The 113,323-nt window shown below is 42.8% G+C and overlaps 1 protein-coding gene across 1 annotated transcript; it reads right to left on the bottom strand.

Moving 5' to 3' along the window:
• Positions 1-41,086: 41,086 nt before the first annotated feature.
• LOC139382803 (chloride channel protein 2-like) lies at positions 41,087-108,667 on the bottom strand. The gene is made up of 23 exons (XM_071127020.1): positions 108,579-108,667; positions 103,443-103,596; positions 92,965-93,096; positions 88,977-89,105; positions 88,761-88,894; positions 86,242-86,319; positions 79,616-79,694; positions 79,026-79,151; positions 69,132-69,216; positions 67,612-67,713; positions 67,263-67,347; positions 65,589-65,744; positions 59,100-59,169; positions 58,861-58,971; positions 57,095-57,308; positions 55,718-55,851; positions 54,916-55,112; positions 52,211-52,328; positions 51,852-51,922; positions 50,232-50,270; positions 45,836-45,940; positions 44,967-45,053; positions 41,087-42,618 (listed from the first exon to the last, which is right to left on the bottom strand). The coding sequence occupies exons 1-23, from the start codon at positions 108,621-108,623 to the stop codon at positions 42,412-42,414; spliced, it is 2,658 nt and encodes an 885-aa protein (XP_070983121.1). The 5' UTR covers positions 108,624-108,667; the 3' UTR covers positions 41,087-42,411.
• Positions 108,668-113,323: the final 4,656 nt, after the last annotated feature.

Raw genomic sequence — 113,323 nt, 5'->3', positions numbered from 1 at the left:
ATCGTGGTATCTACACTGTTTCATTCCTATGCTGTGAGCTCTGAGCTACAGAGCTGTCTGTCCTCAGAAGACCCCTTCCAGAGAAAGGGTGAGGGAACAGACTCCTAAGCCAAAAGGACACTGACATCTTGAGGGCGACCAGAGAGGTGCGCCGGAGAAATGAGTCATTGAGCAGCCTAGACCTTCCCCACGTAATTACATCGTTATATTCTGACCCATAAGAGGGCAGTTTGGGGCAAGGCTAGGGTTAGAATAAGCATAGCTGACAAATTCACCCAAATGTATATTTATCTCGTGTACTTTCTCTTTTAAATCCCCATTTTGGGTAACACGCGCCATAGTGTGTTGGCCCGTTATACTAAGTTCTAATCAATAGCCTAGAATGTGTTTTTGTGTATGTGTATCTTTTATCATAATTTTAGCTTTCTAGTAAATAAATACTCAACTAAGATTGGTGTGGTACGAACTCATTGGTGAGACCCGGGTCCGTGCAGATTCACGGACTATACGACGTTCAGAACGAGATTGTAGAGGTAACTGGTTAATTAGCGGCTGTTGTAAAATCGATATTCGGATATTGGTGATCCAATGGTGGAAGCACCATATCATACAAAATATACAAGTAGATTTACCAAATATACACAGGCAATAGCCCAAAAGAAATAGCCTCTGTATCAGGCTTAACCTGTCCTATCTGAACGGACACAGGTAGAGGGCCTTCAGGGACCAAGTTTTTCCAAGTGCCTTAACTACCCACCTGCAAGTAGGATCACCCTAGACATGCCATTAGAGACAATGCCATGACAGAGTCATTTAGCCAAGACCTTGGACATATATAGAACATAGTCCAAATTAAATGATTAAGGTGTGGTAGACACATTTTTTATACTTTTATGTTTTTATTCCATTATTTTTCGTGTCATTTCCTTTGACACTTAGGAAGCAGTAGAGCCCCAATGCCGCTCGTTTGGGGAGGAAATGTAATGATGTATTGCCTCAGTGTTGTGCGTTGTTAACGTTTGCCAAGTTACTGCCCAAGTCCACTAGCTGGGATAACCGGACGACGAGCCGGAACACAGAGCCACTGCCAGACCTCCCAGGTCCATTCTGGTGGTGGTCCGCAGCTTGTGGAATTTTTTGTCTTATTTCTTGTTTGTTTCACAATAAAAAATATTTTGCATCTTTAAAGTGGTAGGCATGTTGTGCAAATCAAATGATACAAACCCCCATAAAATATATTTTAATTCTAGGTTGTAATGCAAAAAAAAGGAAAAATGCCAAGGGGGGGTGAATACATTCGCAAGCCACTGTAAATGCATAATAATGCAGAAGCCTCAATGTTCTAACTCTCTAAATATAGAGTCTATTTTATCATATATTAGTATTAGTATTTATTATGGTTCCCCATTAGCTGCTGCCTAGGCAGCTACTCTTCATGGGGCCCAGCTAAAGTAAGGCAGTTATTGCATTCTCAACTTGTTCTACTCTACCTGTGTGGTAGACACAAGAGGAGTTCTTTGTTGAACATGGCCATTTCCCCAGATTAACATTTTTCATTCTCTCCTAAATGTTTCCTTACAGTCCTTATATTGCTTCACAGCCTCCGTTAAGTAATCTCCATCTGAGGGGTGAGAGAGGCAATGAGGGGTGAGAGAGGTGGGACCAAGTCACTATTATTAGAGACCCAAGCAAGTCTCAAGTCACAAGGTCTGAGTTTCAAGTCGAGTCCCAAGTAGAAAGGTCAAGACACGAGTCAAGTCCGAGTCAAGTAAAAAAAATCTATACATGCAACACCTTGTTCAACCAAAACTGTTTGACTATTTACTGAGGCTACCAGACAGCCCTTTTCATTATTTTGTCTACAACACATTTTGATTAGCCTATGTAATAGTAAAATATGGAACTTGTAGCAGTTGTTAGGGCATGAAATCAGCAGAAGGCAAGGCAGGTTGACATGCTCAGAATGTAGACTTATTTTACAGGTCTTGGTGATCCAATGGTGAAAGCGCCATATCATACAGCATATACAAGTAGATTTACCAAATATACACAGGCAATAGCCCAAAAGAAATAGCCTCTGTATCAGGCTTAACCTGTCCTATCTGAACGAACACAGGTAGAGGGCAAGACTGTACAGCCTCGCCTTGAGAAAATTAAATGGAATCTGTCTAACAGGAGCTCAAACAGGCAGGCAGACGTACATTATATAAGCATTTGGCCCCCAGAACCTTACAATTACCCAACTGGAAATTACAACCAATAAACTGGTTTTACAATATAAAAGGCCATTTCCACATCGATTGTTACATTGGTACATTCTTCTTAATCAGACTTAATGATTGTTCATTATCTTTCAACACTATGCATACCGTACAGTACATGGGACAGTCATTTGTTGACAGAGACATAGGACACAGACACACGGAACTCCGACCTAACCCGGGAAATATAAACAAAGGAAACTATACAATGAATTAAATAAACATAACTTATACCTCACGAGTCTTGAGACTGTTCATGTGCACTATAAACATCGCGCCCGCTCAGAGCAGGGTAAGCAATGGTTGGCTAAATTAAAAGGTATCGTAGGCCTATCAAACAGAAATGTCTACGTGTTGCACGAAACGGTACGGGAAGGAATGATGAAATGCTATCAATTATTGTAGTATTTGATGGAATATAGATTTACCACATATGGCCTATTTAAACATGTGAAAGCAACAGCAAACATTTCTGCCAAGAAACTGCTAGTGAAACTGCTAGTGAGTGAAGGGTGAAGCTAATAGTATAGAAAGCGAGAATGAGTTGGTTACCGTGGCGAAGAATAAGAAACAAGAGAAGTAATGCTGTGGTGGAAAACAGGAAAAACTAGACTCGTTTTTAGTTGGAGTGAGGGTTTTGGATCAATTCTACTTGGAGAATCCATTTAATTAAGTCTCAAGAAAAATCTGGAATGTGTTGGAGGAAAGTGGGAAGTTGGTGAGAGTCACAAGAAGTGATTTATTTAGATTTTGTGTGTGTCTGCGGAGCAGAAGAAGAGTGTTTTAAGACTCAAAAAGATATCGGAGTGTAACGCTTCCTGCATGGATTTTCGTAGCAGGGCACCTATCAAGGTTATTTCTGGGGTGGCGCAATAAATAAAGGCAGAGGATATAACTGAAGACATCAATGGAGTGGTTGGTGCATGTCAACTGACCTGTATGGTGGATGGAGAAAAGACATTTACTTCATCCATGCTACTGTTCTTTGATTCCAAATGCAAATTAAATGTCCCAAATACAACAAAATGCTTACTTACAAGCCCTTAACCAACAATGCAGTTCAAGAAATAGAGTTAAGAAAATATTTACTAAATAAACTAAAGTAAAAAATGTATTAAAAGGTTTAAAAAATAACAATAACGAGGCTATATACAGGGGGTACTGTGCCAAGTCAATGTGCGGGGGTACAGGTTAGTCGAGGTGCAAGCTTCATAGTAAATTATACATTTCAAGGAATTGTTACAGTGCATTCGGAATGTACTCAGACGCCTAGATTTTTTCCATATTTTGTTACGTTACATTCTTATTCTACAATTGATTAAATAGTTGTTTCCCACATCAATCTACATACAATACCCCATAATGACAAAGCAAAAACAGGTTTTTAAAAATGTTTGCAAATATATTACAAATAAAAAATATGAAATATCACATTTACATAAGAATTCAGACCCTTTATTCAGTACTTTGTTGAAGCACCTTTGGCAGCGATTACAACCTCGAGTCTTCCTGGGTATGCCGCTACAAGCTTGTCACACCTGTATTTGGAGAGTTTCTCCCATTCTTCTCTGTAGATCCTCTCAAGCTCCATCAGGTTGGTTGGGGACCGTTGCTGCACAGCTATTTTCAGGTCTCTCCAGAGATGTTCGATCGGGTTCCCTAAGCTGTGTGCTTAGGGTCATTGTCCTGTTGGAAGGTGAACTTTCGCCCCAGTCTGAGCTCCTGAGCGCTCTGGAGCAGGTTTTCATCAAGGATCTCAGTGTACTTTGCTCCGTCCATCTTTTACTCAATCCTGACTAGTCTCCCAGTCCCTGACATTGAAAAACACCCCCACAGCATGATTTTGCCAACACCATGCTTCACCGTAGGGATGGTGCCAGGTTTCCTCCAAATGTGACTCTTGGCATTCAGGCCAAAGAGTTCCATCTTGGTTTCATCAGACCAGAGAATCTTGTTTCTCATGTTCTAAAAGTATTTCGGTGCCTTTTGGCAAACTCCAAGCGGGCTGTCATGTGCCTTTTACTGAGGAGTGGCTCCCGTCTGGCCACTCTACCATGAAGGCCTGATTGGCGGTGCTGCAGAGACGGTTGTCCTTTTGGTAGGTTCTACCATCTCCACAGAGGAACTCTAGAGCTCTGTCAGAGTGACCATCGGGTTCTTGGTCACCTCCCTGACCAAGGCTCTTCTCCCCCGATTGCTCAGTTTGGCCAGCTTGAGGAAGATTCTTGGTGATTCCAAACTTCTTCCATTAAGATGATGGAGACCACTGTGTTCTTGGGGACCTTCAATGCTGAATAAATGTTTCGATACACTTCCCCAGATCTGTGCCTCGACACAATCCTGTCTCTGAGCTCTACAGACAATTCCTTCGATCTCATGGCTTGGTTTTTGCTGTGACATGCACTGTCAACTGTGGGACCTTATATAGACAGGTGTGTGCCTTTCCAAATCATGTCCAATCAATTGCATTTACAACAGGTGCACTCAATTTCAAGTTGTAGGAACATCTCAAAGATGATCAATGGAAACAGGATGCCTCTGAGCTCAATTCCAAGTTTCATAGCAAAGGGTCTGAATACTTATGTAAATAAGGTATTTCAGTGTTTTAATACATTCTCTAAAATGTTGCTTTGTCATTATGGGGTATTGTGTGTAGATTGCTGAGGATTTTTATTTGTTTAATCCATCTTAGAATATGGCTATAACGTAACAAAATGTGGAACAAGTCAAGGGTTCTGAATACTTTCAAAAGACCAGTAGGCCTATGCTAGTAATTTTTGCCCCATTGCTGGTGAGCTTACAAAGTAAATAGTTAATATTCTTGATCACCAAACAACTTTTGGAGCTGCATATCTATTTATTATGGCAATCCTCATCCTAAAATTTGACTTTGCTCTGCACTATGTGGTTAATTACTTTACTATCAAATGAGGAGAGACAAACTTATCACACAAGTCAGAGTTATACCTAAACTAAATCTTGAATCACTTATTAATAAGGGAGCAGGTCAATACAATGCACACATATAAAGTGAATCGATTGAGTGCTCTACGATAATGATGGCTGGTCATGGCTGGTCGACGATTCACAATCAAATTATTCTTTGAGAGCCCCGAGACGAAAGTACAAAGGTCTTTTATAGCCAAGATACACCCCTTTCAACCTACATGACGAACAACAGATATATATAATGGGTCACAAGTTTAAGATCTGTATGAAAGATACCTATAATACATTGCAGACAGTATCTGCTGTGTCAACAGTTTTAATTGTAGAGACCAGTGTCTGGCCCTCCGACTCCAAACTGGAACCACCTCTCCCTGGTACGGTAAAGAACAGAAACATTAACTCATGCTCTGGAATGCTCTTTAGGTTTTTATCACCCAAAAGACATCGTAAATCTCCTGTCAGTGTTATCTCCCAGAGGCCCACCCTCAGTAGAACACACACACAATAGTTAAGAATACTATATTCTGTTGCATAAAACAACCATTTAATGTAATAAAGGTATTACAACATAATCTTGCAATTTTGCTCTCACAAATAACTCCTATAGCTTGTGGTGGCATATTTCTGCTTTACCAAATGAGGAGAGTTACAAACTACACACCAGTCAGAGTTATACTTAAACTACATCTTTAATAATAAAAGTAAGCTTTGCAATAGCATTTGACTTTCAACAATTCACTATTTCTAATGAACCGTTGAGAAGTGACTACAGAAAAATAAAAATATATTTTATAGCCAAGATACACCCCTCTCAACTTACATGACGAACCACAGATCTTAGGAACTGTTCACAAAGAAATACTTTTTCTTGAGAAAGGAGTATCCCTTAGCCAGATAACATTCGCTATAAATTATTGTTCAGTTTGGTCCCTCCGACGAGGTTCTAATCTCATTCCTGGTACTTCATAGTACAAAAACACCAACTCATCCAATGGCATATATCAATTATCAACTCTAGATACTTCCATCTCAAGGAAACCCCCTCTTGACCCCACTTCTGGACAAGCTCACTGAGGGGAGTGAGCCTTTAGGTCAGACACTGTCTCAGGATAAGTGTAAGATCAGAGAGGACATACAATGTTTTCATCCAAATGATTTATGTAGGTTTTACCATCCCATGAGAACTTCTCACTCCTCAGAGACAGTAGCAACATCGGCCTTGCAAAAAAACAGCAACAGATTGGCTAGTGAAACGCACACTCAGCACTCTGAGGGGTGATTGAGGCTCTGAGGGGTGAGAGATGGATGAGAGAGGCTCTGAGGGGTGAGAGGTTCTGAGGGGTGAGAGTGGGGTCAGAAAGTTTCTGAGGGGTTAGCGAGGCTCTGAGGGGTGAGCAAAGGCTCTGATGGGTGAGAGAGGTTCTGAGGGGTGAGAGAGGCTCTGATGGGTGAGAGAGGTTCTGAGGGTTGAGAGAGGTTATGAAAGGTGAGAGAGACTCTGAGGGGTGAGAGAGGTTCTGAGGGGTGAGAGAGGTCTGAGGAATGATAGAGGTTATGAGGGGTGAGAGAGTCTCTGAGGGGTGATAGAGGCTCTGAGGGGTGAAAGAGGATCTGAGGGGTGAGAAAGATTATGAGGGGTGGGCGAGGTTCTGAGGGGTGAGGGAGATTCTAAGGAGTGAGAGGGTCTCATGGGATGGTAAAACCTACATAAATCATTTGGATGAGCATTCTGGATGCTGAGGATGGATGAAGAAGAATGATACCAGTGAAGACTGATGAAGAGTGATGCCAGTAACTATCAGTCATTCATCTTACAAGGAAGTACATCCATCCTTTGTTAGCCCTGCTGGATATTTCCCCAGATCAACCTTCTCATCCTCTCCTGTGTACCTTCACAACACTTTCCTTACTGCTTTTATCTTATTTTGTGTTTCTCACTTACTTAAAACATGTTGATAAGGAGGCTAACCTTGAGTTCTTTGTTGGTCCTGGCCATGGGCATTTTCCCCCAATCAACTCATCATTCTCACCGCCTCTGTTTAAGTGGAATATGTCTCCATCTGAGGGGTGATCAGAGAAGGCTGGTGAGAGGCGCTATAGGAGGCTCATTGTAATGGCTGGAATACTTGAATGGAATGAAGTCAAACGTGGTTTCAATATGCTTGATGTGTTTGATAACACTCCATATTCTATTCCAGCCATTACAATGATCCCATCCTCTTATAGCTCCTCCCACCACCCTGTGGTGGTGAGAGAGGGGTGAGAGAGGTTCTGAGAGCTGAGAAAGGGGTGAGATAGTTTCTGAGGGGTGAAAGAGGGTCTTGGGATTGGTATCGCCATGTAGAACCTGCGCAATAGGCATATAGACTTTTACTAGACACTGTACAAAGCGCATGTAACAGGCTCAACTTGCCCGACTGCAATAAATGCCATAAATTGTCTGTCTTTCACTTAAACAATGGGGAAGAACCAGATATATCAGTTTTAGGCTGAACTAGATATATCAGTTTTAGGCTATCGGAATTATTTGCAAAAAATCACCTTCCCAATGGGGAAACCTCTGCGTGACTGCAACTGTCGTGACTGCTCAGTTCACTTGCCCCAGGCAATAGGGCAACCCTTAATGTCAGTCCTATTTTCATTTGTTTAACACATTTTTGGTTTCTTCAAGTTTCCATATGTGTTATTTCATAGTTTTGAGGTCTTCACTATTAATATACAATGTAGAAAAGTGTGATATGTTATGTGTGTCTGATGGCAGTGTATTCCAGACATTTACTAAAGGTACTTATCCTTAAGGGAACTATACAGTCACCTCTCATGGCAGACCTTGTGGATCTGCTGCCATATGTTTGGGTTTTTTGTTTAACAAAAATATTGAGTGGAGGGGGAGCCAGGCCATTTAGGATCTTGAATACAAAACATGCGTCGGTGTATTGCACAAGATTTTCCCAACTCAGGAGCTCATGCTTTCTGAGGATGTAACAGTGATGATGGCTATTGGGCTTCCTATCAAGCACTTTGAGAGCCTGTTTGTAGACAGACTGAATAGGTTTTAATGTTGTACAGCAAGCTTGGGCCCAACTAGTCTAGCAGTATGTTAAGTGGAGGAGTATCATAGATTTAAAGTACAGTTTTGCTTACTCTGTAGTCAAACAATTTCATATAAATCGGAAATTAGCTAGGTTGAATTTGGTTATCTGAATGACCTTTTTCACATGCTTTTGAAAGAGAGGTTGGAATCAAGTATGATGCCAAGGTACTTAAAATCAGATACCACCTGGAGCTTCTCCCCTGACACATAGACATCTGGCTCAGTAGCATCTGTTGCCCTCTTTGTGAAGAACATGCAAACAGTTTTTTTCACATTGAGATGCAAACACGAGTCACTGAGGCACTTTGTAACCTGGACCATTACAGTAGTGAGTTCTTGTGCAGCTTGTTGTTTGCTCTTTGCATGCACATATATCACTGTATCATCTGCATACATTTGAACTTTAGACCCAGTACAGACAGAAGGCAGATCATTAATGTACAGGCTGAACAGGAGGGGCCCCAGTATTGACCCTTGGGGCACGCCTACATCATAGCTAAGAGTGGGCGACAGCTCAATGCTCACTCTGACACACTGAGTTCTGCCTTCAAGGTATGATTTCATCCATCTCAAGGCATCGGGGGAAAAGTTGAACTTGGACAATTTTGTGATGAGAATCTCATGGTTAACAGTATCAAAAGCCTTCCTTAGGTCCAGAAACACAGCCCCAACAACTCCCACTTTGTCCATCTTGGACTTCACATTTTCCAGAAGAAAGCAGTTGGCCGTTTCTGTGGAGTGTTTCGCTCTGAAGCCAAAATGCATGGAGTGTAATGTGAATGGGGCTGTTGTTGAGGTGGGCGATCAGTTGTTCTGCTACACACTTTTCAACAACCTTTGACACCACAGGTAGTATACTAATGGGCCTGTAGTTACTCACGGCAGCAGGGCCGCCCGATTTAAAGATGGCTGTTATTATGGCCGACTTCCATACCCTTGGAAACACCCCCAGACCAATAGATGTGTTGGTGACCTTAGTAATGGGGCCAATGAGTGACTCTTTGTAGTTTTTAATAAGAAAGGTAGAGTCCAGCCCAAACACATCTTTGGCTTTAGAGTTCTTTATTGAGCTAATCACCTTGTTCACCTTTGACTCAGAATCCTCCCTTATGATGAAGACAGGTTGAGCGTCATTCACTAGCACTGAGCCCAAGAAACCAGTGGAGGGGTTCTGTGTCAGTACCCTGACAGAGTCAATAAAGTAGGAATTGAAGGCTATTGCTATTTCGACTGCATCCTGTGGTTATGTGTGTTTGTGAAGCAGAGCTCCTGGGTAGAGGCTACTAGAACCCCACCTCAGAGATCCACTGGAATGTCCCAGCTCTTTTGGAGGCCATTTTGAATGGTGATGGATATGACTTTCTATAGCCTACATGTACCTCGAAATCAATGCATGCACCTCAGATCTCTACTGGAATGACCCATTTCTATCGGAGACCATTTTGAATGAAAATGTTATTATCTTAGCGGTATTTCCTCTTGCCCAGGATTCATTGCAAATGAGAATTGGTTTCTAGTTGACAAAATATGCAGGAAGTGGATTTCCCCAGTGTCTGCTGTAACGTTAAAAGCAGGATATAAAGTATCCTCTAAAACTAGACGCAAAAGAGCCCTACTCCATTATTCTACAGACCTGTTTCATACATGGAGTTCCTATAATAATGTTCTATTTATTAATGTGGTTTTTATCTGTTCAGATGCTGTGTCTTGTGGTGGACTCATCTTGTTTTAGGCTGATCATTGACACTTGTTTATTCATTGTTAAGACGTGAGTAATATTGATTACGGTATTAAAAACAGAAAAGAAACTAGAGATGTTAGTTTAGTTGAGTTTTAATGTGAAATAGATTTAAACAATAACATACATATACACATATAACCATTGCAACACATTGTCAGGACAAATGATAGAAATGTAAATGTTGCATGTGTGCTGTTTGGCGTGTGTAAATCTCCCATATGGAACAATACATTAAATCCCATATAAATCTTACCACACCATTACAATAAATCATCCTTCATTTCTCCCCAGAAGCATCACACATTCATCCACAGTACATAGTCCTTAATAAATGCTAATTTTAGACTTAATTCAACGTCAAGATATTATGGTGTTTCTAACCTAGAGTTTTCTGGTAGCACGTTATTACAGAACAAAAATCTAACATCAATCTAGAATTCACAACATCTGTATCGTACCTCTAAAACTACAACAAATATACAGAACACATAGGTAATTTCCCCGATTAAAACATTTATTATAACAATAAGGGCAGCAAAGATTGCATTTGGCTTTCACTACAGTCTTCTCATCACAACGAATTGATTAGCATTCAGTTAGCCCAACATTACAACAAGTATGCCACATTTTTACACTCTTCACATTTAATCTTCAGTTATCTTCAAGAGAGCACTCTTCATTGGCCTGAGATGTGTGGGTCCAGTATCTGATCTGAGCATCATCATTGGTCAACATAGGATGGAGGGAATGGGGGAAGGAGAGGTGGATGGAAGCGAGAATGTAGGAGAGGATGTAGTGGGAAGGTCCTCTTCATAGCATACTGCTCTTCACCCTCTCAAAGATCTGTCGAACCTTGATAGCCGGGACACAGCCCTCCCTCACGATGCTAATTGTACCTGGGGGAGAAGGAAACAATTCTGACTAAGTGATCATTGACACACAAGGAGCCATTGGGTGGGACTAGGGTTGCAAAGTCTCAGTAACTTTAACTAAATTCCTGGTTGGAGGATTTTGGAAATTCCTACTTAAATCCTTCTGAAATCCAGGAATCTTCCAACTAGGGTATCTGGAAAACCTGGGAATTTGGGGAAAGTTATTGGAATGTTGCAACCCTAGGTGGGACAACACACATCCTAAGAGGTTAGTTATGACTTATTGTAGTGGGCTTCTGTACTGCACTGTGACATCATACCTTCATCTATCTTGAGGCAGTTGACCACTGTGGAGGCTACGACCTCGTTGGAATCCCCGTCACACAAAACACCCTGGATCTTATGGCCCAGACGACTGAAACACACACAGATAGAGGAGACAGTATCACTATCAGCATTAGGAAGACAGTTTGAGAGTAAGTTCAGGTACAGGTTCAGGTTCAGAACAGCATCCAGAGTAAAGAACATCAACTACATTATTACCCAATAACTAGTAGAGGACTAACACAGATACATTATTACCCAATAACTAGTAGAGGACTAACACAGATACATTATTACCCAATAACTAGTAGAGGACTAACACAGATACATTATTACCCAATAACTAGTAGAGGACTAACACAGATACATTATTACCCAATAATTAGTAGAGGACTAACACAGATACATTATTACCCAATAACTAGTAGAGGACTAACACAGATACATTATTACCCAATAATTAGTAGAGGACTAACACAGATACATTATTACCCAATAACTAGTAGAGGACAAACACAGATACATTAGCATAACTGTACATTTACACTGCAGGCTGACTGATACCAAACCAGTCTGACAGGAAAGATCAAACCGGTCTATAACAAGACTCCTGGATGCAGAAATACTTCAATAATGACATCACTCTCAGCATCACATCAAATAGTTCTCTTCAGGTTAAATAGTCATAATTTGATGAAACCCTGAAGAAGGCAGCATAGCTGTGGAAATGTCTAATTATTACATTGGAGCTGCAGTGTGCACCATTTATGACATGTTATAAATGGTGATCATTTACCACTATAATGTTTTATCAATAAGCACCAACACGCTTGAGTACAGGTGAGTATTATGCTAAACTGTTACCTGATGACCATGTCGTGGTGCGTGCTGTCGGGTTCTCCGCTGGGATTGGCTGAGGTGATGGCGAGTGGGCCGGTGATGTCACACAGGTGTCCGGTGACGGTGTGGTCAGGGACTCGGATCATAATGCTGTCCTTGGTCCCCACGCGGTCGTAGGCTGGACCCACACCTGGACAACACATGTAGACCATTACCTCAGCCGAACTTGACCGACACAGGTGCGAACACAATGATTAAAAACACCATTTTAGTTTAGGTAAACCCCCAAAAGTCAACATATGATTCAAATAATTTCTGTTAACCTATCCCAGTGCAACATAAATAAAATAATATCTAAATACCACCAAAACTGAAGTTTTCAGTTGAGGCTGCTGAGGGGAGAACGGCTCATAATAACGGCTGGAATGGAGTCAATGGAATGGTATCAACCATTCACTACATTACATCTATTACACTCCATTCAAAATATTATTATGAGCCATCTTCCCCTCAGCAGCCTTCACTGGTAATTTACCACCATGGTACTGACCCAGTCTGAGTAGCCAATCTCCCTTGCAGACGATGCAGCTGATTCCTCCAGGGTAGACGTTCCTCATGAACTCCCAGAGTAGAGGACTGAAGGGGGGCTTGGCAGCCACCAGCTGCTCCACACTGGAAATACAGATACAGATCGGCTTCTCTGCTGGGCGGTCCTGGTTAGGGGTCAGAGAGACAGGTTAGGGGTTAGAGGTCAGGGGTCAAGGGGCTTGGCTCAGCTGCTCTACATTGGAGATACAGATTGGCTTCTCTGCTGGGCAGTCCTGAAAGGGGTCAAAGAGAGGTTAGAGGTCAAAGGTCAGGTGTTATCCAGTTTCATCCAAAAACAAAATGTTGTGAGCCAGTGCATGACAATTCACAGTATAACATTAGGATTGTTCCAGGACAATTGTCCATATCAGGCTCGAAGGACCAGTAGCCTACTTGCTGGAGTAAGATTGGCTTGTTTAAGAGTATGAGGACAGTATGTTACTGATAATGTGAGTGTTACCTTGATGTTGTAGATGCTCTCGATGGCGTGAGGGTTCTTGCAGGAGGCAGCCAGGGCATAGACAGTGTCGGTGGGGATTCCACAGACCCCCCCGTTGTCCAGCAGTCTGTTGATTTTCAGGAGTCCACTAGTCAGCCTGGAGTCTGCTACGGGACAGGGCGAGTCAGGCGACAACGCTTTCCGCTGCTTCACATCCTGAGACACAACACAGAGAGAGAAGATATTGAGCAGAACAGAATGGAGTAGGATGGAATGGTATGGAATGAAATGGAACAGAACAGAAACAAATGGAATGGAACGGGAACCAAATGGAATAGAATAGAATGGAACGGAATGGAATAGAATGGAACGGAATGGAATAGAATGGAATGGAATGGAGTAGAATGGAACGGAATGGAATAGAATGGAATGGAATGGAACGGAATGGAATAGAATGGAATGGAATGGAATAGAATGGAACGGAATGGAATAGAATGGAAAGGAATGGAGTAGAATGGAATGGAATAGAATAGAATGGAACGGAATGGAATAGAATGGAACAGAATGGAATAGAATGGAATGGAATGGAATAGAATGGAACGGAATGGAATAGAATGGAAAGGAATGGAGTAGAATGGAACGGAATGGAATAGAATGGAATGGAATGGAATAGAATGGAACGGAATGGAATGGAATGGAATAGAATGGAACGGAATGGAATAGAATGGAATAGAATGGAATAGAATGGAACGGAATGGAATAGAATGGAATAGAATGGAACAGAATGAAATACGAAATGGAGTGTATTGTTCTCACCTTGAACAATGGCGGGCCGAGGGGCAGCAGTCTCTGAGAGAAGGTACAGTTGACCAGCGATGCCAGGGCTCCATACACACAGATGATAGAGAACATAGCTAGCATAGCAACTGTAGGAAGAACGCAAGAGCAATGTTAGAACAGTGACATTCAACTGACATCTAGGTTTCAAAACAATGTGTACATGATGCAATGTTTTGAACAGAAAGCGTACATGTTCACTATGGTAGAGATACTGTGCAGTAGGTCTGAGACCGTAAGGGTAGTGAGGTGAGAAGCAGGTTCCTTACTCTCCAACTGGTAGGGGAGCTGTTGGAGGGTGGACAGGAGGAAACAGACCAGGACCACCTCCATGACTGTGGTCAGAGACAAGAGGACCAGGTTCCCATATGCAGCTGGGGGGTGGACACATGGAAATATGGAGAGATGTAGAAATGGAGAGGTGGAGGGGAGAAGACATGGAGAAAGTTAGCAATACAGGATGAATAGACTGCATGTGTCCCTAATGGTCAACTATGTCCTATATCAGGCTTCCCCAACGGCGGCCCACGGACACATTTATTTGGCCTATACATTTTTTTGAGCAAAAACAATTGTTGGATATAAAAGACTGTAATAACACCAGCAAATCAGCTTCAATTGATTTTAATTTTGGAGATCTGTTCCAAAGTATTCCCACACATAATAGAGAGATAAATGTGATTGTGTAGAAATGTAAGCAATGTTTGAAATTACTATGTTTTAGTCAAATGTTTTATCTGTTCGGGCTTCTTGCGGTTCATTTGCAGTCTACAAATTATTTGTATTTGGCTCTCGGCTGAATATAGTTGATGATCCCTGCACTATGGTGAAGCACTACTTGTGACCAGGGCCCATAGGGCTACATAAGGAATAGGGTGCCAAAAACAACCTCCATTTTTCACTCTCTTTATCTGTTGAAGCAGGTGAACAGGTAGATTTTGGTCATTTCATGAAGAGACTGACCGATGAGCATGAGGAAAGCGTTGATGACCAGGAAAGCGATGGTTCCAGCTGTGAACCCTAAGGACCCTGCTGGAGAGATCTGTAGCATGAGGCCTGAGAATAGAACAGAGAGTACTGGTTACTAAACAGGTCACAGAGCATGGAGACAACAACAACAGTAACACGGACAAACTGTCCTGCAAGTATCCTCTTGACATTATTGTATAATTTAGGCTAAAATTAAAGGCACATTCTTCCTGTTAGGATCTGTCAATGTATGAAATGTGTAGAATTCTATATGTATGTCAGCAACAAGGCCAAATTTTCATTTTGCGTAAACCTAATAGATAATAAAGTCTTCTAATCTAATCCTTCAGTCCCAAATGATACCCTATTCCCTATATAGTGCACTACTTTTGACAAGAGCCCTGTATAAGGAATAAGGTGTCATTTAGGAGGCAGCCCAGTCAACCATGTACCTGCGAAGCGGTACCATGTCCATGTAGCCCAGACAACCATGTAGAAGGATGGGATGACAGACCCAAATCTCTGTCCTCCCCTGACCTGCAGTCTGCTGACCAACCCCTGTACCAACGCTCCTGACACCAGCACCCACGGAACGCTCAGCCGCAGGAACACCCCACTCTGACTGGACGAGGCAGAGTGGAGTGCCGAGAGAGCTGCCACCCCGTTGGTCAGGTAGAATAGAGTGTCAGTGATCTGAATTGTCGGTGGTGATGATGACAGCGCCGGGGAAGAGCAGCAGTACAGGACGGAGCGGAGGCGGTCAGAGGAGACGAGCTGAGGACCCACTGGGATCAGAATCTTCTCAGCAATGGAGTTGATAAGGCGGCAGAACGTCCCGTAAAGCGAGGCGGCGGCAAACAGGGAGCAGGACACCCCGAAGAACATGTAGTACCCCTGGAGGGGGATCTGGGGGACCGTGGACACGGACAGCAGCAGGAACAATGCATTGTGGGCCACCTCCAGGGCGTCATTACTGAGACTAACCACTAAAAGGAGCAGCGCTGCCGTCACAAAGAACCAATCACCAACCATTGCCTGTCTCCCAGCAGCCACCTCTACCTTCGGCTCCGACATGATCAGGGGTGACAACACAAACTCCTCCCACGCCTTGGTCAGCCAGTAGGTGGCATGCAGCCCGGCCTTGATGGCCAGGTAGCCATCATGCCGCAGGTGAGCGTAGTAGCTGGAGAGGAGCTGAGCAGCAGAGATGATGGACACCCACACGGCCCCCAGGGAGAAGGACGTGACGTAGCTGAAGCTGTAGAACAACAGGATGAATGGAGACACGGTGTCGCAAAAAAAGCAGAGCGCTTGGGGTTCAGCGTACTTCGTGTTCTTCTTCTTCTCCTGTCCCAGGCTCTGAGCGCTGGCCTTGGGAGTTTGATTGGTTCCCAGTAGGAGCACATTAAACAGGGGGTTGCCGAATCCCTTCAAGACGTAGCGCTGTGCCAGGCCTTTCACCAGCAGGGCTGCGCTGCCGTACATGGCGAAAAGAAGGATGAGGAGTTCTAGAATACCGGAGACGATTAGCGGCCAGGCGGAGGACACTCCCAATACCACGGCCTCGAACAGCAGCGTCAGCGTGATGGCGCCGAACACAAAGGGCATGATGACGTTTACCGTGGCCGAGCAGAAGGCCAATAGGAAGGAGAGGAGGATGTACGGGACCAATCCCGCGATGGCAGTCTGGGGAATGTGCAGGAAGAACAGCCAATCAGGGCTCCGTGAGGTGCCGTTGATGAGTTCCGCTGACAGGGATAGGTTGGTTATGAGGGAAGTGTGCATTGTCATGTTGCTCATCAGGTCATGTGACAGGGTCAAGTTGGTTGTGATTGGTTGTGAGGCACCCTGGAAGATGCGTGTGGCGCCATAGCTCCCCCAGAGTGCTGCGTAGCCGATGAAGGCAGTGCTGCTTAGGTGGTCGTATTTGCGGAACGAAAGGAGGCCGGCGATCAGCTGACACACACCACCTATCAGAATCAAGTGAACACCTGCAAGCACACAACACAGTTAGTGATGTTGAACAACCACCTACAAACACACAACACTGTTAGTCATGCTGAACAACCAACTGAAACACAACAGCAAGAACAGAGTAGAGTTAAATAGTGATCATGATGAATGGATGGATTGATTAGCGTACCTGCCAGAATGTTTTCCACCCCCTGCGCCGGTACTCCGGTTCTAGCGGTGTTAAAGTTCTGCAGTAGAACCAGGAACGCACTGATCCCATTGGATAACATGCCCAACACCCCCGGCTCACCATAGAAACTGGCAGGAAAACCATCCACGGTTGCCATGGTGTCTGTCGTTTCAGTAAAACAATAGCAAAAGTAATAATATATGAACATGAGAGAGAGGACAGCGAAGAAAAAAATTATAATGAGAAAATAAATGATGAAAATACAAGCTATTCAGTAGAATATTATTCCAGCAACAGTTTGGGGTGAAGTGTTTAACTATAAGGCTCTAGACTGGGGTCCCAAATGGCACCCTATTTAGTGCACTACATAGGGAATAGAGAGCCATTTGGGACGCACCCTAGACTGGTGTGGTTGGCTGGTCTGTCTCTCAACACTCTCCTCCAACCCAGAGCTAAGACTTCCTCTTGCTCTATATTTAAACCCAATATTGGCTTATTCCTGTCCTGCCTGTTTCTTTATTCTGTGGAATGGAAATAAAGTATGAATGTGTTTCTAGTATAAATGTGTTTGGACAATGAACAACCAGAGGATATATTTGCAGAGTTGATGATGTCACTGGCCCAGTCAAGGAGGATAAATGTTAGGTTGACTGGGACAGATGAGTTGAAACAGGTCATCACCAGAGAAACAGGTGGCATTGGAGCTTACTGTCTAGAACGGGCTCTGGTTAAGATTTACCTCAGTACTTCATGTTATTTATTACTGAACATAAAGATCCCATCGCCTTCTATATGTAAAACAGTAACCTACCCAGCAGTGCCTCTCTACTCCCTGTCCTGCTTAGTGCCAGATAAAGGGTGATTCTCATATCTGGTGCCTAGAGAGATAGGAGGTTGGTGCCTAGAGAGATAGGAGGCTGGTGCCTAGAGATATAGGAGGCTGGTGCCTAGAGATATAGGAGGCTGGTGCCTGGAGATATAGAATGCTGGTGCCTAGTGAGATAGGAGGCTGGTGTCTAGAGAGATAGGCTGCTGCCTAGCCAATCTTATTTTCTTCCTCGCTCTCTCCTTCTTCTCTCTCTCCATCTTTCTCCATCACTATCTTACCATCACAACACTACTAGCCTCCTCTAACTGTTCAGACAACTTCTCCACAGTATCATAAGCTGCTCTTTACATTCTCTATGTTTTCATGACAAATATTTACATGAGATATCAGTTATTTCTAATCATGCCATGAATGTTTGAATATAATATTCTGCTGTCCTGAAACTAGCCTACACAGTGCATTAACACAGAGAGGAGAGGAGATGGATACAGCACGCAGTTAAAAGAGAAGGAGTATTTACCTTCTGATGATGAGGACAATGATGATGATGCTCAGACAAAGAAAGAGAAGGCGAGATGATCGGACAGAGAGAGAAGACGTTGCTTGACATATGTTTTGGAGGAATGTCCTGAGAGTGGGAGGAGTTCCAGATGTTCCGGCCTCACCCCCCTCACCCCTCCTGAGGTGACATCAGACCTTACCTGGGTTGTTCCAAGAAATGAGTACCTTTTGCTTCCCTTTGATATTTTAAAGGTCCAATGCAGCTGTTTTTTATCTGAATATCAAATCATTTCTGGGAAACAATTACATACCTTCCATTAAAATGTTGGATTATTTTTTGGGGCTTCTTAGCAAAGAACCATTTCTGAAGCAAAAACGTTGCTGGGACTATATGGGAGTGGTCTGAGTTGGAAGGAGAAAAATGGCAATGTGTTATTGGCAGAGAGGTTTGGAACTCTTTCTTATTTGTCTATTAACTCATTTATCAATTGGTGATGTCAATAGGCAGGCCAAAACTATATCCCGTTAAAACTCCATCTCACCAAAACAGGTTTCAAAAAGCTCTTACACTAAAAGGGCATTATCATCATTTTCACAATTTCACATCTTCTTAATATTGAGTTGCACCCCCTTTTGCCCTTAGAGCAATTTGTCAGGGCATGGGCTCTACAAGGTGTCGTAAGCGTTCCACAGTGATGCTGGCCCATGTTGACTAAAATGCTTTTCACTTGAGTCAAGTTGGCTGGATGTCCTTTGGGTGGTGGACCATTCTTGATACACACAGGGAAACTGCTGAGTGTGAAAAACCCAGCAGCATTACAGTACAGGTGACATCAATAAGGGATCATAGCTTTCACCTGGTCAGTCTATGTCATGGAAAGAATCATGTACATGCAGGGAATATAAAACACAGGTAAATCATGTTTTTGATTGCAATGAGCCTTTACGTAGAAAATGTACACCAATATTGCATTTTAAAAGCCTTTCATATTTAATGACATGCCCTTTAACATAGACGACATGGAAAATTCTACAAATCGGATACTTTTTATATGAAGACTTCAGAGAGTCCCTCTCTGCGCAGGAAGCGTTTAACCCACTTGACACCAACATTTCTCAAAATGTTCACTATCATTGTAAAAACGTTTTGTTGCTTTGACAACGTAATTTCTGAAGATTAGTGAAATACATAATTTTTTTATTTTTATAAACCTGGCCCTCTTTTTAAGATCAACCCTGTTACCTGAACTGAACTCTTGTTTTAATATGGTGAAACTATTCCTTTTAAATATTTACATCAAAAGAAACATTGAACATCTGTTAGTCAAATCATAGTGTAAAAGCAGGTGGGCTGGTTCTACTCTTTTTGGCCATTTTGTGGTGGAATACTGGGTGGGTCGAGTATAACCCGTCAACCCTGTTACCCATAGATAGACAGGCTAGACATGTTTTAACAATTGAAATGATTTTTGGTGAAATTTGCATTCATTTGCCCCTCCCTGTTGCACACAACAAGCTTCCAGGGGAATTATGGCCGATTTAAGGTGAAATCGTCAACCCTGTTACAGTCAAACTGTTCCTTTAATTGGCACTTAATAGGCAGTTACTATAGACATGTTTTATTGAACCTCTTGAGAGGTTATTTTAGGTTGAACATGTGCTTTTTATGACAGAATGTTCAAATGAGGTGAAATCAAAAGCTTTTTTTACCAAGTTACACATCTCAAAAGGCACCGAATTGGTGGAAAGTCCGCAACTACATCCTGTCCATCTCTGTCCTGTATCAGGGATAACATCACACCTTACCTAAGAAAATACATTCCTCCTGATGATGATGGGGATGATGAGGGAAAATCCCAGCATGTGATGGGAGTAGAGGTTCATGTTTTGGAATTTCCTCCCCCTCCCTGCCTCTCACTGCTTCATGATTCATGATATATTGATATATGTGGGTCTCTCTCTATTCAACTGACAGTCAGTGTGTGAGGTTAGAAGCCCAGAGAGAATAAAGCTGTCTGTCTGCCTGTCTGTCTGTCTGTCTGCCTGTCTGTCTGCCTGTCTGTCTGTACGACTAATTGATGTGTCAAATAAGCTTATTGACCTCTCAGGACTTGAATATTACTGCAAGTCACAAAATAATTTAACAAGTAGATCTACATAAAATATTTACGTAGTGATAACACTATCACTCGTAATTCATACGTCACAATGATTAACTGGTACGTATGCCAGAGGTGGCAGCACAGGTCCCTGAGTGGTTGGCCAATTTTTTTCACCTGATGGTAACCAGGTATAACTTTGGAACCTTGTTGTAGCAGGGACTGTAAGGGTTGCCCTACTGCCTGGGCAAGTGAACTGAGCAGTATGGCAAGTTGAGCCTGCTCTAAAGTTGCCCCAGGTGATTTTTCTTTACTGAGAACAACAAATTGTAAGGAATTCTGCTAGGCCTAAAACTGAAGAAAAAGTAGAGTATGATAAAGAACATTTCATGGTTTTGCTGTTTTATGTTTTCATTCTTTCTCTCTATCTTTCCCTCAGTACTGTTTTACTGACATACCCTACTGCTGTCCGTCTGTTTGCGTGTTTGTCAGAGATCCTTCAGACCCATGTCTGCTACGCTGAGAGGACTCCACCAGTCTGCCTTGGACAGTAAGCTCAGCTCAGGTCAGCACTCTACTCTGTACTGTGTACTCTCTGCTGTCTCCTTCCTGTGTTAGGATTTTCCTTTACCACAATATCAAAACACACACACACACACATATACTGTACATATACTGTACACACGTAAATATTGGTCTGATCTGTTCTATTCATACAGGCTGTCTTGTTGAGGTCTACAGTATGCTGTACATATACCTACATTGACACAGGCTGTCTGTGTTGGCTGTCTACCTCTCCTCTGGTTCTTCGTCTCAGTTCAGACGTGAGTAAACTGAGCTAAGAACACACTGAGGAGGTTTTAAACATTCCTGTCTCCTCTTGTCCTCGTCTCCCTTCTTCTCCCCTCTCCTCATCCTCTTCAACACTCCTCTCCTCTCCCCCTCCTCCTCCTCTCCTCCTTCCCATTCCCTCCCCTCATTCCCTCCAGTGACAGACCATCCAGGCTCAGAGGACAGTGTGACAGACAGTTTTGGACAGTTCATCCAGGGTGTCCAATCCTACCAAATTCTCCATCCTGCTCCACCGCAGCAAGAGGATGGTTCTGGACTCCATCGGAGTGGGACTACTGTGCAGCACTACACACATCTTCCAGTTGGCCCTACAACACTGTCAGGTGATATAACTTTATTGTCCATTGGTTACAACGTATACTTGTCTTCTGCCTTTCCCAACACCCCTAGATATACACACGCACACCCATTGAGAGGCACAGGGTCAGCCGCACAGAGCGCCCCTGGATGGAGAACAATTGTGAGGGGTTAAGTGCCGTGCTCAAGGGCCCAACGCCAAGGGATGGTATATGGGATCAGAGACCAGCAGCTTTTCATCTGCTAGTTCAGTTTCATTCCCATTTTTGTGTCACCTGGGACTTGAACCAGCACCTTTCAGCTTCCTTTTCTCCTCGTCTCCTTCCCATCAACCTACCCCTAATTGATGTGAAAGCAGATACCTTGTAGTGATGTCAATCTACCAAGTTGGCAGAACAGTGCAGATGAAGAAGACACAAGGAAACGAGGCAAGGGCTTTTCTCCGACGGACAACTATATGAATCCAGTCGAGTGCTGTAACAGTCTGTAAGAGGCAGAGACAGCCTGCAGACAAAACACAGTAACTGGACCCAGGGTTAAGGTTAGACAGAGACAGTTGACAGACTACATAACTGTTAGAGGCAGACACTCTGTCATCCATTAAATAGTCAGGACAGGAATGGAGGAATAGAGTGTACTCTGTAAAGATTGGTCACTCACAGTCCCCATGGTGACAGTTCCTGTGTGGATGTGTGGAAACACATTGTGATATGGACACAGTGTTGTTAGGAAGAGGAGAAAAATAGGTTGTTTTAACAGTTATGTTGTCTCTGTTCTGTCTCTCTTTCTCTCTAACGCCCCCTACTGTCGATCCTCTGTCCTGCAACATATGACATCAGTTCTGTGTACGGACGCAGACGAACCAGACTCTCCCCAACCCTCGCTGTCTTTATTCAACAGAGTGGCTGTGATTAGATGCATCTACAGTAGATCTGCATACACATAGGTGTAGATATTCAGTACCAGTCAAGAGTTTGGACACACCTCCTAATTCAAGGGTTTTTCTTTGTTTGTACTATTATCTACGTTGTAGAAAAAGAATGAAGACATCAAAACTATGAAATAACACATATGGAATCATGTAGTAACCAAAAAAGTGTTAAACAAATCCAAAAATATTTAAATATTTGAGATTCTTCAAAGTAGCCACCCTTTGCCTTGATGACAGCTTGGAACACTGTTGGCATTCTCTCAACCAGCTTAACTTGGAATGCTTTTGCAAACATCTAGCAACAGACATATAATTGTCAGTATTTGTCACTATTTACTGTCTTGTGGGAAACCAACTGTGTACACTTACTGTCTTCATTTGTTTTGTAAAAAACCTAACATTTGAATCTTTAAAACAATGAGTCTGCTAATAACTGTTGTCTTTCTGATGTCTGTCTGCATTGTATTTATTTGTTTATTTATTTTATTTTACCTTTATTTAACCAGGTAGGCAAGTTGAGAACAAGTTCTCATTTACAATTGCGACCTGGCCAAGATAAAGCAAAGCAGTTCGACAGATACAACAACACAGAGTTACACATGGAGTAAAACAAACATACAGTCAATAATAAAGTATAAACAAGTCTATATACAATGTGAGCAAATGAGGTGAGAAGGGAGGTAAAGGCAAAAAAGGCCTTGGTGGCAAGGTAAATACAATATAGCAAGTAAAACACTGGAATGGTAGTTTTGCAATGGAAGAATGTGCAAAGTAGAAATAAAAATAATGGGGTGCAAAGGAGCAAAATAAATAAATAAATTAAATACAGTTGGGAAAGAGGTAGTTGATAGGGCTAAATTATAGGTGGGCTATGTACAGGTGCAGTAATCTGTGAGCTGCTCTGACAGTTGGTGCTTAAAGCTAGTGAGGGAGATAAGTGTTTCCAGTTTGTATGTATGTCTGTTGTCCAAGATAACTACTGTGTGCCTGTTGTGTGTCGGTTGTCCTGTCCAGCCATTCACCTTTCGGGGGCGGTCCTTCCCGCTCTACTGGCGGTCAACGACATACTGCCCAATAATAGAAAGCCTAGTGGGCGAGACTTTCTGTTGGCCTTCAACATTGGAATAGAGTTCCACGGACGACTGATGAGGTTCTCCAATGAGGCTCACAACATCTCCAAGAGGTGAGGACTGGACCATTGCTCTGGTGCTCTCTATGGGGCTGTGATATAAGTATTATAAATGCTTACAGGTCTGTTTGTGTGGTATTTTACCAGCCTGTCTTTGGGATAGGATAGGCTCAGTGGCAAGTCTAATTAGTTTACTTTAAACAGTGGATTCCCTCAGAAGTCAGAAGTTTAGTCGGAAGTCATTAAAACTTGTTTTTCAACAACTCTACAAATTAATTGTTAACAAACTATAGTTTGGGCAAGTTGGTTAGGACATCTACTTTGTGCATGAAACAAGTAATTTTTCCAACAATTGTTTACAGACAGATTATTTCACATATAATTCACTGTATCACAATTCCAGTGGTTCAGAAGTCTACATACACTAAGTTGACCGTGCATTTAACCAGCATGGAAAATTACAGAAAATGATGTCATGGCTTTAGAAGCTTCAATCGGAGGTGTACCTGTGGATGTATTTCAAGGCCTAACTTCAAACTCAGTGCCTCTTTGCTTGACATCATGGGGAAATCAAAAGAAATCAGCCAAAACCTCAGAAAAAAAATTGTAGACCTCCACAAGTCTGGTTCATCCTTGGGAGCAATTTCCAAACACCTGAAGGTACCATGTTCATCTGTACAAACAATAGTACGCAAGTATAAACACCATGGGACCACGCAGCCGTCATACCACTCAGGAAGGAGACTCGTTCTGTCTCCTAGAGATGAACGTACTTTGGTGCGAAAAGTGCAAATCAATCCCAGAACAACAGCAAATGACCTTGTGAAGATGCTGGAGGAAACAGATACAAAACTACCTATATCCACAGTAAAACAAGTCCTATATCGACATGACCTGAAAGGCCATTCAGCAAAGAAGAAGCCACCACTCCAAAACCGTCATAAAAAAGTCAGACTGCAGTTTGCAACTGTACATGGAGACAAAGATCATACTTTTTGAAGAAATGTCCTCTGGTCTGATGTAACAAAAATGCAACTGTTTGGCCATAATGACCATAGTTATGTTTAGAGGAAAAAGGGGGAGGCTTGCAAGCCGAAAAACACCAACCGAACCGTGAAGCACGGGGGTGGTGGCATCAACATGTTGTAGGGGTGCATCATGAGGTAGTAAAATTATGTGGATATATTAAAGCAACATCTCAAGACATCAGTGAGGAAGTTAAAGCTTGGTCACAAATGGGTCTTCCAAATGGACAATGACACCAAGCACACTTCCAAAGATGTGGCAAATTGCCTTAAGGACTACAATGTCAAGGTATTGGAGTGGCCATCACAGAGCCCTAACCTCAATCCTATAGAAAATAACTGACTCATTTACACCAATTCTGTCAAGAGGAATGGACCAAAATTCACCCAACTTATTGTGGGAAGCTTGAGGAAGGCTACCCGAGACGTTTGATCCAAGTTAAACAATTTAAAGGCAATGTTACCAAATACTAATTGAGTGTATGTAAACTTCTGACCCTCTGGGAATGTGATGGAAGAAATAAAAGCTTAGAAAAATCATGCTCTCTACCATTATTCTGACATTTCACATTCTTAAAATAAAGTGGTGATCCTAACTGACCTAAAACAGGGAATTTTTACTAGGATTAAATGTCAGGAATTGTGAAACTGAGTTTAAATGTAGTTGGCTAAGGTGTACGTAAACTTCCGACTTCAACTGTAGAGTATGTAGAGTAGAGAGCTTTAGTTGTTGTTCGACCAAACATTAGAACGGGCAAGATGCGTAATCTAAGCAACTTTGACCGTGGTATGATTGTTGGTGCCACACATGGCACATCCAGCATCTCAGAAACAGCTGCCCTCCTGCGATTTTTACGCAGAGTTTACAGAGAATGGTGCGAAAAGAAAGACACATTCAGGGAGTGGCAGTTCTGTGGGCAAAAACACTTTGTTAATGAGAGAGGTCAGAGGAGAAAGTCCAGACTCATTCAAGTGAACAGAAAGGCCACAAATGCTCAAATAACAGTCATTTAAAACAGTGGTGTGCAGAAGGGCATCTCTTAACGTACAACACCGTGAATAATTCAGGCTGTTGTGGAGGCAAAGGGGGTCCTACCCAGTACTAGATAGATGTACCTAATAAAGTGGCCGAAGAGTGTACAGTAATGTCAAATCTGAAAACATGGTCTGGAAAAGTGGTACATGGGACAATAGAAACAGCGTCTGATAAAGAATGATGATGAAATATTACATCCATAGATAATGTAGTCCACTTGGTTCATGTTTCACGGTAATTGGTGTCAATGGATCTCGTTATCCTGAAAGTTTAATGATCTAAATATGGAATATTGTTTGTTAGTTTCCATAAAACTATGCATTAAGAGTAATGCAACAGTTACTTATCATTTTGAGCAGTTGTATCAATTGATACTTAGATCATTGTAATGAAATGAATAGACAGTCATGTAATGTCTGAATTGCATTTTGAAATGGTAATACTTTTAGGTTAAGTTGTGTCACTTTGAAAAGGTGATTTTAGTTCATTGAACAAATGATCTTAGCTTTATGTGTGTTGTATCCAAACAATTGGAAAAAGTGTTAGAGTTTTGAAAAATGTGCATTCTTGTCACGCCCTGACCTTTTTATGTCTCTATTTGGTTTGGTCAGGGTGTGATTTGGGTGTGCATTCTATTTTCTTTATTTCTATGTTTTGTGTTTCTATGTTTTGGCCGGGTATGGTTCTCAATCAGGGACAGCTGTCTATCGTTGTCTCTGATTGGGAATCATACTTAGGCAGCCTGTTTTGCCACCTTAGGTTGTGGGATTTTTGTTGTTTTTTTGTTAACTCTGTGTAGCCTTCAGAACGTGACGTTCTTTTGTTGTTTGGTGTTCGGATTAACTAAAGAATCATGAACATGTACCACGCTGCACCTTGGTCCATTTCTTCCGATGGGCGTTACAATTCTGATCATCGGTTGTGAGTTTTGTGTCTGGAGTTTTGAAAAATGACATCAAGGTTCTGAAATTGTAAAAAAAATAAAATGTAATTTACCACAGGTGGACTCCAAACAAGTTGTAGAAACATCTCAAGAATGTTCAATGGAAACAGGATGCACCTGAGCTCAATTTCGAGACTCACTGCAAACGATCTGAATAATATCATTTTTTTTCTATAATTTTTATAAAATATTTTTTTCTCCCCAATTTCATGATTTCCAATTGCGATCCAATTACGATCTTGTCTCATCGCTGCAACTGCCCAACGCTCTCAGGAGAGGTGAAGGTTGAGTCATGCGTCCTCCGAAACATGTCCTGCAAAAACCGCTTCTTAACATCCGCCTGATTACCCCGGAAGCCAGCTGCACCAATATGTTGGTGAAAATACTGTTCAACTGACAACCGAAGTCAGCCTGCAGGCGCCCGGCCCGCCACAAGGATTCGCTAGAGCACGATGAGCCAAGTAAATACTTTGCGAATGCACTGTATTTGTCTGTCTGTTGTAACAGATATTGCATTTGCACAAGCAGTACGCAGTTCCTACACTTTGGAGAAAAAACTATTGAGCGTTTTATGTGATGCTGTAAACTCTTTTTATAGTTGCTGCCATATCGTAGTTCTTGAAAAAAGAACACTACTTGACTGCCCCCTGCGCGGCTTAGCCAATGTTTGCAATAATGACGAAAAAATATATTTAAATCGCTAATTAGACTGCCTGTCTGTAAGCAGGTTTTCATCCAACCTAGTTATGGGAGTATAGTCAGATAAACAAAATGCCATGACAGGCCTGATGGAAACAGAACATTTTTCGGTAACATTTCCAAATGTTGACGAAACAAAATACATTAGACGGGGTGGGATCTTTTTGTGTCAGTAAAATTAATGATGTGAAATGTCGGTAGAAATGAATGCTGTTATGCACAAATATTGATATAATAACCATCAAAGTACATTTTCAATCATGCAATAACGTATGTGTGGTGTAATCAAACTTGTCTTTATGTGAATAAAATAACTGCTATCTACTAGAGGTCGACCGATTATGATTTTTCAATACCGATTATTGGAGGACCGAAAAAAGCCCATAGCGATTAATCGGCCAATTTAAAAATGTTTTTTTTAAATATATATTTGTAATGAAGACAATTACAACAATACTGAATGAACACTTTTTTAAAACTTAATATAACACAATAATAAAATAAATTTAGTCTCAAATAAATAATGAAACATGTTCAATTTGGTTTAAATGATGCAGAAACAGTGTTGGAGAAGAAAGTAAAAGTGCAATATGTGCCATGTAATAAAGCTAATGTTTAAGTTCCTTGCTCAGAACATGAGAACATATGAAAGCTGGTGGTTCCTTTTAACATGAGTCTTAAATATTCCCAGTTAAGAAGTTTTAGGTTATAGTTACTATAGGACTATTTCTCTCTATACCATTTGTATTTCATATACCTTTGACTATTGGATGTTCTTATAGGCACTTCAGTATTGCCAGCCTAATCTCAGAAGTTGATAAGCTTGAAGTCCTAAAGAGCTGCTGGCAAAACGCACTAAAGTGCTGTTTGAATTAATGCTTACGAGCCTGCTGCTGCCGACCACCGCTCAGTCCGACTGCTCTATCAAATCATAGACTTAATTAGCATATACTACACACACAGAAATATGATCCTTAGGTCATTAATATGGTCAAATCCGGAAACTATCATTTTGAAAACAAAACGTTTATTCTTTCAGTGAAATACGGAACCGTTCCGTATTTTATCGAACGGGCGGCATCCATAAGTCTAAATATTGCTGTTACTGCACAAACCTTAGTTTAATACTAGCTAGAAAGTTACCTTGGCTCCTTGCAGCACTCGCGTAACAGGTGGTCAGCCTGCCACGCAGTCTCCTCGTGGAATGCAATGTAATCTGCCACAATCGGTGTCCAAAAATGCTGATTATCGATTGTTATGAAAACTTGAAATCGGCCCCAATTAATCGGCCATTCCAATTTAATCGGTCGACCTCTCCTACTAACGGTGTATCTTTATGAAGGCACATTTATTGCTAATTTTGACGTTGATTCACATTACGAACCACATGAGAGAGAGAGCTGCTTTCCTCATAAACCCCACATTCTCACAGGTCAGCACTAGCATATGGCCAATCAGGTTACAATATACAAATAACACCACAGTGTGGTCCTCCCACTACAACTCATCAGGAAAGCATGCAGTCCCGACCCCTCCTGTCTCAGCCTCCAGTATTTATGCTGCAATAGTTTGTGTTGGGGGCTAGGGTCAGTCTTTTAAATCTGGAGTATTTCTCCTGTCTTATCTGGTGTCCTGTGTGAATTTAAGTATGGTCTTTCTTTCTATTCTTTCTTTTCTTTCTATAAAAAATAAACTTATCTTTTTATCTCCTTTTTTTCTTTTGTTTTTTTTGTACTTTCATTATTTGTATTTATTTTTTCCCGTTTTTCCTTCCATTTTTATTTATTTTATTTACATTTTTAATTTTAACTTTTATTTAGTTTCTTTCTTTTAAAAAAAAAATCCCATTTTTTTTCTTCCTTTTTTTCCTTTCTTTCTAACACCGTGCCTCAGGACTACCTGGCCTGATGACTCCTTGCTGTCCCCAGTCCACCTGTTTGTGCTGCTGCTCCAGTTTCAACTGTTCTGCCTGCGGATATGAAACCCTGACCTGTTCACCGGACGTGCTACTTGTCCCAGACCTGCTGTTTTCAAATCTCTAGAGACGGCAGGAGTGGTAGAGATACTCTGAATGATTGGCTATTTATTTATTTTATTTTTATTTCACCTTTACTTAACTAGGTAGGTAAGTTGAGAACAACATACAACAACAGAGTTACACATGGAGCAAAACAAACATACAGTCAATAATACAGTAGAAAAATAAGTCTATATACGATGTGAGCAAATTAGGTGATATAAGGGAGGTAAAGGCAAAAAAAAGGCCATGGTGGCGAAGTAAATACAATATAGCAAGTAAAACACTGGAATGGTAGATTTGCAGTGGAAGAATATGAAAAGTAGAAATAAAAATAATGGGGTGCAAAGGAGCTAAATAAATAAATAAATACAGTAGGGGAAGAGGTAGTTGTTTGGGCTAAATTATAGATGGGCTATGTACAGGTGCAGTAATCTGTGAGCTGCTCTGACAGCTGGTGCTTAAAGCTAGTGAGGGAGATAAGTGTTTCCAGTTTCAGAGAGTGGGTGCTACAGGTGGGTGCTGCTATGGTGACCAGCGAGCTGAGGTAAGGGGGGACTTTACCTAGCAGGGTCTTGTAGATGACCTGGAGCCAGTGGGTTTGGCGACGAGTATGAAGCGAGGGCCAGCCAACGAGAATGTACAGGTCGCAGTGGTGAGTAGTATATGGGGCTTTGGTGACAAAACTGATGGCACTGTGATAGACTGCATCAAATTTATTGAGTAGGGTATTGGAGGCTATTTTGTAAATTACATCGCCGAAGTCGAGGATCGGTAGGATGGTCAGTTTTATTAGGATATGTTTGGCAGCATGAGTGAAGGATGCTTTGTTGCGAAATAGGAAGCCAATTCTAGATTTAACTTTGGATTGGAGATGTTTGATGTGAGTCTGGAAGGAGAGTTTACAGTCTAACCAGACACCTAGGTATTTGTAGTTGTCCACATATTCATATTCTCACATATTGTAGTTGTCCATATATTTGTAGTTGTACACATAAGTCAGAACCGTCCAGAGTAGTGATGCTGGACGGGCGGGCAGGTGCAGGCAGCGATCGGTTGAAGAGCATGCATTTAGTTTTACTTGTATTTAAGAGCAGTTGGAGGCCACGGAAGGAGAGTTGTATGGCTCGTCTGGAGGGTTGTTAACAGTGTCCAAAGAAGGGTCCGAAGTATACCGAATGGTGTCGTCTGCGTAGAGGGGGATCAAAGACTCACCAGCAGCAAGAGCGACATCATTGATGTATACAGAGAAGAGAGTCGGCCCAAGAATTGAACCCTGTGGCACCTCTATAGAGACGGCCAGAGGCCCGGACAACAGGCCCTCCGATTTGACACACTGAACTCTATCAGAGAAGTAGTTGGTGAACCAGGCGAGGCAATCATTTGAGAAACCAAGGCTATCGAGTCTGCCAATGAGGATGTGGTGATTGACAGAGTCGAAAGCCTTGGCCAGGTCAATGAATACGGCTGCACAGTATTGTTTCTTATCAATGGCGGTTAAGATATTGTTTAGGACCTTGAGCGTGGCTTGAGGTGCACCCATGACCAGCTCTGAAACCAGATTGCATAGCGGTGAAGGTACGGTGGGATTAGAAATGGTCTATAATCTGTTTGTTGACTTGGCTTTCGAAGACCTTGGAAAGGCAGGGTAGGATAGATATAAGTCTGTAGTAGTTTGGGTCAAGAGTGCCCCCCCCTTTGAAGAGGGGGATGACCGCAGCTGCTTTTCAATCTTTGGGAATCTCAGATGACACGAAAGAGAGGTTGAACAGGCTAGTAATAGGGGTTGCAACAATTTCGGCAGATAATTTTAGAAAGAAAGGGTCCAGATTGACTAGCCCGGGCAGATTTGTAGGGGTCCAGATTTTTCAGCTCTTTCAGAACATCAGCTGACTGGATTTGGAAGAAGGAGAAATGGGGAAGGCTTAGGCGAGTTGCTGTGGGGGCAGTTGATCGGGGTAGGGGTAGCCAGGTGGAAAGCATGGCCAGCCGTAGAAAAATGCTTATTGAAATTCTCAATTATAGTTGATCTATCAGTGGTGACAGTGTTTCCTATCCTCAGTGCAGTGGGCAGCTGGGAGGAGGTGTTCTTATTCTCCATGGACTTTACAGTGTCCCAGACCTTTTTTGAGTATGTGTTGCAGGAAGCAAATTTCTGCTTGAAAAAGCTAGCCTTGGCTTTTCTAACTGCCTGTGTATATTGGTTTCTAACTTCCCTGAAAAGTTGCATATCACGGGGGCTGTTCAATGCTAATGTAGAACGACATAGGATGTAGGCTATAGGCTATGATAAGCCAACTGACATTTACTCCCGAGGTGCTGACCTTTTGCACCCTCTACAACCACTGTGATTATTATTATTTGAGCCTGCTGGTCATCAATGAACATTTGAACATCTTGGCCATGTTCTGTTATAATCTCTACCCGGTACAGCCAGAAGAGGACTGGCTACCCCTCATACCTAGAGAGGAACCAGGCTTTCTTCCTAGTTTCTGGCCTTTTTAGGGAGTTTTTCCTAGTCACCATGCTTCTACATGTGCATTGCTTGCTGTTTGGGGTTTCTGTACAGCACTTAGTGACATCAGCTGATGTAAGAAGGGATTTATAAATACATTTGATTTATTGATTGATTGATATTAGGTTACAGATTAAATCAATTATGATGATATTCACAGGGTGGTGAAAGTGCAAGATGATGAGCTTGATGCTCCTTTCCAATACATATTGAGAGTTTCATTCTGGTGACATGATAATCGATGCTTGGTTGACCTTTGACAGATGAAAATAATCTCGCTCTTTGTCCATAATAATAATCTGAGCATGTACACTACTTGTGGAATATTCATATGAAAACATATCGCCAATTGGTTGGAAACCTGCTACTGTCTTGCTGCTTTCCACATGACGAATGTTCTACGCAGCCAAGCATGTATCAAGACTAGTGAAAAGAGTCTGTCAGGGCTCAGTCTGAGTATGGGCAGACTGGTGCCATAGTTATGCCATATATGCTGATATTGTGGCGAGAGTAAATAGCTGCATGTACAGTGCCTTGTGAAAGTATTCGGCCCCCTTGAACTTTGCGACCTTTTGCCACATTTCAGGCTTCAAACATAAAGATATAAAACTGTATTTTTTTGTGAAGAATCAACAACAAGTGGGACACAATCATGAAGTGGAACGACATTTATTGGATATTTCAAACTTTTTTAACAAATCAAAAACTGAAAAATTGGCCGTGCAAAATTATTCAGCCCCTTTACTTTCAGTGCAGCAAACTCTCTCCAGAAGTTCAGTGAGGATCTCTGAATGATCCAATGTTGACCTAAATGACTAATGATGATAAATACAATCCACCTGTGTGTAATCAAGTCTCCGTATAAATGCACCTGCACCGTGATAGTCTCAGAGGTCCGTTAAAAGCGCAGAGAGCATCATGAAGAACAAGGAACACACCAGGCAGGTCCGAGATACTGTTGTGAAGAAGTTTAAAGCCGGATTTGGATACAAAAATATTTCCCAAGATTTAAACATCCCAAGGAGCACTGTGCAAGCGATAATATTGAAATGGAAGGAGTATCAGACCACTGCAAATCTACCAAGACCTGGCCGTCCCTCTAAACTTTCAGCTCATACAAGGAGAAGACTGATCAGAGATGCAGCCAAGAGGCCCATGATCACTCTGGATGAACTGCAGAGATCTACAGCTGAGGTGGGAGACTCTGTCCATAGGACAACAATCAGTCGTATATTGCACAAATCTGGCCTTTATGGAAGAGTGGCAAGAAGAAAGCCATTTCTTAAAGATATCCATAAAACGTGTCGTTTAAAGTTTGCCACAAGCCACCTGGGAGACACACCAAACATGTGGAAGAAGGTGCTCTGGTCAGATGAAACCAAAATTGAACTTTTTGGCAACAATGCAAAACGTTATGTTTGACGTAAAAGCAACACAGCTCATCACCCTGAACACACCATCCCCACTGTCAAACATGGTGGTGGCAGCATCATGGTTTGGGCCTGCTTTTCTTCAGCAGGGACAGGGAAGATGGTTAAAATTGATGGGAAGATGGATGGAGCCAAATACAGGACCATTCTGGAAGAAAACCTGATGGAGTCTGCAAAAGACCTGAGACTGGGACGGAGATTTGTCTTCCAACAAGACAATGATCCAAAACATAAAGCAAAATCTACAATGGAATGGTTCAAAAATAAACATATCCAGGTGTTAGAATGGCCAAGTCAAAGTCCAGACCTGAATCCAATCGAGAATCTGTGGAAAGAACTGAAAACTGCTGTTCACAAATGCTCTCCATCCAACCTCACTGAGCTCGAGCTGTTTTGCAAGGAGGAATGGGAAAAAATTTCAGTCTCTCGATGTGCAAAACTGATAGAGACATACCCCAAGCGACTTACAGCTGTAATCGCAGCAAAAGGTGGCGCTACAAAGTATTAACTTAAGGGGGCTGAATAATTTTGCACGCCCAATTTTTCAGTTTTTGATTTGTTAAAAAAGTTTGAAATATCCAATAAATGTCGTTCCACTTCATGATTGTGTCCCACTTGTTGTTGATTCTTCACAAAAAAATACAGTTTTATATCTTTATGTTTGAAGCCTGAAATGTGGCAAAAGGTCGCAAAGTTCAAGGGGGCCGAATACTTTCGCAAGGCACTGTAGCTCAGGAACTAAAAAGAACATGAAGTCGCTAGACTGCCTTTTTGTGTTGTGCCTACAGTATAGTAAACTTAAAGAAAATAGAAGGAAAAATAAGGATAATTATTATATATTTTTTTAAATGTTGACAGTAATAGCACGTTAGTTAATGTTAATAAAGGAAACGAGTGTGAACGGAAGTAGTTAAAGGTAGTTAGTGGGAAAGTAGTTCAAATAGGAAAGGAGTTTTGAGGGGGGTAGGTTACATGTTAATTGTGGTTATGTTGTGTTTATAAGTGAGGTGTGTTGATATGGTGTGGGATGTGAGGTTAAGTTTGTATCAGTCTGGCTTTGACATCTGGAGCATGACTGACAGGTGTTTCTGTGGCCCATTATGCTTCTTCTACAGTCTTCTTGTGATGTGTTGTGGATTGCGCTGTTTGGGTATTTCTGTCCTATTATTGTCTGTCTTTCTGTGATGGTCTTGACTCCAGATACAGTATGTGGTGAATGTATTGTGTTGATGAAGCCGGGTAATCTGTATGCCAGTTGTATTGCTTTGTTCTGTATTTTTAGTAGTCTGTTCATTTGATGTGAGGAGGTTGTAATCCAGTGCATATTCAAGAATTGATCCGATTATAAAATAGTTTTGGGTGCTGCTCCATGTTTATTTCCACAAAGTGCTTTCAAATAATTATTCTGTCCTTCTCTCTCAATGTTCCCAATATGCGTGGTCCACAGCATGTTTCTTTGAAATGTTACCCCCAGGAACATATTTTTCAATTTTTATTGTTTTGTTGTACATTTTTACATGCTGACTAAAGCGCAGGCATGCGCGTAAGTTGATTTTGTTTACCCACACCAGAAGCAATCAGGACATGCAGGTTGAAATATAAAAACAAACTCTGAACCAATTATATTCATTTGGGGACCAGTCAAAAAGCATTCAACATTTATGGCAATTTAGCTAGCTAGCTTCCTGTTGCTAGCTAATTTGTCCTGGTATATAAACATTGGGTTGTTATTTTACCTGAAATGCATAAGGTCCTCTACTCTGACAATTAATCAGATGAAACGATAAGCAGAATGTGTTTTTCTTCGTCTCTCCTCCTTCCTTCAGGCTTCTTTTTCTTCTTTGGACTTTATTTTGTGATTGGCAACCAACTTTACAAAATTACTACAACCGACCAGTGTGGACCTAAGTTCATCTTTCAATCACTCACATGGGTATATGCTCCTAAAAACCAATGAGTAGAAGGCACGTGGGTATACGCTACTAAAACCAATGAGGAGATGGGAGACGCTGGACTTTCAGCGCGTTGAACGTCACAAATAGAACCAATTTCTATTTTAGCGCCTGGCCACGCAAACGCTCGCTAGCACTGTGGATGCAATGATTGAATAACATGTATGTGTACATTTATTTTGTCAAGCTCACGCAAGCGATGCAAGTGGTGTGGTCAGCATGTAATAGGGTTACGAGTTTCTTTAGTTATAGGTTTGTGTTTTTGGTAAATAAGATGCACTGTCTTTTTGGGGTTTATTTTAACTTGACAGTTGTTTGACCAGTGTTCTATTTTTTTATATGCACTTTGTGAGTATCTTTGAGGCTAGCTGTGGCCACTTGGAGCTGGTCCAATGGCATAGGTCATCAGCAAATTGTGCTACCTGTCCAATGGAAGGTGGGGGGTAGTAAATGTCTGAGATGTAGATGATGAACATTAGTGGGCTGAGGACTGTACCTTTGGGGACACCAGCTTCTGGAGTAAATGTGGAGAGATGGCTGTGGATACCTTAACTTTTATTTGGCGGTTATGGAGGAAGCTTGAGATTATGTTTCTGATTGGATGTGGGAGTTGGAGGTTATTGTCTGTAACTTTATGCCACGTTTTGTCGAATGCTTTCTCTATGTCGAATAAAACAGCAAGATTTTTATTTTGGACATTTCTCAGGATGTCCTCTGATAGCCATAAAATATTGTCAATCTTGGATCTGTTTCTCTGGAAACGAGCCTGGTGTACTCCTATCCGGTGAGTACCCTTTCAAATACACTATATGGCAAAAAGTATGTGGACACCCATTCAAATTAGTGGATTTGGCCATTTCAGCAACACCCGTTGCTAACAGGTGTATAAAATTGAGCACATATGCAATCTCCATAGACAAACATTGGCAGTAGAATGGCCCAAGCTCAGTGACTTTCAACGTGGTACCGTCATAGGATGCCACCTTTCCAACAAGTCAGTTCCTCAAATTTCTTCCCTGCTAGAGCTGCCCCGGTCAAATGTAAGTGCTGGTATTGTGAAGTAGAAACGTCTAGGAGCAGCAACAGCTCAGCCGCGAAGTGGTAGGCCACACAAGCTCACAGAACAGCACCACTGAGTGCTGAAGCACGTAGTGCGTGAAAATGGTCTGTCCTGGTTTGCAATACTCACTACCAAGTTACAAACTGCCTCTGGAAGCAAAGTCAGCACAAGAACTGTTCAACGGGAGTTTCATGAAATGGGTTTCCATGGCTGAGCAGCCGCACACAAGCCTAAGATGCGCAATGCCAAGCGTCGGCTGGAGTGGTGTAAAGCTCACCGCCATTAGACTCTGGAGCAGTGGAAATGCTTTCTCTGGAGTGATGAATCACGCTTCAACATATGTTAATGGATAACATAAATAGGAAACACATAAAATAATAACAGTAAGCTACACCAACATTAGTTATCTTTCATACAAAGTATCGGGTCAATTTCCACAGGGGATTTGCTGTGGTGAAAGAGGAAATACTTTATGCTTGTCAAATAGATACTATAAATCACGCTTAGTCTGTTTAAAAAGGACTAAATTGTTATGATAATTCCAACTAGAGGGCAAACATATATTGAAAGACTTTGTTTGCAAACTGGAGTAAGGTAACACTGGCATCATGAGATCAGCCGTGTTCGGGTGAATTTAGAATGTATTGATGGTTTAAGGAGGCATCAGCTGACAATCTAGTGCTAGCAATAGTTATTTGCAGGGGTGAAACTTTCACGGGGGACATTCGGACGGGGATGGGGACAGGGGGACATCTGAACATTGCATTTTTGTCCCCCCCAATTTTATAATTGGGATGTCATACAAAATTAGGCCAGGTGTGCTTTAGGGCCATGCAGACTCCTCCGAGCGGTCGGGTAGGCTGTTTGGAGTGTTTATCCAGTTTATCCAGTACATTTTGTTTTATAATTATGTCCCACTCATTTATAAAACCAAAGTTGCGCCCCTGGTTATTTGATTACATTTCAATTAATTCTGTAAGCTACCTGTTACCCTATCCATTGTTGCATAATGAAAGGTGTGCTCACAATCTATTATTTGTCCAATTATTTAATCTTTATTAAATATATTTTATTAAGGAGTGGGGAAGTCCTATTCCTTTCATATTTTTTTTAAGCTTCAATTGAAGAACATTGTTGGGAAGATAGGGGTCAAAGGGCAGCTTACCTTGAAATACACTGAGTATAATAAACATTAGGAACACCTGTTCTTTCCATGACATAAACTGACCAGGTGAAACTTATGATCCCTTATTGATGTAACTTGTGAAATCCACTTCAATCAATGTAGGTGATGAGGAGGAGACCGGTTAAAGAAGGACTTTTGTGTTGTTGAGACAATTGAGACATGTATTGTGTATGTGTGCCATTCAGAGAGTGAATGGGCAAGACAAAAAATACTGGGGTGTTCATGCTCAACAGTTTCCCGTGTTGATCAAGAATGGTCCACCACCCAAAGGACATCCAGCCAACTTGACACAACTGTGGGAAGCATTAGATTCAACATGGGCCAGCATGTGGAAGGCTTTCGACACCTTGGAGAGTCTATGCCCTGAGGAAGGTACTCCTAATGTTTGGTATACTCAGTGTATAATAAAACAATTGATATATAAAACATATACATATTTTCCCAAATTAAAAATACATCTACCCCACTACGAATGTCAATTTATTATAATCCACATAAGAATTCACAGCCTACATAGGCTACTTGAACTGACGCCCAGTGGACTTTCAGTCTAAGGTACAACGTAGGTACGGAATTGTATAGCCTACAAACACCGCTTCCAGCTGCCCCCTGGTAGCAAATACTAAATATTCAATATTCATTCAAATCCTCCTGCTGCAGGATTATTTTCTTCCTGCGACGAAATGGTTCAAATTAAGACCCAACATCTGTAGAGCCCCCGTCACCCCCACATACTGCTCCGAGGCAGGCCTCTGACCTGTTTTTACACATACTGCTCCGAGGCAGGCCTCTGACCTGTTTTTACACATACTGCTCTGAGGCAGGCCTCTGACCTGTTTTTACACATACTGCTCCGAGGCAGGCCTCTGACCTGTTTTTACACATACTGCTCCGAGGCAGGCCTCTGACCTGTTTTTACACATACTGCTCCGAGGCAGGCCTCTGACCTGTTTTTACACATACTGTAGAAGAGATGTGATGTCCTGAAATGCGATAGATAAAACATTTATGATTCGATTTCAGTATTATTTTATTGGTGGGTTTAGGTGTTGATGAATTAATACATTTTGTTACATACATTTTCTGTCCTTTAGCAGACGCTCTTATCCAGAGAAACTATGGATAAGTGCCTTGGTCAAGGGCACATTTATAGATGTCAGCGACCTTTGGCTACTGTGGGCTACTCTTAACCGCAAGGCTACCTGTCGCCTAATAATATATAAATGGATGACCTTTATAAAGAAAATGCATTAAAAGAATAAAGAATGTATCTTTAACATTGCACCATATTAAAGTAACATGAGGTTTGGTTTATTACATACACACACAGTGCATCCTGGTCAAAGAAACGTTCAGACCAGGTTGCAGATAGACCCCCCCCCCCCAAAAAAACCTCAGGAAAACTCATGAACAACAACAAATACTTGTCCAGAGCGATAGAGCCAGCAATATCCTGGCAACCTATGTAACTACATTGTTCTTACATTAAACTTGATTTGGTATAGCATTGGAGCCAGGTCATAACATAGAAATAAACTAATTGAAAATGACCGGGTGTGCCTTGACAGGGTGTGAGAGGGTGTGCCTTGTTACAATTGTTGTTACCAGGCCCTAGCCTATTTATCAACCCTGGTATTACATGTGGATTCGATGGTAGTGGCACCTTGTAGTTACATGTAACAAGGTCAGATGTTGGTTAGAGTTATTAACATGGGAATTCACAGGTGACTTTCAAATGTAAGTACAAAACATTACTTACGTAGTTAAACAAGAAAATGTGTAATAACATCAGTAGTTACACCACGTGGAATAACTTTCAGCAAGAGGATGTGTAATTACACATTCATTGTTCCAATTGTGGATTAAAGGGACATTTCAACTTCATACTCATCATCTCCAGAGGAGAGGAAGATGAGTGTTTCCAATGACATCATCAACCAATTAGTAGACTATTAGTAGTGTGGAAGAGAAATGTAATTTGTTATCTTATTTGGCCTGAAGAAGGGACAGGTCATCCTGTTTCTCTTAGATTGCTAAATCCTAAACAAAGTTGTTCCTTTACCTTTTTGTAGTCTGTTTTAGAACTGTGTTTCACAGAGAGTTAGAATATCCTTCATAGGTCCTGCTCTCCCAGGATGTGTGGGGGAGTGGTCATGTCCTTGGCATGATTAGTCATTCTTTTTCCTTTACTATCTGTGGTGATGAGCAGAAGGACCGGACTCATTCGAAGGGCATGTGTAACACCCCACCCATCCTCGGTCTGTGAGAACAAAGAGCGAGTTGAATTGGTTTTGGTTTTCCCATGCATGTTCAAATAAAGCTTTGGAATATTGAGATTGGACTGCCATATGACTGGACTGCCATATGACTGGACTGCCATATGATTGGACTGCCATATGACTGGACTGCCATATGACTGGACTGCCATATGACTGGACTGCCATTTGACTGGACTGCCATATGACTGGACTGCCATATGACTGGACTGCCATATGACTGGACTGCCATTTGACTGGACTGCCATATGACTGGACTGCCATATGACTGGACTGCCATATGACTGGACTGCCATATGACTGGACTGCCATTTGACTGGACTGCCATATGACTGGACTGCCATTTGACTGGACTGCCATATGACTGGACTGCCATATGACTGGACTGCCATATGACTGTTTTTTCCACAGGGAAGAGCAATACCCAACAAAAACTAAAAAGGAGTTGCAGGAAGAGCAACTCCATAGATAGCAATGTAGATCAGTTAGATTTTAAATTAACAATCATGTATTACATATGTTAACTATGTTAAATCTGTAAACGTATAGCAAAGTCATAAAATCCACACATTCCCCAAAAAGCCCCATCCCCTTTCCAGTGGTGGAAAAAGTACCAAGTTGTCATACTGTAGTAAAAGTATAGATACCTTAATAGAAAATAACTCAAGTAAAAGTGAAAGTCATCCAGTAAAATACTACTTGAGTAAAAGTATAAAAGTATTTGGTTTTAAATATACTTAAGTATTAAAAGTAAATGTAATTGCTAAAATATACTTAAGTATCACAAGTATAAATCATTTCAAATTCCTTATATTAACCAAACCAGATGGCACCATTTTTAATATATATATATTTTTTTAATTTAAGGAGTTAGGGGCACACTCCAACACTCAGAAATAATTTACAAACAAAGCATGTGTGTTTAGTGAGTCCAGATCAGAGATAAGTGTGTGAATTAGACAATTTTTCTGTCCTGCTAAGCATTCAAAATGTAATGAGCACTTTTGGGTGTCAGGGAAAATGTATGGAGTAAAAAGTATATAATTTTCTTTAAGAATGTAGTGAAGTAAAAGTAAAATATAAATAGTAAAGTACAGATACCCAAAACAACTACTTAAGTAAAAATACTTTAAAGTACTACTTAAGTACTTCACACCACTGCCCCTTTCCCAAAATAAGCTATGATTAAAGCTCATTGGATGAATGAATGATGCCAATCAAACCTAGATCAAAATGAATTCAATGCATACAAAATAAACCAGAATAAAAACATTTAAAAAAAATTGCCATAATAATGATATTGTCCATTAAAATGATATACACAACAGCATACTTCTCCTCATATGTGTGCATCTCTCTGCATGTCAGGACGGGCATGTCAGTCTGTGAAGATGTTAATGTGTGTGTGTGTGTGTTTTCTTTTCAGTGGCGGTGAACAAGGCAAGAACTCACCATTGAAATGAAAACGTATTTATGCAATAACACCTCCAGGTTGCAGAAATGTCAGTCAGTCAGTGTGTGTGTGTGTGTGTGTGTGTGTGTGTGTGTGTGTGTTTGTGTGGACGTGTTTAACTATACTTGTGGGGACAAGAAGTCCTCACAAGAATTATCCAATTTTTTCGGGGACCAACTGGGGACATTTTGTTGGTCCCCACAAGGTCAAATGCCATTTCTAGGGGGTTTAGGGTTAAGGTCAGAATTAGTGTTATGGTTAGAATTTGGGTTAGGGTTAGGAGCTAGGGTTAGGATTAAGGTTAAGGTTAGGGTTTGGAGCTAGGGTTAAGGGTAGGGAAAATAGGATTTAGAATGGGACTGAATCAAACTGGTTCTATGTGGTCTAGGTCTGACCTTACTCTGATCAACGTAGTGTAGTGTTACTGGACAGTGGACATATACAGTGGGGATGTGAAGTTGGCCAACCAGAAAGCTACCCTGGGTTCTATGGGGGGGGGGGGGGGGGGGGGGACACACCCTAAAGCAGCAGCAGATTAGATAACAGAAAACGCTTTCATATTGTCATATTTTAGCCTTTTTCACTCTTTCCCTCTTCCCCCTCTCCTTCTTCCTCTCTTCAAGGTTATAAAGAGCTATTTTTAGAGAGAACTCCATTGTCTTGGAGTGTGCAGACTGGCTCTTATTAAAACTTGTGCGTGTGTGTTTGAGACTGTATTTTCTGAGAAGGTGCTACACATAGGATTTTCTTTTGTAAATTTCCTCTCAAAGTCAGACCAATAGCCAAGTCTGCAAAATTGGTAAAAAAATGCAATTCCTTTTATAGTTAAAACACGCATATTCTATACATTTTGCTCTGATCACCTTTGTTAAGCAGTGACACCTTAACCCATCCCTCCTCTCCTCAATTAAATATTGATCCAAGCCATGAGTTTGCAGCATCGGTTGTGGTTTTGAGTTGGGGGGGGGGGGGGGGGGGGGGGGGGGGGGTGTCAATGCTCCTCCTACTCCTCGCCAACACATCTGTCCCCATCCCTGTGTCACCTGTCCCCATCCTCGTCCACCTGTCCGCATCATCGTCCCCATCCACCTGTCCCCATCCCCGTCAACCTATCCCAGTCCACCTCACTTGGACTTCTCGTCAGAGTCGGAGGCTCGGTGCTCTTGGGGGAGGGACATCAACTTTCGGCGGTTCCACAGCTTGTGGAGATCTCTGGCCTTGTTCTCGTTATTCATAATGGTGCCACTGGTGCCGCTGTCCCGGAAACTGGCCAGAGGGGGGCGCACATTCACCCCCTTCACTGCCACAGAGCCCTCAATGGCCTTCTGCAGCTACAGAGATAATGACAAAGAAATAGTGGGTCAACAAAGGTGAAGAGACTTGCCCAATACAAACCCAACCCCTAGCCTGTACACTTTGACACTTAGGGACTACGGGTCACAGTTATTGAGTACCAGTCAATTTGGGATTGAGTATAAATTAGGCTCGGTATCAGAGAGGATAGCTCAATCTGTACAGTGACCAATAATGTATGTAAACCCTGGATTGCTGATGCTATGTATTGGCCAATGAAAGACTGACGCCACCGGCCAGCCATATTGGCACTCCCCAGAAGGAGCAATCCTCCATTGGAATTAATGTAATTTTACATTATTTAAATGAAATGATTCAAGGACAAAATTACATCTATTTAAGTATTCTTTGTTGTAGTGGGGACTAGGGTTGCAAAACTACCGGTCATTTACCAAAGTTACTGGAATCTGGTAATTAACAGAAAATCTATGGGAATCCATCGCAACTTTGGTAATTTATACTTGAAAAACATGAATAAAATTATTAAATTACGAGCCTAGTTGGTTTAGCCACAGAAAAAGCAAGCAACCTTCCCGCTAGCCATGATTGGCTGAGATAATGAGTTGGCTGGACATGCCGAGAGATGCGTTTGGATTGGTCTGCTATATAGCACACTTCTGTCTATTTGAGCTGGTCAGTATGTGTAGGTAATCCTGTCTAACGCAGTTTAAAATATATATGTATTGCTTAGTAGAGCTGCATAAGTGTTGCTCTCCACTTTCTGGGGGACCAAGTTTTGAAATCAGTGGAATTAGTGTATGATAGCTAAGGAGATGGAGAAAACATCTGTCTCCGGATTACATCTTCAAACTAAGGGCAACCATGGCATCCATGACAGGGAGAAGCGTCCATCCATGATGTACACTACCAGTTAAAAGTTTTAGAACACCTACTCATTCAAGGGTTTTTCTTTATTTTTACTAATTTCTACATTGTAGAATAATAGTGAAGACATCAAAACTAGGAAATAACACATATGGAATCATCTAGTAACCCCAAAAAGTTTTAAACAAATCAAATAATATTTTATATTTGAAATTCTTCAAATATCCACCCTTTGCCTTGATGACCCTTTGAGCACTCTTGGCATTCTCTCAACCTGCTTAACCTTGAATGCTTTTCCAACAGTCTTGAAGGAGTTCCCACATATGCTGAATTCTGGTAGTTTACTGGTAGTTTCCAGTAATATACCCTCCCTTTGCAACCCTAGTGGGAACAGTACTTTAAAAAAATATTTTTTTTAATATATTTTTTTAATTTGTATGTTTAGCTTACATAATATAATTTAAAAGTATTTATTAAGGTGCCTGTAATAGAATGAACATGGCAAAACATTTTTTATTTATTCATAAAGGCATTTCTATAGCTTCCACAATATATGTTTTACAACCGTGGGGGAGTGCCAATATGGAGGCGCGGTGGCTTCAAAACGGTGCCCCTTGTCAGTCTTCTAGTGCATATATAAACCATTGACAGTATTAGGCAAGTGTAGACCAAAGTGGAATGGTGATGTTTAACCATGGCAATATTACAGGGCGGTTGCTATGGTGTTTCTTGGTGATAATATAGGGAGTGTGGCTATGCTACCATGGTAATAAATTAAAGATGATGACCAATGGTTTTTTTGAACTCAACATATATTGGCCCCAACAATAGCCCTAATAAGATGTCGTCATATACTGTACTCCACCCCTGTCCTTCCCCAACAATGACAGACGTCTGGGAAACAACGGTTTCTAGGCAGACATGTTTCTCACTTACACACACACATACACACCCTCCCCAGTTATTAGAAAGCATAAGGAGAGCTGAATGCAGCAGTGCTGTGTGACAGAAACGAGGAGAGGTGAGGCAAGGAGAAGCAAAGAGAGGAGAGGAGACGAGAGGGCGAGAAGAGGAGAGGCAAGGAGAGGTGAGGCTCATCTCGCTGCTGTTTAACACCAAACAAAAGGCCTGAATGTCAGCCAGTGGAACAACACTGTGCTTAGCAACAATCCCCTGTTTTACAGCCAACTGACAAAGACAGAGAGCCTCCGCCTGCTTTGTTTGTGAAGAGAGCGAGAGAGAGAGAAATATAGAAAGAACAAGAGACAGAAAGAGGAGAGACTGCAAGGAACATTAACCACACATTTGTCTCGCTGTCTGTCACATAACAAGGCACGGAAGGAGCGAAGGTCATTGATACTGATGGTATGTGTGTGATGGTGGTGACAGTTATGCTGATGATTGTGACAGTGAGAAAGATGATGATGTAATCAATGATGATGATGATGATGGGACAGTGCCATGTTGATGTGCACAACCCCAGATGATCTGTGTCACTCACTTCTTTGAGGGACACCACTCCGATGAGTCGTCCAATGCTGGTGACGTAGGCATGGTCCAACCCCAGCAGAGAAAAGATGGTGTGGGTCTGGGGACAAGAGAACAATACACTTAGAACCCACATTTAGAACACTTAGAACCAACATCTAGAACACTTAGAACCATAGATTCCCTTTTGACATTCATATGGAGGCCCTTCTGAATCACAAAACAGTAAACATCTGAAAGCAGCTATTAAACTACAGCAGTTTAGTGCATTAGAACAGTCAGCTCAGTGGTCACTGGAGAGCTGAATGGTGTACAAGCTCCTTCCTCATTCAACTAATGAAGTAAATCAGCAAGTCATCAAAAGTAATCACCCTTGATTAGCCTAATCGGGTGTTTGAGCTAGATTGTTGTGAAAGGTACAACATCCCTACTGATACTGTAAGCTGCTAGAACCTCAAGTGAACCACACAGACAGCAGCTTGAGCCTAAACCCAAATCACAGGAAATAGAATAACCTTGTTGTTATTTCAATATTTAATGCAATGGGAGTTAACCATCACAATGTTCCAGGAAACAAACACATAAAACAGCATGGAATACACGTTACCCAGACTGATAGATGCAAGAGAACAAACACCAGTTTCCATAAGTCACACACAAATGTGAGTTTGTGCGCTTGTACTGCAGTGGCTATAATAGCAATAGCAATAACATCCATCTACAAAGTGCATTTTACAAAATAATCCTGGATTTATTTAGTGAAAAGGGGGAACTGAGCAGTATAACGGAGACAGACAGGACAGACAAGACAGACAGACAGACAGACAGACAGACAGACAGACAGACAGACAGACAGACAGACAGAAATAAAGACAGACAGACCTTATGTAGTGAGGTGTTCTCCACCAGTTGGATGGGGGCGGGGTCGATCATGCAGTTGTCGAAGTTCACCTGCTCGTCAAGCTGGTTCTCCTCCCACTCTGCAATCTGCAAACCCGGGGAGGATAAAGAGGAAAGTGGAGAGAAACATTATGGAAGTACTCAAACACAGACATTGGGCTGGCACAATTACCGTATAACCATGTAAACTACAGTTATGGATGAAGACCGTCATGGACAGAAAGTAAATGTCATAACTGTAATAAATAAATTGATCAAATGAATATTTTTTTCCTAACAAACAGCTGACAGAATGACTACAATTCAGCGGCAGCACATATAGAAATAGGTGAATAGAACAGGCTTGGAACCTGTAACCCTGGCAAGTTGACAGGTAGTCATGGGTGCACTCACAGTGGCTACCTGGTATTGTGATGGAATAATTTGCTTTGTAATATATGCAGAATGTTAATTCAAATGATGTTAACTGATGTGGCTCATGCACAGGAAAGTAGTTTTTTGTATTGTTAGTGGAGTTGAATTACATTTACATTTGAGTCATTTAGCGACTTACGATAGTGAGCGCATACATTTTCATACTTTTTTCATACTGAATCAACAAAGCACAGCACATATTTTAGCAAATATTTTCCTTTCTGCTTTGCTCTGTTGGAATCGGCTAAACTTTGATCATTGAGGTAGCAAATGAATGACAGGAAATGAAAGAGACTATGTTAGAAGTTAATGGTTCTCTGAAGAAAGACAGAAGGCTTTGGAACGTGTTTGATGGAGGAGAAGAGAGCGATGTGTTGATATAGGGAAGACAGATGGATATCTGTGGGTCAGATAAGGGAGTAATCAGGGTTGCTATCTGGTTACCTTCTTTCCTGTGGAGCCATAAACTGTAAGGAAGAGGAGTGTCTTAAGTAGAATGTATATAAACTCTGATGTCTGAAATGTTTGGCCGTCTGATTTCAGCTGTACAGAACCCTTGGGAATGATTAAACTTGGTTAAAGCTTCTCTAGTGTCCGTGAGTTATTTACTCTGAAAAATAAGAACCTAACAGGTCTGATGGGTACGCTAGCAATGACTGCCAGTCCACCCATTATGCTGGCATTGACTTGAATGGGTGGACACCTGTTCTCTTCATTCTATTCATGTTTTAAAATGCTATTCGAACAGTTATTACGGTGACAGCGGTCATTTGGCTGGCCAGTTATCGTCATCCAAAATCCCATGATCGTCACAGCCCTACTAGACGTATAGAATATTTAAATGGTCTTTACATCCATGGTGAGAAAGAACGGCTATGGCTTTTATCTTCAATTCCTTAAAAGGACTCACGAGGAAGTTGCCTCCACTATTTAAACGTAATTTCCAGTCCCAGAGAGGAAATCCATGTTTAGGTTCCTCCTCCAAAGAATGACGAAGCCTACTTGTACATATTCACAAACTGGATGTGGGAATTTCCACATGGAGTTGATAAACGTCAACAAATAGGGCATTGACACCTGTCTGTGTAGCTGGCTAACATGCTAGTTTACCTTATTTAGCTAATTAGTGTTATATGTTGATAACCATTGAAATGATAACCATTGAAAGATAGCTGATATGCGTTTTCTACATTGTAATGGACACGGTGCAACCCTTGGTAAGTAGACTGCTGGCAGGCTGCGGTACAGCAAAGCCAAATCAACCGGTGCTCATGGCTCACAGGGGAAGTGAAATGATCATGTACTCCGCAGATGACATGACAGATACATTTTATTTTGCGGGTGCCTTTTCATTACCTGGATAAACACTTGTGGTTTCCAGCTAACTTCACACCAATCAAAGCAGTGGAGCGTCTAGTGAAGCAAAACTTTAGTGGTCAAAACCATTCATCTGGGGGCGACGGGGGAAGTGGCTTTGTAAAAGGCTATCTCAGACCATTAATAAAACGGCTCAGGCGGCCAAGTGGACACAAGGCTGTTTCTCATCTCAGTCACAAAGACGAATAACTGCAGATGTTTCTGATTAATAAACTATGTCATGCTGCTGGGTGGCAACATTCAAATAAAACCCAGTGCTGAAATTAAACGTAGGCTGAAAATCATTTCTTCATCATATCATAGGAAAAGATACTACATTCACAACGATTTGCACGAAATGGGCTTTCCGGATTCGTCTCTTCAAGCCCAAATATATCATACTTTGACTAAAACCATGATTTATTGACGTCAATCGTTGTGCAACATGGGTAAACATCGTATTTCGTTGAAAAAAGTTTTTTTGTGGGGCATTCATTAATATTTAAGAAGACAGAATCATTCCTTTTGGAATAGACATTAAACTCCAGTGATTGTTACCTACAGTGCCTTGCGAAAGTATTTGGCCCCCTTGAACTTTGCGACCTTTTGCCACATTTCAGGCTTCAAACATAAAGATATAAAACTGTATTTTTTTGTTAAGAATCAACAACAAGTGGGACACAATCATGAAGTTGAACGACATTTATTGGATATTTCAAACTTTTTTAACAAATCAAAAACTGAAAAATTGGGCGTGCAAAATTATTCAGCCCCTTTACTTTCTGTGCAGCAAACTCTCTCCAGAAGTTCAGTGAGGATCTCTGAATGATCCAATGTTGACCTAAATGACTAATGATGATAAATACAATCCACCTGTGTGTAATCAAGTCTCCGTATAAATGCACCTGCACTGTGATAGTCTCAGAGGTCCGTTAAAAGCGCAGAGAGCATCATGAAGAACAAGGAACACACCAGGCAGGTCCGAGATACTGTTGTGAAGAAGTTTAAAGCCGGATTTGGATACAAAAATATTTCCCAAGCTTTAAACATCCCAAGGAGCACTGTGCAAGCGATAATATTGAAATGGAAGGAGTATCAGACCACTGCAAATCTACCAAGACCTGGCCGTCCCTCTAAACTTTCAGCTCATACAAGGAGAAGACTGATCAGAGATGCAGCCAAGAGGCCCATGATCACTCTGGATGAACTGCAGAGATCTACAGCTGAGGTGGGAGACTCTGTCCATAGGACAACAATCAGTCGTATATTGCACAAATCTGGCCTTTATGGAAGAGTGGCAAGAAGAAAGCCATTTCTTAAAGATATCCATAAAAAGTGTAGTTTAAAGTTTGCCACAAGCCACCTGGGAGACACACCAAACATGTGGAAGAAGGTGCTCTGGTCAGATGAAACCAAAATTGAACTTTTTGGCAACAATGCAAGACGTTATGTTTGGCGTAAAAGCAACACAGCTCATCACCCTGAACACACCATCCTCACTGTCAAACATGGTGGTGGCAGCATCATGGTTTGGGCCTGCTTTTCTTCAGCAGGGACAGGGAAGATGGTTAAAATTGATGGGAAGATGGATGGAGCCAAATACAGGACCATTCTGGAAGAAAACCTGATGGAGTCTGCAAAAGACCTGAGACTGGGACGGAGATTTGTCTTCCAACAAGACAATGATCCAAAACATAAAGCAAAATCTACAATGGAATGGTTCAAAAATAAACATATCCAGGTGTTAGAATGGCCAAGTCAAAGTCCAGACCTGAATCCAATCGAGAATCTGTGGAAAGAACTGAAAACTGCTGTTCACAAATGCTCTCCATCCAACCTCACTGAGCTCGAGCTGTTTTGCAAGGAGGAATGGGAAAAAATTTCAGTCTCTCGATGTGCAAAACTGATAGAGACATACCCCAAGCGACTTACAGCTGTAATCGCAGCAAAAGGTGGCGCTACAAAGTATTAACTTAAGGGGGCTGAATAATTTTGCACGCCCAGTTTTATATCTTTATGTTTGAAGCCTGAAATGTGGCAAAAGTTCGCAAAGTTCAAGGGGGCCGAATACTTTCGCAAGGCACTGTATATGGGCTTCTGCATATCTAAATGCTAATAGTTGAGCAAATATGAGAGTGATATGCATAATAAGCATGGTAGTAGTTGAAACGGAAACGTGAGATTAAAGAAATGATAGATTATCGAATGCAGTGAAAAAATCTCCGAATATTTCAATTGAGGTACCACCAATAATTTCTGCATTAATCTAAAATCCAATCATTCCTGATACCAACCAAATCACTTTGCAAACCCGATCGCTAATTTAAATCCCTACCCAAACATCAACCCTAATCTCAATCCCTATCCAAACTCCACTTTCTTTAAACCTAGGTGGTTTCCTCTTTTATGTGGCTACACAGTGTCTGGCTGTGGTCCCTGGTGCAGAGATAATAGATGCCCATAGAGATTCCAGCTTTGATAAGGCTATTCATACACAGTGACTAATTATTCCCCTGATAACCAGTAAATACACTGTAGCATAGACAGACAGCACTGATACATCCTGAGAGAAAAGGGAGAAAGAGGGAGAGAAAGTGTAGGGTCTCACCTCTCTGATGGTCATGTCATCATCCACATCGAAGTCATCCTGAGAGGAGAGGGACAGGAAACAGATCAACACACTTACACTGCAAACACACACCAAGCGATAAATGGTTCAAGGTTTTATTTCTATAATCTAGCTATATGATAAATGGATGCTTTTATGATATGGATGTGTCATACATGTAGTCTATGGATATTAAATAAAATCAATGTTTAATGACATAAAACCTTGAACTATTTCATTTCCAGATTGCTGTTCTCTTGACTATTTATGAGTAACACAATTACAATTTTATATTTTGTCAGGGGGGTACATACAAAGTGTTATGTTGTATATGTTGTAATCATCATTCTTAATTCAGAATTGGGCAGTTGTTTCATTGATGGACATGAATGGCTGTTTGAGCGTAGCAGCGTTGGTAATTAGACAGCGTATCATGATTTATGGTGTCATTTTCCAGACACTTCAAATAATTCCTCCTCTCATGCATTATGGGTTCCTTGGTGGTTGTAAGTGTAATTGCTTTGTCATTGGACAGGAGGATAAGAACTGCCCGTCTTACCAACAGGATGTTCTTATGATTTCTGTTGTCCTCCATAGATAGACATGCATGGAAACCCCCCCCCCCACCCCCTCCCTTCCCTCCATCTTCAGTATGACATATGTTTTCATGGCAAGTGGTATGAACGACTATAGAAGATGAAAAGGGGAGGAGTTTGGTTCTGTGGAGGGGCGGGCCCCACCCGGGGCGGGCCCCACCCACAAACCAGGAGAAGGTCACTGATTGGACGCCTCTAATGACATGGCTGATGATAGACAGCGTAGCAGCATGCTTTGGTTGAACTGCGACGTCCCTTAAGTTGCCCGCAGCTTAAACACACCACCCGGACCATGGAAAGACCAGGTTTGGACCACATAGACACGGTTTGTAGTCTTTTGGGGTTTAGGGTGTCATAGCTAGAGAGGCGGTTGAGTTCTCCACGACTGACTTCTTGACCACTACTGACTTCTTGACCAATCAGTTTGCATTCTGACAATGAGGTCAGAGTTAAAACTACCTAACAGAAGAGGAGGACTATGTGTCAGAGAGCAGTAAGAGTTCACAGACAGGGAGGAGGGCATTCAACACATTTGTCCTGATGGCACAGATCGGCAAGGCTCAGCTCGGCACAGATCAAAGTCCACAGGCATGGATTAGCCCTGCAGCGGAGGCGAATGGTTGATTGGATGGCTGACCAGTTGCTGGGCAGTTTCCTGGGGCATGCCCAGCGTTCTTACCACAACGGATATCCTGACGCGCTTGGGTGGCCTCCTAAACTCAGGAGACGCAGAGCTCGATGCAGTGCCCTTTATGTTGATGTTGACATTGTTGTTCTTCCAGCAGCCAAAGACAAGAACAACGTTAACACAACATCTCTGCCACGCTGGGCAAATGTACCCCCAACTCTGAAAAAAGTAATGCCTAACCTAAGTGGAGGTGTGGAGGCTTGAGTTGGAAGTGTAACTCAGAGAGATTGAACAGGAAGTGATTATGTATTGGAGAGTGATTGACCGTGAACTTCTAGAAGAGGGAGAGTTTGTAAAGGAGGTAGGAGTGTGTGTGTTTTCTGACGGGTGTCTCACCTCCAGGCCTTCTATATCAGGTCTGACACGGAAGAGGTTCTTTAAGGTGCTGCCTGAGTGGTCCTGTGGACCTGAGAAAGGGAGAGAGAGAGACTATTGAAGAAGCTCTACGTAATTCAAAACGTACTTAGTTGTTTAATAATTTGCAAAAGTCTAAGCAGTTGAGGGGGGTTCTAAACTGACTTATGGAATTGTTTTAAGATGGTCATACTATTGATCATTTAGCTATTTGATTTAGAATTTTAGGACCCTTTCGGAATAAAAAATAAATTAAATACAATTATTTGAGAGACATGGAAGGAGAGATAGAGACCATTGATGTTGGTAATACAAGTTCCTCTGTGTGTGTTTGCTCTTACTTGTGGGCATGGGTATCTCAGTAGGGCAGTCCACCACAGAGGGTCTCTTCAGGGCCGGCTTCAGTGGCTTCATGGAGGGGGTAGGGGTGGAACTGAGGGAAGTCTCCTCTGTGGAGATCTACACACACACACACACACACACACACACGTTACTATTCATGGGTTGCATGTTTCGTCACAATATTGTTTTGAACATTTGTTTGGGACTGATGCCTGACTGAGCATTCTACTCAATGCATTGTCAATGAGAGCGAATTAAGATTTCCTCAGAAGTGCACTCCAGTGGCTTGGAAATACTATGACATTCAAAAGGAGGAAAATAATTAGTAGGAAAACCTTTTGTCATCATTTTGATGTCGCCAGATTAACTGAGAGGCCACCAGATTGTAGCTATCTAACGTTAGCATTGCTAGCTATTTTATGATGAACTTAGCAAGCTAATGACAACATTGCCATCTGTCTAAAGTAAATTTGACGGCATGATAATGCTGATAAAGTTGTTTCCTACTAAATATTTGATTACTTTAGCAATGTCATCATATTTTTAGGCACTATAGTGTAATTTTGACAAAATAGTAGTTAGCCTCTGTCCAGAATGACTGGGCGGCAGAGGATGGCTGAAGAACGTTCATAACAATGGCATGACGCGACCAATTCACGATGGTGCAACCTATGAATACACTCTGAATACATATAATCAATAGTACAGTTCATGCTGTACCTGTTGCCTAAATAAAGGAAACACTTGAGTAAATGAGGGATGCAAAGTATATTGAAAGGTGCTTCCACACAGGTGTGGTTCCTGAGTTAATTAAGCAGTTAACATCCCATTGTGCTTATGGTCATATTTAAAAATTCCCAATTGCCCATTATTTTGACTACAATGACTAGAAGAGATCTCAGTGACTTTGATAGAATGGTCTCAAAGTAGCATAGGGGGTTTAAAGGGTGTGTTTGTGTGTGTGTGTGTGTGCCTGTGCGTCTCAGTCATCAGATCTCAATCAAATTGAACAGTTATGTGAGATTCTGGAGCGGCGCTCTGTCTGTTTCTCGTTCTCTGTCTGTCTGTTTCTCTCTCTTGTTTGTTTCTTTCTCTCTCTATCTCAGTCTGTTTCTCGTTCTCTGTCTGTCTCTCTCTCTCTCTCTTGTTTGTTTGTTTCTCTCTCTATCTCTGTCTGTTTCTCGTTCTATGTCTGTCTCTCTCTCTCTTGTTTGTTTCTTTCTCTCTCTTTCTCTGTCTGTCTCTCTCTCTCTCTCTCTCTCTCTCGTTTGTTTCTTTCTCTCTCTATCTCTGTCTGTTTCTTTCTCTCTCTATCTCTGTCTGTTTCTTGTTCTCTGTCTGTCTGTCTCTCTCTCTTATTTGTTTGTTTCTCTCTCTATCTCTGTCTGTTTCTCGTTATCTGTCTGTCCCCCTCTCTCTTGTTTGTTTGTTTCTCTCTCTATCTCTGTCTGTTTCTCGTTCTCTGTCTGTTTCTCGTTCTCTCTCTATCTCTGTCTGTTTCTCGTTCTGTCTGTCCCTCTCTCTCTTTGTTTGTTTCTTTCTCTCTCTATCTCTGTCTGTTTCTTGTTCTCTGTCTATCTCTCTCTCTTGTTTGTTTCTTTCTCTCGCTCTCTCTGTCTGTCTCTCTCTCTTGTTTGTTTGTTTCTCTCTCTATCTCAGTCTGTTTCTCGTTCTCTGTCTGTCTGTCTCTCTCTCTCTCTCTCTCTTGTTTGTTTCTTTCTCTATCTCTGTCTGTTTCTCGTTCTCTGTCTGTCTGTCTCTCTCTCTCTCGTTTGTTTCTTTCTCTCTATCTCTGTCTGTTTCTAGTTCTCTGTCTGTTTCTTTCTTTCTCTGTCTGTCTCTCTCTCTCTCTGTCTCTGTCTAAATTAATTTCAATTGAAGGGGCTTTATTGGCATGGGAAACATATGTTAACACTGCCAAAGGAAGTGAAGTAGATAGTAAACATTACACTCATAGAAGTTCCAAAAGAATAAAGACATTACAAATGTGATATTATGTACATTTAATATACAGTGTTGTAACGATGTGCAAATGGTTAAAGTACAAAAGGGAAAATAAATCAACATAAATATGGGTTGTATTTACAATGGTGTTTGTTCTTCACTGGTTGCCAGTGGAAGTGCAGCTCAGTTTCCACCTCATTTGGTGGGCAGTGTGCACATAGCCTGTTTTCTCTTCAGAGCCAGGTCTGCCTACGGCAGCCTTTCTCAATTGCAAGGCTATGCTCACTGAGTCTGTACATAGTCAAAGCTTTCCTTAAGTTTGGGCCAGTCACAGTGGTCAGGTATTCTGCCACTGTGTACTCTCTGTTTAGGGCCAAATAGCATTTTAGTTTGCTCTTTGTTAATTCTTTCCAATGTGTCAAGTAATTCTCTATTTGTTTTCTCCTGATTTGGTCGGGTGTAATTGTGTTGCTCTCCTGTGGGGTCTTTCTGTGTTTGTGAACAGAGCCCCAGGACTCTCTCTCTCCCTCTGTCTGTCTCTCTCTCCTGACCTCTTACTGATGGGACAGTAAAGGCTTGTTAAAACTCTTTCTCTCACAGATACAACCTTTATCAACCATGAGGTTAGAAGAATTTCATATCGTTTTATTTCCCCTTTCACTATGAAAAGTGCCTAGGTTCTCTTACCCTCCTTCACTGATCCAGACTTCAAGACTGAGGGTAAGCACCACATCTTATACAGATGTATTTGTACTTTTACCTTATTGACCTGGAAGTGGACCTCCTGGTTGACCATGGTGGAGCCGTCCTCGCTGCCCGGGTGGGAGACCACCGACAGGCGCTTCTCAGCTGTGGCCCGGTCTCTCAGGTACTTCAGCCTCCGTGGCCGGCCTAGCTGTAGGGACAGGAGGGCCTGGATCTGGGCACGCTCAATAGAACCCAGCAGGATCATTGACTCTGAGGGGGGGACGAGGGGGTAGAGGTGGAGAGGGAGAAAAAGTAAGGCGGGAGTGAAGAGAGGACAGAGATGATGGGCAGAGGAGAAGAAGAATGATGGAAGAGAGGAGAAGTGGAGAGAGAGGGGCCAGGATATTAGAGTGAGAGAGGAGGGGGAGGACAGAGTGGGAAGATGGGATGGAAGAGAGGAGAAGAGGTATTTTAGAACAGTAGTTAATGTGCAGACTGCAGTGGACTCCTAACGAATCACAACAACATGGTGAGTGATGTAACTGAGAACAGCCAGGAGTCTGTGTGTGTGTATGTGTGTGTGTGTGTACTACAGTACAGTGTGTATGAGGGGGTATGTTTGTTTATTTTAAATAATTGCCTTTGTGTGTGGAATTTGCTTATTATATCTTGGTTAAATGCCCCAGCTAATTGCTTTGGCATCGCTTCACAATTACAACAGACTTGGCATAAGAATACATAACTTGAATGTGTGTGTGGGGGAGCATTTATTTGACTGAAAATGTTCTGTAGTGTCTATAATGTGTGTGTATGCGTGTCTGCATCTGTAAAGTATTAGTGTGTAATGTGTGTGTGTTTGTGGGCGTGTGTCTCACCACTGGACTCGAGCAGGGCTAGGGTCTTGAGGTGTCCAGTCAGCAGTACATCATGCAGGTCTCTGTAGCAGCAGTTGAGGGTGATGTACATCACATCCCTGATCATGATGTCCTCCACACAAATATTATACTTCCTGAAGGACGATGGGAGAGAGGGATGACGAGAGGAGGTGTGGAAGAGAGGGAGGGGGTATTAGCACCACCCATACAGTCAGTACAGTTTTCCATTGACTCCATGTCACAAAAGAAGAAATGTTCTAGAGATCGACAACATTTGTAACTGTTCAACGGAAGGGGGGGGGGTTATTTTGCCAAACTTTCTTTATTGTGAGAAATGATGGAATCTATGTTTTTGTAATAAATTATGATTTCCAAATCATTTTGAAGGTACGCATGTTTTGTCATCAAGTAGCTATACAACTCCACATTTCATTCTAAAGGCATACTGCTAGCAAAATATATTGTTTAACAATACAAAATAATGTTTCTTTGCAGGACATGGATTGTCCTGACTCAAGAATGACTGAATTGCTTCACCTTGCTTTTATGGTTGTCTGGAAAGTTTCACCATCCAATTATTTCAGATCTAGGCCTACAGGAGTGCAAGTTTCTCCATCCAATTATTTCAGATCTAGGTCTACAGGAGTGCAAGTTTCTCCATCCAATTATTTCAGATCTAGGCCTACAGGAGTGCAAGTTTCACCATCCAATTATTTCAGATCTAGGCCTACAGGAGTGCAAGTTTCACCATCCAATTATTTCAGATCTAGGCCTACAGGAGTGCAAGTTTCACCGTGGCAATATGTTGGGACATGAGAATTATTAGAATATGGCAAATATTAGTAAATGAATGCATTCTATCCATGCTGGTGTTTGCGGACTACCTGAGACGTGAAACAGATAGGTGGGAGGGCATACAGGCAGTCACCAATTTATTCAATGCGCAGTTTGTCTAAATGGGTAACGGAAACACTTCAACCACTTCATTATTCAAAGGGTTTTGTGAAAAACTTGTGACGTCTTCACGTCCAGCTGTTTTTTGAACAAAAGATAGTTCAATGGAAATGCACTGTAGCAGGCAAATGTCACATCGATTTTCTGAGCAAACTTTCTAAATGTCGACCAAAAATAATCGGACAAGTTAATGGAAACATAGCTTGTGAGTGATGACTGTTAGAAAATGGGAACAAAAGGTTAACCCTCAGGTAGCGTAGTGGTTAGAGTGATGGGCCAGTAAATGAAAGCTTGCTGTTTCAAATACCAGGGCTGACAATGTGAAAAATCTGTTGATTTATCCTTGAGCAAGGCACTTAACCCTAATTTGCTCCAGGGGTGCTGTTGATAGATATAGGGACAGATAGGTGTAGTCCTACATACTCGTGGTGTCCCCAGCCCAGTTCAGGGAGGTAGGGTAGTTTCTTGATCATGATGAGGGAGTCATATAGCGAGGGCTGGAGGGACTGGGCCACGGCGTTGGCCAGTATCACCGCTATCATCACCGGCAGGATGTGGCTGATCTGACCCGTCAGCTCAAACACAACAACTGCCGTCGACACTGTGTGAGTGACTGCTCCAGACAGGGCCGCCGCACCTGGGAGGAGAGGGGAGAGGAGGAGAAGAGAAGAACAGAGGAGAGGGGAGAGGAGGAGAAGAGAAGAACAGAGGAGAGGGGAGAGGAGGAGAGAAGAACAGAGGAGAGGAGAGGGGAGAGGAGGAGAAGAGAAGAACAGAGGAGAGGAGAGAGGAGGAGAAGAGAAGAACAGATGAGAGGGGAGAGGAGGAGAAGAGAAGAACAGAGGAGAGGGGAGAGGAGGAGAAGAGAAGAACAGAGGAGAGGAGAGAGGAGGAGAAGAGAAGAACAGAGGAGAGGAGAGGGGAGAGGAGGAGAAGAGGAGAGGAGAGGGGAGAGGAGGAGAAGAGAAGAACAGAGGAGAGGAGAGGGGAGAGGAGGAGAAGAGAAGAACAGAGGAGAGGAGAAGAGAAGAACAGAGGAGAGGGGAAGGAGGAGAAGAGAAGAACAGAGGAGAGGAGAGGGGAGAGGAGGAGAAGAGAAGAACAGAGGAGAGGAGGGAATGGGTACAGGTTACTGTACCCGTTAGTGTCCATACAGGTTACTGTCCATTGACATGACTAAAGTAGTAAAAGCAATATCAGTGTAATCATACTTCTCTTCAACTCAACTCTATACTGAGCATTCATCAATAATACTGGAGCAACAAAGTGAGTAGGGAGGGATGAGAGGGGAGGGAAGGAGATGGTAGGTAGAGACAGGGGTTGGATTGAGATTACATTGTACCTCACACATTTTTTTAAATTTAAGAACCGTTATTAAAGCGAAAAAGAGATGAGTGGATAAAATGAGAAAAAATAAGTAGTTGAGAGAGTGGGTGGGAGGGGGGGTGCAGAGATAGAGGGGAGGGAGGTAAGGTTGATTATTCCTAACTTTATTAGGAGGGAGGAGAGAGGGCGTGAGAGAGCAAGAGAGTGAGAGAATGAGAAAAAGGGAGAGAGAGCAACTGAGAGAAAGAGAGAGAGATGGCAAATCTAGCCATGCTGAGATGAAAGAAGGCTCATCAGAGAGAGACAGAAAGCTGAGGTGAGTGAACATCAGCACCCATTAGACACAAACACAGATGACATCAACCCCAACACTGAACAACAACGCTAACAGAATCACTCATAGCAACAACGTTAAAGAAAAACTCCACCAAAAACGATATTTTTGTATTTGTTTCATTAGTCAATTGTTGATATAGTCCAAAAAAAAAATTATTGTCAGCAATCAAGCTTTCAAGATTTGAAACTTTCAAAATACAGAAATCATCCACGTATGATGCAATTTGATTTCTGTACTTTGAAAGTTACATATCTTGAAAGCTTGATTGCTGGCAAGCAATTGACTAATGAAACAAATACAAAAATATTGTTTTTGGTGGAGTTTTCCTTTAAGATGCATCTTACCAAAGGGGACATCATATTGTTTTTGTCTGTGACATAAAGGGCTTTCTTGCTTTATCTGTCTTTGCACTACCTAATTGTTACAATAATGGTGCCTAGTTGTGTCTAGTCTTAAATAGGTATTGATAATCTCGTCTATCTGTACCAAACTTAGTCTTTGTGTGTATATTTCTACAGTAACTCACCTACGGCTGCGTACACTCCTGGCTCTATGGGGTAGATGGTGCCATCAGAGTGGACGCCATCAGGGAACCAGGCGGCCATGCTTTCCCCGACCAGACGGCCAAACGCTGCCCCTAGAACACACACACACATTGTTAATGAGAAAGTAACATATTGGTACACAGACACTCACAAGACTGAATAGCATATCCACAGGGTTACCATTATTGTTGAAACACACACATTCGCACACAATTCTTACCAATGACGAAGACGGGCATGAAGGCTCCACAGGGCACAGGCATGGTCATGGCCAGAGCAGACATCCAGAACTGAGACAGACAGACACAGAGTCACACAGGGAACAGTGTGACATTTCAATTAGGGAACAGGACAATATTTAATTTAAAGATGCTACCAGAAATTTTGGATACTTTTTTGACAGTTTTTCTGAAAGTAGCGCACATGCGTCAAAAGTGGTCCCCGAAAATCACGTACGGTGTCACATACAGTTGAAGTCGGAAGTTTACATACACTTATGTTGGAGTCATTAAAACTTGTTTTTCAACCACTCCAAACCACTCCAAATTTCTAGTTAACAAACTATAGTTTTGTCAAGTCGGTTAGGACATCTACTTTGTGCATGACACAAGTAATTTTTCCAAGAATTGTTTACAGACAGATTATTTCACTTATAATTCACTGTATCACAATTCCAGTGGGTCAGAAGTTTACATACACTAAGTTGACAGTGCCTTTAAACAGCTTGGAAAATTCCAGAAAATTATGTCATGGATGATAGGCTAATTGACACAATTTGAGTCAATTGGAGGTGTACCTGTGGATGTATTTCAAGGAAGTTAAAGCTTGGTTGCAAATGGGTCATCCAAATGGACAATGACCCAAGCATACCTCCAAAGTTGTGGCAAAATGGCTAACAACAACAAAGTCAAGGGAGTGGCCATCACAAAGGTCCTGACCTCAATCCTATAGAAAAATTGTGGGCAGAACTGAAAAAGCGTGTGCGAGCAAGGTGGCCTACAAACCTGACTCAGTTAGACCAGCTCTGTCAGGAGGAATGGACCAAAATTCACCCAACTTATTGTGGGAAGCTTGTGGAAGGCTACCCGAAACATTTGACCCAAGTTTAAAGGCAATGCTACCAACCCACCCTTCAACCTAATTGGGTAACGCTTGGTAGGCCTGGGCCAGCCTTCTTTTTCTTTCACTGTGAAACCTCATTAGACCTGATCACATGATTGTGTTTTCTCCGGAAAAAAATGTAATGCACGTAGCTCTCTTCCTCTCACTCAAGCCGGCCATAGATTGGAACTGACCTACCTGGTTAAATAAAGCTGAAATAAAATAAATGAAAAGAGGTAGCTTTATCCAGCCACAACTCGGCTAATAATGTAGCTAGAATGCTATTAATAAATAATACTATTAATGATGTCAGGCCCGAAAGAGAACTATATGTAGATATTGAATTATAGGGTCGTTCATGAAAGAGAAAGGCAGAAAAATTATTGATATCGGATGTTTTTCCGAGATGGCCTCAAGGATGAAAAACCTTGTTGCCTCATCCAGTCCATAAAAGTAATCTTCGGTCGAAAGGTAAGAGACTAAGCTTTAGCTAGGCTAGTCAACAGTTTGTGTCATAGCATTTTACCTTTATTTTACTAGGCAAGTCAGTTAAGAACAAATTCTTATTTTCAATGACGGCCTAGTGGGTTAACTGCCTGTTCAGGGGCAGAACGACAGATTTGTACCTTGTCAGCTTGGGGATTCGAACTTGCAACCTTTCGGTTACTAGTCCAACGCTCTAACCACTAGGCTACCCTACCCATGCTTTCAAGGCTAACGTAGATAGCTAGCATTCATGGTAAATGCATCACACTGTCCATCTAGCCAACTGAAAACCGTTTTATAATGGGAAATCGCTCTATATGTATGTTGTGTATTTTTGTAGCTGCATAGAATCTCTTATTGACTGGCTAAAATTGTGGACATTGATATTTGTAACTACCAGTGTCTAGCTAGCTGGCTAGGCTATGTTCACAACTGGTGATCTTTAACTATAGGAAACAGTAGTAAAGGGTGTCAAGGACCTGAATTTAACAGCGTGGAAGATGCTACATTGCATTCTGTCAAACCTGCTTGCCATTGCCACAACCTGGACTGGTGCAGGGGATAAGGCCTGTTTCAAAGGCGTGTTTCTAAAGACTATGCTTCACAGTAAGTTGTTATTATTAAATGTGTTACTTTTCAGTACATTTTTTAAACTCGTTGCGTAAGACCTTGTGCAATTGAAATGTAACTAAATGTTCATTCTTTGTGTATAGGAGCCATTAGAAAGAACCCTGCAACCCGGGATGCTTGGAACGAGAGGTCCAGATTCAGGTAGCCCTTTACCTGAAAGGGGCCTCCAATGGAAGGCGGGAGAAGGCGGTGCACAGGGGAGAGGGATCCGCTGCAGTGAGGATTCAACATTAAGTCTCGGACCACCTATCTCAAAACCAGCCCACTTTAGTCTTACGGACCAATGCAATAGGTATGTCACCTAACTCCACTATGTAGATATACTTTAATTATAATTCTATGCTGCTACTGCACTGCAGTTATTCCACTCTATGCACAAACAATGTCCATACTATATGCCTATAGGTCTTTTTTTCTTCTTCCTTTTTGTGTACTTTTACAATGTCACTTATTTTATTCCTTTACTATGTCACTTTGAATACTATGTCACTTTTGTTGCAATTGCACTGTGATATTTCACTGGATTTATTTGTTGTCACCTGTTGATCCAGGGAACATGGACTGGCACTCTTCATCTTATCATTTATGCACACATAATCATTTACAGTAGTTGTACCTCCTTATTGGAAATCACAAAACATTTTTTAAATGGACATGGCATCCATTGTCTTAAATAATACAAATCTATAAATATATTTTAAAAATACTGGGAAAATGTATGCATGCCGCTGGGGATACAGCATGTCACTGAATTGCCATATAAATCCTTAGTCATATCTTGTGCATATATTTGCATAGGACGTGTCATTGTTATGTTATATTTGTAATGGTGAAGGGATACAACAAAAGAGAAACAAGTAGTGATGCATTTTCCAGCACAGATTCTGTGTTATTACATAGCAACTACCATCTCTGTTTCCAGGTAACACTGTGGGCTAGTTGGGATGTTTAAAGGTCTTTAACAGTATAACTAAAGATAAACAGGTAATGTTGCATTTTCCAGCACTGATTCAGCATAAGAGACCAAGATGGCGCCGACAGAGAGGCCCACCTCGCTTCTAGTCCTTAGGTAACTTTGCAGTATTTTGCTTTTTTGCTTATTTCTTACATTGTTAGCCCAGAAAATTGTATGTGTTATTACATACAGCCGGGAAGAACTATTGGATATCAGAGCAGTGGTAACTCACCAGCATTACGACCAGGTATACGACTTTCCCGAAGCGGATCCTTTGTTCGCACCAGCCAGGGCATTTGAACTGATTCAAGAGGCCGACCAAAAACAATGCCCCCGGAGAGGAATTCAGAGCGGTCTTCTAGTGAGACTTAGGAGGTGCGCACACCGCCCACTTCTTTCAAGTATATTACTCGCTAATGTTCAGTCCCTAGATAACAAAGTTGACGAGATCAGGGCAAGGGTTGCTTCCCATAGAGACATCAGGATTGTAACATACACTGTTTCACGGAAACATGACTCTCAGTGCATCGTGCTGAAAGGAATTAACATCTCTCCAGGAAGAAGCACGGGGGTGTATATTTCATGATTAACGACTCATGTTGTAATTGTAATAACATACAGGAACTCAATTCCTTTTGTTTACCTGACCTAGAATACCTCACAATCAAATGCTGACCTTATTATCTCCCTAGAGAATTATCTTCGGTTATTGTCACAGCCATGTATATCCCCCCTCAAGCCGACACTCGCGCTGAAAAAACACTGGACCATTGTTGCTCTAACTTCCGTCATTCATACAATGCCCTCCCCCACCCTCCTTTCAGCAAATCAGACCACGACTACATTTTCCTGCTCCAGCAGGTATATCTCACTGGTCACCCCCAAAGCCAATTCTTCCTTTGGCCACCTTTCCTTACAGTTCTCTGCTGCCAATGACTGGAACGAACTGCAAAAATCACTGAAGCTGGAGACTCATATCTCCCTCACTAGCTTTAAGCACCAGATGTCAGAGCAGCTCGCAGAACACTGCACCTGTACATTGCCAATCTGTAAATAGCCCATCCAATTAATTTATTTATCTTGCTCCTTTGCACCCCAGTATCTCTACTTACACATCCATCTTCTGCACATTCTACCATTCCAGTGTTTAATTGGTATATTGTAATTACTTCGCCACCATGGCCTATTTATTGCTTTACCTCCCTTATCCTACCTCATTTGCCCATGCTGTATATAGACTTTTTCTACTGTATTATTGACTGTATGTTTGTTTATTCCAAGTGTAACTCTGTGTTGTTGTATGTGTCAAACTGCTTTGCTTTATCTTGGTCAGGTTGCAGTTGCAAATGAGTATTTGTTCTCAATTAGCCTACTTGTTTAAATAAAGGTGATATATATATATATATTTTTTAAAATTCTCCTCCCTTCCTATAAGCAGAAACTTTGTGATAAGGACTATTCAACGCTGGTCTGACCAAGCGGAATCCACGCTTCAAGATTGTTTTGATCACGCGGACTGGGATATGTTCCCGGGTAGCTTCTGAGAATAATATGGACGTGTACACTGAGACGGTTACTGAGTTTATCAAGAAGTGTAGAGAATATCTTGTACCCACTGTGACTATCAAAAGCTACCCTAACCAGAAACCGTGGATAGATGGCAGCATTCGCGCAAAACTGAAAGCACAAACCACCACATTTAACCATGGCAAGGTGACGGGGAATATGGCCGAATACTAACAAAGTAGTCATTCCCTCCGCAAGGTAATAAAACAGGCAAAATGTCAGTATTGAGACAAAGTGGAGTTGCAATTCAATGGCTCAGACAAGAGAAGTATGTGGCAGGGTCTACAGACAATCACGGACTACAAAAGGAAAACCAGCCACGTCACGGACACCGACGTCTTGCTTCCAGACAAGCTAAACACGTTCTTTGTCTGCTTTGAGGACAACACAGTGCCACCGACGAGGCCAGCTACCAAGGACTGTTTGCGCTCCTTCTCTGTGGCCGACGTGAGTAAGACATTTAAATGTGTTAACTCTCGCAGGGCTGCCGGCCTAGACGGCATTCCTAACCACGTCCTCAGAGCATGCACAGACCAGCTTGCTGGTGCGTTTACGGAAATATTCAATTTCTCACACCCACATGCTTCAAAAGGGCCAGCATTGTTCCTGTACCCAAGAATGCAAAGATAATTTAACTATTATCCCGTAGGCACTCACTCCGGTCATCATGAAGTGCTTTGAGAGACTAGTCAAGGATCATATCACCTTCACCTTACCTGTCACCCTAGACCCACTTCAATTTGCTTACCACCCCAATAGGTCCACAAACGATGCAATCACCATCACACTGCACACTGCCCTATCCCATCTGGACAAAAGGAATACCAATGTAAGAATACTGTTCATTGACTATAGCTCAGCATTCAACATCATAGTACCCTCCAAGCTCATCATTAAGCTCGAGGCCCTGGGTCTGAACCAAGCCCTGTGCAATTGGATCCTGGACTTCCTAGGTAGCAAACAACATCTCCACTTCGCTGATCCTTCAGAGCAAGCCTTATTCTTCACGAAACAGCGGGGGAGCACCCCCCTATCCACGTCGACGGGACAGCAGTGGAGAAGGTGGAAAGTTTTAGGTTCCTCAGCGTACATATCACTGACAAACTGAAATGGACCACCCACACAAGTAGTGTGGTTAAGAAGGCGCAATAGCGCCTCTTCAACCTCAGGAGGCTGAAGAAATTAAGCCTGTCACCTAAAACTTTTACAGAAGCACAATTGAGAGCATCCTGCATGCTGTATCACCACCTGGTACGGAAACTGCACCGCCCACAACCGCAGGGCTCTCCAGAGGGTGGTGCGGTCTGCACAATGCAACACAGGGGGCAAACTACCTGCCCACCAGGACACCAGATGTCACAGGAAGGCCAAAAAGATCCTCAAGGACAACAACTACCCGAGCCACTGCCTGTTCACTCCGCTATCATCCAGAAGGTGAGGTAAGTACAGGTGCTCTACACCCTACGCCTACAGGTGCTCTACACCCTACACCCTACGTAACTCTACACCCTACGCTGCTTTCACACACACACACACACACACACACACACACACACAGGGGATTACTAAAATAGTACCTCTATTGAGGACAATGGGCACAAACACAAAGTCAGTGACAATGTCGAAATATATGCCAGAAACACTGCTACATATACAGTAGGGGGCTGGACACACGCACACACACACACACACACACACACACACACACACACACACACACACACACACACACACACACACAATTGGCTGTGTCAACCTTGGAAGTGACATTGGAAGAACAGAGGGGTTGGGATGGGACAGCACCATCAGAGGAGTGAAGGTAAAGATGTCTGATTTTAGGACAGAGGAGAGAGGGATGGGACAAGAGGACAGGACAGGACTTTTAAGCAGTTTTGGATGGTCAAATTGTTTCTTTAACTCCTTTCCTTTAAGATCACTAACAGGAGAAAGGTTAGGCTCCTGTGTGCCTACCTTCATGACGACAAAGAGGGTGAGGGTGATGAAGACGTTGACCTGGGGGTGTTTCCAGGCCTGGGAGTTGCTGTTGCTGTCAAACTCCTCGGGTATGCCCTGCTTAGACCACGTCTGGTTATCTAGCAACGTCTCCAGGGACTCCATCTGGGTCAGCTGCATGGGGGAAACAGGAAGTGACATCATATCAGACAGATGGAGGCCTAAAGTCAGCAGGCATTTATGTAATTTTTTATATATCCCATATTGGTCCCAAGCTCCTACCCAAAGCATTGAAGCAGATATGAAAGATATGATTGGATAGGTATAAGCAACACAGCAAGAATGATTCCTTTCGGAGGGCAAGGAGAAGCTTTACATTAGTGCTATCCCAATCTACATGAAGTGCCATGGAGTAGGTGCTAGGGGATAGGGTTGCAAAGGGTCAAACACTTTCTGGTAAATGTCTGGAATTTTTCCATGGGAATTTGGGTTATTTTGCTTAAATTCATCAAACACATTAGCTTGTGACAGTGAATTTATTGTGGGATACACAAGGCAATTCTAGGTCTTGTGTCATATTTTGGTTAAACTTTCCCCAATTCAATGGAATTGTAACCCTCTGCATGCACAGTGCATTCTTCCATCACATGTACAGCTGATTCTCAAGATCTTGCACACTAATGAGATGATATTGAGCCCACACTACTATACTATCTGAGCCAAGAACTACATGCTTTCTGGTTTTGATTACAATACTGGGTGGGGTGAGTATATTTTATAAGACATACATGATTTTTTGTTAACTATTAAATAGTAGCCTCCAGCAAAGTGTTTAAATCATTTCTAACATTTAACAATTTCTGCTAGTTAGTTTTTGCTACCATGTGGGTTTTAGCTTGCTTGAGCCTGCTAAATGAGGAGTGTTAATTCACCTATTTCCATACATGTTTCATTTAAAAAAATATATCTTACAAAGGAGTTGTTTAATCTAACTGCTTAACTATTTATCTGTACATGGAATTGTAATTTAAAAAAAATGTATTTCTTCTAATCTTTATGATTTTTTATTGTTTAAGCAAAAAGAAAAATTGCAGTTTAAACGTTAAGAATCTAAATCTATTTGTCACATCCCTAGAATCAACAGCAGAACTACACCAAGAGTTTCACAGGAAGACATAGGAAGAAAAAAATTAGATGTAGGGAGAGACTGTGCCTCTATGTAAATGTGTGATTGTGTGTGTGTGTGTGTGTTAGGCCGGAGGATCCGCTGCATTTTCTGCTGTTAATTGTTTTAATTTCACAGATGAGAGGAATTTAATCAGAGAGGCATATACATTAGTCACCCCTAAACCATCTCTACAAGCGCACACACGTGTAGACAGACACAAACACACCTCCATCCTCTCTCGCTCTCTCTCTCCTCATATAATTGAAGCCAAATGACACTGCTCTCATCAAACACTTGCAATGAAGCCGCATACACACACACACACGCACACGCACGCACACACACGCACACACACACACACACACACACACACACACACACACACACACACACACACACACACACACACACACACACACAACAGTACTTATCTGTGTTTCTAACTATCAACTCTCCTCTGATTTCACCTGTGTTATCCACAAAAACCCACTGGCCATGGTTTGGAAGGGTGGAACTAAACTAACCTTGGCTGCCATGAACTGTCCGAAGCCAGGGGGAAACGTTATCGTAGACACAAGCAGAGTGACCAGGGCTGGGTACAGCAGACGCCTGAGAGGAGAGAAGAGGAGAGAGGGAGGGAGGGAGGGAGGGAGGGAGAGAGAGAGAGAAAAAAGGGAGGGTGAGGGGGAGAGGAGAGAGAAGGAGGCAGGGTGAGAGGGAGGAGAGAGAGAAAGAGAGAGAAGAGCAAATAGCGAGGGTGAGACGTGGAGTAGAGGGAGGGGAGAGAGAGAGGAGAGAGGAGAGACACACACCGGGATACAGGTACTCTCTCTAGGACCCAGTAGGGGCCACTGTCTAATGTTGATGACTTACTTCTTCATGAGAAACTTTTTGATGGTCTTCTGGTTCCTGATTAACTGGACTATCTGTTTGTTCAGGCAGACAAACAACGCCCCGCCAAGACCACTGGCAATACTGTGGCGAGAGAAGAGGGGGAAGGGAGGGAGGAGGGTGAGATTAAAAGGAGAAAAAGACAGGTGTAGAAAGAGAGAGAGAGACCTGTTTATATAAGCTTGTGTTTTAAGTAAGTACCCAAGTATGTGTCCACTTTGTGGAAGTTATAGTAGGACAGAGAAGCAGAGTTTCTCCAGCCACCAGAACCAAGTGGTAGCAGAGCCTAGAGCTGGGACGATGAACTGAAAATTACTGACACCTGCATGTTCAGTGACTTTGCTACACAACGTTCCTGTAGATTGTTCTAAAATCATTATTTGGTCAATAGTAATAGCCTATACGTTGTGTTGATCTGCCTGTCCCGTTTCGCTGTCGGCTGCTGTGGGAGGCTCTCACTCCCTCACCCCATTATGTGAGGAGAGAGAGATGTACAAGTATACAGTGCATTCGGAAAGTATTAAGACCCCTTGACTTTTTCCACATTTTACAATTGATCAAATAAAAAATGATCCTCATCAATATACCTTTTAGCCCATAATGATAAGGCAAAAACAGGTTTTTAGACATTTTTGCAAATGTATAAAAATAAAAACATACTTTATTTTCAGAAGTATTCAGACCCTTTGCTAGGAGACTTGAAATTGAGCTCAGGTGCATCCTGTTTTCATTCATCATCCTTGAGATGTTTCTACAATTTGATTGGAGTCCACCTGTAGTAAATTCAATTGACTGGACATGATTTCGAAAGGGGTCTGAATACTTTCCGAATTCCTTGTATGACCATTGATCAGTGTAGGCCGTAGCATGGTTGATGCGCTCGCAGAGCAGAGCACGCCATTTTCAGGGAATAGAAATGGCCTACATCAAACTGGAAAGTTGTTTTAGGACATTAACCCATATTTACTGATAGATTAATCAATTAACCTACATGGTCATATAGCCAAAAAGAAATCAGGTTACACATCAGAATATCAATCATGCATTCCCAGGATATGTTAGATGAAAGAGCTGACTTTTTTAACCATAGGCTACCATCTCAGTTGTCCTACTTGACACTGGAAAAAACAGCCCTGCCCCAAAAACGTTAACTTTGTTGTTTGTCGTTGTATTTACTGTTAAAGCAAATAGTTACATTTATCACAATATGGATTTTGTTCATATCACCCAGCTCAAAGTTCCCCCTCAGTTACAGCCAATTACTGTATATGAATGCTCATAAATTCAGAGGCAACGAAGAGCTTACTGGCTAACAGAGGCAACAAAGAGCTCACTGGCTAACAGAGGCAACAAAGAGCACACTGGCTAACAGAGGCAACAAAGAGCACACTGGCTAACAGAGGCAACAAAGAGCTTACTGGCTAACAGAGGCAACAAAGAGCTCACTGGCTAACTGAGGCAACAAAGAGCACACTGGCTAATTGAGGACAACTTAGACTCACCCAAGGACAGCGAAGGCTGGGAGCTCCTGGAGGTCAAAGGGGAAGTCCTGACGGAAATTGGTTGGCAACAGAGCTGTGATGGTCACTGTGTAGGAGAGAGGGATAGAGAGAGAGAAATAGAGTGATTAATCGTTATCAAAATGTTTTTAAAGGGCTATATCAGTGTTCCCCAAACTCAGTCCTGGGGCCCCCCTGGGTGCACGTTTTGGTTTTTGCCCCAGCACTACACAGCTGATTCAAATAATCAACTAATCATTAAGCTAAGATTATTTGAATCAGCTGTGTAGTGCTAGGTCAAAAAACTAAATGTGCACCCCTTGGGGTCCCGAGGTCTGAGTTTGGGAAACACTGGGCTATATACAGTACAGACCTTACCTCAATGTTTTATTAAGGCAATATACAGTATACACAGCTAACCAAAATTGGTTCTATGAAAGTTACCAGAACATTTGTTATGTTGTGGCAAATGTTCTCATAACACAGACTGTCCAGTTGTGCTGATGATTATACAGTGTTCGTATAAAACATTAGCATGACAATGCAAGGATGTTACCAGAACACATATAGTCTGTTCTTTAAAGGTTTCCAGAATGTTTCATTAGGTTGTGGTAACAGTCTGGTGGGAACATTGTGGGGACATCACAAAAGATATGTGACCCGTTTCAGGAAACTAGGCATATGTTGCGGGTCACTACTTCACACGAGAGCCATTTTAACGTAATCTTTTTTTTTATATCAAAATGTGTTTTAGCCACAGAGCCTTGTTGGTTTAGCCACAGAAAAAGCAAGCAACATTCCCGCTAGCCATGATTGCTGAGATAATGAGTGGGCTGGACATGCCGAGAGATGAGTTCGGATTGGTCTGCCATATAGCACACATTTTGTCTATTTGAGCTGGTCAGTATGTGTAGGTAGTCTTGTCTAACACGGCTTTTAAAAATATATATATTGCTTAGTAGAGTTGCATAAGTGTTGCTCTCCACTTTCTGGAGGACCGAGTTTTGAAATCAGTGGAATTAGCGTATGATAGCTAAGGAGATGGAGAAAACACCTGTCTCCGGATTACATCTTCAAACTATAGGCAACAATGGCACCCGTGACAGGGAGAAGCATCCAACCATGATGCATTCGGGTAAGATATTCTAGCTAGCTACATTTTCAGATATTACATGTTCTAATTTTGACAAAGTAATTTTCATTTCAAGTTAAAGTGTACTGTTAGCTAGCTAGCTAACGTTAAGCGTATGATCTTATTATTCGTATCTCAGAGGCATTAGCTTGGCTAGTTATAGCCTAATGTTAGCTAGCTAACATTGATCCTGGTTGGTTAGCTACCTGCAGATTCATGCAGGGTAGTAACATCATGAGTTGGGATTATGGTTCATTGTTTGGCTAGCTAGCTAGCTAACGTAAACTCGTACACCGCCTTGGTCTGTACAATTGCCCTTATTTTAGCGCCCCAAAAATGTAATACTTCCAGATCAACTGTAATGTCAATACCATTGTAAAGCACAATTTCTCCCCTTTCCAACAAAATCAATTACATGACTTAAACGCTGCCCGTTTCTGCATAATTCAAGCAGGCAATGAGCCCCGTCGGGTCTTTTTAAAAATTGCGGGTGGGGAAGCAAAACTAATGCGTGATAGTGAGAAGGAGAGATGTCGTGTGAGAAAATTGCTTTTTTTCACTCGATCTGTCCAACTTATCACCTTATTGCCTCTAAAATGTAAATAAAACACTATAAAGAGTTTATATAATGTGTCATTACATACCTATTTGGTTTGTGTCGAATTTGAATCGGGTTTTTAGGGCGGTGCTAAAGTGATCTTAGAAGTAAACAGCGGCTTTGAGAATGATGATCGCATGCAATGATGATGAAAAAAATGACTAGGTATCCCCCCTTACCCCCGTCACTGTCCATTTCTTGTTTTTAAAGGATGATAGAATTGCTACACCTGGTGGAGAGAGATTGTAAGACAGAAATAGTTGCTTTATGCGTGCTGTACGTTACGACATGCCACGTCAAGATGTAACGGAGGGTCAGTTTTTTCAACTTTTCTCCAATACTATAGAGCCATTACCATGTCGATCAACGCTTAAATAGAAACCTAGTTCACACCCCTGATTTTGACGTCAATACAGTCACTACAATATCATTCGTTTTCTTCGTAGCCTCGTTTGAATGTTGCGGTTGCGCACATTTGTACGGAATGGGGTGTGTTAACGTTACATGTCTTAACAAAAGACTCCACTATGCAAGTATCCATTGCAATAGAATGTCACTGCGACAACTGTTGATAGACGTAGCCAGTAAATTCGCTCTGGCTATCTACTCTGATTTCAGACGGGTAAGAAAGTCTAGCTAGCTACATTTTCAGATATTACACGTTTCTAATTTTGACATAAAGTATTTTCATTTCAAGTTAAAGTGTACTGTTAGCTAGCTAGCTAACGTTACCTGTATGACCTTATTAGTCATATCTCAGAGCCATTTGCTTTGCTTGTTATAGCCTAATGTCAGCTAGCTAACCTGGTTGGTTAGCTACCTGCAGATGCATGCATGGTAGTAACATCATGAGTTGTGACTATGGTTCAATGTTTAGCTAGCTAGCTACATCTCTTAACAAAAGACTCCACTGTGCAAGTGCCCATTTTAATAGAATTTCACTACAACAACTGTTACCCAGTTAACTTGGATGCTTGACTGCTGTTGTTAGGACAGAAAGCTTGGATCAACCCTTAAAGAGATTGGTGGAGCTAAAGATTAAGAGGGTGTGAACGATGCTGAATGGGTGTAGACAAAGAAGAGCTCTCCAGTACTTACCAAAACATTCAAAGTCCATTATCTCTAAAGTCTATCAACTTCCAAAGCAGAATAACTTTCCCATTGTTCCTCAAATGCAGTGCTTGATATACTATTCTGTATCTTTGCGTCTCTGCTTTTATGCAATGTGAAAAGCACAATTTCAAATGTTGCTACATAAGACCGAATCAAGGCGGTCGGGCACATATGTTCCCAAAACAAAACAAAAAGACTGTCCTGTTGTGAAGATGATTATATCATATTTATTTTAAGGTGCAAAAAATATTCACCTGATGTTAGAGGAAGCACATTTTTTTCTTTAAAAGTTCCTTACACATTTCTTTAGGTTGTGGTAACATTGCAAGGACATGACAAGAGATATGTTCCCAAAACACAAAAACTGTCCAGTTGTGCTGATGATTACAATGTTTCTATTAGGTTGAAAAAACATTTGCCTGATGTAGCAAGAATGTTCCGATAACAGATTTTGTATGTTCTTTAAAAGTCCCTTAAACATTTATTTAGGTTGTGGGAACATTGTGGGGATATGACGAGAGATAAACACAAAATATGTCCAGATGTGATGGCATACTTACAATGTTTGCATCAGGGTGCACAAAACATTCCCTCAATGTTCTTTCTAAGTTCCCAGAATGATAAGTAACATTTTTTAAGGTTTCTTTCATGTGTTAGTGTTATCTTACTGTTGAGAAAGTTAGTTGAACAACAAACCATGTAGAAATTTGGAATCACATGACAATTTATTAAACATTTATTGTAGAAACATTTTTTTCTGTATCTTGTTGATCGTCTCAAGCTGAGATCAGACCTGAGAGATTTTGAGTATTAACCCTTGAAAAAATCCACTGCACCACTGGGATGGGACTGACACCAATATGAAACTGTTAACACCTTTACTGTGACTTCCAGGTAGTGGTCTTTGACTTTGCAAAAGAGAAGATAACTAAATCTAGAAAAAAAATATACTCTATTATTTCTTACTCTACCAATCTTCTATATACACTCAGTGGCTAGTTTATTAGGTACACCCATCTAGTACCGGGTCGGAACCTCCTTGCCCCCAGAACAAACTGAATTCTTCAGGACATGGAAACGTTGCAGTTGGATATAGGGGGGCGCTATTTACATTTTTGGATGAAAAACGTTCCCGTTTTAAACAAGATACTTTGTCACGAAAAGATGCTCGACTATGCATATAATTGACAGCTTTGGAAAGAAAACACTCTGACATTTCCAAAACTGCAAAGATATTGTCTGTGAGTGCCACAGAACTGATGTTACAGGCGAAACCCAGATAAAAATCCAATCAGGAAGTGCCGCATTTTTTGAAACCGCCTCATGCCAATGACTCCTTATATGGCTGTGAATGAGCTACGAATGAGCTTACGTTTTTCACGCATTCCCCAAGCTGTCTACAGCATTGTGACGTCTTTTTAGGCATTTCCATTGGAGAATGGCTGTAAGGTGGTCACATGGTGTCTCCCGGACAAAATCTCGCGTAAAATACTGAGGTAGCCATTTTTCCAATCACTTCTTATGAGAAAACAATTGCCTTGATGGATATATTATCGAATATATATGTTAAAAACACCTTGAGGATGGATCCTAAACAACGTTTGCTGTGTTTCTGTCGATATTATGGAGCAAATTTTGAAAAAAGTTTGGCGTTATAGTTGAAGTATTTTTCGGTCGATTTCTCAGCCAAAACTCATGAACAAACGGGACTTTTTTCGCCTACAAAAATATAGTTTTAGGAAAAAAGGTACATTTGCTATCTAACTTGGAGTCTCCTGAGTGAAAGCATCTGAAGTTCTTCAAAGGTAAATGATTTAATTTGGTTGCTTTTCTTATTTTCGTGAAAATGTTGCCTGCTGCCAGCAGAGCCTAGCATAGCATTATGCCATGCTAAACTTCCACAAATGCTTGTCTAGCGTTGGCTGTAACTCATATTTTGAAAATCTGAGATGACAGTGTTGTTAACAAAAGGCTAAGCTTGTGTTTGAATATATTTATTTCATTTCATTTGCGATTTTCATGAATAGGAAAAGTTGCGTTATGCTAATGCGCTTGAGGCTATGATTACGCTCCCGGATACGGGTTTGCTAGTCGCAAGAAGTTGGTATCAAGGGACCTAAAGTATGCCAGGAAAACATTCCCCACACCAGTACACCACCACCAGCCTGTACTGTTGACAGCAGACAGGATGGGGCCATGGACTCATGCTACTTACGTCAAATCCTGACTCTGACATCAGCATGATGCAACAGGAACCGGGATTTGTTGGACCAGGTAATGTTTTCCACTCCTCAATTGTCCTGTCTTGGGGGTGGCGTGCCCACTGGAGGCGCTCCTTCTTGTTTTTAGCTGATAGGAGTGGAGCCCGGTGTGGGTTTTGCATTCCGAGATGACGTTCTGCACACCACTGTTGTAATGCGCTGTTATTTGACAGTGTGTATGTAGCCTGCCTGTTAGCTTGCACAATTCTTGCCATTCTCCTTCGACCTCATTAACGATCTGTTTTCGCCGTCAGGACTGCTGCTGAATGTATGTTTTTTGTTTGTCGCACCATTCTCTATAAACCCTATACGTTGTCAGGCTTGAAAAGCCCAGGAGGCTTTACCACCCTGAAAGTCGCTTAGGTTACTCATTTTGCCCATTTTAATGCTCAATCGAACAGTAACTGAATGCATCGATGGCCGTCTACCTACATGCCACGGCCACGTCCGTAGGAGCGAACCATTTTCGTGTACCTAATACACTGGCCACTGAGTGTATACCGTACTATTGGGATGTTTTTATATTTATTTTCCCTACAATCTTCATTTCAGAAATCATGTAAAATGACTGCCTGGCAGATTGCGGTGAGATGTACATAGATGTGTATATGTTCTAAGACACATACTACTACTACTACTGTACTACTACTACTGTACTACTACTACTGTACTACTACTAAAACCTCTCCCTCAACGTCAGCAAGACAAAGCAGCTGATTGTGGACTACAGGAAACAGATGGGGCGAGCACGCCCCCATCCACATTGACGGGGCTGCAGTGGAGCGGGTCGAGGGCTTCAAGTTCCTCAGTTTCCACATCACCAAGGACTAAAGGTTGAAAAGATTTGGCTTGGCCCCTCAGATCCTCAAAAGGTTATTCAGCTGCACCATTGAGAGCATCTTGACTGGCTGCATCACTACGGGTCCGTTGTGGGCCGTTCAGCATTTTTCATGCTGTGGTTGGGAGCGGGGGCGGTCACATAAATACACATACAGGTCCAGTTTTGTCCGTTCTGCTGCACTAGGTGAGAGAAGAAAATTGATGCCTTCCTCCTATACCCTACAAAACTAGAAAGGTCCTAGTACCATCTAAAATATGTATTTTCCAGAAGCTGAAGTTTTGTTCATTTTAGAATCTGTGAAAGGTGAAAATACGTATTTCCAGACATTGAAAAAAACGTATTTTCTGGTCATTAAAAAAAACGTATTTTCTGGTCGTTGAAATCTGGTTTATTTTCAGTTTTGAAGTAAAGGTGAAAAAGCGTTCTTTCCGGATGTAGAAAACACTTATTTTCAGTTCGGAATTAAAGTTGAAATTAGGCCATTTATTGAACCAATCAAGGCTGGTCCAGACCTGACAAAATCTGTACCAAACATAAACGGTTATGATTGGTTCAGATTTGGCCTTCACCGGACCAAAAATCGATGTCAGAAATCAAGGCTGGTCTGGACTGGACCAAAAGAAGAAGCCCAAAAGACATTGGTGTCAGTCCGTGCTTACTGGGGTGCAGCTTACAGTGTGGTCCTGCAATGGAATTTTATGAATGCCCATCCATCTGGTAGACCTACCGTTTGTAAAACACCAAAAAAAGACGGACTGTCCGGAAAGGACCAGAAAAAGACATCGGTCTTGTGCTTACTGGGGTGTAGCCTACAGTGTCGGCCGCAATAGAATTGTATGAATATGTGGTAGGACTAACATTTAGAAAACAGGCAGTTGCATTGGCTTTATTAGTCCTGATTCCTGTGACTAATCAATTTGACTATTTAAGCTCTGAATATCAGCTACACAACTTTATCAACTTTATCCTCAGCCTATTATTGTCACATGCGCCGAACAATTGTCATTGTTTTTGGAAGAAATATGTGAGGTGTTATGTGTTGTTGGAGGTGCTGCTTGGTCAGTTTAGCTCGGAAAATGCCATCTTCGTCAAGCTGCCACCATAATCCTGCCTAATGGGAGGGCCGGCCAGCCCTGTGCATAAACATCAGTCAAGGATATTCGTATTATAATTAAATTTGGTACACATGTTGCAAATATTGTCAAGACTCAACTTATGCAAGAACATTCATGGTGGTGCTATAACGGGCACATCTCTTGATCTATTTGACTCAGAATGATGACATTTGGCACGCATGCTCAGGGATATGAGTCTAGCTAAACCACCCTATATCTCAGACACCACTGACCCGATACTGACGAAACTTGGGTGAATGATGCATCTTGCCATAGAGATCCTGCATTTACAATATTACACTAATTAGCCCAAGAGGGGGGGGGGGGGGGGGGGGGCGCTATAGTAATCCACTGTAAGTTAGTCACATGAGATATCTCAGAAACTACTGGCCTGATTTTGGACAAAACTGATGGTGAATAATGCGTCTTGCCATAGAGCTCCATAATTTACACTTATTGGCCCAAGGGGGGCACGGCATCATTCATGGGGGAAGACATGTTTATTGTTGCCTTGTTTGTTATCTATCCTGATTGCCTAGTCACTTTTACCCCTTCCTACATGTACATATTACGTCAACTACCTCGTATCCTTGCACATTCACTCGGTACCGGTACTCCTTGTTTATAGCCAAGTTATTGTTATTTATTGTGTTAATATTTAACATTCTTATCTGCAAATGTTCTTACTTTTTAACTCTGCATTGTTGGGAAAGGGATCTTAAGTAAGCATTTCACGGTAAAGACTACACATGTTTTATTCGGCGCATGTGACAAATAAAATGTGAATTGATTAACATTCTTTGGATAATATCCTAATAAAATAGAATGATTTACGAAGATTGAAATGCCATTTCTTTAAAAGTTTTGCAACTTCATATAATAATTTAATATTATACATCAATATAATGTGCCTTGGTTAGGGAGGTGACCAAGAACCCGGTGGTCACTATGACAGATCTCCAGAGTTCCTCTGTGGAGATGGGAGAACCTTCCAGAAGGACAACCATCTCTGCAGCACTCAATCAAATCAGGCCTATATGGTAGAGTGGCCAGACGGAAGCCACTCCTTAGTAAAAGGCACATGACAGCCCGCTTGGAGTTTGCCAAAAGTCACCTAAAGACTCTCAGACCATGAGAAACAAGATTCTCTGGTCTAATGAAACCAAGATTGAACTCTTTGGCCTGAATGCCAAGCGTCACGTCTGGAGGAAACCTGGCACCATCCCGACAGTGAAGAATGGTGGTGGCAGCATCATGCTGTGTGGATGTTTTTCAGCGGCAGGAACTGGGAGACTAGTCAGGTTGAGGGAAAGATGAACAGAGCAAAGTACAGAGGCATCATTGATGAAAACCTGCTCCAGTGCACTCAGGACCTCAGACTGGGGTGAAGGTTCACCTTCCAACAGGACAAAAACCCTAAGCACACATCCAGGACAATGCAGGACTGGCTTTGGGACAAGTCTCTGAATGTCCTTGAGTGGCCAAGCCAGAGCCCAGACTTGAAACGGATCGAAAATAGCTGTGCAGCGACTCCCCAAATACAGGTGTGCCAAGCTTGTACATACCCAAGAAGACTTAAGGCTGTAATCACTGCCAAACTACTGAGTAAAGGGTCTGAATACTTATGTAAATGTAATATTTCAGTTTTTTATTTGTAATACATTTGCAAAAATGTCTAAAAACGGGGTTTTGTTTTTCTTATTGTGGGGTATTTGTGTGTACAGTAGATTTATGATGATTTTTTAAAAGGCTGTAACGTAACAAAATGTGTAAAAAGTCAAGGCGTCTGAATACTTTACGAATGCACTGCAGAACATTGTAGCAATGCTTTGAGAAATACTTCCATTATCGTTGAAGTTTGTTTTTAGAACAATTCTGGATCATCATGTCATAAACTTACAGAATCATTTTATAAGAGTCTTGCAAGAAGTTTGCTGTTATCGGTGTTAGTAGTAATGTCTCCCTCATCATTAACTGAATATTCCAGGAATGTTTGTTGTTTGTTGTTATAGGTGTTAGTAGTAACGTCTCCCTCAACATTAACTGAATATTTTGGAAAGAATATTGTAGGTTGAAAAATTATTCTAAAGTTTCTTCTTTAAAACGTCAGACTTGATTTTCCCTAATGAAAAATGTATCAACCCCTACAAAAATGTCCATTAATCATAATCCACTTATTAATTCACATTTCCTGTTGCTGCAAGATTATTTTCCTGCTGTGAGAAACTGGTCCCATTAAGATCCTATGCCTGGATAGGTGTCTCGGATATCCATTAATATTAGTGAAATATTCCAGTGATGTTTTCTCAGAACTAATTTAATTGAATGCAGATGATTGCTGAAGAATGTTTAGGGAACATTATTGGAATAATTATGTCATAATGTCACACTGTAACGTCATGAAAGCAGAGTGGGAATATTCCCTGCTTGTTGTTTTGCATGTTTTTGATAACATCTTCATCAACATTAGCAGAACGTTCACGTAATATATTCTCAGAGCCATTTCTATTGCTCTCACATTTTCCTGTGTCAGTATGTTTTAAAAGTACTTGTACATTGTGTTATACATTACCTGGAAACCTAATGAGAATGTTTGGGGAATGTTCTGCTGTGGTTGTTACAGATGTTGTTCACAACATTTTAGTGAACGTTATGAGAAAATTCCAAGTATAATACATTTAAAACACCTTAAAAAACAATATTTGGTTATCAAAAACATTATTGGAATGTTTTTAGGATGTTCTCATCCTAAAGTTTGATAAAACCCGAACTATAACATAAGTTATTGGTCTGGGAATGCTCCCAGTTTGCTGGGTACACATGTAAACATGTCTTACCCTCGTCTCTGTTCCACACGGCCAGAACTCTGTACATGAAGGCAGTGACGGTGGCAGCGAAGAACCCTCTCCAGTAGTTCCTCACAGTGAAGAAAGTAGACATTGCCTCAATACTGAACAGCAAACCTATCACACACACGCATAGGCACACACAAACACACACACACACACACACACACACACACATTACTTAGAAACACACAGGAAGATTATTAGTAACTATGCCCCAATCAGGGGAGTGACGGGTGTAAGACTATTTCCAAGATAAATGCACAACGAAGAGGACTAAAGTTCAAGAGGACTAAAGGTCAAGAGGACTAAAAGTCAAGAGAGGACCATGGAAATAGTGTTTTTCCTCTAATAGGGAAATATTGATCAATGGGTCAGAGAAGTGGGAGGAATTTGTCTAGGCATTGAGCCTGAAACAGGATACTTGTTATTTGGCCATTGGCCCAGTTTTTCTCCCCCTGATTTGCTTTGGGGTCTGTGTTATTGAAGAGTAGCATCAACTGCTAACAGGGGGGAAGAAGTAAACCTTCTCCGAACCAGCCAGTGTATCAGTCAGTGAGTGTTATGTTGGTGCCACTCACCTCCTATAGGGGCAGCGAAAACACAGCTCACCCCAACAGCACAGGCAACTGACAACAGCTCAATGTTCCTCGACTCATTCTGTAAGCACATTGGGAGAGGTGTGTTTACATTTACAGACACACACACAAACACAGCCTGCGAGGTAGGCTGTTGTCAGGATGGATGTAGGCCTAGTAGTGTGGAAGGAGGCAGACAATGATGCTACATTTTTCTGCACAAGGTCAGGGCTTTTATGAGCAAAAATGGGGAATAAATAAGCATGAAAAGTAGGCTACTACATTATTTACAAAATAGTCAACAGAACGAAGAGCAATATCAACTGGATTTAAATAAATAATTCAGCCCACTGACCTCCCCTTGGGCAGGCCTCAGTAATGCCTGTTAGCAATTAGCATGCACAACAGCAAGTATAGCCCAACATATCCCTGTCACAGCTGTTGTGACAGGGGAAAATTGGGATAATGCATTTCACCATGGAATATATAATTTCACACCAACAGGTTGGCATGAACAGTTTAAACATTGCGCTCTCCAACGCACCTCAGTTTGCCTGTCACAACAAGGAAATATGAAGAATTCTTCTCCAACTACCAGGATAAAATAAAGTAAGCAAGCATTTATATTTCTTTAGCTTTGCAAGAGCGCTAAAGTGTTCATTCCCAAACATGATTACATTGTAGGTAATATTTGAATGAACAAATGCATGGATGGAAGAGTAATTCATGTGGAATCGCAAACAAAAGCCATAAAATGAGGTATATTCATATACAGTACAGATACAACACAGAGAGGAGGGGGGAGAGAAGGAAAATATTAACTTCTTATGGCTGGGGGCAGTATTGAGTAGCTTGGATGAATAAGGTGCCAAGAGGTGCCCAGAGTAAACTACCTGCTACTCAGTCCCAGTTGCTAATATATGCATATTATTAGTATATTTTGATAGAAAACACTCAGTTTCTAAAACTGTTTGAATGATGTCTGTGAGTATAACAGAACTCATATGACAGGCAAAAACCTGCGAAAAAAAATCCAACCAGGAAGTGGGAAATCTAAGGTTGGTCGTTTTTCAACTCATTCCCTATTGAAGATACAGTGGGATGAGTCATGTTGCACTTCCTAAGGCTTCCACTAGATGTCAACAGTCTTTAGAACCTTGCTTGATGCTTCTACTGTGAAGTGGGGGCGAATGAGAGGGGAATGAGTCAGAGGTCTGCCAGAATGCCTTGAGCTCGTGACGCTCGTTCACGTGAGAGCGAGCTCTGTTCCATTGCATTTCTACAAACAAAGGAATTCTCCGGTTGGAACATTATTGAAGATTTATGTTAAAAACATATTAAAGATTGATTCTATACTTCGTTTAACATGTTTCTACGGACTGTAACGGAACTTTTTGACTTTGGCTCATAGTGAACGCGCTTCGTGAGTTTGGATTTGTTTACCAAACGCGCTAACAAAAGGAGCTATTTGGACATAAATGATGGACATTATCGAACAAAACAAACATTTATTGAGGAACTGGGATTCCTGGGAGTGCATTCTGATGAAGATCATCAAAAGTAAGTGAATATTTATAATGTTATTTCTGACTTCTGTTGACTGCACAATATGGCGGATATCTTTTTGGCTTGTTTGGGCTCTGAGCGCCGTACTCAGATAATTGCATCTGCTGCTGCTTTTTCCGTAAATCTTTTTTGAAATCTGACACAGCGGTTGCATTAAGGAGAAGTGTATCTAAAGTTCCATGTATAACACTTGTATTTTCATCAACATTGAGTATTTCTGTAAATTGATGTGGCTCTCTGCAAAATCACCGGATGTTTTTGGAACTACTGAACATAACGCGCCAATGTATACTGAGATTTTTTTATATAAATATGAACTTTATCGAACAAAACATACATGTATTGTGTAACATGAAGTCCTATGAGTGTCATCTGATGAAAATCATGAAAGGTTAGTGATTAATTCTATCTCTATTTCTGATTTTTGTGACTCCACTCTTTGGCTGGAAAAATGGCTGTGTTTTTCTGTGACTTGGCTCTGACCTAAAATAATTGTGTGTGGTGCTTTCACCGTAAAGCCTCTTTGAAATTGGACACTGTGGTTGTCACGTTCTGACCTCTATTTCTGTTGTTTTGTATTTATTTAGTATGGTCAGGGCGTGAGTTGGGTGGGCAGTCTATGTTTGTTTTTCTATGTTTTGGGGCATTTCTATGTTTTCGGCCTAGTATGGTTCTCAATCAGAGGCAGGTGTCATTAGTTGTCTCTGATTGAGAATCATACTTAGGTAGCCTGGGTTTCACTGTGTGTTTGTGGGTGATTGTTCCTGTCACTGTGTTTGTTGTCACAGGATAGGACTGTTTTGCGTTTTCACATTTCTTGTTTTTGTTAGTTTGTTCATGTGTAGTGATTTATTAAAACATGAATAACCACCACGCTGCGCTTTGGTCCGCTTCTTTTCCTCCTACAGACGAACGCCCTTACAGAATCACCCACCGCAACAGGACCAAGCGGCGTGGTAACGGGCAACAGCGGCACAAGGAGGAATGGACTTGGGATGATGTGTTGGACGGCAAGGGTTGCTACACATGGGAGGAGATCCTGGCGGGAAAGGATCGCCTTCCATGGGAACAGGTGGAGGCAGCGAGGAGAGCAGAGGCAGCCGGAGAGAGGAGCCGGCGATATGAGGGAACACGGTTGGCAAGGAAGCCCGGGAGTCAGCCCCAAAAATTTCTTGGGGGGGGGCTAACAGGGAGTATGGCTACGCCAGGTAGGAGACCTGAGCCAACTTCCTGTGGTTACCGGGGGGCTAGAGAGACCGGGCAGGCACCGTGTTATGCTGTGGAGCGCACGGTGTCCCCAGTGCGGGTGCACAGCCCGGTGCGGTACATTCCAGCTCCGCGTATCGGCCGGGCTAGAGTGGGCATCGAGCCAAGTGCCATGAAGCCGGCTCTACGCATCTGGTCTCCAGTGCGTCTCCTTGGGCCGGCTTACATGGCACCAGCCTTGCGCACGGTGTCCCCGGTTCGCCTGCATAGCCCAGTGCGGGCTATTCCACCTCGCCGCACTGGCAGGGCGACCGGGACCATTCAACCGGGTAAGGTTGGGCAGGCTCGGTGCTCAAGAGCTCCAGTGCGCCTGCACGGCCCGGTCTATCCATCACCACCTCCACGCACCAGCCCTCCGGTGGCAGCTCCCCGTACCAGGCTGTCTCTCCGGCCCATCCTTGCAGGGGCTCTCTCCTCTCCAGCGCTGCCGGAGTCTCCCGCCTCTCCGGCGCTACCAGAGCCTTCCTCCTCTCCAGCGCTGCCGGAGTCTCCCGCCTGTCCGGCGCCTCTGCCGGAGCCTCCCGCCTGTCCGGCGCCTCTGCCGGAGCCTCCCGCCTGTCCGGCGCCTCTGCCGGAGCCTCCCGCCTGTCCGGCGCCGCTGCCGGAGCCTCCCGCCTGTCCGGCGCCGCTGCCGGAGCCTCCCGCCTGTCCGGCGCCGCTGCCGGAGCCTCCCGCCTGTCCTGCGCCGCTGCCGGAGCCTCCCGCCTGTCCGGCGCCGCTGCCGGAGCCTCCCGCCTCTCCGGCGCTACCAGGGCCTTCCTCTTCTCCAGCGTTGCCGGAGCTTCCCGTCTGCCCAGCGCCAGCTGAGCTTCCCGTCTGCCCAGCGCCAGCTGAGCTTCCCGTCTGCCCAGCACCAGCTGAGCCTCCCGTCTGCCCGGCGCCGCCAACGCCGCCCGTCTGCCCGGCGCCGCCAACGCCGCCCGTCTGCCCAGCGCCGCCAACGCCGCCCGTCTGCCCAGCGCCGCCCGTCTGCCCGGGGCCGCCAGTGCCGCCCGTCTGCCAGGGGCCGCCAGTGCCGCCCGTCAGCCAGGGGCCGCCAGTGCCGCCCGTCAGCCAGGGGCCGCCAGTGCCGCCAGTCAGCCAGGGGCCGCCAGTGCCGCCAGTCAGCCAGGGGCCGCCAGTGCCGCCAGTCAGCCAGGGGCCGCCAGTGGCGCCAGTCAGCCAGGGGCCGCCAGTGCCGCCAGTCAGCCAGGGGCCGCCAGTGCCGCCAGTCAGCCAGGGGCCGCCAGTGCCGCCAGTAAGCCAGGGGCCGCCAGTGCAGCTGCCCCTCTGTCCAGAGCAGCTGCCGCCCCTCTGTCCCGAGCTGCTGCCGCCCCTCTGTCCCGAGCTGCTGCCGCCCCTCTGTCCCGAGCAGCTGCCCCTCTGTCCCGAGCAGCTGCCCCTCTGTCCCGAGCAGCTGCCCCTCTGTCCCGAGCAGCTGCCCCTCTGTCCCGAGCAGCTGCCATCGCCCCTCTGTCCCGAGCAGCTGCCATCGCCCCTCTGTCCCGAGCTGCTATCGCCCCTCTGTCCCGAGCTGCTATCGCCCCTCTGTCCCGAGCTGCTATCGCCCCTCTGTCCCGAGCTGCTATCGCCCCTCTGTCCCGAGCAGCTGCTTCACCTCTGTCCCGAGCTGCCCCTCTGTCCCGAGCAGCCCCTCTGTCCAGTGGGGTCATTGAGAGGGGTGGTCATGGTGAGTAAGCCAGGGAGGCGGACAATAAGGCGGACTAAGACAATGGTGAAGTGGGGTCCGCGTCCCGCGCCAGAGCCGCCACCGCGGACAGACGCCCACCCAGACCCTCCCCTATAGGTCAAGGTTTTGCGGCCGGAGTCCGCACCTTTGGGGGGGGGTACTGTCACGTTCTGACCTCTATTTCTGTTGTTTTGTATTTATTTAGTATGGTCAGGGCGTGAGTTGGGTGGGCAGTCTATGTTTGTTTTTCTATGTTTTGGGGCATTTCTATGTTTTCGGCCTAGTATGGTTCTCAATCAGAGGCAGGTGTCATTAGTTGTCTCTGATTGAGAATCATACTTAGGTAGCCTGGGTTTCACTGTGTGTTTGTGGGTGATTGTTCCTGTCACTGTGTTTGTTGTCACAGGATAGGACTGTTTTGCGTTTTCACATTTCTTGTTTTTGTTAGTTTGTTCATGTGTAGTGATTTATTAAAACATGAATAACCACCACGCTGCGCTTTGGTCCGCTTCTTTTCCTCCTACAGACGAACGCCCTTACAGTGGTGGGATTAACAAGAAGTGTATCTTTAAAATGGTGTTAAATACTTGTATGTTTGAGTCATTTTAATGATGGGATTTCTGTTGTTTTGAATTTGGCACCCCCTGTACTTACACTGGCTGCTTTCTTGGGAACAGGAACAATGGTGGCCCTTTTGAAGCATGTGGGAACAGCAGACTGGGATAAGGTTAGATTGAGTGTGTCCGTAAACACACCAGCCAGCTGGTCTGCGCATGCTCTGAGGACGCAGCTGGGGATGCCGTTTGGGCCTGCAGCCTTGCGAGGGTTAACACGTTTAAATGTTTTACTCACGTCGGCTACAGTGAAGGAGAGTTCGCAGGTTTTGGTAGCGGGCTGTGTCAGTGGCACTGAATTGTCCTCAAAGCGAGCAATGAAGCTGTTTAGTCTGTCTGGGAGCAAGACATCCTGGTCCGCAACGGGCTGGTTTTCTTTTTGTAATCCGTGATTGATTGATGGTCGAAGCAATCTTGAAGCGTGGAATCAGATTGGTCGAACCAGCGTTGAACAGACCTGAGCACGGGAGCTTCCTGTTTTAGTTTCTGTCTATAGGCTGGAAGCTACAAAATGGAGTCATGGTCAGCTTTTCTGAAAGGAGGGTGGGGGAGGGCCTTATATGCATCGCAGAAGTTAGAATAACAATGATCCAGGATTTTACCAGCCCTGGTTGCACAATCGATATGCTGATAGAATTTAGGGAGTCTTGTTTTCCGATTAGCCTTGTTAAAATCCCCAGCTATAATGAATGCAGCCTCAGGATATGTGGTTTCCAGTTTACATAGAGTCAAATTAAGTTTGTTCAGGGCCATCGATGTGTCTGCTTGGGGGGGAATATACACGACTGTAATTATGATCGATGAGAATTCTCTCGGTAGATAATGCGGTCGGCATTTGATTGTGAGGAATTCCAAGTCAGGTGAACAGAAGGACTTGAGTTCCTGTATGTTGTTATTATCACACCATGCCTCGTTAATCATAAGGCAACCCACCCCCCCGCCTCTCTTCTTACCAGAAAGATGCTTGTTTCGGTCGGCGCGATGTGTGAAGAAACCAGCTGGCTGTACCCACTCCGATAGCGTGTCTCGAGTGAGCCATGTTTCCATGAAGCAAAGAACGTTAGTCTTTTATGTCTCTCTGGAATGCTACCTTTGCTCGGATTTCATCTACCTTGTTGTCAAGAGATGACATTGGCGAGTAGTATACTCAGGAGCGGTGTGCGATGTGCCCGTCTCCGGAGCCTGACCAGAAGACCGCTTTGTCTGCACCTTTTACGGCGTCGTTGTTTTGGTTCGCCGGCTGGGATCCGATCCATTGTCCTGGGTGGTGGGCAAAACAGAGGATCCGCTTCGGGAAAGTTGCATTCCTGATCGTAATGATGATGAGTTGACGTTGCTCTTATATCCAAATAGATATCCAAATAGATATAGCGATAGTGATAAGATGTACTGTGGTTTAGTTGTGAGGTTAGGGTATGGAAGTGAAATACTGACAGAGGCATGTATAGTGTTGAAAGCTTATTAAGAACATATTGGTAACAATGTGGTAACGTGTGTGTACAGGTGTAGTTTACCTCATAGATTCCTCCAAACAGAGACATGAACTTGCAGAGAAGTGCAGCACCAAGACTGGCAATGTGAACAAACGGACTCTAGAGAGGAAGAAAGAATGACGTGAATTATTTCTTAAAACACCTGGTATATATATTTTTGTTACATACTTAAAGAAAACCACATCACACTTAAACTTCAGTTTCACTCACCCCGGAATAAAAACAAGTCACATTTTGCCAAAAGGGTCAATTGTAGTCCAGAGGTTTAAAACAGAAACATATTGGAAAGTGTGACACCCACCAGGAGACTAACCGACTCCTGGTGTTGAGAAGAAACACTTCTCCCCAATACAACTAGTCTCTTTCTCTCTCTCCCTCTGCACTTTGTTTACCTCTCAGAGAGGAGGAAAGGTGTCCAGTCTTTCTCTCTCTCCCTCTCCCTCTCCTTCTCCACTTTGTTTACCTCTCAGAGAGGAGGAAAGGTGTTCAGTCTTTCTCTCTCTCCCTCTCCTTCTCCACTTTGTTTACCTCTCAAAGAGGAGGAAAGGTGTTCAGTCTTTCTCTCTCTCCCTCTCCTTCTCCACTTTGTTAACCTCTCAGAGAGGAGGAAAGATGTCCAGTCTTTCTCTCTCTCCCTCTCCTTCTCCACTTTGTTTACCTCTCAGAGAGGAGGAAAGGTGTCCAGTCTTTCTCAATTCAATTCAATTCAAGGGCTTTATTGGCATGGGAAACATGTGTTAACATTGCCAAAGCAAGTGAGGTAGATAATATATACAGTGAATATATAAAGTGAAATAAACAATAAAACTCTCCTTCGCCACTTTGTTTACCTCTCAGAGAGGATGAAAGGTGTCCAGTCTTTCTTTCTTTACCTCTGTTTCACTCCCTGTTTTAACACTCACTCATGACCACTCGGATATGTCTCTCTCTCCACTTTTCAAACTGTCTGAAAGGAGGGAGAGGTCTACAGTCTTTTTCTTTCCAAAATGTATGCACTCACTGCTTACTGTAAGGCACCCTGAATAAGAGCATCTGATAAATCACTAAAATATCAAATGTAAAAATGTTTCCCTCCCTGTTTAACACTCATTCATAGCCTGAACCCTGCTGCTGAAGTCACTGCTGGGCATCTGTCATTTATGCCACAACAGAGCAGAGTGGAGTAGAAGTGCTGAAGTGTTATTGTCTAGACTCTAGAGGGAGAGATGCTGGGGGAGGAGTCACCCTATGTGTCCTGTCATTTAAAAAATTGTAATTTAACCCAAGCATCATCATTCTATCCCTCTCAGGACAGTAGGCTCACCTGTAAATGCAATTGGTTTAATGCATTCACTGTCTCATACAGTATAATTAACGCTCGCACACACATCTCACATGTACATCTTCTCAGAAACATGTGTGTACACAAACACCCTCATCAGTGTGTTCATATACGTCTCCTCTCCTCCAATGTATCATTGACTAATCTCAGCTCTTTCAAGATTAAAATGATAAAATTTTCTTTCCCTCTTCCACCTCCCGTCTCCTCTCTACCATCCTTCATCCCCCTCTCCTCTCCTCTCCTCTCCTCTCCTTCACCCCCTCTCCTCTCCTCTCCACCCTCATTCATCCCCCTCTCCTCTCCAATCCACCCTCCTTCATCCCCCTCTCCTCTCCTCTCCACCCTCCTTCATCCCCCTCTCCTCTCCAATCCACCCTCCTTCATCCCCCTCTCCTCTCCACCCTCCTTCATTCCCCTCTCCTCTCCAATCCACCCCCCCTCCTCTCCGCCCTCATTCATCCCCCTCTGCTCTCCTCTCCACCCTCATTCATCCCCCTCTCTTCTCCAATCCACCCTCCTTAATCCCCCTCTCCTCTCCACCCTCATTCACCACCCTCTCCTCTCCAATCCACCCTCATTCATCCCCCTCTCCTCTCCTCTCCACCCTCATTCATCCCCCTCTCCTCTCCAATCAACCCTCCTTCATCCCCCTCTCCTCTCCTCTCCACCCTCATTCATCCCCCTCTCCTCTCCAATCAACCCTCCTTCATCCCCCTCTCCTCTCCTCTCCACCCTCATTCATCCCCCTCTCCTCTCCTCATCTATCCCCCTTTCCTCTCCTCTCCACCCGCATTCACCCCCCTCTCCTCCCCTCTCCTTTCCTCCCTCCTTATCCCCCTCCCTTCCTCTCCACTGTGACCAATGGGGTGGCCTGAGTGCAACGTGTGTGGCTGTATGACAGGGACACAGGACACGTGTAACCACAACCACATGCCTGTGTGTGTGTGTGCTTCACCGTGAGAACCACTTGTCCTGTGAATTACAGATGAATTTATTGATTTTGCGGGTCTTCGGGCCATAATTCATCTGCTGGCTGTCAAATGGTGTGTGTGTCTGCATAACAGTACTGTACTGCCAGCAACAAGTGACAACTACCCACACTCACACAAGCCTGACTGTGAGAAGAGGATGTGTGTGTATGCGTCAGAGGACTGTGTGAGGTGAGAAGAATGTTTACAGAGTGTGTGTGTGTACTGTGTGTAGAGAGTGCGTGTGTTACCTCCTTGCCCAGAGGCATGCCACTGCCCAGGGCACAGGTGAGGCCGATGACTTTGGCCACAAAGGTTTTAAAGGTGAGGCATTCTTTCAGCACTACACCCCTCAGAATGGTCTTAATCTCTGGGATACCTGAACCTAGAGGGGGAGGGGGAGAGGGGGTTAGTGTGGGTATGCTATGGTCAGTATGTGTGTGTGTGTGTGTGTGTGTGTGTCTTACCTACGGCCTGTGGGGCCAGTAGCTGTGTGAAGCCAGCTGAGAAGGTGATGAGCACCACAGGGTAGGTGACCCAGGCTAGGTACTGGAGAAACACATTACTCTCCAGGTTCACATACATCCACTTCTGTGCTGTGGACACACACACACACACACACACACACACACACACCAAAATCAACTTGATGTTAATCATAAAGTAAAAGTACATCCAAAGTCATGCTTCAACTGAGACAGACAGAAGGATTAGTACCTCAACAACAGTAGAACACGCAGGACTCCCCTCCCTAAAAGGGCTGCTTTACAGGGAGAGATCAAAAGTGTGTGCGTGCCTGTGTGTGTGCATGTGTGTGTGTGCGCGTGTTTGTGTGTAGGTGGAGAAAGGGGATAAGAGGATGTGTCTATATGTGCGTCTTGCTTCTAGATTACCCTCTCTTCACTTTCTCCACATGCATCAGTCTCCCCATTAGCACACACACAAAAATGCAGCAATGTGTGTAAATGTCTGTTTGACTGAAGACATGATAAAAAAAATCAGAGGAGGGATTTCTAACGGCAGAAAAAGACGCACCCTGGTTTGACGAGTGTATGTGTGTAAACCACAGTGTCTGAGATTATCTTGAGTGTGGCTTAATGTCTTTGTTAGCTGCATGTAGGAGATGTGTCAAATTAAATGATTCAGCCAAAGGAACAGTGTTTCAAGTTTTATTAGTTGTATGTACAGTTGAAGTCAGAAGTTTACGTACACTTCGGTTGGAGTCATTAAAACTAATTTTTCAACCACTCCACAAATTTCTTGTTAACAAACTATAGTTTTGGAAAGTCGGTTACGACATCTACTATGTGCATGACACAAGTATTTTCCAACAATTGTTTACGGACCGATTGTTTCACTTATAATTCACTGTATCATAATTCCAGTGGGTCAGAAGTTTACATACACTAAGTTGACTGTGCCTTTAAACAGCTTGGAAAATTCCAGAAAATGACATCATAGCTTTAGAAGCTTCTGATAGGCTAATTGACAACATTTGAGTCAATTGGAGGTGTACCTGTGTATTTCATGGTACCACATTCATCTGTACAAACAATTGTACGCAAGTATAAACACCATGGGAACACGCAGCCATCATACCACTCAGGAAGGAGACGCGTTCTCTCTCCTAGAGATGAACATACTTTGTTGAGAAAAGTGCAAATCAATCCCAGAACAACAGCAATTGACCTTGTGAAGATGCTGGAGGAAACAGGTACTAAAGTATCTATATCCACAGTAAAATGAGTGCTATATCGACATAACCTGAAAGGCCGCTCAGCAAGGAAGAAGCCACTGCTCCAAAACCGCCATAAAAAAGCCCGACCACGGTTTGCAACTGCACTGTTTGGCCATAATGACCATTGTTATGTTTGGAGGAAAAGGGGGGAGGCTTGCAAGCCGAAGAACACCATTCCAACCGTGAAGCTCGGGGTGGCAGCATCATATTGTGGGGGTGCTTTGCTACAGGAGGGACTGGTGCACGTCACAAAATAGATGGCATCATGAGGCAGGAAAATGATGTGGATATGTTGAAGCAACATCTCAAGACATCAGTCAGGAAGTTAAAGCTTGGTCGCAAATGGGTCTTCCAAATGGACAATGACCCCAAGCATACTTCCAAAGTTGTGGCAAAATGGCTTAAGGACAACAAAGTCAATGTATTGGAGTGGCCATCACAAAGCCCTGACCTCAATCCTATAGAAAATGTGTGGGCAGAACTGAAAAAGTGTGTGTGAGCAAGGAGGCCTACAAACCTGACTCAGTTATATCAGTTCTGTCAGGAAGAATGGGCCAAAATTCCCCCAATTTGAGGAATGCTACCTGAAACATTTGACCCAAGTTAAACCATTTCAAGGCAATGCTACCAAATACTAATTGAGTGTATGTAAACTTCTGACCCACTGGGAATGTGATGAAAGAAATAAAAGCTGAAAAAAAATAATTCTCTCAACTATTATTCTGACATTTCACATTCTTCAAATAAAGTGGTGATCCTAACTGACCTAAGACAGGGAATTGTTACTAGAATTAAATGTCAGGAATTGTGAAAAACTGAGTTTAAATGTATTTGGCTAAGGTGTATGTAAACTTCCGACTTCAACTGTACATGGTATAAACCGTCCAACGAAATGCAAACTTGCTGTTCCCTTCGCAAAAATGCAACAACAATAAGAAATAATAAAAGACAATAATACGAACATAAAGTAAATGGTTCAGTAGAATAAAATAAACATTTTAGCATAAGTATAATACAGGACGGCACAATTTATGGTCCAATATGTACATGTGTTCTGGGGAGGGGGGGGGGGGGGGGGGGGGGGGGCAAGTGTTTAAATTGTGCAGTATTTAGCAATCATAATAAGAGTCTGGTAAAAGCAGTGGTGTGTGTGTGTGTGTGTGTGTGTGTGTGTGTGTGTGTGTGTGTGTGTGTGTGTGTGAACTGCAGAGATCTACAGCTGAGGTGGGAGACTCTGTCCATAGGACAACAATCAGTCGTATATTGCACAAATCTGGCCTTTATGGAAGAGTGGCAAGAAGAAAGCCATTTCTTAAAGATATCCATAAAAAGTGTCGTTTAAAGTTTGCCACAAGCCATTGAACCAGCCAATTGAACTTTTTGGCAACAATGCAAAACGTTATGTTTGGCGTAAAAGCAACACAGCTGAACACACCATCCCCACTGTCAAACATGGTGGTGGCAGCATCATGGTTTGGGCCTGCTTTTCTTCAGCAGGGACAGGGAAGATGGTTAAAATTGATGGGAAGATGGATGGAGCCAAATACAGGACCATTCTGGAAGAAAACCTGATGGAGTCTGCAAAAGACCTGAGACTGGGACGGAGATTTGTCTTCCAACAAGACAATGATCCAAAACATAAAGCAAAATCTACAATGGAATGGTTCAAAAATAAACATATCCAGGTGTTAGAATGGCCAAGTCAAAGTCCAGACCTGAATCCAATCGAGAATCTGTGGAAAGAACTGAAAACTGCTGTTCACAAATGCTCTCCATCCAACCTCACTGAGCTCGAGCTGTTTTGCAAGGAGGAATGGGAAAAAATGTCAGTCTCTCGATGTGCAAAACTGATAGAGACATATCCCAAGCAACTTACAGCTGTAATCGCAGCAAAAGGTGGCGCTACAAAGTATTAACTTAAGGGGGCTGAATAATTTTGCACGCCCAATTTTTCAGTTTTTGATTTGTTAAAAAAGTTTGAAATATCCAATAAATGTCGTTCCACTTCATGATTGTGTCCCACTTGTTGTTGATTCTTCACAAAAAAATACAGTTTTATATCTTTATGTTTGAAGCCTGAAATGTGGCAAAAGGTTGCAAAGTTCAAGGGGGCCGAATACTTTCGCAAGGCACTGTACATAGGTGCTCCTCTTGTCCAGATGTGTTACAGCCGTGTGAATAGAGGTAGGCTAATTGGAGTGGGTCCAGTGTGCCTGGCATGCTAGCTTTGATGTGGGCCATGACCAGCCTCTCAAAGTATGTGTCCTAATGTGTGTGTGTGTGTGTGTGTGTGTGTGTGTGTGTGTGTGTGTGTGTGTGTGTGTTCTAGTGGACAGGTGGTTAGTCATCATGTATCCAGTTAAAAAAGCTGTACAGCTTGTTTGTGTCAAGATAGATACACCTTGACAAGATATATACACAAAAGATACATTCAAACCTAATGGGAGAACACTGAGAATGTGCTTACACACACCATGGGGTCTAAGTAGTCTGTGCACCATTTGCCTTCCCTGGATCCTCACCCGCCAACCCTCTCTCCTCTCTTATCCCTCCCTCCCTCTCTCCTCTCTTATCCCTCCCTCACCTTGTAGACAGGTTGCGATAGAGAAGTCGATGACCCAGCTGACTAGAGCCATCAGTAGACCAAGGAGGACCAAGGAGTCTACCAAACCTCTCTTTCCCTTCCTAACTCCCTCCTTCCCAACTCCCTCTCTTACATTGTAGACAGATGCCGATACCAAAGTCGACCAGCCAGCTGAGTAGAGCCATGAATAGACCCAGGAGGATGAGGAAGATCCAGTCTTCACCAACACAAGAGATGAGGAACTTCTGACAGCGCACCGTACAGACTGGAGGGAAGAGAGATACAGGTGCACACTGTTAGACGACAACAACAACACTTACTACTACAGTACCAGTGAGTCAAGTCAGTCAGAACTACAATATAAACAAACCAACACATCTTACAGACTGAGGAGAGAAGTGTAGCATTGTTAAAACTACATTGCCCATCTTGGAGTCAGGACCACCCATACCCACCATACAATGTAACACCCTCACCATTTTTTACTAAGTTAACTTTTGCACAGACTAGTATCATTTAACACAGTGATCCTCTCCTCTAACTCCCCCTCCCCTCCCCTCCCCTACACACACACACACACACACACACACACACACAGACACACACACAGACTCTACCAGTTCTTCCCCTATTTCCCGAAAACTGTCGTAACATTATTCCTGCTCCCCAGTCATCTTATTCAGTCTTCTCTCATCTCACCAATGTACTAAACCACACTAATGCTACTTTACCACAGTATAAGATTCTTCCTTTTCCTCATCTAAAGCATTACTACTTTCCCCATTTCTGACTCCACACTTTCCTCCTCCTCTATAGTACGGCCTGTGTGTGCTATTGTATAGGGCAACAGGTTGTAATGTTGATGACATGGATAGGGGTGTACAGTCGTGGCCAAAAGTTTTGAGAATGACACAAATATTAATTTTCACAAAGTCTGCTGCCTCAATTTGTATGATGGCAATTTTCATATACTGCAGAATGTTATGAAGAGTGATCAGATGAATTGCAATTAATTGCAAAGTCCCTCTTTGCCATGCAAATGAACTGAATCCCCCAAAAACATTTCCACTGCATCTCAGCCCTGCCACAAAAGGACAAGCTGACATCATGTCAGTGATTCTCTCATTAACACAGGTGTGAGTGTTGACGAGGACAATGCTGGAGATCACTCTGTCATGCTGATTGAGTTCGAATAACAGACTGGAAGCTTCAAAAGGAGGGTGGTGCTTGGAATCATTGTTCTTCCTCTGTCAACCATGGTTACCTGCAAGGAAAGACGTGCTGTCATCATTGCTTTGCACAAAAAGGGCTTCACATTCAAGGATATTGCTGCCAGTAAGATTGCACCTAAATTAACCATTTATCGGATCACCTCCACAAGGAGAGTGGTTCAATTGTTGTGAAGAAGGCTTCAGGGCGCCCAAGAAAGTCCAGCAAGTGCCATGACCGTCTCCTAAAGTTGATTCAGCTGCGGGATCGGGCCACCACCAGTACAGAGATTGCTCAGGAATGGCAGCAGGCAGGTGTGAGTGCATCTGAACGCACAGTGAAGCGAAGACTTTTGGAAAATGGCCTGGTGTCAAGAAGGGCAGCAAAGAAGCCACTTCTCTCCAGGACAAACATCAGGGACAGACTGATATTCTGCAAAAAGGTACAGGGATTGGGCTGCTGAGGACTGGGGTATAGTAATTTTCTCTGATAAATCCCCTTTCCGATTGTTTGGGGCATCCGGAAAAAAGCTTGTCCGGAGAAGACAAGGTGAGCACTACCATCAGTCCTGTGTCATGCCAACAGTAAAGCATCCTGAGACCATTCATGTGTGGGGTTGCTTCTCAGCCAAGGGAGTGGGTTCACTCACAATTTTGCCTAAGAACACAGCCATGAATAAAGAATGGTACCAACACATCCTCTGAGAGCAACTTGAACAGTTGAACGGTTTGCCTCTGACACATTGGTGCGGCTGGTTACCGGAATAAGCTGGTGTTAAGAAGCTTGGTTTGGCGGGTGTTGTGTTTCATGTTTCAGAGAATGCATGACTCATCCTTCGACTCCCGAGCTCGTTGGGGAGTTGCAGCGATGAGACAAGATCAAAATTGGGGGTAAATAAGACTAACTTTGAGTGTCCCTGTGTAGAACCTCCACAACATATCCCTTTGAGCATGGTGAAGTTATTAATTACACTTCAGGTGGTGTATCAATACTAGAGGTCGACCAAACGGTCGAATGGAAGATTAATTAGGGTCGATTACAAGTTTTCATAACAATCGTAAATCGGTATTTTTGGGCGCCGATTTAAACGCTTAAAAAAAATGATACCTTTATTTAATAGGCAAGTCAGTTAAGAAAACATTCTTATTTTCAATGACGGCCTAGGAACGGTGGGTTATCTGCCCTGTTCAGGGGCAGAACGACAGATGTTCACCTTGTCAGCTCGGGGAATCCAATCTTGCAACCTTACAGTTAACTAGCCCAACGCAATAACGACCTGGCTCTCTCTCGTTGGAGACTGCCTGTTACGCGAATGCAGTAAGCCAAGGTAAGTTGCTAGCTAGCATTAAACTTATCTTATCTTATCTTATAAAAACAATCAATCATAATCACTAGTTAACTTCACATGGTTGATGATATTACTAGATATTATCTAGCGTGTCCTCCGTTGCATATAATCTGACTGAGCATACAAGCATACAAGTATCTAAGTATCTGACTGAGCGGTGGTAGGCAGAAGCAGGCGCGTAAACATTCATTCAAACACCACTTTCGTGCATTTTGCCAGCAGCTCTTCATTGTGCGTCAAGCATTGCGCTGTTTATGACTTCAAGCCTATCAACTCCCGAGATGAGGCTGGTGTAACCGAAGTGAAATGGCTGGCTAGTTAGCGCACGCTAATAGCATTTCAAACGTCACTCGCTCTGAGCCTTCTAGTAGTTGTTCCCCTTGCTCTGCATGGGTAACGCTGCTTGGATGGTGGCTGTTGTCGTTGTGTTGCTGGTACGAGCCCAGGGAGGAGCGAGGAGAGGGACGGAAGCTATACTGTTACACTGGCAATACTAAAGTGCCTATAAGAACATCCAATAGTCAAAGGTTAATGAAATACAAATGGTATAGAGGGAAATAGTCCTATAATTCCTATAATAACTACAACCTAAAACTTCTTACCTGGGAATATTGAAGACTCATGTTAAAAGGAACCACCAGCTTTCATATATTCTCATATTCTGAGCAAGGAACTGAAAGTTAGCTTTCTTACATAGCACATATTGCACTTATACTTTCTTCTCCAACACTTTGTTTTTGCATTATTTCAACCAAATTGAACATGTTTCATTATTTACTTGAGGCTAAATTGATTTTATTGATGTATTATATTAAGTTAAAATAAGTGTTCATTCAGTATTGTTGTAATTGTCAAATTTAAAAATTGTTCGATTAATCGGTATCTGCCCTTTTGGTCCTCCAATAATCGGTGTCGGCGATTTAAAATCACAATCGGTCGACCTCTAATCAATACACCCAGTCCCCTCCTAACTCAGTTGCCGGAAAGGAAGGAGATGGTGTAGGGTTTTCATCATGAGGCCAATGGTGACTTTAAAACAGTTACAGGGTTTAATGGCTATGATAGGAGAAAACTGAGGCTGGATCAACAACACTATAGTTACTCCACAATACTAACCTAATTGACAGAGTGAAAATAAAGAAGCCTGCACAGAAAACAAATATTCTAAGTCACTGCAACAAGACACTAAAGTAATACTGCAAAAAATGTGACAGAGCAATTCACTTTTTGTCCTGAATACAAAGTGTTATGTTTGGGGCAAATCCAATACAACACATTGCTGAGCAACACTCTATATTTTCAAGCATGGTGGTGGCTGCATCATGATAAGGGTATGCTTGTAATTGTTAAGGACTAAGGAGTTTTTCAGGATAAAAAATAAGTGGAATAGTCGCTAAGCACACGCAAAATCCTAGAGGAAAACCTGGTTCAGTCTGCTTTCCACCAGACACTGGGAGATGAATTCACTCTTCAGCAGGACAATAACCTACAACATAAGGCCAAATCTACAATGGAGTTGATTACCAAGAAGAAGGTGAATGTTCCTTAGTGGCTGAGTTACAGTTATGACTTAAATCTGCTTGAAAATCTATGGCACGGGCCTCCCGGGTGGCGCAGTGGTTAAGGGCGCCAGCTGTGCCATCAGAGTCCCTGGGTTCGCGCCCAGGCTCTGTCGTAACCGGCCGCGACTGGGAGGTCCGTGGGGCGACGCACAATTGGCCTAGCGTCGCCCGGGTTAGGGAGGGCTTGGTCGGTAGGGGTGTCCTTGTCTCATTGCGCCCTCCTGTGGCGGGCTGGGCGCAGTGTGCGCTAACCAAGGTGGCCAGGTGCACGGTGTTTCCTACGGCGCATTGGTGCGGCTGGCTTCCGGGTTGGATGCGTGCTGTGTTAAGAAGCAGTGCGGCTTGGTTGGGTTGTGTATCGGAGGACGCATGACTTTCAACCTCCGTCTCTCCCGAGCCCGTACGGGAGTTGTAGCGATGAGACAAGATAGTAGCTACTACAACAATTGGATACCACAAAATTGGGGAGAAAAAGGGGTAAAATTCAACAACAAAAAAACAAAAACAAACAAAAAAAAATCTATGGCAGGACCTGAAAATAGTTGTCTAGCAATGGTCAACAACCAATTTCACAGAACTTGAATCATTTTGAAATGAATAATGGGCAAACGCTTCTACTAAGCCACATATGTCAGAGTCAAGGCCCGCGGGCCACATCCGGCCCGCAAGAAGGTTTTTTACGGCCCCTGGGATGATCTTGATTTATTATTAGAACCGGCCCGCAGCAAGCCGGCAGCCCGCAGATCTTTTACACGCACCAATACTACATTTCCCACAATGCAAAGGTGACGCACCGAGCAGTAGGCTGCTTCATTTCAATATTTATTGGCACAGCAGTCGTCAGCATCACAGTAAAATTAACTTTCAGATACCCATCAAAAATGGCAAAACGGAAGGTGGATACTGAGAACCGGGGGTTTCAAACAAGGTGGGAGTCGGAGTATATGTTCACGAAGGTAGCTGGAAAACCTGTGTGTCTTCTGTGTGGAGAAAGTGTGGCGGTACTGAAAGAGTATAATCTGAGACGACATTATGAAACGAAACACGCGGACAAAAACAAGAATATGGACATGGAACAAAGGCTACAAAAGGCAGAGGAATTAAAACGAGGCCTCAAATCTCGACAGGCTCTGTTCAAAAAAGCCAAATCACAAGGCCAGGCTGCTGTCAAGGCCAGTTTTATTTTGGCAGAAGAGATCGCTAAATCAGCCCGGCCATTTACGGAGGGGGATTTCATCAAAAACTGCATGATTAAAGTTTGTGACGAAGTTTGCCCAGAAAAAAGGCAACTCTTTTTAAATGTGAGTCTGAGCAGAAACACCATTGCCGAGAGAGTAGACCAGTTGTCCATCAATCTAAAAGAGCAGCTTGTGAAAAAGGGAAAAGATTTTATTGCATATTCCTTGGCTGTGGATGAGAGCACCGACATTTCTGACATTGCCCAGTTGTCAATTTTCATCCGCGGAGTGGACTCCAACCTAAGCGTGACAGAGGAGTTTTTGGCTTTACGTCCTATGCATGGCACAACTACGGGGCATGATTTGTATGAAGAGGTGTCAAGATGTGTAAATGAGATGGAGCTGCCTTGGGAAAAACTCGTGGGTTTGACAACCGACGGAGCACCTGCGATGTGTGGACACAGGAGCGGACTGGTGGCGAAGATACGGGAAAAGATGCAAGAGGAAAACGCGACAGGTGAGCTGACAGCTTATCATTGTATCATACACCAGGAAGCGTTGTGCGGTAAAGCCTTGAAAATGGAGCATGTAATGAGCATCATCACGCGCACAGTTAACTTTATCAGAGCCAAAGGTTTGAATCACCGCCAGTTCAAGGCATTTCTGACGGAGTTAGAAACGGAGCATGGTGATTTGCCTTATCACACAGAGGTGCGATGGCTAAGCCAGGGAAAGGTGCTTCAAAGATGTTTCGAGCTTCGTGAGGAGATTTGTCTGTTCTTGGACAGCAAAGGGAAAGACACAACACAACTCCGAGACGAAATGTTTCTGTGTGAAATGGCTTTTCTGTGTGACATTACGAGTCATCTGAATGCAATAAACTTGCAGCTGCAGGGTCGGGATCGTGTCATCTCTGATATGTACAGTACAGTGAAGGCATTTAAAACCAAACTGACTCTGTGGGAGACGCAGATGCGGAAAGAAAATTTGAGCCACTTTCCCAGCTGCCAGACCATGAAAGAGAAGCTCTCTACCAGTGCGTTCCCGAGCACACAGTTGGCTGATAAAATAGGTATGCTTGCCGCTGACTTTCGACGCCGATTTGCTGACTTTGAAGCACAAAAAAGCAGGTTGGAACTGCTCGGTAACCCATTTGCTGTTGACGTGGAAAGCTCACCACCAAACCTCCAAATGGAGTTGATTGACCTCCAATGCAATGATGCACTGAGGGCAAAATATGCGGCAGTGGGTGCTGCGGAGTTCGCCCGTTTCCTCCCCGGCACAATGCCCCAGCTGCGCATCCAGGCTGCTCAAACGTTGTCTATGTTTGGCAGCACATACCTGTGTGAACAACTGTTTTCTTTGATGAACCTGAACAAAACATCACACAGAAGTCGACTTACTGCTGAACACCTCCACTCAATTCTGAGGATTTCTTCAGCTCAGAGCCTTACCCCGAACATTGATGAACTTGTGGAAAAGATGGGACACCACCAAGTATCACCCTCAACCTCAAACAAGTGAACATTACTGTGCAATCACATATTTAGAGTTTTTACTCAGTTCAAGTTTAAAAGTTAAAATTTAATATTTGTTTTCACTGCATGTTACTTCTCCTTAAACAAAGTGTTGTTTTTGATTAATAGATTTTTGCACTTTATTTTTTTGTATTTCAATCCAATTATATTTTAAAAATATTTCAGTTGAGTGGATGATAGAAAATTGCTATTATTGTTTTTTCTTTGAAGTAAATTTAGCCCACTTTTGCTAAAATAGAAAATATAGTCTACTGATGGTGCCTTGAATACCGGTTTCTTTCATTTAATGTTCATGTTATGGGGATATTTATATAAAGGAAATTTGTCTTTTGTGTCTGTTGAAAATTAAAGATTACTGACAGAGCCATAAGAAAATATTGCTTTATTTATCTGATCATATTGTAATATATTTGTTAGGTTTTCAGTAGGTTCAATTAGGTTCACTAGACTATATGCGTCATTTAAAAATTTTTCAATGAACATTCGAACAGTCCGGCCCTCGTCTTGTAGCTGATTTTTTTATTTGGCCCTCCGTCCATTTGACTTTGACACCCCTGTACTAAGCTAACATATGTATTTTTTAAAGATGGTTATGCCAACGATCATTTAGCTATTTGATTTTGAGGACCCCTTTAGGTAAAATAAAAAAATATAATTTGATGAAACATTGAATTTGACCTGCTATTAGCACATACAAATAACTGATTCATACATGGAAAATCAGATAGTCCAAAAATAAATCAAAAGGAAGTTTGTTTTAAAATGTCTGTCCTATATCTGAAAGACATAAGAAAGATCAGGATTTTTGTAATTTTTTTTAGACATATTTAACAACCAAAACATTTGCCCTAAACTACTTCTATATACATTTTCGTAAATTTTTTAAACTGGTACAGGGCAACCTGCAGACGAGTCTCGTGAGGCTTGTGTGCACCCTAGAGCAAAACATCTACTGACATGTACGTGGTTGTGAGGGTCTCACCTTTCCACAGAGGGGTCATATTAGTGTGTAGCCCAAACTGTTTGGTCGCTACAGACAGAAGTTGGCAGATCGGCGGTACTGACTTCGGCGGTATTGACTTGTGACGCTTGTGGGAGCAAAACGGAGAACACCATCGTGTTCATGAGAGTCTCATCTTTCCATAGAGTGGTGTACAGTGCCTTCAGAAAGTCTTCAGACCCCTTGACTTTTTCCACATTTTGTTAGGTTACAGCCTTATTCTAAAATGGATTAAATAAAGAAAAAAATCTCATCTACACAATAACACATAATGACAAAGCAAAAACAGTGTTTTAGAATTTTTAGCAGATATTTTATTTCCTTTTTTAATGAAATATTACATGTACATAATTATTCAGACCATTTTTACTCGTTACTTTGTTGAAGCACCTTTGACAGCGATTACAGCCTCGAGTCGACTTGGTTATGACACTACAAGCTTGGTGTAACGAGTGCGCTGAGAGTCGGGAAGCAAGTACAGGGAGCGAGTGTTTTAATAAATAAACTAAACAATAAACACGAAACACAAACAACGCACCAACATGAAACAGAGTCGATAACACCTGAGGAAAGAACCAAAGGGGAGTGGCAGATATAGGGAAGATAATCAAGGAGGTGATGGAGTCCAGGTGAGTGTCATGAGGTGCTGGTGCGCTTGACGATGGTGACAGGTGTGCGGGTTAAATCAGCAGCCTGATGACCTAGAGGCCAGAGAGAGAGTATACGTGACACTTGGCACACCTATAATTGGGGAGTTTTTCCCATTCTTCTCTGCAGATCCTCTCAAGCTCTGTCAGGTTGGATGGGGAGCGTCGCTGCACAGTTCTTTTCAGGTCTCTCCTGAGATGTTCGATCAGGTTCAAGTGTGGGCTCTAGCTGGGCCACTCAAGGACATTCAGAGACTTGTCCCGAAGCCACTCCTGCGTTGTCTTGGCTGTGTGCTTAGGGTCTCTGTCCTGTTGGAAGGTGAACCTATGCCCCAGTCTGAGGTCCTGAGTGCTCTGGAGCATGTTTTCATCAAGGATCTCACAGAACTGTGCTCTGTTAATCTTTGCATCAGTCCCTGACACTCAAAAACATCCCCAAAGCATGATGCTGCCACCACCATACTTCACCGTAGGGATGGTGCCAGGTTTCCTCCAGACGTGACACTTGGCATTCAGGCCAAAGAGTTCAATCTTGGTTTCATCAGACCAGAGAATCTTGTTTCTCATTGTCTGAGAGTCTTAAGGTTTCTTTTGCCAAACTCTAAGCAGGCTGTCATGTGCTTTTTACTGAGGAATGGCTTCCGTCTGGTCACTCTACCATAAAGGCCTGATTTGTGGAGTGCTGCAGAGATGGTTGTCCTTCTGGAAGTTTCTCCCATCTCCACAGAGGAACTCTGGAGCTCTTTACGAGTGACCATCGGGTTCTTGGTCACCTCCATGACCAAGACCCTTCTCCCCCGATTGCTCAATTTGGTCGGGCAGCCAGCTCTAGGAAGAGCCTTGGTGGTTACAAACTTCTTCCATTTAAGAATGATGGAGGCCACTGGGTTCTTGGGGACCTTCAATGCTGCAGACATTTTTTGGTACCCTTCCCCAGATCTGTGTCTCGACACAATACTGTCTTGGAGCTCTACGGACAATTCCTTCGACCTCATGGCTTGGTTTTTGCTCTAACATGCACTGTCAACTATGGACCTTATATAGACAGGTGTGTGCCTTTCCAAATCATGTCCAATCAATTGAATTTACCACAGGTGGTTAAGTTGTATAAACCTGTCACAGATTATCAATGGAAACAGGATGCACCTGCGCTCAATTTCAAGTCTCATAGCAAAGGGTCTGAATACTTATGTAAATAATGTATTTTGTTTTTTATTTTTAATACATTTGCAAAAATGTCTAAAAACCTGTTTTCGCTTTGTCATTATGGGTCTGAATAGTGAGTGGTTACGGTTAGGGCTATGGTTGTTTCCATCAACTACTGTATCATCAAGTATTCTCAGGCTTGCTAGAGAAATGTGAACTGCAGTGGAGCTCTGGTCTGAGCAGTGTGCTCTGACTCCACCCATTACAACTTCGCTCCCACTGCTGGGCAATTATTCAAGGGGGTTGGACCATTCTTGGCACACACAGCAAACTGTTGAGCGTGAAAACCCCAGCAGCTTTGCAGTTCTTAACACACATTGGTGCGCCTGGCACCTACTACCATTCAAAGGCACTTAAATATTTTGTCTTGCCAATTCACCATTTTATTGGCACAAATACACAGTCTATGTCTCAATTGCATCAAGGCTTAAAAATCATTTTTTAGCCTGATTGAAGTGGATTGAACAGGTGATATCAATAAGAGATCATAGCTTCCACCTGGATACAGCTGGTCAGTCTATGTCATGGAAAGAGCAGGTGTTCATAATGTTTTCTACACGTGCAGTCTATTTCTAGTTAACAGGCTGTTCAGTCTACCAAAAATAAACATATGAATCATTATTATCACCATCAACAGTAAATAGAATGAGGTGGCTCACACACCACAAACACTGTACTAGCAAATAAACATCAACACACACACACACTGCACAAACACTCAAAAACTCTCCCTCCCAAATCCCTCCTTAAATACACTCCAGTTTATTTATGTTAGTAACAATGTAACTACATGGTATCTGGCAAAGTTTATGTGAAGTGAGACTTGTTTCACAGTAACAAAGAGACAGAGAGAGACTTGGTCAGAGAATATGGTCTGGTTACAGTATGTCCAGCTGGAGTGGTCAGTATTGGTCAGTACTCACTGCGACACTTGGCGCAGCAGCCCTTGTCATTCTCCAGAAGTTCCAGGGAGCGTGAGCGTTCTGTGACCGAGCGCCTCCGCACCCCCTCCTCCCTCAGACGAGCTGCCTCTTCTTTAGCATACGCCCCCAACTCCTGTGTGTAGCGACCATACATCTGGAAGAACACACAGACAGGGTTAAGGGAGAGCAGTACCAACTCCTGTGTGTAGCGACCATACATCTGGAAGAACACACAGACAGGGTTAAGGGAGAGCAGTACCAACTCCTGTGTGTAGCGACCATACATCTGGAAGAACACACAGAAAGGGTTAAGGGAGAGCAGTACCAACTCCTGTGTGTAGCGACCATACATCTGGAAGAACACACAGACAGGGTTAAGGGAGAGCAGTACCAACTCCTGTGTGTAGCGACCATACATCTGGAAGAACACACAGAAAGGGTTAAGGGAGAGCAGTACCAACTCCTGTGTGTAGCGACCATACATCTGAAAGAACACACAGAAAGGGTTAAGAGAGAGCAGTAGGTAACACACACACACAAACATATACAAGACATGCCATGTTCTTACAGCGTACGTATAGTACTGTATCAGCCAGAACAACTGACCCTACAGTGTATAGGACTGTATCAGCCAGAACAACCAGAACAACTGACCCTATCTACAGTGTATAGGACTGTATCAGCCAGAACAACTGACCCTATCTACAGTGTATAGGACTGTATCAGCCAGAACAACTGACCCTATCTACAGTGTATAGGACTGTATCAGCCAGAACAACTGACCATATCTACAGTGTATAGGACTGCATCGGCCAGAACAACTGACCCTATCTACAGTGTATAGGACTGTATCAGCCAGAACAACTGACCATATCTACAGTGTATAGGACTGTATCAGCCAGAACAACTGACCATATCTACAGTGTATAGGACTGTATCAGCCAGAACAACTGACCCCATCTACAGTGTATATGACTGTATCAGCCAGAACAACTGACCCTATCTACAGTGTATAGAACTGTATCAGCCAGAACAACAGCTAGGATATATGAGAGAGGGGGAGGAAGAGTAGTGATGGGGGGGAATCGATATAGTTACATACCGAAATATAATGTTTTACGAAATATAACATCACAATATTATTTTTGCACTAGGTTGTTGTACCTGCACCAAAACTCCAGTATTTTTCCTTCATAGCTTGTTCTCCATCTTCTTTTTAAATAGGCAGCCCATTGGTTTTCAGCACTTTTATTTCCATGACTGATCAAAACTCATTTTCTCATGGCTCTCTCTTGTCCCTCTGCAGCAGATATATGATGAGCAGCATGTTTGTGCCTTGTACTAAGGAGTGGCTTCCATCTATCCACTCTACCATAAAGGCCTGATTGGTGGAATGCTGCAGAGATGGTTGTCCTTTTGGAACAGGTATTCCCAAACTGGGGTAGCAATGCCAGTTTGTGATTCACATTTCCCTTTTTATTTTGTATTATCTTCACATTTTCAAACAGTACATTTACATTTTCCAACGGGGCTGTACATTTGGGTGAGTTTTTTTTCTCTCGCATGAGTAGCCTCGTTTCACTGCCAAAATTAAAATTAAACCATCTAATGTTCAGCGACATAACAACACAATGTCAAATACAGGTAGCCTAGTCAAATAATTAACATCCAATCACATTAACCGTTACTCTCTCACAGGAAACCTTCACTCTTGCACAGACATTTAGAAACAAAATATGACAATTTGAAAAAAAAGCCACAGAGTGTTTGGAGCGAGAATAAAGACGCCTTTCGAGTAGTAAGACATGTATAAAAGTAACAGATACCATTAATAAGAAGGGTCTAGAAGCGTCTTATATGGTGAGCTACCGAGTGGCTAAGATGTGTGCTCCCTCTCTGGCCTCTAGGTCACCACTCCCAGCACACACGTTACAGACAGGCAAGCCCCATACTATTATGGAGGACTTAATTCTTCCTGCTGCCGTGGATATGACTGGGACAATGCTGGAGGAAAATGTTGGTATCTCTACTGACAGAGCAAAAACCACAATAGGGAGACATAGTGGAGTGGTAACGCGCATGCAAGCAGTTGCTCCCAACGCCACTTGGGTACACTACAGCATCCACCGAGAGGCTCTTGCTGCCAAGGGAATGCCTGACCGCTTGAAAGACATTTTGGACAATACAGTGAAAATTGTTACATTTGTTAGAGCAAGGCCCTTGAACTCTTGTCTATTTTCTATATTATGCAATGATATGGGCAGCGACCATGTAAAGCTTTTACAACATACAGAAGTGCGCTGGTTATCAAGGGGCAAAGTATTGACATATTTTTTAAAATTGAGAGACAAGCTTAAAGTTCTCTTTACTGACCCTAATTTTCACTTGTCTGACCGATTGCATGATGATGAGTTTCACACGACTGGCCTATCTGACTTGCCTAGTTAGATAAAGGTTAAATAAATAAATAAAAAATGTGGGTGATGTTTTTTCTCGCCTGAATTATCTGAATCTAGGATTATAGGGACTCTCCGCAACTATATTCAATGTGTGGGACATAATTGAGGCTATGATTAAGAAGTTGGAGCTCTTCTCTGTCTGCATTAACAAGGACAACACACAGGTCTTTCCCTCATTGTATGATTTTTTGTGTGCAAATGAACTCAAGCTTACGGACAATGTCAAATGTGATATAGCGAAGCACCTGAGTGAGCTAGGTGCGCATTTACACAGGTACTTTCCCGAAACGGACAACACAAACAACTGGATTCGTTATCCCTTTCATGCCCTGCCTCCAGTTCACTTACCGATATCTGAACAAGAGAGCCTCGTCAAAATTGCAACAAACGGTTCTGTGAAAATTTAATTGAATCAGAAGCCACTGCCAGATATCTGGATAGGGCTGCGCTCAGAGTTTCTTGCTTTAGCAAATCGCGCTGTTAAGACACTGATGCCCTTTGCAACCACGTAACTATGTGAGAGTGGATTCTCGGCCCTCACTAGCATGAAAACTAAATACTGGCACAGACTGTGTGTGGAAAATGATTTAAGACTGAGACTTTCTCCAATACAACCCAACATTGCAGAGTTCTGTGCATCCTTTAAAGCACACCCTTCTCATTAACCTGTGGTGAGTTATTCACCATTTTTGATGAACAAATAAGGTTTTATATGTAAAATGGCAAAATAAAGAACAAAATTATTGATTATTATTATATTATTATTTGTGCCTTGGTCCTATAAGAGCTCTTTGTCACTTCCCACAAGCTGGGTTATAACAAAAATGCACACTTATTCTTATGTTTAATAAATGTATTGTATAGTGTGTGTGTGTGTGGCAGGCTTACAATGATGTCAAGAAAACAACATTTGAGAGTGCGCTGACCCTGGTGCTAGATGGGGTACGCAGCTGGAGGTTAAATGTTTGAAGGGGTATGGGACTATAAAAAGTTTGGGAACCACTGTTCTGGAAGATTCTCTTATCTCCACAGAGGAACTCTGGAGCTCTGTCAGACTGACCCTCAAGTTCTTGGTCACCTCCCTGACCAAGGCCCTTCTTCCCCGATTGCTTGGCCGGGCGGCCAGCTCTAGGAAGAGTCTTGGTGGTTCCAAACCTCTTCCATTTAAGAATGATGGAGGCCACTGGGTTCTTGGGGACCTTCAATGCTGCTCTACAGAGCTCTACAACCTCATGGCTTGGTTTTTGCTCTGACATGCACTGTCAACTGTGAGACCTTATATAGACAGGTGTGTGCCTTTCCAAATCATGTCCAATTAATTGAATTTACCACATGTGGACTCCAATCAAGTTGTAAAAACATCTCAAGGATGATCAGTAGAAACAAGATGCACCTGAGTTCAATTTCGAGTCTCATTCCAAAGGGTCTCAATACTTATGTAAATAAGATATATTTATTTTTTTATACATTTGCGAAAAACATGTTTTCTCTTTGTCATTATGGAGTATTGTGTGTAGGTTGATGAGTATTTAAAAATAAAAAAACATTTTTTGAATAAAGCGTAACAAAATGTGGAAAATGTCAACGGGTCTGAATATTTTCAAAAGCACATTATATTGACGTATAATGTTAAATTATTATATGAAGTTGCCAAACTTTGAAAGAAATGGCATTTAAATCGTCGTACATCATTAGATTACCTTCAGAATGCACTGTATAGGCTACATCATATACTTATAATCAAGTATGATGATGATAATAATAGTCATCATAATAATAATAATCATAATTGTAATAATAATAAATTATCATGCTTAATGTTCTACAAAAATGCCTAAAGAATGTTTTAATACATTTCATTTGTATGAATAATTGAAGTTTATCATAAAAATATGGAAATTACTTATATACTCTCTAATGTATCCTTCTTTACAATAAAGAATTAAGTGTCCCACTTTGCCAATCAAAGTGTCCCAAAATACCAGTATGGACTGCAAAAAAAGTTTTCTGTATAGTAAAGTAGAGTTCTTAAGATATTTAGAACGGTATCATGATGGGGGTTATGACAATGCAATGATTCTGTAAGGTGTTCGTTCTGGTGTTGTGCCGAAAACCTCTCCCCTGCCAGAATCCCCCCCTTCAGATTTCCTTCATTTTGTGGCTAGAGTCAAATACTTTCTGTGGCACACACTACTGGTGTGAGCTACCAAAATGATTATGATGTGTGACAGGTCTTGCAGTCTCAAGATAGAAAGGGGGGGGGGGGGGGGTCGCAGGGCAAGAAAATGGCCTTGCCGAACCCCCCCCCCCCCCCCCCCCAAAACTTTGAAGCCGTTCTCGAAGTAAAAACAGTGAACGACACTGGCTCAAGCAGATCTAACGGACAACACACACCGATTTCACTGTGAAGTCAGTTAAGAACAAATTCTTATTCTCAATGATGGCCTATGAACAGTGGCAGAACGACAGATTTTTACCTTGTCAGGTCGGGAATTTTAACTTGCAACCTGCCGGTTACTAGTCCAACGCTCTAACCACTAGGCTACCCTGGCGCCCTTTCACTCGTTTAACGAAGTGAAGTTGAAGTGGCAACAATTTAGCTGATGAACGCTCAACTGGTCTTGTATATCGAGAGAACGGAGAAAAGCGTTTCTCAGCTAGCAACAAGTTAACTTACCAACGTTTGTTCATAATGTAGCCCCCGCTGATCGTCGCTGGCCATGGCTGCGCTGTGTGGCTCGCGCTACCGGCAGAGAGGTGCGAGAGATGAGGATGAGGAATTATTTTGAGGTAGGAGTGAGACACAAAAGCTCTCTCTTGTTTGCTAGTGACTAGAACACTACGCGGATTAACGTGTTGTGAAGATGATGACGTTCACGAGATGAACTCAAAAGTGCATGCATCCTTCATTTTATATCCCCAAATCTCTTCAATCCAGAGGCGGGACTTGTGCAATGGTGTGTAGTGCTTTAGGTGCGGGAGCGCCCTCCAAAAAGTTAGTTACATCATTATTTCGCAATCAAAGTTTGTACCGACAGATGTAGCTTATTGAATATTATTATAGAATATTAATAAAAATGTATCCTCCAATTGCAACGTCTGCCTATGCCCATACATATTGTCTCAAAAAACGTATATTTTTAATACCCTCAAACATCAAGTTTGGTATAACAAGTTTGGCATACCTACAGTGCCTTCAGAAAGTATTCACACCCCTTTACTTTTTCTACATTTTGTTGTGTTACAGCCTGAATTTAAAATGTATTAAATCGAGATTTTGTGTCACTGATCTACACACAATACCCCATAATGGCAAATTGGAATATTGTTTGTAGAACATTTTAGAAATGTATAAAAAATGTAAAGCTGAAATATCTTGAGTCAATAAGTATTCAACCCCTTTGTTATGGCATGCCTAAATAAGTTCAAGAGTAAAAATGTGCTTAACTAATCATATAATAAGTTGCATGGACTCATTCCGTGTTCAATAATAGTGGTAAACATAATTTTTTTATGGATGGTGTATCAATACACCCAGTCACTACAAAGGTACAGGCATCCTTCCTAACTCAGTTTCCAGAGCGGATTTCACCATGATGTCAATGATGATTTTAAAAGAGTTACAGAGTTAAATGGTTGTGAGATGAGAAAACTGAGGATGGATCAACAACATTGTAGTTACTCCACAATACTAACCTAAATGAAAGAGTGAAAAAAGATTCCAAAACATGCATCCTGTTTGCAACAAGGCACTCAAGTAATACTGCAGAAATGTGCCAAAGAAATTTACTTTTTGCTCTGAATACAAAGCGTTATGTTTTGGACAAATCCCAAAAATTGCCAACAAAATTGCCAACAAGGACATTAACCACCCAAGCTATTGCCTGTTCACCCCGCTATCATCAAGAAGGCGAGGTCAGTACGGGTGCATCAAAGCTGGGACCGAGACTGAAAAACAGCTTCTATCTCAAAGCCATCAGACTGTTAAATAGCCATCACTAGCCAGCCTCCACCCAGTACCCTGCCCGGAACTTAATCACTGTCACTAGCCGGCTACCACCCGGTTACTCAACTCTGCATTTTAGAGACTGCTGCCCTATGTACATAGACATGGAATCACTGTTCACTTTAATAATGTTTACATACTGTTTCACTCATTTCATACGTACATACATACATACGTACATACGTGCTGTTGAAGGATGAGGACCAAGGTGCAGCGTGGTGAGCGTACATTTTCTTTATTTTAAGCAAAATGACGCCAAACAAAACAATAAACACTACAAAAACAAACCGTGAAGCTCACAAGCAAAGTACTAAAACGGAGACAACCTGCCACACACACAGGTGTGAAAAGGGTACCTAAGTATGGTTCCCAATCAGAGACAACGATATACAGCTGTTCCTGATTGAGGTGCGGACTCCGGCCCCAAAACCTAAACCTATAGAGGGGGTCTGGGTGGGCATCTATCCGCGGTGGCGGCTCTGGTGCGGGACGTGGACCCCGCTCCACCTCAGGCTTGGCCCACTTAGGTGGCGCCTCTCGAGGGAACCCTCGCCGAACCCGGACTGGAACCCTCGCAGCGGGCCCCGGACAGGAGGGCGACTCGGCAGCTCCGTACAGGAGGGTGACTCTGGCAGCTCCTGACAGGAGGGCGACTCTGGCAGCTCCGGACAGGAAGGCGACTCTGGCAGCTCCGGACAGGAGGGCGACTCTGGCAGCTCCGGACAGGAGGGCGACTCTGGCAGCTCCGGACAGGAAGGCGACTCTGGCAGCTCCGGACAGGAGGGCGACTCTGGCAGCTCCGGACAGGAGGGCGACTCTGGCAGCTCCGGACAGGGCGCAGGCACAGGACTCACCAGGCTGGGGAGACACACAGGAGACCTGGCTCTGGGAGCAGGCACAGGACTCACCAGGCTGGGGAGACCTACTGGAGGCCTGGTCCGTGGAGGAGGCACAGGATAGACCGGGCTGTGGGGGAGCACTGGAGATCTGGTGCATAGCCTTGGCACCACTCTTCCAGGCTGAATACCCACTCTAGCCCGGCATGTGCGGGGAGCTGGAACAGGCCGCACTGGGTTTTCCTGGCGAACTGGGGAAACTGTCATTAGACCCGGCGCAGGATATCCTGGCCCGAGGAGACGCACTGAAGGTCTGGAGAGTAGGGCTGGCACAATCCGTCCTGGCTGGATCCTCACCCTAGCCCCGCAGATGCGGGGAGCTGGGATGTAGCACACCGGGCTAAGAACGCGCACTGGAGACACTGGGCGCTCCACCGCATAACACGGTGCCTGACCAGTACGACGCCCCGGTAAGCACGGGGAGTTGGCTCAGGTCTCCAACCTGACTCTGCCACACTCCCCGTGTGCCCTCCCCCCAAAAAATGTTTTGGGGCTGCCTCTCGGGCTTCCTTGCCAGCCGTGTTCCCTCGTAATGTTGCCACTCAGCCTTAGCTGCCTCCAGTTCCTCCTGTGGACGGCGATACTCCCCAGCCTGCCTCCAGGGTCCCTACCTGTCCAGGATCTCCTCCCATGTCCAGGAGTCCATTACACCACGCTGCTTGGTCTTTTGTGGGTGGGAGGTTCTGTCTCCGTTTTAGTACTTTGCTTGTGAGCTTCACGGTTTGTTTTTGTAGTGTTTATTGTTTTGTTTGGCGTCATTTTGCTTAAAATAAAGAAAATGTACGCTCACCACGCTGCAACTTGGTCCTCATCCTTCAACAGCCGTGATAATATATTGTATTCTACTGTACTCTAGTCAATGCCACTCCGACATTGCTCATCCTAATATTTATATATTTCTTAATTGCATTAATTTACTTTGAGATTGATGTATATTGTTGTGAATTGTTCGATTTTACTGCACTGTTGGAGTTAGGAACACAAGCATTTCACTACAACCGCAATAACATCTGCTAAATATGTGTATGTGACCAATCAATTTTGATTTGATTAGATTTTTGTAAATACTAATTCATTATTATGTGATCTTGCCAGGCATTGATTGAGCTTCAGAAATCATGTCCCATAAATATTTTTACCAGCTTTGTGTATTCTCAAATTGAAAAAAGTTAGAGAGCCCTCATGCTTCTGCAGCACTACACCCCTGGATTTGTGTGGCTTGGAGATGTATGACACACCCCTCTAGCTCTTTCAAATGGTACAGTCTGTCCTCTTGTTTTCTGAACAGTGAAAGTTCAGTCAAAGATGGTGGATAGATAAGATTGTTTCGTCATACCGTTTACCATTGAAAAAAATTGTCACGGTTCCTGTCTGTGTAAGTGGGTGTTTCCTCTCTCTTGTGAGCATGTTTTTCCCCGTGAGCTCACGGTTCCTCCACAATAGAACCCCACAGTGGTGTCAAAAAACAATATAACCTAGTGGTCAAACAGGGAAATGGTTCCAATTGTTTTTTCAACCATTCATTGTTTTCCATAGGAGATTTTAGAAACACTTAAAATAAGGGTTGTGTTTCATGTAGGGTTACCCTGTTGTGACGTTTTGATAACCATTTAAATCTCTCTCGGACAAGGCGACTTTTATCAATATATTTCGCCCAAATGCGCAAAGAGTCTGTTGGTCCATTGTGTCAAATTTGGCCTTCGTTAATCAATACAGAATGCCGGGCGATATTCCTGGTGTGTAAGCATTGGCTTAAACGGCTTAATCTACCAACCAATCACCTTCCACAACACCTTCTCCCTAACCGTCCCCGTACACTAGCACACCACAATCACAGAGGCACACCTTGTCGTGTGATTGGCTCAAATTAAATGATGACAAATACTTTATTCAGTTGGTCCCATAGAATTCTATGGTCACTCCCAGTAAGGTCAACGTTGAGTAGTTGATATCCCAGGCTTATATGCGCTGTGCGCAATAGCCTGGGGATGAGATTATGTTTGATTTGACCATGTATTGACAATGTTGTGTGGTTAATGTGTGGTCTATATGTTGTCAGAGGGAGGTGGAATGCAGACAGCAGATGACAGATGGTGGGTTGAGGTGGTGGAGGTGGTGGGGACAGTGGACTCAGTGGAGGACATCCCAGCCACTTGGCAGTGTTGCTACTGCTACTTCCTACCTGATGGATAAGAGGACATCACTTCTGCTTGTACAATCAATCAATTAAGCACAATTATATATGGATTTTTTGTGACTGACTCACATATCCAATCAAATTTTATTAGTCACATGCGCCGAATACAACAGACCTTACAGTGAATTGCTTACTTACGAGCCCCTAACTGACAGTGCAGTTTAAAAAAAATAGAAATAAGAATAAGAGATACAAGTAATTAAAGAGCAGCAATAAAATAACAATAAATACAGGGGCGTGTCGGTACAGAGTCGATGTGCAGGGGCACTGGGGGGGGGGGGGGGTTGGGGTTGGGGGGGGGGGGCAATGTGAATAGTCTGGGT

This window comes from Oncorhynchus clarkii, chromosome 24 (assembly GCF_045791955.1).
Source record: "Oncorhynchus clarkii lewisi isolate Uvic-CL-2024 chromosome 24, UVic_Ocla_1.0, whole genome shotgun sequence".
Classification (NCBI taxonomy): Eukaryota; Metazoa; Chordata; class Actinopteri; order Salmoniformes; family Salmonidae; genus Oncorhynchus; species Oncorhynchus clarkii.
The sequence above is the reverse complement of the archived record's forward strand: the minus strand, read 5'-3'. Positions and strand labels throughout refer to the sequence as shown.

Coding starts and splice junctions, on each gene's coding strand:
- LOC139382803 (XM_071127020.1), bottom strand. CDS start 108,623: ATGGCCAGCGACGATCAGCGGGGGCTACATTATGAACAAACGTTG. Junction 88,895..88,976: donor ACTGGCCCCACAGGCCGTAG/GTAAGACACACA, acceptor CTCCCCCTCTAG/GTTCAGGTATCCCAGAGATT. Junction 45,941..50,231: donor ATGACATGACCATCAGAGAG/GTGAGACCCTAC, acceptor CCGGGTTTGCAG/ATTGCAGAGTGGGAGGAGAA.